Genomic DNA, 144,179 nt, shown 5'->3' with positions numbered 1-144,179 from the left:
CTCCTTACGGAGTATGCAGGAGGAAACTGTCTTATTTAAACCACAGATATCTATAATAATAATAATTCTTTACATTTAGATAGCACTTCAAACACTACTAATGTGCAGCATTCACCTGGATGATGCAATGGTAGCCATATTTGCACCAGTACACACACCATAAATGAGCTATTAGGTGGTGAAGTGGTGAGAGAGATAGCTAATTAGAGACAGGGTGTGATTATGGGGCCAGAATGACTCGGCTATTGTGGGAAATTTAACCTGGACATCAGGAAACTCCCTGCTCTTTATGAAGGATTTCCAGGATCTTTTATGACCACAGAGAGTCAGGACCTTGGTTTTACATCTCATTGGAAAGATGGCACCATTTTTGCAACACAGTGTCCCCGCCACAGGGTAAGGCCTCCTGCTGGCCTCACCAATACCTCTTCCAGCAGGAACCTAAGCTTTTCCTAGATGGTCACCCATCCAAATACTGGCTGAGCCCGAGCATGCTTAGCTTCAGGTGGATGACCTGCTCTGAAGTACATGTGTATGGTTGCTGGGGTCTGGTGTTTTGTTTGATATTGGCATGCCACGGGCAAAAATGCTCTCTAAGGTCCGAAGAAAGAAGGTTGTGGATTACTATGAATCTGGCACAGCATTTAAAAAGATCACCAAATGTATTCGAAATCAATCATTCCACTTTAAGGAAAATCATATACAATTGGCATAGATTTGAAACAACTGCTAATCTGTCTATGGCTGACCAGCCCAGAAAATTCAGCCCAAGTACTGACTGACTGACACTAAAAGAAGTCTTGCAGGGTAAAATTTCATCATGGGATCTGCAGGTAACTCTTGCAAAAGTTGGCATCAAATTGCATATATCTACAGTATAATTTGAAAGTAATTGCTCACATTTGACCTAGATGCAAGGTGTACCATGGAAAAAGCTATTGCTGTCCAAAAAGGACATTAGAGTAAGACTACATATAGGCAAAGACCTGACCTTTTAGAACACTGTGCTCTGGACAGTTGAACTACAGATACAGTTGTTTGGTCACAGAAACAGTAGACATATTTGGTGCAAACTAAAGACACCTTTTTAAGAGAAGAATCTTATACCATCTGTGAAATATGGTGGTGGAAATGTTATTGTTTCTGGCTGTTTTGCTGCCTCAGGGCCTTCAGTCAGCTATGAATTCTCCATCATATCAAAGTGGGTTTGAAGAGAATGTAAGGTCCAAAAGCCGAAGCTGAAATGGAAATAGACTTTTAACGACAATAATGGTTAAAAACACTCTTATCAAATCCACCAAGAAATTACTCAAAAAGAAGAAATGAAGGGTTTTGGCCTGGCCTAGTCAAAGCCTAATTTGAAGACCCCCCAAAAAATGAAGGAATTTTATATGGAGAGGTAGTCAATATTTTGCTGAGTTGATGCCAAAGACTGTTGGGCAGTTATGGAAAATGTCTACAAAAAATTATGTCTACTGGAGCGGACAATAACAGCTTGTGAGGCCAAGGGTGTACTTCTTCCCCAGTAGACCACTACATCTACTGATATGTTGAATATTGGTAAAAGACTGAAAGGCAAATTTTCCTTGTGTTTTTATTTAAGTATATTGTATCATCTTTATCTGTAGGTATTGTTTGTATGCAGATGTACTGTTTGCCTGTGATTTTTCACATGACCTAATATTATTGTATTACATTTTTTGGTCTGTATCCCTTCCTTTGTTTATTGCATTTTCTAGACCATTATGATACCAATATACAGTGCAATATTGTTCAAAATACTCTTCAAAAAGGCTGAGTAACACAAATTGTTCCAACACTGCTTTTATACAGACATAGGCTTTATAAGTAATCAACAAAAATTGAGACCTTTGTAGGAATTGTTTACATAAACTGTCAAGGCTTAATTAAGTACAATTGCTACAGAAAAACCATAAGTATTAAACCATTATGTGTTCCCTAAAATAATACCTGTTGTGTAATTGTGAAAAGTACAGTATTTGTCAGTTTTTTTATCGCAGTTCACTGGTTGCCTTTGTACCATTTCAGGTTATTCAGTACTATTCATAGTTTCAATAGAACTGGAAAAATGGAGGGGCTCTAAAAATTTTGATTGGTAGTGTAGGGTAGTGTGCATAATACAATACAATTTTTTTTTTTATTAATCTAACAACGTTCGATGTGCAAGCACGTCATAGAAAGCAACAGTTCCTGTCACAAAGGTAACAGTAATGCTAGATGCCTAAAAGACAAACATCCTTTTTTGGTTTGTAAGCGTGAATGTACTGTAGTTCTTTGTTCTCTACTTATTTATTTTTCATTCTCTGCTTATTTATTTTTCATTAATTATACAAACACACAAGGTGAAAGCAAATATTTTTATGATCACATTACTTGTATCAGTTCTGAGGTGCTTTACTACACAATGTTTTTCAGCTTGCAGCATGTTTTCTTTCCTTTATCCAACTTAATGAAGTCATTTTTTCTATTTTTGACTGTTGTTAATCCACTTAAAAACATGTATTTGAACTTTTTTTCAGTTGACATTCTTTACTTTCTTTGTCATTAATAAAAGAATATTCTTCACATTGTGCAAAGCACTGTTGCATTGCAAATCCATCTGCAGTTTGATCGCTTTAAGTTATTAGGCAAAAGCACTAAACAATGCAATTCAAAGCACATCTAACTTTATTAGAAAAAACATACATTACAGAAGTTTAGTTCTTTTTGCTTACATGAACATACAGTGCTGTTTCATTTTCAATGGCCACTCATTTTTAAGTTTCAGCTCATTCAGTTCTGTTTTGCTTTGAAGTAGGTAATTCGTGTGACTGTCTTAAAATCATTTATCTGTTTTGTTTCCCTTGAGGTTTTCTTTGAGATATTGACATTGCAATGCCGAACAAATCATTTTCAGCATCAAGCATAAGCAAGGTAAAAATGCAATCATTTTTTTCCCTTGGACAAGCTTATTGTTACTGTATTGTAGTGACTGACAGTTCCATAAAGCAATTTAAGATAGTATTCACAATGAAAAGCTTTATATAAAATGAATGTTCATTGTTAACAGTGCTCATTTGTTACCCACCAGTCCCAATTTCATCATGGAAATAACTCTTAGGAATAGAATACTGGCAGAACCCCAAGTTGTCCTGTATCACCCACTGTATCTGATATTAAAATGAGATGTTTGCCTTTTTTATACAGTACTCATCACAATGAACTATATCATGAATTATGTTCTAAAACTTTAGAATTCAGCTAACAGGGAGTTTTTTTTTTGTTTCAGGTGAATCACAGTGTGACATATTGACAAGGGAATATATTCAATGTTTTATTTTATAGTTTTTTCAAAGGTCGTATGATTGAGCAATTTCACACACAGACCATTTAATTGATCGGAAAATCTCCAATATTTGCAATATTCTCAGCCTTTATGATAAATGTATACTGATTTTCCAAGTAGACTAACTCTGTGGAAAGTAATATTGTTTAAAAATACTAGACCAATCTTATAAATTGCACAGGAAGCAATATGACCTGGCCAAAGACCAATCTAATCATCACATATGAAAGCAAACAATCATTTTTAAAAGAAATTGCAATGATGTGGTAGGGGCTACATTTCAATGGTCTGTTTTGTCAGCTAATTGAATGAACATTTCAGCACTCTGATGTAGTTCTGATGTTGGCTATGTTATGTATAAGAATGCATGGACATGAAATTAATCTAGAAGCACAACTGTTTTCATTAATTGAGTTTCTCCATTGATGTTCATCAACCTGCAATTACCCACATCACTCAATATTTGTTTAATATAGTATCTTTCTAAGAGTACAGCATGTCAAGAAACATCATAAAATATGCATTATACAAAATATGGTTTGAAGTAACCTTACTTTAATTAAGTTCGGTCTTACTGGCATTTTCTATTGGGACTCCTGTGAAAATTAGTATTGGTTGCTTCCCCATCTGATGACAGGGCCATCTCTTTATAAGTGTAAGCCATGCTTTCTAAATGGCATTTCTTGGTTTGTAACAGTTCTTGGCCAGAAGATGTCTAAAATTGTGTGCAAATGTTTGGTGTAAATGTTGATATTCTAGTCAGATTGCCTCTGCACCCAATTCTGAATCATATGAAGGAATTAAAAGCACAGAACATGGGTTTAGTTTTACCATGGTGTGGATACTGTATTGGAAACAAAATGTTGTTAAACATCCTGCACATGTTCCAGGCATTGTTTTTTTCCTGTTCTGGACGGCACTGCTTCCTCCTCTGTTGTACTTGACTATGCTGCTTAGACAGGTGAAACTTATAGTCACTGGAATTTATTCTCCATCTACATTGAGTGGTGCTTGATTATTGACAATGGTGGTTATGACTTCAGCTTTAGACTAGTTAATCCTTTCTCCTACATGATGGTTATTTCATTCACTGTCTACATTTACTGGGGGTTGATTATTGTCACTGGGAATTATGATTTCAGCTTTAGACTAAGTGATTCTTACTCTTACTTGCTGAATAAAGATGTTCAAGTGGTTTCCCTTCTCTTGTGATGTGTTGATGATTGCATAAAGACAAAGCAAAGTATCATTGTTGAAATACTGATCAGATAAAGGGGATTAGCAGAGAAGGACTGGAACAAAAAATCTCATTATATGCAGATGATATGGTATTGTATATATTGGACCCAGAAAATTCTGTGCCTGCAGTCTTAACAGCACTCACAGAATTCCAAAAGATCTCTGGTCTCAGAATTAATCTGAATAAAAGTGTACTCTTTCCAGTGAATTCTCAAGCATATAATATTCGATTAGATACCCTACCTTTTATCATTGCAGAACAGTTTAAATACCTCGGGGTAAACATCACAAGTAAACATAAAGCTCTATATCAACAAAATTTCACCATCTGCAAGGAAAAAATTAAACAAGACTTGCATAGATGGTCAACCCTTCATCTTACACTAGCTGGAAGAATTAACACTGTTAAGATGAATATTCTTCCTAAGCTCCTTTTTTATTTCAAAACATTCCAATATAGTACATTAATAAATCATTCTTTAGGCAATTAGATTCAACAATAACCTCATTTATTTGGAATTCAAAACATCCACGCATCAAAAGAGTGACCCTACAAAGACAAAAGGAAGAAGTGCATGGCTCTACCTAACTTCCAGTTTTATTACTGGGCAGCAAATATACAGGCGATAAGAACCTGGACACAAATAGAAAAACATACACAATTGAAGTAAAATCCTGCAGTACTTCTTTGTATTCCTTGCTCTGTGCTCCAATAAACACACGTTATCGGCAATATATAAATAACCCAATTGTGCTCCACTCACTTAGAATCTGGAACCAATGTAGCAAGCATTTTAAGACGGAGAAGCTTCTATCTGTGGCACCTCTGCAAGAGAACCACCTCTTTCAACCTTCACAAACATATGCAGTTTTTAATATCTGGAAAAAATTTGGAATTAACTTGCTTCAATATCTTTATATAGACAACGTCTTTGCATCCTATGAGCAATTACATTCCAAATTTAACATTCCAGCTACACATTTCTTTCATTATCTTCAAATCAGGAACTTTGTAAAACAGAACATTCTAGATTTTCCTCATCTTGCACCCTCATCCATGCTGGAAAAAATATTGGTCAATCTCATGGACTTAGACTTCATCTATACAATATATAAAATCATTTTACAATCCCTCCCTTTCAAAGATCCAAGAGGACACTGGGAAAAAGACCTCTCAATTAATATATCAGAAAAGGAGTGGAAAGTAGCAATGCAGAGAATTCACTCGAGCTCCATATGCACAAAGCATACTATTATACAACTTAAAATTATATATTGAGCACATCTGTCTCGACTAAAACTCTCCAAAATGTTTCCAGGGCATAACCCTGCGAACGCTGCAACTAAGTCCCAGCCTCACTGGGTCACATGTTTCCGGGCCTGCACCAAATTAACATTATTCTGGACAAAAAATTTTAATTACCTCTCAGACAGCCTTGGACTCACAATCCCTCCTAACCCATTAACAGCTGTGTTTGGGGTTCTTCCAGAGGGGCTTAAAGTGGCGAAAGACAAACAAATTGTGATTGCATTCACTACACTTTTGGCACGCAGACTTATTTTGATAAACTGGAAGAACCCAAACTCTCCTGTTTTAAGTCAGTGGGAAACCGATATGTTATATTATTTGAAATTGGAAAAAATCAAATACTCAGTTAGAGGATCCATACAGACTTTTTTCAAAACATGGCAGGATCTAATCAATAATATTTTAAAATAAGTTCATGAAGCACAGAGAATTTATTAATTTAGATATGTTCACAAGCCTTAAATTTTACACCTTTTGGCTTGCTCTCTCTCTCAGGGGTGGGGATCGATCTGTTCTTAACTCAATTTTTATTTTTGTAAAAACTTGATTGCTTTGTATGGATTGCAACAAAATTAATAATAAAAAATAAATAAATAAAAAACAAAGTATCAACAAGTAGCCACGTGATCTTTCCTGGTTTGTCTTCAGTTGTATACTGCACCATCCAGTTGATAAGTAACTGAAAATGCGGAATTGACATTGGAGATAGAAAAAAAAATTCTACAATGTATGTATAACTGCATTTGCCAGTCTACATACTTAAGCATGGAGATCTGCTTAGCATATCCTCCCATCCTTTCTTATGTGTTTATCGAGTACATCTCAAACTCAAATGCTCTTAGTGATCATCTTGGCTGGGGGACAGTTCCCAGTCCATTTTTGCAGCCTATAAGTGCTCCTTTCTTTGGTATCTTCACATTTGTGCTTTTGTGCCAGTCATCCAATAATTTCTTTCCTTCCCAAATTGCTGTAAATAACATATATACTCACATATGAGTTGGGTCTTGAAACCCAAAAAACTGATCATAAAATCAGTCCCTGACTTATATGCCCATTCAAAAATGCGACACTTAATTTTTTTTTTATATCTTCTTTTTTCCTCCAATCTCACATCAGTTTCTCAGACACATTGAATTTTGTTGCAACAGCACAGTTTCTAATTTCTTTCGCCATTTCAATGACTTTTAATTCAAAACCAGCTTCATATTTTCTTCTGATCGAACGCTCCATTGTAGATAAGGGATGTTCTTATGATAAAGGTGTATGAGGGTGTGAGATAAAAAAAAAAAAAAACAGTGCAAACATTGCTTCGGTATAGTTTGGGTATTGCCGTGTGGTGACGTAGGTACAATACATACAAAAAAAAGTCAGTGTGTTACATGATTACTCTCTCAGGTGGAGTTTTCTGCATTCGACTTATACATCTGACATTATAAAATACCAGAAATTATATGGAAAATCAAGCCCTGACTTATCTGCAGGACAACTTATCACCGAGTATATACGGTATTGATTTTGACTGCAAACTGTGGTTCTGCCTTGACTAGCTCTACACTCAGGTTGTCTTGTCCTGGGACTTTTTTGTTTTATAAAGGTATAATTCCTTTAATGATCTCTTGCTTGTTAGGTGGAGCAATATCATATCTGTTTCCACTTCTCATATATCAGATTCTACCAAAGAATCATCAAAATGTCCCTGGAATGTTCTGCCTGGTACATTTCCTGTTCCTTCTTTGTCAGCATTCTATCCTACTTGTCTTTTTAGGGAATTCTTTGATATCAAGAGGACTGCCATGTAAGTTTGTTATCTTGTACATATGACCCTGTTCTACTTTCCTAATTGCCTCTTCTTTGCCGACAAGGCTATTATTCTAGGATCCCTGTTTGTCTGTTTTTACTATTCTTTTAACTATATATTTTATTATATATATATATATATATATATATATATATATATATATATATATATATATATATATATATATATATATACTAGCAAAATACCCGCGCTTTGCAGCAGAGAAGTAGCATGTTAAAGAATTAATGAAAAAGAAAAGGAAACATTTTAAAAATAACGTAACATGATTGTCAATGTAATTGTTTTGTTACTGTTATGAGTGTTGCTGTCATATATATATATATTGTGACGGACAGCCGGGTCCCATGCCCGGCCGGGATGCCTCTGCTGCATACGTCCCGGGGGAGCCATCATGGACATTGCAGTACCTTCCCCGGGGCGCTTGGGGCAGTCTCCTGGCGTGGATCCTCCTCAAGCTCCCCGTGGCTCCATGGGACATGGAGTCCACCACAGCAGCCCGGTTGGGAGATGGGGTGGCCGCTAGGGGGTGCTGCGGAGAACCAGCCACCACAATGGACGGTTTATCAGCCCCGCCCGGAGGTGCAATTAAGACCAGCTGGTCAGGCACCTGGAACACTTCCGGGTGGAGTATAAAAGGGTCTGCCTCCCAGCAATCAGGGCCAAAATCGGAAGCAAGAGGACGAGGTTGCCTGGGAGGAGTGGTGGAGCAGGAAAGTTTGATTTGGTGTGAGTTTTGTGTTTGGGACTGTGTTGGGCCAGTGGGACACGGGGAAGACGTGTGCCCACGGCTGAAGAAATAATAATAATAAAAAACCTTGAGTGTGAACACGTGCCTCTGCGTGGTCTGTGCCGGGTCGGGCGCTATAAAGCGCCTTTTTCACAATATATATACTGTTTATACACACACACACATATAAACATATATATATACATACAGTGGTGTGAAAAACTATTTGCCCCCTTCCTGATTTCTTATTCTTTTGCATGTTTGTCACACAAAATGTTTCTGATCATTAAACACATTTAACCATTAGTCAAATATAACACAAGTAAACACAAAATGCAGTTTTTAAATGATGGTTTTTATTATTTAGGGAGAAAAAAAAATCCAAACCTACATGGCCCTGTGTGAAAAAGTAATTGTCCCCTGAACCTAATAACTGGTTGGGCCACCCTTAGCAGCAATAATTGCAATCAAGCGTTTGCGATAAGTTACAATGAGTCTTTTACAGCGCTCTGGAGGAATTTTGTCCCACTCATCTTTGCAGAATTGTTGTAATTCAGCTTTATTTGAGGGTTTTCTAGCATGAACCGCCTTTTTAAGGTCATGCCATAGCATCTCAATTGGATTCAGGTCAGGACTTTGACTAGGCCACTCCAAAGTCTTTATTTTATTTTTCTTCAGCCATTCAGAGGTGGATTTGCTGGTGTGTTTTGGGTCATTGTCCTGTTGCAGCACCCAAGATCGCTTCAGCTTGAGTTGACGAACAGATGGCCGGACATTCTCCTTCAGGATTTTTTGGTAGACAGTAGAATTCATGGTTCCATCTATCACAGCAAGCCTTCCAGGTCCTGAAGCAGCAAAACAACCCCAGACCATCACACTACCACCACCATATTTTACTGTTGGTATGATGTTCTTTTCTGAAATGCTCTGTTCCTTTTACGCCAGATGTAACGGGACATTTGCCTTCCAAAAAGTTCAACTTTTGTCTCATCAGTCCACAAGATATTTTCCCAAAAGTCTTGGCAATCATTGAGATGTTTCTTAGCAAAATTGAGATGAGCCCTAATGTTCTTTTTGCTTAACAGTGGATTGCGTCTTGGAAATCTGCCATGCAGGCCGTTTTTGCCCAGTCTCTTTTTTATGGTGGAGCCGTGAACACTGACCTTAATTGAGGCAAGTGAGGCCTGCAGTTCTTTAGACGTTGTCCTGGGGTCTTTTGTGACCACTCAGATGATTCGTCTCTGCGCTCTTGGGGTAATTTTGGTCGGCCGGCCACTCCTGGGAAGGTTCACCACTGTTCCATGTTTTTGCCATTTGTGGATAATGGCTCTCACTGTGGTTCACTGGAATCCCAAAGCTTTAGAAATGGCTTTATAACCTTTACCAGACTGATAGATCTCAATTACTTCTGTTCTCATTTGTTCCTGAATTTCTTTGGATCTTGGCATGATGTCTAGCTTTTGAGGTGCTTTTGGTCTACTTCTCTGTGTCAGGCAGCTCCTATTTAAGTGATTTCTTGATTGAAACAGGTGTGGCAGTAATCAGGCCTGGGGGTGGCTACGGAAATTGAACTCAGGTGTGATACACCACAGTTAGGTTATTTTTTAACAAGGGGGCAATTACTTTTTCAGACAGGGCCATGTAGGTTTGGATTTTTTCTCCTAAATAATAAAAACCATCATTTAAAACCTGCATTTTGTGTTTACTTGTGTTATATTTGACTAATGGTTAAATGTGTTTGATGATCAGAAACATTTTGTGTGACAAACATGCAAAAGAATAAGAAATCAGGAAGGGGGCAAATAGTTTTTCACACCACTGTATACACATATACATATATATATACACACATACATATATATATATATATATATCTACATACACACATATATATATATACTGTATACACATACATCCACATATATATACATATCTACATATATATACACACATATATGGTTAAAATAGTTTTTACTGTCAAATAATGCAAAGAGTACGCGACACGTGTTTTGCCCTAATTCTGGGCTCATCAGGTGTACACACTCACTGCACTTCCTCTCGGGAATCGAACCTTGGGTGTCAGCAGCAAAGCGTCTTACGTTGCGCCACGGCGTGTGGTTCGTTTATTTGACAGTATGTAGATCGGGGTATATATATATATATATATATATATATATATATATATATATATATATATATATATATATATATATATATATATATATATATATATATATATATATATATATATATATATATATATATATAGCAAAATACCCGCGCTTTGCAGCAGAGGAGTAGTGTGTTAAAGAAGTTATGAAAAAGAAAAGGAAATATTTTAAAAATAACATAACCTGATTGTCAATGTAATTCTTTTGTCACTGTTATGAGTATTGCTGTCATCAAGGATTTGATTATCATTATTTCTTTCACTCAGGTTCGTATTTGGAGGATGTGTTGTTTTGAAGTTACATTCCGTGTTTGTCAACCGTTGTAAAGATAACAGGTTTCATTCATCGAAGTGTTCACTACGCAATAAGATTGTTAAGCCTTATGATAATGTTCCTGCATGGAGGATTTAGAGAGACGCACTAGGAGAAGTATAATCTGAACCTCTCTACAGTTTTGTTTATTTTTGGGTTGTAATGTTCATCAAATTTATGTATCACCCCAGTGGCGGACCGTGCATTTCACACCTAGGCCTTCAGTAAGGCTTCGTCTGAATCAACCCGCCCTTCAAAAACTAATTTATGGTTATAAAAACCATCTTAATATGCAGAAATACAGTATAAAGAGGTGTGAACAATTTCCTTTCTACTGCAGCTACAGCTGCGACACACATAAAAAACATCAATAATAACTCAGAAACTTGCAATATTATTTAGGAAAATCGCAACATTTTACTCACCAAAACTTCGGATTATTTGTAAACAAAATCCATCCTCCTCTCTTTCCTCAAAAACAGTTCAATTACTCTGTCGTACAGATTATCCGTGCGCTTCAGTTCCATCAAAAAGTCCCTTTCTATCGCCATCGAAGCTAATGCTGAAAGTCGAACCTGCCCTGTCGTATTTCTGGTATAAGTTTTAATTCGCTTTAGGGCTGAAAATGTCCGCTCGACAGAAGCAGTATACACGGGAATGGTCACCGCCAAATATACCAATGTGTACAGCTGCCCCATGCTCTCATTCAGATTTTTCTGATGAAGTAAGTCAAGGATATCAGTGGGAGATTTTCCTGCAAAATCATCCATGGCATACATTACAGTCAGTTCTGTTTTTAGCTGAGACAGATCAAAAACTGCTGCGTGGCTCTTGTGTTAAACTGGAGAAGGCTGCATGCGGGAAATTTTTCTTGTATTCTCGAAACTTCTGGGGTCGAGGAGCGTGACAAACATCAGTTTTTCGTGGTCTTGAAATCTGGTCTGTGTCTGGCAAATAATATTGTCCAGAATCCTGCCATGGAGTTGGCAGTAGTGAGCGCAAGGATCTGAAAAATAATAAAAATCCTTTTATTTTACACGTGCCTCCCGTGTCCAATCTGTGTCGGGTCAGGTGCTATATAGTGCCTTTCACAGCCTGCTAGACGGCCTTACTGACACCAACTCAAAATCTGATTGGTTGAAGCAACAGCTTAATTGACATTTATTCTGTGTTAGAGGGCCTGCAGAACGGATTGTGAAGGCCTCTCTGCCTGGCAACAAATGACGGCTAAAATGTGATTGGTTAAATGATCCATCCATCCATCCATTTTCTAACCCGCTGAATCCGAATACAGGGTCACGGGGGTCTGCTGGAGCCAATCCCAGCCAACACAGGGCACAAGGCAGGAACCAATCCTGGGCAGGGTGCCAACCCACCGCAGGACACACACAAACACACCCACACACCAAGCACACACTAAGGCCAATTTAGAATCACCAATCCACCTAACCTGCATGTCTTTGGATTGTGGGAGGAAACCGGAGCGCCCGGAGGAAACCCACGCAGACACGGGGAGAACATGCAAACTCCACGCAGGGAGGACCCGGGAAGCGAACCTGGGTCTCCTAACTGCGAGGCAGCAGTGCTACCACTGCGCCACCGTGCCGCCCTGGTTAAATGATTTAATACGAAAATACATGTCTGGAAGCAACACAACCATCGGATTAAACTTGTCCACGACTTTATTTAATTTTAGCTCAGACCCAGCACTTAAACGTTTGTCTCGCACTGAGGGAGGGTTTCCGCAGTAACTGCACTTATGAATATACTAAGCACAGTCCTTCACCCACGAATATTTACCTTATATGGGCAGGCACTCAATTACGTGGGAGGCGTGATGATGCGAGACGCAGCTCCACCTCACACGGCGACCGAGCTGCAGGCTATGGCCGTATACAGTATATGGACGAAATTAGGTTCCAGTTATGACCGTTACGCGTAGAATTTCGAAATGAAACCTGCCTAACTTTTGTAAGTAAGCTGTAAGGAATGAGCCTGCCAAATTTCAGCCTTCCACCTACACGGGAAGTTGGAGAATTAGTAATGAGTGAGTCAGTCAGAGAGTCAGTGAGGGCTTTGCCTTTTATTAGTATATATATATCTATACTAATAAAAGGCAAAGCCCTCACTCACTCACTCACTCACTCACTCACTGACTCACTCACTCACTCACTCACTCACTCACTGACTCATCACTAATTCTCCAACTTCCCGTGTGGGTGGAAGGCTGAAATTTGGCAGGTTGATTCCTTACAGCTTCCTTACAAAAGTTGGACAGGTTTTATATCGAAATTCTACGCGTAATGGTCATAACTGGAAGCAGTTTTTCTCCATTTACTGTAATGGAGATGAGCTTCAACGCCGTGGGGCGGAGTTTCGTGTGACATCATCACGCCTCCCACGTAATCACGCAGTACATAGAAAACCAGGAAGACCTCAAAAAGCGCTCAAGAAAACATGCATTATATAATTGAGAAGGCAGCGAAACAATAAGAAGCGAGTTCTGCTACTTCGGAAACAAAGCACGATGTAAACCTACACTTTAAATTAAGTTTATAGACAGGCTGCGCTGGCGTTTGTAATTTAGTGCCTGCCCATATAAGGCCATCCGTCAGCGGCAATCCAATAGCAAACTGCCACGGGTAAATATTCACGGGTGAAGGACTGTGCTTATGGAGAGGAAGATGAGATGGTCAGGGTGGTGTTTGACACAAACTCAGCGAAACTGCCAGAGAAAGTTTTAAGTGCCAGGACTAAGGTAACATTAAATAAAGCTATGGACATAGCACGAGATGGCACCAGCACAGCTGGGAACCTTCGATGCAAGTACACCGAGTGGCTCACGTGAACTGATGCAGTGCACAGATAAAAGCAACAGTTCCAAAGAGCTGAACAAAACCGAATTACACAATTGAAAAGGCAGCAAAAAATAGGAAGCGTCTGATAAGCATATTCATAAATGCAGCTACTGTGGAAACAAAGCACACGGTGGAAAAAGTCAATGTCCGCTAAAGGAAGACAGCGTAAAAAAAACCCGTGCATGCAGTTTGTCACATCACAGATAAAAAGGAAGACGAGCTGTTTATTGATGCAGTAAGGAACTAATCGATGAATGAAACCTCTTATCTTTACAACGATTGACAAACACGGAATGTAACTTGAACACATCGTACAAATACGAGCCTGATTGAAAGAAATAATGATAATCAAATCCTTGATGACAGCAACATTCAATAACACTCACAAAACAATTACTGTATATTGACAATCATGTTACGTTATTTTTAAAATGTTCCCTTTTCTTTTTCATAACTTCTACTTCTCCACTGCGATACACGGGTATATATATAAATGTATATCTATAGCCCGATCTACAATACATACTTTAGCATAGACAAGCGGTGGCGCAATTGTAGAGTCTTAGCCTCTAACGCCGAGGTTCGATTCGAGAGGGATGTACTGACTATGTACGCGCTACCGATTCATTTTACCTTCCCATCTCCTTGGTTTGGGACGTATGAAAAATATTAGGTTAACGCAGAATCATGTTACGTTATTTTTAAAATTTTCCCTTTCTTAGCACAAGCACAGTTGAGAAGCTTCGATGCATGTACTCTATAACGTTAAAAATAACGCATTTAATCACACTTTCAATTCCAAGCAAGCGGGAACTTTTGTCAATGCATGATTTCCTGGTACATCCATTACACTGATGCACACATCACAGCTACAAAAATGTTAGAGTCGGAATAAAGCGCGTTCCTACGACTGATCATTTCGACTACCGAGCGAAGCCTTGATAAAAGCATGGTTTTGTGCACACTGAAAAGCAAGCAAAATTAGATGCATTACAGAAAGCGGACTTTGTGGCTCTTACTGGGGATCATTGGACTTCCGTGACCGTTAGTAATTCTAAATACATCTAATTACAAAATGTTCAATGATCACACTGTTTTAGCCTAATGTACAAAATAATTTTGGCTAATGTTACTCAGAGTTTAAAGAGTAAGCTGGTCAAATTACCTTTTATGTTTCTGACTTATTTTTTTAAGAAGAAAAACTGCACTTTATGGTGAAATTTTGGTTATTATTATTTAAAGACAATACTATTCTGAAAATGTACTTAAAGTACTTAAACTACCACTTTATTTTTAAGTCTACCCAATTTTAACCAGGGATGATATTTTTGTTTCTGTTTTGAATTCAAATGCAGTTTAAAAGCTTTTTTTTCAGAAATTAAAACAGCTTCAGTTTACAATATTCATGTCCATGTCTATTATTTGATTCTGTCGCCCACTAAAACCTTTTAAATAAAAAAAAAACATTTGCGATTTGGGGCAAATTTACGTGTCGATTACATACGATTAATCAAGATTAATTCTTACACAGCCTCTAATTAATTGGATTAATTTTTTAATCGAGTCCCACCTAATATATATATGTAGATATATATATGTAGATTTGTATATATGTGTATATACAGTATATATGTAGATATGTATATGTTGTATATACAGTATGTATATATGTGTGTGTGTATATATACAGTATGTGTATATATATGTATATGTATATATATGTATGTGTGTATATGTATATATATATATAACTGTATATATATATGTGTATAGATGTGTATATATATATATGTTTATATGTATATATATGTTTATATATGTGTCTGTGTGTGTGTGTGTATATATATATATATATATATATATATATATATATATATGCCAGCAACACTCATGACAATTACAAAACAATTACATTGTCAATCATGTTACGTTATTATTAAAATGTTTCCTTTTCTTTTTACTTCTCCGCTGCCAATGCAGCTATTTTGCTATATATATATATATATATATATATATATATATATATATATATATATATATATAAATAGATAGATATGACAACAACACTCATATCAATGACAAAGCAATTACATTAACAATCATCTTACGTTATTTTTAAAATGTTTGCTTTTCTTTTTCATAACTTCTTTAACACACTACTTCTCCGCTGCGAAGCGCGGGTATTCTGCTAGTATATATATATATATTACAGTCATATGAAAAAGTTTGGAAACCCCTCTCAGCCTGCATCATAATTTACTTTCAACAAAAAAGATAACAGTGGTATGTCTTTCATTTCCTAGGAACATCTGAGTACTGGGGTGTTTTCCGAACAAAGATTTTAGTGAAGCAGTATTTAGTTGTATGAAATTAAATCAAATGTGAAAAACTGGCCTTTTCAAAAATGTGGGTCTTCTTGTCATTTTGCTGATTTGAATGCATGTTACTGCTCAATACTGATTACTTGCAACACCAAATTGGTTGGATTAGCTTGTTAAGCCTCGAACTTCATAGACAGATGTGTCCAATCATGAAAAAAGGTATTTAAGGTGGTCAATTGCAAGTTGAGCTTCCCTTTGACTCTTCTCTGAAGCATGGGGTCGTCAAAGCAACTCTCAATAGAGCTGAAAACAAATTGTTCAGTATCATGGTTTAGGGGAAGCCTACAAAAAGCTATATCAGAGGTTTAAACTGTCAGTTTCAACTGTAAGGAATGGAATCAGGAAATGGAAGGCCACAGGCAAAGCTGCTGTTAAACCCATTTCTGGCAGACCAAGAAAAATACAGGAGCGGCATATGCGCTTGATTGTGAGAATGGTTACAGACAACCCACAAATCACCTCCAAAGACCTGCAAGAACATCTTGCTGCAGATGGTGTATCTGTACATCGTTCTACAATTCAGCACAATTTGCACAAAGAACATCTGTATGGCAGGGTGATGAGAAAAAAGCCCTTTCTGCACTCACGCCACAAACAGAGTCGCTTTTTGTATGCAAATGCTCATTTAGACAAGCCGGATTAATTTTGGAACAAAGTGCTTTGGACTAATGAGACAAACATTGAGTTATTTGATCATAACAAAAAGCGCTTTGCATGGCGGAAGAAGAACACCGCATTGGGAGAAAAACACCTGCTACCTACTGTCAAATTTGGTGGAGGTTCCATCATGCAGTGATGCTTATAATTCCAAAAGCTAAACTTAAAAGAAGTGGTGAGACGGCCTTCTGCTGTTATGCACCTAAAATCTGGAATAGCCTGCCAATAGGAATTCGCCAGGCAAATACAGTAGAGCACTTTAAAACACTGCTGAAAACACATTACTTTAACATGGCCTTCTCATAACTTCACTTTAACTTAATACTGATACTCTGTATGTTCAATTCATCACAATAACTATTCATAGTGGCTCTAAAATCCGTACTGACCCCTACTCTCTCTTCTGTTTCTTTTTCCGGTTTCTTTGTGGTGGAGGCCTGCACCACCACCACCTACTCAAAGCATCATGATGCACCAACATTGATGGACTGAAAGCCAGAAGTCTACGTGACCATCATCATCAAGTCCTTCCATGAAAACCCTAAATACAAAGAGGACTGTTTGACTTATGTTAGGTAGATTGCCCAGAGGGGACTGGGCGGTCTCCTGGTCTGGAACAGATACAGATTTTATTTTTTTTCTCCAGCTTTTGGAGTTTTTTTCTGTCCACCCTGGCCATCGGACCTTACTTATTCTATGTTAATTAATGTTGACTTATGTTTATTTTTTATTGTGTCTTCTATTTTTCTATTCATTTTGTAAAGCACTTTGAGCTACATTTTTTTGTATGAATATGTTCTATATAAATAAATGTTGATTGATTAATTGATTGATGATGCAGTGGGGCTTTGTGGCTAATTCAGGGACTGGGGCACTTGTTAAAGTCGAGGGTCAGATGAATTCAACCCAATATCAACAAAGTCTTCAGGATAATGTTTAAACATCAGTCACAAAGTTGAAGTTACACAGGGGTTGGATATTCCAACAAGACAATGACCCAAAACACAGTTTGAAATCTACAAAGGCATTCATGCCGAGGGAGAAGTACAATGTTCTGGAATGGCCATCACAGTCCCCACAGACTTGAATATCATCGAAAATCTATGGGATGATTTGAAGCAGGCTGTCTATGCTCTGCAGCCATCAAATTTAACTGAACTGGAGAGATTTTGTATGGATGAATGGTCAACAATACCTCCATCCAAAAACCCGTTCACTCATCAAAGGCTATAGGAGGCATCTAGAGGCTGTTATATTTGCAAAAGGAGGCTCAACTAAGTATTGTTACTAAGTATTTACTTTTTCTTCAGATCTCCTATTTTTACAATTGTTTGCCAGATATTTGATGTTATCTGTTACTTTTTCTCTCTTCATGTGAAGGCCAAACAGAGTTCATTAAACTGTTAGTACATTGGTTTTATTAGTTTCAACTTCATTTTTATCATACTTTTCTTAGTACTCTGGCATTATCAGCTAGAAGTTACATTGTAGAACTTGTTTACATGAATTATTATTATTATGTTTTGTTGTTGGTGGTGCGGCACGGTGGCGCAGTGATAGCGCTGCTGCCTCGCAGTTAGGAGACCCAGGTTCGCTTCTCGGGTCCTCCCTGCGTGGAGTTTGCATGTTCTCCCTGTGTCTGCGTGGGTTTCCTCCGGGCGCTCCGGTTTCCTCCCACAATCCAAAGACATGCAGGTTAGGTGGATTGGCGATTCTAAATTGGCCCTAGTGTGTGCTTGGTGTGTTTGTGTGTGTCCTGCGGTGGGTTGGCACCCTGCCCAGGATTGGTTCCTGCCTTGTGCCCTGTGTTGGCTGGGATTGGCTCCAGCAGACCCCCGTGACCCTGTATTTGGATTCAGCGGGTTAGAAAATGGTTGGGTGGTTGGTTGTTGGTGGTGTCTCATTTCCTTTCCAATGCCAACATTTTTGAAGTCAAGTGTAGTCATTCCCTTAGACATCACTTTGGAAGCTCCTTTGATCCCTATTGTGCTACATTAATTTACACTATTTGATAACATTTTCCATGTGGCAAAATGTGTGAATAAATATTTTTAACATTTGTGTGAAATTTACCCTCAATCAGCTTCCATCAAGTGAAAGGCAGAATCCAGCCCTGTTACACATGGGACCAGTCCATTTCAGGACTCACTCAAGCATACACCCATAATCACACTTACAAAGGACCAATTCGGAATTAACCTAACTTACATATGTTTGAAAATACTGGAGAAAAGAGAAAAACAGTACACAGTGGGTGACCCACAAATTTAACATTCATTCATTTAAGATTCTTATATTCCACATTCTTAGAATTCAAACCCGGTATGCTGCATCTTTAAGGCAGCAAAGCTAACCACTGCACTAGTGTGTCAGACTTGGTTCTAAGTAGATATCTTTGGATTGGTGGATATCATAAATCAAAGAGTACTGAGAAAACTTCACCTTGGTTTATCCTAAAATGGATAGGCAGATACAATCACAGTGAGGCATTATGCAGGTGTATTGCTGTTGGTATAAGGGAGCCCCAGTAGCATTTCCTGGCAAGCTTTTGCTGTATAATTCATTGGCCGAAAGTTCTCAGTGTTAGCGTGTCAGAGAGGGGATGTGTAGCATTGTTGACATTGGTACTCAGTTTTGCTTTAATTCTCTCCTTTGCTACTACTTGCTGGGGGTCCAGAGTATGTCCAATAGCAGAGTTTGTCCTTTTAATTATTATTATAGATTAGGTGGGCCTCTCTTGAAGTGATGTTACCAGCCCAGCACACCACAGTGTAGAAAACTGCACTGGCCATCACAGAGTTGTAGAAGATGTACAAAAATGTCAATGCTCAATTTAAAGTCTCCAAAGGAAAAAGAGCCTGCTTTGCCCTTTCATGTATAGTTCCTGTGTTCCGAGACCAGTCCAACCTTTCATTGATGTGGACCCCTAAATACTTGTAAGACATCACCACCTCTACATCCATTCCCTGAATATTGACCAGACATAAAGGCTCTTGTGAAAGTCAATAACCAGTTCCTTGGTTTTGCTGATGTTAAGATGCAGACAAGGGATCTCTTGCACCAAAAATCAAAGTTCTCCACCTGACTCCTATGCTCACATCCATATCAAAAGCACAGTCCTTGAGTCTCACAAACTGTACTGTCTGCCAAGCAGATTATTATTAGGTCCATTATCCAGGACACCATATGCTCATCCACCTTCATATCTCTGAATTTACCCCTTAACAGGGATGGCTGGATGGTATTGATGGCACTGGAGAAATCAAAAAATATTTTCCTCACAGTGCTGCCAGCTTTGTTCAGGTCAGAACAGGCCTTGTAGAGCAGATAGATAATTGTATCCTCCACTCCAGTCTTTGTCCGACATGCAAACTGTATGGGGTACAGGTGGCCTACCACAGGAGGTCTCATAGAGTCTAGGACTATACAGTATCTGGTAGGAAAATAAATGGTGACACAGAAAACCATCCCCCTGCACTCCAGAATCAGTGTGTAGATCTAACATTCAGTATCAAAGTTCATCTTTTGCTGCTATACTATAAAATGCTAATGGTACTCATTTACCCATCTTCTCATCCACATGTCCTGTTCTGGGTTAAAAGGTTTAAGTAAAGAACTAAACATTGATCTAGCTCCAGTACATCAATGGGCACACTTACACCCAAACTTTGCCAACTTAGAGTTGCCAATTAATTTAATCAGCACATTTTTGTGATATGGGAGGAGAACCAGACCATCCTGTGCCAAAACCATACAGATAAACGGAACATGGCATACAGATGGTGCTCGAGTGAGGGAGCTATTCCCAAACCTCTGTAGCTGTGAACCAGTCATGCTAAAAACTGTACCACCATGCCTGGAAAAAAGCACACAGGCATCTATATATATATATATATATATATATATATATATATATATATATATATATATATATATATATATATATATATCAATCAAATCCAATGTCTTTCTGTCTGTGTGTTTGTCCGCTTTTCACAAGAGAACTACTTAACAGAAATAGATCGGGTTTTTTTCTATAATTTGCTTGAACACTGATTTTGCGACTTCTCTCATTGTGTTAAGTATCATAGTTTGCTTGCGGTACCGATTTATTTGCATGAATCCGAGAGACATGCAGTGGGCTGAGGGGAGGGGGGCAAGGAGCTCCTCACTTGCGCACTAGCCTTGGGGTATGTACCTTACCTCCGCTTAGGTAGTGAATGAGAGAACTACTTAATGGATTTAGATCGGGAATTTTTCTGTAATTTGTTTGAACGTTCCGGTTGATTTTGCGACTTCTCTCATCACAATAAGAATCATAATTTGCTTGCAGGAGCGATATATTCACGCTAATCTGGGACAGAGGTTGTGTGCCAAGGGGAGGAAGAAGCGTGACATCATTAGTAGGGAACCGGGCAGGGCCCTCCTCACTGTCCTGTTCCACTACTCGCGGGCGGAGCCACAGGGGGACGGGTAGTTAAAAATATGATCAAGTTCACCCTAAACATTGAAAGAAAAGTACATTTTGTATGAATTTATTGAAAGTATATTTAGCTGAGAGTGTTCGTAAAACCCTTGTAGTAAACTGTAGTGATGAGTATTCTGTCATTTAGAATATCAAATCTTATAATTCCTAAAGGAATAACATAACAGTAGCTATAGTAGTGAGTAGTGAGGTATTTATGTAATTTTCTCAATTATTTTAGAATCAAAATCAAATAAATCACTGCATACACACATGTCACAAAAACCTGTATGCTTTATGAAAGCCTTTGGGTGTTGTAATGAGATGCATTTTGAATTGGTAAAGGTTAGGTTTGGGTTAATATTATCCCGGAGAGACTAACTGCTTTTAAAAATGCATAGCTGCACACACTTCCACGGCAGACATACAGTATAATTAGCAAGTACATTAAGCATTTCTGTATCGCACCTACTGGTAACCAACATACATTTCTGATACTTAGGTTATTACAATGTTTCCAAAGAATCATTATTCAGCTTAAACATAACAATGTAAAATACTGTAAATTATTTCTGTTACGTTTCCTAAATATTACCTTCAAGTCACATTTATTGTAATATTACATGGTTTAAATGATTTAGTTGTATTCCTTCATCAATTTTTAATATATTCTCCTATACTATACCTTATAATGTGTATATCTTTGTTTCTTTTTTATTATTCAGATAATACTTTAACTAAATAGGGTTGTATAATACACTACATAACATTTTTTTCTCAAAATATTTTGAGAACAGACTAGACAGCAAATCTAATGCTCATATCTATAGTTGAATAATTCAGGCTGCTTTTGCAAGTATTTCAGAGATGTGTTGCAAAGAAAGTAAGATTATCACCTAATGAGCAGAAAACTGAGATCAATAGATTTTGTGCCAGGCAGAAAACACTGGGTGAAATAAGGACTGAATCAGGAAAGGACTATTGGAGTGGATCTTCAACCAAAATCTACATCAGGGCTCTGAGTGTGAGGCACTTTTACCCTTAGGATAAATACATTAATAACTCTCAAAGTGATGAATACAGTAGATAGGTAAAAAAGAACCAAAAAACAGTTGGATAAATAGGTAGCTATAAAAGCAACAAAAATGTTAATAAATACCTAACTAAAATAGCTGAACATGAACATTTAAATTATGAAAACATGCAAATGTGAATAAAATAAGTCAATGTTTTATTTTAGGTAGAGCTGAGATATGGATATGTACCAGTGCATGCACCCAAACTTGACTTGACTTGACTTGAGATATGGAAAAGCTAAATAAAATGAAAAAATGCATTACAGATGTTAACTTTGAAAATTGATATTTGCTACCCTTTTTTAGTTTGTATACTATCCATCCAATCCATTCATCTACCCAGGACAGAGTTGCAGGATAGCTCAAGTCAATACTAGCAAGTATTAAGCACAAGGCTGGAACAATCATTGGACAAGGTGTCAATCCATTGAGATGCGTTGTATAACTCTGTTGTAAAAGTTCATTTAATAGTTTTATAATTTGAATAGTACTGTGAACTGTTGTGGAATTTATTATATGAGATTTGTTTTTACACAAATAGGAAAAGTCCCAATAACTGTTTTACAGTTTATTTTCCTCTTCACTAAGGCATTGTGTTCAGTAGAATTAATACCACATTTAGATGTCCTAGACAGGTAAATCAGCATGTAGTCACCTTTAAGATAGAATGCCATAGATTGATTTGGTCATTATCTCTTACACCTTCAAGGTGACAGTATTTCTTATTTTTCACTGCAAGGAGAGGGTCTATTGACAAAAGCAGCACATTTTGTCAATACTAAGACAGGAGTTTACAGTAAAGCAGTAATTTTACAAGATGGTTGTGTTCATTGTTGAGACTTTTTAAATAACTAAAACAACGTTTACTAAAAATATTAAAAATTCTTTTAAATAATCCACACTTCTAAATTTCTTATACTGCAGCTAGAAAACATTTACTTTATATGGATATTTTGAAAGCAGGCATGATCATGATTTAAAAGGTTTCTTATATGCTATTACTACAATGTGAAAGACACATCGATTTTGAAATAAAAAACACCACCCTCCTCATACTGTACATATAAACAATGGCAAACGGAGTCAGGCTGTCTGTACATATCAAAATAAGAGTTTTATATCCACCATGCTATAAATAAATGTTACCCTTGGGCAGTCAATTAAACTTGATCTACGTTCTTCACACAACAGCAGTGTTTATTAAAACTCCCAAACATGAATATATGACAACAGTTACCTATCTTTGTAGCAAGTTATGTCAGGCTTCACCTTAAATCAGTGAAAAATACAATGATAGATAATAGTCAGTGTCAGCAACACTGATGTATTTTGAGTCTGGTAGCCACAGCCTTGTTTACCATCATTTCAGATATACTGTACTCGAGTACAAGACTTATTTGGAATGTAAGCAAGTAAAACAAACTACACTTTGCTGAATCAGATTGCAGGTCTTCTACTTGTTCTGGTTCTGACACCAATGTAGCACTGTGTAGTTATTGTAATGTGGAGTCTTCCACATGGTGAAAGGACTGTGAAACCTTCAAAAAGCTTCACTAGTCAGGTCAGGCCTCCTTTGACTGCCAGGAAAAGGCCTCACCCCAGTGGGCTTAATCCCAGGTTCAATATAATTTAACTTATTTTTGTATAGTGCTCTTAATTGATTATACTAATTATAAAATACAGAACTGGTACATATATAAATGCTGTTGTGTTAAAACACACAAAGAACAAAGTGGATCTGATTGAACAGAAACAGAAACGAACAGTATCTGTCCATTTATTAATTGATGAACTTTGGCCAGTTGACAATGTTGGAGATTAAAATCATACACAAGAAAGTCAGAAATAAAGCTATAATCCTGGAGACTTCCACCAACTGGCTGCCTACCCGCTCCTGGGTTTTCTATAATGGAGTCTGTGGTGGCCATCTAGTCTGATGAGAGAATCTTTCTATCTGATGATTCCAATGCCTCTTTATCTGAGATGACTCTACCATATGCAGGAGAGCAGACTAGCAGGAGTGCAGTGGCACCAAGTGCTACATCCAGATACAGAGAAAAGAACCAGAAGAGAGGGGCATTAGTAACAGTTTAAAAATATTGTGATACTTATGTTTTTGTACAGATGACTATCAAACAGAAGTGCAGTATACACAGCTAATCAGCAGCTCTTGTCATGGTATGCTAGAGTAAAGCAGTGACTCTTCAGCAGGAATTTAAATGTGAGACTGAAGGGGCATCACTGGCCTGCCTCATGTTTTGCAGGCCCAGAATTAGGAATAAGCCTCAAAAACGAATCCCACAAAAATATAGCAAAAACCTTATAATAGGAGGAACTACTGTAAACCATTGGCTTATATAAAAAGGGCTTTTATAAATACCAGATTTATTAGCAAATAAGGCCAAACTGCTAAAGATCAAGTTAAAGGCAAAAAGGAAAATTCTTCAAGGGTGGTAGTGACATTTTGTTTGATCAGTTGCAACTACCTAAGTAACAATAGTTACTAATTACTAAAATGTGTTATTGTAAAATCAGTAATTTTTATTTAATTAATTGATATTTTATTATAATTAATAATAACTTCTCCTAAAAAGACTTCCTCCAACATATACCTGCCTTAACAGATTCATCGATCCTAAGGACAATATACTTATAAACTTCAATTCAACATAAATATGCTATACATGAAGTAGTCACATTTGCTATAATTAGCAAATTCACTTGCTTAACAATTACTACACACTCAAAAAAAAAATACAATTGCCTGAAATACACTACCCCATACCTAATCTACAATTGGCAAGAAATAACTGCAAAAGATCTGCAACAAAGACTTCTGTTTTTATTCCTGCTTGAAGCATTTGAAAACAGAATGGGGTCAGTTTGAACTGAATGATTGAGTGCTTATGCTGTACTAACTCGCATTTGATGTGAATTAGCGGCTGGTGTAGTTGTCTTACCATGGACAACATACAACAGATTTTAAGGTGAAAGAAAAGAAGAGGAATCTGATTAAGTTTAGTTGAGTGGCAATGTCCACTTTTGCTCCCCATAGTGCAGTGCCTGAGAGACACCGTATGGTGTACTATAATGTATTGGTACAATAACATATTGTATCCATGTGCATCATAACATCATCTCATACCATTCAATCAATAAGTGGAATGTGATTCATTGATGAAGGGGGTGCTAAGGGCCCTGAAACAAACCTAAAGTAGTGGGCACAGCAGCCAAAGCTTGCCAGGTATATAGATGATTATAAAGATGACTAAATCCTTTCGAAACTGGTTTAAAACTACAGCCAACTAACATTTTGTAAATGGTGTGGTAAGGAGTGAAGAGTTATCTAAAATGAAAACACATATACTTGATATTCTACAGGTTGAAATTCAAATGATCTACACAGAATGTACTGTTTACGTTTGCAGTGCAAATATCTCTGTTATATGCCATTTGGTGTGGGATTCATAAAAATAGTGCTAATATTTGTGATGTGCCATCCAATGGAATGAGAAGTGCAATGGATTTTATTACTAAAAATGTTTGGGATGCACAATGTTTTGAAATGACAGAGACACAGCAACTGGACACTAATCCATTTATTAAGGGATTTGAGTAACAGTTAATCATGACCCTGTTCTGTCATCAAAGTATGCAAGGAGAGTTGCCTTATCACATACTAGACTGGAAAATAGGTAACAGACAAAAGTACAGTTCAATTTATTTATTTTTTACTTACAGGTATTAGTGCCAAACGTTTGTTAAAAGAAGTTTAAACAACTGAAAAGAGCTTTTCATAATAACACAGGGGACCATATACTGTATAATGTTCCTACAGGTTCTGAAAGTTGTAGCTAACAGCTACATCTGTAAACCAAATGACATATTTGTTTTGGTAAAGGACTCATTGAGGTGGAATTTTTTATTGTTTTTTTTTTGCAGGTTAGAAAATGGATGAAGGATTATTTCTTTCGTGGTGTTATGATTCTTGTTGAATTCTTTCCGACAAGCTTAGGCAAAACATAAGACTGTAAATTAGTAGAGTAATTCAGGCATGTACCATGCTGGTGACATATTTCAGAGTTATTTCCTGCTTTGCTCCTGATGCTGCCAGAGTTGTAAAAAATGCAGAGCCATGTAAACATCCCTTGCACTATCAATATTCCATGTGACCTAGATGTTTTCATTACGTATTTTAAGACTCTCCTTTCTAATTTGGATGAAAGGGTGGATTCCTGTTACAAATGCACATGAGTCAAGTGTGAACAGGTTGGTTTATAGCTGAAGCTTAAGTATATTTCTGAAAGATATGTCATGTATTTATTAAAACAAGTAATTGCATTGCATTTTTTCTTTGTGATGTACTGTGGATTTTATCATTTCTTAGGCTCTGAATTATGTGCATCTTACTCATACAAGTGTTCTAAAACCTATTGTTTATCTAGACACAGATACACAGGGCAGAAGTACTTGTGCGTGCAGTGCTTATGGAAAATATGCACTGCTTATGTCTGAAGCCTCAGTATATTACTAGCCACAGTCAAGCACACTCTCTACTTACATCAATCAACAGAGCCAAACAGAACCTTGCTTAATCTGTTTCTACTTGTTTTTATAAGAGAAAAGTACATGTGAGGATAAAGTTACTGATAAGAAAGGAAGTAATCAATTTTTGAAATAATCAAATATATGTGTGAAAAAATGCAATTAAAAATATGAGTGATGGGATGAAGATTTGTATAAAAGGGGAAAAAAAATCAACCTTTTAGAAAGAACAGTGGAAAGATTTCTCACAGTAAACCAGTGCAAATCATCACACTGTGTTCACAGAAAGAGATTCAACATCTGGTAGCTGCTTTTAGAACTGCAAAGACTGTCAAAAAGAACACTTAAAAATGAAAAGACTTGGAGGAATCATGCGCTAATGTGGCAAGGCATATCAAGGAGCAAATGAATTGGCATGGTTAGGTATGACATTCCCATGGGCTTAACTGTAGATGTAGCTTGCATTTATATACAGAAGTAAAAGTATTTGGCTTGTACTATGCTGTATGAGCTGCAGAACAGAACCCTTTTGAAATGTAAACAAAAAACAAAATCAAAGCTGAATGAGTAGAACATGACAGAATCTTGTTTACAATGTGGGAACAATAGGCATGCATGGAATTGTATTATTTATTGAACATATGTTGTAAATAATGTTTCAAAAAATGATAATAAGGGACCAGCTACCATACCTGGCTACTGCTTTCTACTTGTTACAAAGAGTTACCATCTTAGTGGTATCTCGCCTTTTCTCTAAACTAAGCCACCAAAACACAGGAGGAGAAGCAAAACCTAAGGCACCAACATGAACCTTGTCTTTGTTCTAGATGCACCAGAGGTTCCTGTTTCATAATGTTGATACCAGGCACAACAACAATTATGATAAATTAATTTCTAACTTAAAGATCAAAGCTTTACTTACTGAATCATTTTAGGAGTAAATCAGAGGTGCGTAATCCATTATTAAATTGTATTGACTAAGCTTTGTGTAATTGTAAAACATATATAAAGTAGAAATAAATTGCCAACCTGTATCTATTAAAAGATATCACATCCACAAAATTTGTTATATCCATCAATCCATTATCCAACCCGCTAAATCTTAACTACAGGGTCACGGGGGTCTGCTGAAGCCAATCCCAACCAACGCAGGGCGCAAGGCAGGAAACAAACCCCGGGCAGGGCGCCAGCCCACTGCAGCAAATTTGTTATTTAAATAATATTATGAAAATCTTGTTTTTAAACATGTCATCTTCATCATATGTTCCTTTGTCTCATTTAGCATTTTAATTTGCTTTTACTTGTGTCGTGTGAGTCTCTGTCTCGCACCCGAGAGAAGATGCTGAGTCCACAGCCTTTAGGGGCTTTTTGGCCCTTTTTTGGGTCAGTGAGAGGGGTGACCCTATTTTCGAAGTTAGGAATGAATCATCTGTAATACCTAGCAAGTCCTAGGAAAGCACAAACCTGCGTCTGTGTTTCCAGACAAGGATATGCAAGCACCTCACCCACCTTATCCAGCTGAAGTTTAATCAAACTGTTCCCCACAGAGCACCCCAAATAATGTGTTTCAAACATTGCCAATTTACACTTAATAGGGTTAATTGTTAACCCCATCAGGCTGAAACCATCAAGCACCTTTTGCAGATGGTCAATGTGCGACCTCCAATCATTACTGAAATTGACCACGTCATCGAGATAGGCCCCAGCAAAATCTTATACATCATACACTGAAAAGTCAATGGTGCACCATGGAGCCTCTAAGGGAGCCTGGTGAATATGAACAGCCTGTCCAGAGTGCTGAATACAGTCTTCTTGAAACTGGATGCTTCCATGGCTACCTGCCAGTATCCCTTAATGAGATCCAGGGTGGAAATACACGAGGCTTGTCTGTGTTTCTCAAACAAGTCGTCAATATGGGGCATCAGGTGTGCATCAAACTTTGAGATCCTATTCAAGTGTCTAAAATCAATACAGAATCGAACGGCTTTAGAACTGAAAGAATTGGGCTTCGCCACTCCCTTGTACTTTCGTGAATTACACCTACCCAGTTCGGGAATCTGCTTCACCTCCTCTCAAATCACATTCCTCATCATTTCTGGAAGATGATATGGATGCATCTGTATTTTAACTCTGGGTTCAGTTACGATCTTTTGTTCAGCAATTTCATTCCGGTCACGCATGGCTAAAAAGACATCTGAGTTCCTCCCAATCAGTGACTGCAACTGAGGCTTCTGGGTGTCCATGAAATTATCACCAATTGCAACCTCTGTCTGAGAGACTGCCACTGACATGGCCAACACCTTGTGCGATTCGTACCACTCTTTCAAAAAGATTAACATGTAAGATTGCATAGACTTTTGCAGAATGGGTATTCTGATCTTGCAATTTACGGGACTTATATGTTCTTCCACAACTGCTGGACCCAGTCACTTCACATGAATTTTATGAGCGTCAGATGGGATCAACACCAGGACCCAATTGTCCTTTTTGAATTCATGAAGTTTGCTTTTGTTGTCGTAATTACATTTTTATACTTCCTGCTTGCGCTGCTGATGCTCCACCACAATAAAGAACAATTTAGAAATCTGCTCTTGGAGAAAAACAACCTGATCAACATATCTCGCCTCATGAGTTACACTACGAACTCCTGTCCATTCCTCCCAAAAAATATCCTTCAGCTGGTGGATGCCTCAGGGGATTGACAAATAACAAATAGGAGGAAGGCCAACAAAGTGTCCCAGGAGGTTGGTTTGTCATGGGCTACCTGCCTCCTTTGCTTTAAAGTCTTGTTAAATTGTTAAGTCAGGCCATTCATCTGTGGGTGATAAACAGTTGTGCTTAATTGTTTAATTGCAAGGTTTCTACACAGCTGCTTCATGATGCAAGAAGTGAGGGGCTTACCTTGGTCAGATAAAATCTTGCAAGGAATGCCAATATGCATGAATATTTCTGATAGAGTCTTAGCAATAGCTTGGGCATTGGCCTTCTGCAGAGTGTCCACCTAGGGGGTAACCTTGTTGTATAATCAACCAACATGAGCATGTACTGATAACTACTCTTACTCCAATAATGTTTAACCCAACCCTCTGAAAGGGAACATCCAAAATAGGCATTGGTGAGAAGGAATCCCACGCAGGTCTATGAGCGGAAAGAACTTGGCAGTCAGGGGAAGACTTACATAATTGATCCACATCTTGGCCCATATTCAGCCAATAAAAGTGTTTTGAAATGCGATCCCTGGTCTTCTCCATGCCTACATGAATCCCCAAGACATGGGTGTGAGCAATCTTTAAAACTGTCTATCTGTGCCCGCTCAGGACCACCAAATGCTCACTCAGTCCTTCCCCTATGCAATTGGAAATCGCCCAATATAAGCAATCTTCCTTAATCAAAAAGTGTGGTGTTTTGAAATTCAGGGCGTCCTGCTATCTTTAATAAGAGTCATTTATAACATGCCCTTGTTTAAAGGCAAAGTGTAAGCTGCTGTCGGCCCATTACAGGCACGCAAACTCTGTCGGAGGATCAGGCCAGACACAGTACTCTGCTCTTCTCCTGGTGCCTAGCCTGTGGAGGTTGAAGGTGTGGGCACCTGATGCAAAGAGTCCTCCAACTGTCCCAGACCCCAAGGTGAGGGGCTATCCCCTACCTCACTGGACAAATCAAGTTCAGTCTCTAAGCCAGTTCCTTGCCTGACCTTGTTAGTGGTGAGCCCCACCATCTGGTGGCTAGGACATGTGGAAAGAGGGCATTCCTCTTCCCTATTAAAAGAGGCCAGGGTGAAGTGTCTGATACAGCAATCCAAACATCCAAGTTTGGGAGTTTCAGGGTCTCAAAAACTTCACAGTGTATATATCAAAGAAAGTGAATATAATATGATTATTGTGACACAGCAATTTTGGATGATCCGCTGTGGCAACCCCTAACAGGAGCAGCCGAAAGAAGAAGAAGAAGATTGTGACAAATATGATCTCAACAGTTTTAACTTTTAAAGCTTTGCTTAAATAATGTGAAGTTTGTAATTAATAGCTGCTGTAGTGGCAGTAAATCACATCATAATATACATGCTAAAATTTAGGAAATATATGTTTTATTTTCTACATGTACTTTGAATATTCTTGCTTAAATTATCTAAATATTACAATTTTATATGCTGGTAATTATATATTAATACTGAAAAAAAATACTTTTAAAATGGATTGGCTTTCTTCCTTAAAAAAATGCCATACTGCATATGTCTGTCCGCACGCAGGGATGCTTAAGCAAGGTTTTGGTGTTAATGTTATTGTTTCGTTTTTTTGTTCTTTTTCTCTTTGGGTTTATTCATCCTTAGAATTTAGCACCATTTCTTAATAATATTATTATTAGGATCACCACTGCTATGTTTGCTATAATGACATGTTATTTTGTATGTAAGGCATGGGGTTAGAAGAACTACTTCTAAATATTTGCATAAATAAGAAGGGGAAAAAAATTAAATAAATAATTAATATTATGTTCTAGAGTTGGTGAAATATTAAAACAATGGTATTAAAAGGAAAAAATATGAACCTGTTAGTTTTTATATTTTTATTGAGAGTTTAGTGTTGTATTACATTTGCTTAGATAACCTGCAGTGGAAAGAAATACTGCCTTAGATCTAGAAATGGATATTCTCTTTTAATGTATTGATTCATTTTAACGCCCAAAGACACATCAAGGAAACATACATTTGCATATTATATATGAACAGTAGGTGATCTGCACAGTGTATCTAGATTCAAGAATAAACATTATTATCCCCAAACTTCAAAAGTGAATGATCTTAAACTCCATAGGAATGGCAGCTTTGGGTTGCAAAACTACACAAGACAGCTCCTGAAAGTAAGCCGTGGATTGAAACATCTGTGACACCAAAAATAAAAGGCAACATATGTTTGTCAGCTCAGTAAACTTTATCAGCAGAAATGTCAAAGGAGTCAAACAAGATACACAAGAAGGGAGATGTAAAATGTTCCACTCTAACTTCAACTCTAAAACTTGATAGGTTTGATGGGTACACGTTAGTGTCATATATAGTATCCCAAATGATTCATGATCCAGGACATTGATACAGTGTGCAAATGTACTTAATGACTGCCATAATCTCACTAATGTTTCCAACTGGCAGATAGTAGGTTTATACCTAATAACATTGTCCATTTTCAAATATTTATTGTAGTAATTTAAGATTTCTGAAAAAAGTCACCAAATATTTGACATTTTTTATTAGCACTCAAAATTAACTCTTTATTGTTAATAATATATTGTCATTTGTGTATTTGTATAAATAGTAAACTTTTTTTGCTGCATTAAACCACTTCTGCTTGCAGAGAGTGATCCTTTATTTATTGTACATGTGCTCAGAGACAGTCCTCCTTACTGAGACCTCCGATTTAGCAATCTCATGGGTTCCTCTGTGAACATTCATCAAGACATATTGTGTCCTGTAGGCCAGATAATATCCTGTTACAGTACACATGCAATATAAGAAGAAAAACAAACACATGTTAAGCAAGATAAGCTGTAGTTCAAAGGACAATTATTTATTTATTTGTAAGTGGCAGAGATTTTAAAGGGCAGAACAGGAGAATAGTAAAGGAGACAATAAAGATTCAATGCACAGGAGTGATCTTTATCTTTAAACATGCTAACTAAAACAAAACCAAACTCTAAGTCATAATCACACAGAATAATGCTGAAAAGGTGAATTCCTTTCCTTAAGAGTTTTCATTTGCTAGAAAGCCAAGTCTCTTGCAAACGTCTCCTAGTTGATAGTCAAAGTTCAGATGTTTCATTGTACATATTGACTGCATTTGGTTGCATCACATTGCCCAGCAACACAAAGCATTCTACACTACTCCCATGAAAGTATGAACAAAAATAGAACAACAAGAAATGAAAAACAAAATGAGAATGTTACAATTTACATTCTTGTCCATGCCTCACCATAGTATCACTGTAACAATGATGAAAAACAACAAAAAACAGAAAAGAAAATCAATAACAAAAAGAACATCAACTACTTAAATTCCTGATTATAAAAAGACATTACTAAAACTAACAGAACTTAACTGGGAAGATTTATGACTGGGTCCTATTTGAGTATAATCTCTGGTCTACTAAAATAATTAGGAACTTTTACCTATTTAAGTCAATCATAACATGAAAAGACAAATGATATTTGAACACAAAATATACAGGAGAGTGATATGCAATCGTATTAATAAAATGTTTCAAAATACTGTAGAGGAGTCAACAACTATTAAACAAAATCAGATTATTAATTATATGTATTGCAACATTGCATAAAATTATGCCCATCCTATTCTATGAATAATCAAGCCCAATTAAATTATTTACATAATGTGTTGGAGGATTTAACTGTTCTTGGCTACAATTGTCACAATCCTGCTGGAAAGATAATTAAACAAATGATCGTTTCTTTTATCTTGCATCCTGTGGTGGCCAGAGTTTCTTTTGAGTGGCAGAAGTTAACATGCTAGGCAGCAGACAAAATTAGGGTTGAAATGAAAGGAAGGCATCTGTCATGGATGTCATGGAGCACTGGTAAGAGTCCACTGGGTGTGCTGACTGACTGATAGCTTCACGGTGTCCTATTAAGGGCACAATTAGAAATACCAGTGAGAGGCCAGTACTCTCATGCCCTGTCAATTGTAATATAATATTTTACCTGAGTAACTGTGTTAGAGTCTCAGCATGGTCTCAACAAAAGCAATTACCAAATAATCATCACAAATTATCATTTTTTTTATTTCATAAGACCAAATAGGGTCTGCCATCTTTTCATGATGTGGGACGTAAGGGCCAGTGATTGGTAGTCATTAAGTGGAAGAACAGGAAAAGTACAGGATGTTTTCCACTGCAGTGGCACTTTCTGGAGCCTGAACAGGTAACAGAGGATACCACAAAGTTGGTCTGCATAGTACAGCAGTGGAATATAATCAAGTTAATGTTAAAATTCCTCACTTAAGATTTTAGCAAAATCTACCTAAGGAGCATATTTTCATTGAGTTAACACTTCTTAAAAATAGGCATTTAAAAGTTTAAGAAAATGAGTCCTTGCCCTAAAAAATCATGCTATTTAATTTTTATTTGTTGGTTTTGAAATTCCCTTTATAATTATGTTGAATTTTCAGCATAGTATTTTTTTGAGAAGGCGCTATTTTCAGCAATGGTAAGACAAGCAGAATAAGTTCAATAAATTGCTGCATGATAGCATAACAATGGAATCTATCATAAACTACTGAGGAGTTAAAATGATTTTTTTTTCATGTGCAATTTCTTTTTATTCTTATTTTGTATTGATGTCAGGAAGAAATAGTAAAGCAACAAAAAAAAAAGGAAAGACATTTTCATGTGCAAATTGAAGACCCCCAACTGGTGCCCACCCAAAGAAATGGATTTTAAATTAGGACTGATGTAATACATATACTATAAATAACTTAACATTTGTATGCACAAACACGGGATTTCATACTGTAGGTCATAGGGTTATTAAGGTTACATATAGAGAGTGCATGAAATTCTTGTGCTAACCAACATACACTATGTTGTCACTCTTTCTCACCATGATCCATTAACCTTATTTAAATTAAAGGCATAATAATAATAATAATTTAATTGTAAAAATTCTAAATACCTTTTTAATAACTTTTGGGGAAAAACAACTTTAATAGACACATTCAAAGACAGAGTTAGTGCAAACAAATGCTTCTTTATTTTACTTATTATGCATGGATTTCCAAGGTGCAGCATATCAAGAGATTCAAATAAGGTGTAAACAAATACGCTCTCAGGATACCTTTGAAAATTTATTTTACTTTTATGGAATGGTGCCTTCTCCAGGGTTTCTTCCTGCCTTGTGCCCAATGCTAGCTGGGATAGACTTCAGTTCCCTAAAGAGTTAAGAGGTTTAGAAAATGACTTCATGATAGCAAGAAAGGATAACTGTGTGCAACCTCTCAAAAGGTTGTAACTATGGACTAATGAACAAAGGTTTGTAAAGAAATTAGAAGTCTACACAATTGAGGAAGCACGCTCTATCTCAAAAAGTACATTTACAATCTTGATGTGTGACTTTAAGAACTTTGGTATAAACAATTAGCTACAGCCCTTGAAATGACAAGAACCGGACAAAGATTAAATATCGATGTGGTTGTTTACTGATAATATAGAGACTAATACTGTATATAACGCTACAAAAAAACTAGGCAGAGGATGAAATTTTTTTTTTCGGATATTTTGTCTTATTCTAATAAATAACTTGGAACATGCAGCATATGTAAATGCAGTATGCAGGTGAATACTTAGTCCTTATAAGTTTCTTCGAAACCTAGAGAAGTTTATCTGATTTTATACTTAATGTTCCCTATTGTCAACTGTCTCCAGACATATATATTACTGGCATAATACCCGCGCTTCGCAGCGGTGAAATACTGTCTGAATATTTTTATTAAGAAAAAAGTAAACATTTTTAAACTGAGGGAAAATATGTAAAAAATTAATTGTTAAGGATCTCTGTGTATACCACGTTGTCAGTTCGGCCCTCTGGTTGTAATATGACTAAGCTGTGTACTGAGCTCACTCTTGAGCATGCAACATACAGTTGGCCATGTGAAAAGCAATCCTGCCTCAAATCAATGCCAACCTTTTGTAGTGTTTGTCCCTGAGACTTATTAATTGTCATTGCAAAGCAGAGCCTTACTGGAAATTGAAAGCATTTGAATTGAAATGGGAGATTAGATGGTATAACTGGGATGCGAGGAATAAAAACTGTGTCACCTGAGGCACTGCCAGTAAAAATAGTTGCTTCAATTAGGTTGTTTTGTAGAGATGTGACCTGAAGTCTTGTGCCGTTACAAAGTTTCGGTGGCTGTAAGTTTCTCAGTAACAGTGTGTTCAGAAACTCTACTGGATAATGAACTGTGTCTTCTACTTCTACAACTGAATCAACAGATTGCTATGTTTTTGTTTGTGAAGGTAGTTCTTGAAGTAAAATGTGGTTTATAGTCAGAGTCATGTCATTTTTTGGTGTCAGGATAGTTCTCTCTCTTAACCATGAGACCTTATTTTGATGGAGATTTCGTAGATCGGGGTAAACATTTTGAAGAAGGCTTTGTAAGGTATTCACGATGAGACAGAGATTTGTAGGAATATTTATTTTACGGTTTTCTTGTATGAAGGTGCCATCACCTATACTCATCAGAAGAGTAGAGAATTCCTTGGCTTTTTTGTCGCCTTTCAAATGAACTCTCATGTTTATTTTTAAAGTAACAACATGGATTTGTGGCCATAAGTATGAAGATTTCAGAGATGCTTTAACTTCATCAGTGCGTGTTCCTCTGGGCACGACTGGAAGGGTTTGGCGGAAGTCTCCAGCCAGCAACACTGTCAAGCCTCCCATAAGTTTGTTGGTGTTTCGGATGTCTTGGAGGGTCCTGTCTAAAGCCTCAATACCTGCTCTGTGTGCCATAGTGCATTCATCCCAGACAATAAGGTGACAATTTCGCAGCACTTCAGCCATGTTGCTCTGCTTTGATATGTTACACATGGGGGATTCAGTATGGTTGAGGTTCAGAGGCAGTTTGAAAGCTGAATGAGCAGTTCTGCCACCCTGTAGAAGAGTTGCAGCAATGCCAGAAGAAGCCACAGCTATGGCAATGTTATGTTTTACTCGGATTTTTGCAAGGAGAAGGTTTATTAGGAATGTCTTACCAGTTCCTCCTGGAGCATCAAGGAAAAACACCGTGGCAGTGGTAGACGCAACTCTGCTCATGATTTGCTCATAAACTGACTTTTGGTCACTATTTAGCAACCGTTCGTTATTTGTGACTATATTGGCCAAGTGCGAGGTGTTGTAAGATGTCTCTTTCAAGTACTCGGGATTTGATGCAAGTTGTGCCAGTTCTGTTAAAGGTGAAGGCAAACCGTAATGATGAAGAGATTGACCTCCAATAGCAATGACGTAGTTTTCAAGCAACTGTAGACACTTGTTATAGATCAAATTTAACCACTGGTGGACTTCTGTTCGTATATGATCTCTTTCAGTCTGTCTCCTAACATCTTCTGCCATGCTGTCTTTATGTTTTTCCCATAGGTTTAAGGGGTTTTCCATTTGGCAGAACACCAACATGATAGCAAATAGTTCACGGATCTTTTGAGGTGAGCGAGATAGAGCAGCTTCCTGCAGAGTCTCGTCCCAGTTGATATCGTCATGTAATAAACCGAGTGCTCTGCAGGCTGACTTATAGGTCGGATGTAGGACACCATTAACTGTTCTGAGACATTGGAATGATGTGGGACCTGTGATTTTGTTGAGCAGCAGTCGAAGATGGTAGCATTCAGAGTTATTCGGGTGTACAGTGTAGACCCGTCCCAGTACATTATCCTTTTTTACTCCCGAATATCCTGGTACAGGGTTGCCCTGTTTCCTTCGACGAAACATGTTGTTTGCCCACACATAATATGATGGAATTTCATTATAATGAAGTTGTTTAGCAAAATCATTGTGTTTGCAAAGGTCAAAGAATGCTAAAAGGTTCGTTTGTGGTGAATTGTGTACTTTATTGGCAACATTGCCTTCTGTGAAATAAATTCTTTGTCCGTTCTCAAGATGCACAGCAAGATGAACGACCGGAGGGAAACGTTTGTGAATGGGAAAACAGAAAATGCGCCAGGCTGCTTCAGAGCTACTAATGTAATGACCAGCTTCGTATCGAGATACTTCGTCATTTTGATTTTGTATTGTAAATACTGCCTGTCACTTCCTTTGTTAACATACTTGTAGATGTATTTGATTGATTTTACTGAATTGCAAAATTCGACATTGATCTGAGCATTAAAGAAGCGGGACAGCACAGGACTATAAGGGACCACCCATCTGTTGTCGATATCTACTCCTTTGATGTTAATTGTATGACCTCCATCAGCAGGTGCGCGCCAGCGGTACTGAGGGTAACCATCTTCTCCGGTTTGAGTTTGTGAGATAAACGGACGCGGGTACTTCTTAGTGCATATTCTGTTGATCATGCAGGGCGAGTTGATATTATGAGGTCCACATGGGCCGTGAATCATGTTGGATTTTACTATTTTGTGTAGGGCAGGGTCAGTCTGTGGATCAGGAATTTCTGCATGGATGAGTTGATCGATGAGAGCTGGTTTAATCATATCCTTTAGCCACAATAGAATGTGTGCATGGGGAATACCTCGCTTTTGCCACTCTAGTGTGTACATGTAGCAATTTGTACAGCCGAAAATGTTACTCTTCGTGAGCAAGTCTATCATTTTGCGGATCTTGAGATGAAATACACGACTGATAAGGTCGTGGCGTCGTGAGGTTTTTGACGTGGAAGGAGAATTTCAGTGATCTCAGGCCATTTAGGATTGCAAGTAAATGTGATGAATAAGTCAGGGCGGCCATAACGACGAACATATGTCATTGCGTCTTGTGTACGCTCGTGCATATAGCGAGGTCCTCCAGTGAAGGAAGATGGTAATATCACAGCTTGACCAAGTTCTGTTAAATCAGTGTCGTTTTTGTCAATAGCATCTTTTAAGTGAACGTAATGTTCAGCCCGTAGTTTTTGATTTAGTCTGATATAATTTAGTCTTTCAGATTAAATTTTTGCGTACATATCAACTAAAAACTGATTTAATAAAGTTCGGAAGAAAAGGATATTATTAGCATGATGTTGTCTGATCATAAGCCGGTATGAATAGAAGTTTGCTGCAGAGACGGTTTTGTTCATAGGTAACTTACTGGTAGCATGAACTTGAGGTATAGACACAGAATAGCCGTCTTCACCATAGCAGCACATGAGAAGATATTGAAGTGCATCATAGGATCTGTGGGTTTCTTTAATGAATTGCAGTTTATTGTCTCTGGTTTTCAAGACAATATCTCTATTGTTGAACATTTGCCCAACAATGACAACACCAACTTGATGAACTGTGGGTTTATTAAATCTGCCTTTGTGTGCATGTAATGGTTTTTTGTCTGCGTGAATTACAACTTTGAAGTCTTTGTCATCATCTGAAATACTGTCCATTGTGGAGTGAAAGTCCTGGATGTAAGTGTTACAGTCATGGAGCATTTTTTGTAATTGCTTGACCAGGGGCATGTTAAGTCCAGAAAAATTAGCGCAGCGGATTTGTGCTTCCTTTTCATCGTCCCGACGAAATAAATTTGCAAAAATTTGTGTTCCTCACTTGGCATAGGTAAAAGACTGCCAATCAAGTGATACACTTGTTCCTGAACTTTAAATGAAGGCATAAAGTTTCCCTCAACGATTTGGTTAGCACCAAATGATGTCATTTGAAATGCGCTGTTGTACTTTCGAATGTTGTTCAAGAAATGCTCACTTTGAGGATGTTTCGCCATTTAACAGGCCCTCAAGAAAGTGAGGAAGATTACATAATGGAGTGAGAGAGACTTTACCACCGTTACAGCACAAACCAGGAGACTCGCATTTCCACTTCTTTGCTTGACAATAGTCACAGTGAACATCCATAGATCCAATGTGTACTGTTTTGTCAGACTCATAATGTATGTTTGGGTCGTACGCAAATCCACAATTGGCTTTTTTGAGCCAAACCTGTTGTTTTCGTATGAGCCGCTTTTCATTATTGGGATTGTATCTAGAAACAGAAGCTCTATTAACTTATGGTTTTGACTCCGTGTATTTAGTGACAGCGTCTCTATGAACTTGTGGATTCGCTTGCGAGTATTTAGCGACAGCGTCACTATTAACTTGTGGATGTTATTTTGAGTATTTAGCGACAGCGTCCCTATTAACTTGTGGATGTGCTCGCGAGTATTTAGCGACAGCGTCCCTATTAACTTGTGGATGTGCTTGCGAGTATTTAGCAACACCATCCCTATTAACTTGTGGATGTGCTTGCGAGTATTTAGCGACAGCGTCCCTATGAACTTGTGGATGTGCTTGCGAGTATTTAGCGACAGCGTCCCTATGAATTTGTGGCTTTTTCTGCGAATATTTGGCGGCAGCTGCACGAAGTTGATTCCGTCTAGCTGTATCAGAAAATCTACCACGACGTCTGATATGCCTCCTTTTTACTGTGTTCTCATAGCTTGGATTGCCGCTGTAATAATCAGCTGGATTTGTGTTGAAGTGACATTCAGCATGTGTCAATCGATGTAAGCATACAACAATAACTTCGCATCCAGCTTTTGAGAGGTGAAATATTCATAAACATCAAAGTGTCCACTACTCAAATTGTCACCTGTGAATCTAAGATGTTTAAGAGGCATTGACGGTTCTCCAAAGGTGTAAAATATCTGCCCATTTTGGTACACTTGAAAGCGACAACCAAAGAATTCAGCGGCAGCCATCAACTCACATGCAGAATCATAGGTGAAGGGCTTAAGCATTTCAGTCTAATAGTGCTCCTGTGTAGTATAATTATCTCCTGCACCATCATCAGTCCACACTTTGAACCTCTCCCAGTCATTTAATACATAAGACACAATGACCTTGCGGATATCAAAAGTGAGCCTGATATGTCCGTGCAATATGTAACACAGAGAATGGAAAAGGCAGGCGCCATCTCCGGGCATGGACACCACTCGGTAAGTGATAGTTCTTTGATTGATGGTGATCACGTCGATAGACATTTTAATAGGGGCATAGTTGGAAGAATAAAGGGAATGGGTACTTGATCAGTAAACAAAGTATAAATACCTACACAATAACTATAACAATCGTATTAAACGAACAATAAAACAGCGGAGAATCCGTAGATTAAATAAAAAGGCTGCTTAGTTGGAGAAGCAAGGAAAAATGAAGGCCTTATATGGCGTTTGTTTATAAAACAGCGGAGAAGCTATGTAAAGGCTGCTTGACAAAAAAACAGCGGAGCGGCTTATATGGGCAGGTAGTCAGCCAAAGAAGGGAAGCAATAAATAACTCTAATCGTAATAAAGGAACAAAAAAATAGCGGAGAGTCCGCAGATTAAATAACAACAACAACAAGTAACAAGTAACAATTGTAATAAACAGACAATAAAACAGTAGAGAACCGCAAAGCAAGGAGAAAGGACGGACTTATATGTCGTTCGTTTATAACACAGCGAAGAAGCTGTGTAAAGGCCGGTTCACAAAAAAACTGTGGAGCGCCTTATATGGGCAGGTAGTCGAACAAAACCACAGCAGAAAAGCCGCGGATTAAATAAAGGAAATGAGTACCTGAACAGTAAACTAAGTGTAAAATACCTACACAATAACTATAACAATCATAACAAATGAACAATAAAATAGAAGAGAACCCGTGGATTAAATAAAAAGGTTGCTTCGTTGGCGAAGCAAGGAAAAAGGACTTTCTTATATGTCGTTCGTTTATAAAACAGTGCAGAAGCTGTGAGAAAGCTGCTCCCTTGACGAAGCAAGGAAACAAATGAAGACAGCGCAGGGAAGAATGGCCTTATATGGGCAGGCAGTCAATTACGTGGGAGGCGTGCTGATTTCCACAGCAGCCGCACTTATGTAACAATCGTAATAAATGAACAATAAAACAGTGGAGAACCCGTGAATTAAATAAAAAGGTTGCTTCGTTGGCAAAGCAAAAAAAAAGGACTTTTTTATATGTCGTTTGTTTATAAAACAGTGCAGAAGCTGTGAGAAAGCTGCTTCCTTGGCGAAGCAAGAAAACGAATGAAGACGCTGCAGTGAACACAGAAGAGAACCCGTGGATTAAATAAAACCCACACAATAACTATAACAATCGTAATAAATGAACAATGAAACAGCAGAGAACCCGTGGATTAAATAAAAAGGCTGCTTCGTTGGCGAAGCAAGGAAAAAAGACTTTCTTATATATCGTTCGTTTATAAAACAGTGCAGAAGCTGTGAGAAAGCTGCTTCCTTCGCAAAGCAAGGAAACGACTGAAGACACCGCAGGGAAGAATGGCCTTATATGGGTAGTCAGTCAATTACGTGGGAGGCGTGCTGATTTCCACAGCAGCCACACTTATGAATATGCTAAAACAGTGGAGAACCTATGAAAACGCTGCTTCCTTGGCGAAGAAAGGAAAGGAGTGAACACACCACAGCGAAGAACGGCCTTATATGGGCAGGCAGTCAATTACATGGGAGGCGTGCTGGGTTGCACAGCAGCCTGACTTATGAATATGCTAAGCACATTCCTTCACCCGCCACGCCTCCCACGGCGACAGAGCTGCCCGCTATGGCCATATACAGTATACGAAAGAAGGTTCCAGTTATGACCTATACGCGTAGAATTTCGAAATGAAACCTACCAACTTTTGTAAGGAAGCTGTAAGGAATGAGCCTGCCAAATTTCAGCCTTCCACCCACACAGGAAGTTGGAGAATTAGTGATGAGTCAGTGAGTGAGTGAGTGAGTGAGTGAGTCAGTGAGGGCTTTGCCTTTTATTAGTATAGATACATCTGGCTTCAGTATAAGTGAATTTTGCGTAAAATTGGGTGGAATCAATTAGACGGCACACTGAGTATCACATATCTATACCAATCGAGCACATAATGAAGTTGACGCTCAAAGTATGTGTGGTGGTTTTGAACAGCTAAGTGGTGTCCCGGAAGCGCTGTCCTCGAGGGATCAAGACCTGTACAGATGCTCAGGGAAGAGAAGTGCCGCTCTCCCGGTTCCTCCTTCCTCCAGGTGTCCTGGCGGGGCAGGGTTCCTGGCCGTCTATCACAACATATAAAGGTGTGTTGTGTGTGCATAGGGCACACTGCACATTTTAAGTATAAACATAACCTGTTTCAAGGGAAAAATCTTTCTGTATCATCAGATTACACATTGGCATTCAATGGATATCAATGGATGAATGGGAAACGTGAATGATATGTTGTTGCAGGTGCCATGTGTGCTATCTGTTGTTCAGCATTACGATGATAGTATAGGAATTTATGTAAGCTTAAAGAATTGACAGCTTTATTAATGAAAATATGAACTGCAAAATAACTACTGTATTTTAAGTATGTGTGCCACACTCCATCAAAAGAACTATCGTTAAGAGGGTGGATAATGAAGACGCAAATTTCAGTATTCAAAGCAACCAAGTCAACAAATCTACCTAACAACTCCAGTAGATGCACAGATGAGGCTATATAACATTCACCTTCTGACTGTGTTTCTAAACAATAACTAAAGAACTTTTAACATTACTGTCTAATTGGTAATGCAAGCATAATGTGACAAAATATCTGTGGCATTTTAACACTTCATATACCCATAGAACAGAATGCTTATCTAAACTCTGTTTGCTGTTACCCATATAGTGATGCAACAGGTTATATTACAGAAATATATCATACCAGACAGAGGCATTTCTCAAACATATGGAGCCCAGTAGATGCTGTGGTCTATATGTCTGTGTGTCTGTCTATCTGCACTGTCTCATCACTCATTGCAATCAGCAACTTAACTACAGTGGAACCTCGGTTCACGACCAGAATTAATTCCAAAACTCTGGTCATAAACCGATTTGGTTGTGAACTAAAGCAATTTCCACCATAGGATTGTATGTAAATACAATTAATCCGTTCCAGACCGTACGAGCTGTATGTAAATATATATTTTTTTAGTTTTTAAGCACAAATATAGTTAATTATATCATAGAATTCACAGTGTAATAGTAAACTAAATGTAAAAACATTGAATAACACTGAGAAAACCTTGAACAACAGAGAAAACTAACATCTATCTATCTAACACTGTAATAGTTCGCACTATAGTGCTAGGAACCGCTCACTAAAAACACTTTTTTTTAATGAGTTTTAAACACAGGGTAAAAAATGAACATGTGAAAAATCCGTAATTTAATAAACCACCAAGAAAAGTGACATTGCCACAATGCACGCTATGAACCCATCGCTGTAAACAGAACTGAAAACAAAAACAAGCCTTTTCTACCTTATGCTCCAGCCCTCCCTCTCTCGCTTGCTCGCTCTCTCTCTCTTTCGTGAGCCTGGAGAGCCTGTGTGTGTGCCTCTGTCTCGTGTATGTGTGCGCCTCTGTCTCGTGTGTGTGTGTGGGTGCCTCTCTCCCACGCCTGTGTGTGTGTGCTCTCTCTCTCTCTCTCTTGCTCGCTCGCTCGCTGCACAGGAAATGCACAGGAAGAGACTGAACATGTGCAAACCGAAAGGGAAACTGGCTTGTTCATATATCGAGTGTGTGGTCGTAAACCGAGGCAAAAGTTTGGCGAACTTTTTGGTCGTAAACTGATTTGTACGTGTACCGAGACGCTCATGAACTGAGGTTCCACTGTATTAAGCTTCAGTTACCATCTGCTACTGAGCTCCTAATGGATAATAGCAATTTTAGCGTTTATTTTTTCTTAGGGTCAAGTCTTTTGCTCAGTATCTTTTGTCATCTCCCTGAATCCTCGGCAGCAGTTTAAAATGTACGGACTGGAGAAACCTAAGCTGGGTGGTTTAGTAAGAATCCCAGTGAGTGTAGCCTTTGTAGCACAGGATTTCTCTGCACTACAGCATGTCCCCAGACATAAATTCTCGTTTGAGAAGAACATCTGGCCTTGTGAGACAAAATTTTCCCTATTAAATAATGGATATTAGAAAGGTATTTTTACAATGCTCATTATTCCTTATCAGAACTATATATATATATATATAAAATTAGGTAAAAATTACCAAAATATTAACTATGGGGTTTATCATTTTTTCATGTAAATATCATTATTAAATGTGCAGAATATTTGAACCATAGACATTGTTATTGTACTGTAATATTTTGTAAGGGGAAATGTAATTTGTCAGGTTAAATGTATTTCAGTACTGTTAACATTTTTTTGCATGTTTATTTTTTTAAATTATTCATTCGTTATTTTCTTTCATTTGTTGCTTGGTACGATAATGTGTTTTCCCATTGCATTTTGAATATCTAAGGATACTTCCTAGTTGCATCCTATCACTCAGATACACAGATAGTGCTTTATTTGCCCAAGGGAAAACTATGTTATTTCCGAAGCAACATATTTCAGAATTTAAGTTTGTAGTACACATTTATTGTGTACATTTCTAGCAGCGCTACATAAATCAAGAACTATGACTCCCTGTGGTCCCTGCTGTGGCCCTGATGGGATGTCTGTGGACAGCACAGTGTCTGCTGGGGAGAAGATAGGCTGGCAGGCCCTTTAAAGGGAATCCGGCTAGACGCTGGAGGGTTCTGGAGTTTGTGTCGGAATTAATCCTTCTGTCTTGCCACCAGCATCACCACTGTTGGATTACCATTTTGTTGTGAAATATTACACCTGTTTAGGATGTATAGACTGTCTTGTGCCTGCGTGTCATGCGATTACTGTGTTGGAATGCTTATCATGCTTTGGTGATGGGAGCACTCTCAATCTCATCACCCTTCGACACATCAGGAATACCAGTAGGACTTTTTTACTTTACTTAAAGTAAATTGTTTCCTGGATTTTCATTTCTTCTTCATTCCTCATCATCAGTTGCCTCATCATTGAGACAGTATATTGGACTTTGTGTTTATCATGCTTGTTGTTGTTTTCTGGTTTTATTATATTTGTGTTCACCGTCAGGGAGCTGGGAGGGATTGTTTTTGTTTATTGTTTAGTTATATTTCACCTTCTATTTTTGCTTAATATATTTAAGTTGATTATTGTTTAATCCATTTGTTTCCATGTCTCTGTGTGTGAGTGGTGCAAGTTGGCCAAGGCTGGGCACATTCCTGGAAAAATAAATAAATCACCTTCCCTCTGGCAGTGTAAATCGTAGCTTCTCTGTGATGGCTACAGATTAAGTGAATAAATACTTTTCCCCTGAGAAGCAAATACCTAGAAATTAATTATTTTCTTTCGATACTACAATAATTAAGTAATTTGATTTGAACATTTAGAGCAGTAATTTTATTTAAGGGCACAACACCACATCTTTAGAGTACTTTTGATAAGAAATATTTAATGAGAGGTAGACTGTAAATCATGTAGGTGAAAGAGCTAAAAAATTCAAACAGGAAGGTGTCACACAGTATTCTAGCAGTCCTGCTTACCTTCACTTTCATGTGTTCTATCAACAAAGCAAGCATTTGCAAAACATTTTGGAAGCAGTGATCAAGTGAAATATTAAGTAATATGGCTTCATACTTTGGATATAACATGACAATGCCATGAAATAGCTAATCCTGCTTGTTCTTATTTGTGAAAGACTTTTGTATATTGTCTTGTAGTACAACATGAGAATGGTTCATCAAAGTGTACTCTGCAGATCTGAGAAGAAATTGGAAAACATCCAACGTAAATTAGTAAAATTCTGACATTCATTGCAAAGAATCGTTTAGCTATTTAGTTTATTTTAAAAAAAGATTTTGCACAGTGTGTATTTCACCTAATGCTTTTTGAACAAAAATGCGTTTGTCTACTTTTCTCTAACACTTAAATGTCCATTTTTATAGTCAGTCTTTTTGATTTGTAATAGCAAAATATAAGAGTTCAGTTTACAAACAAGTGCATTACAAAACAGCTGGAATCACAGGAGTTCATGTTAATTAATTAGCTTGCATTTAAAAAAGGTTCTTCTTTAAAACAAAAGAAGCAGATTAAAGTTAACTACCTAGAAAAAAGCTTAATTAATGGAATGGATATGAGAAGAAATTGATCAAGAAATCTGAAAACAATCTTCTTTATTTGGAACAAATGATGGGATAATATAGCAGCTTTTTGTTAAGTATATATTCTAATATATCTGTCTGCTAATCTCACTTACATGTACACTGCTATTTTTGACACAGTGTAATTATATCTGCAATCATTTCCCCTTTAGCTTTCTGAAAATATATTAAATTGCAGAAGATTCTTTTAATCTTTTTTAAATCATTTACATTTTTGAAGATGTGATATTTAACCCAATAAATTCAAGAATGTGTTGAAAATATGTAATAATACTGCAAAGTTTTGTCCTATTGCACATGTTTAAAGGTTTGTTGCAGATTACTGATTTTTGTCCTGATGTAATAAAACAAAAAGTCAAGTCTACTGCATTCTTGAATTAGGCTGATTTAACATATTCCATAAGTTACTATAGAAACATCTTTTACTTATAGTTTTGTTTTTATAATTTTTTAAAATAATTTTCCTGTTTTAAGATGTATGCTCTGAGATTAAATATTGGACTAGTTATTTCATGATGAGCTAACTTGTTTCAAGTAACAGGACAATCATTCTCCACTGGTATTAAGAATTTTCCACCTATATTAGTGATTTATTCTCTTATTCCTTGGTCTTGCTAAAATTAAGAATGCAAAATACATGAATTCAAAAATATTTTCTATTATTCAGTGTATTTCTACAGAATTTGTTCTAAAAAAAACCCAACATTTTCTACTTATTTCAAATCTTTGAACATTTTTTCCTCGGCTGATTTTATCAGTTTAAAACCTTTTCTTATTTCTAGACTGGAACTAACTTATTTTAAAATGTATTGGCAAGTAAAATTATTTTGCTGCATGGAGAAATAATTTCACTAATATTAAGTCATCTTCTCCAGAAATTCAGTGTTTATATTGTTTTTTTAGCTAAGTTTTGCAGTGGCAGCATTAAGATGTGCTTCTCTGTCAAACACTAAAAGGAGATGCCCAATCTCCAGTCTGTTCAAGTTTCAGATTTCTCCTAAAGGTTGCTGAAAAACTATTAAAACAACTCACAGGGTGCAAGAAAGGAACAACATCCCGGACAGGATGACAGTCCATAGCAGGGTGAAAACACATCCACACACACACTAGGGTCAATTAAGCAATGACGATTTATGTAAGCTGCATATCTTTGGACTCTGGTAGGAAATGGGAGCACCTAGAGGAAACCCACGCTGACAGGAGAACATGCAAACCCCATGCAAGAAACACCCATTAATGTAATTATGATGATGTAAAAGTAAATTGTTGCATTATTACAGCATGGACTTTATTTTTCTTTAGCGATTTTAAACAAATACTTCCCCAGAATCCAGCTGGAGGACAGAAAAAAATACACTGATTTGATAATATTATTTCTTTATTCATTTCAATAGTAGAGCTCTAGTACCTGAGTTATAAAGATAAAAGTGTGGCGAAAACAAAAACAAAATTGTTGGGGTTGGAACCAGAGTATAATTTGCTTAAATAAGTGAGCAATCAGCATACAAAGTCAGGAAAATTAATCATCAAAACCAGATAGTCAAAAGGATCATTAGACCACCTTAAAAAAAGAATAAAGAATAGGTAGGTGACAAGACATAAAGCTGTGATTCAGTAATCTCAAATTGCTAATTAACACATCCAGTACCTTTCAGATAGGTAGAAGGTTGGAGGAAAATAAAGCCTCCTCTGCCTAGTTTGGACTGACTGTCACAGCCATGCAAAGCAGACAAGTCAGCCGCTAAATACTAGAATTTGGGGATGGACAAGCTCCACTCATAAAACAGACGCAAGGAGGATGAAGAGTGAATTTTAGATGAGTAATCAAAAGCATCCTCAAAAATACATTAGTTTTGTTGCGTAGTAAATACGAAGGGTTTCTAAAGCTGAGTTTGAGTTATTGCATCCTTCCAATGCAGAGTGGATGACCCACCAGCGGGTAAAGAAAAGAGGAATCAAGTGTCAACTTTTGAAGTTTAAAGGTACATCTTTTGTCACACCCATGTTTGTGGCCTTACTCTGCTTTGTATTTGGGTCTGAGGTTGCAATGTGCCATCAGGCTTGCTGTGTTTAGGCATATAGAACTGTAGTTATGTGTGCTGTGGCAGCTATTCATTAGAGTGGTATATTTTCATGCCCGCCATTGGCAAGTACAGTTTATTTTTACTGTCTGTTTTGTTTTGTTATGGTGGAAACTGTGCGAATTCAGTTTACATTGCATGCATGAACTCTTATTACAGTATTTATTTGTCTGAGATGGTTATCTGTATGGACCATTTGTGTGCGTCACATCAGATCTATTTACACACAGGCATTTTAGTGTATAAAACCTATGTACTGTGGGACACTAAAATCTATACATTCTTGGTAAAAAGAATAGTAAATCTATCAGGTCCTTCATATTTTTTTTTTTTTTTTTCTTTTTTATTTAATTTGATTGCCTTGAGGCATACAGTTTCAATTGGTATCTGGAGATATAATTACAAATGAAACACAAATGCAAATATCAAAAGCCTTACTTTACTTGATCTTCCACCAGTTATTGATTTAGATATCTTTTGTTTAAATTTTAATTTGAGAAAAACTGATATGATGCACTTATTAGTTTACAATTGATTTTTAAATGTTCAAATATGCTGTACAATGGGTAGGCATACATTTTGACAACTGCAGCAAAATTTGGAGAAACAAACAGGCAAAGCAGATTCAGTAAAGTACTGTATTTTCATTTGCATATATGGGCTATGTAGACCTCAAAATAAATGATCTACATTCATTTTTGGTGTGTTGGGTCTTCCTAAAGTAAAGTACTGAAATATGCTGCTCAATAAGGACAAACCAGGATGAAAACACAGGACAACATATACTGTCACTTTTGTGCTCAACATTACATGTTTCAGATCTCATAATATAAAACGACAAACATGTTGCATAGGTAATACTTTAACCTTTTCAGGTGATTGTATTCTGGGAAAGTTATAACACAAAGCAGGATTCAGAGTATTTTGTTAAGTTAGACCGTACAGCTTTTGATTCCACATGGGAAAATAACCCTGAACTTAGTGATAATGATTTAGGAACATTTTCAGTGTGTATTAAAAAACTGTAAAATGTCACGGTGAGCACTGCTAATGAGGTTGAAAATAAGTAAGCCAGTCATTTCATGTGTGTATACATTTTGGGCACAAAGGAAGGAGGAGAGTAGCCACCATTCATTACACATTTTTTCAAACCATTCACCCTGTCAACTATTCGAAAACTGACAGTTTTAGTTCAGTTCCTGCTTTATTCTGATCCTTTTGTAAAGATCTCAGCTGAGTTTTAAAAAGTGGACACTTTCTTGAAGATCAGCCTCTTTGCTGTTGAACACCATCCCAGCAAGAAATCTTATTCTTTTCATCTTTCGATTAAGATTGTAAATAAATTGCAACTATTTGAGTATTGTTAGCTGGAGCTCAAGACTCCTAGAAAACACCCTGGTATCACTGGTTAAACTTTCTGCCATTGGGGTTTGGTTTAATAAATATAATTTTTAACTGAAAAGCTTAAAGCCAAGCATTTCTGTCTGATTTCAACTAGCGTAGCTAAGAAGCGCATAGTTCATTCCTTTTCTAGCAGTGGTGTCTTTGGGAAACAACAGGACCCTCTTGTGAAGCCCACTGTTTCAGCCAAGGTTCCTTCCTGGCTGGTATTAATGTCTTTTTTGCTCATAATTTACTTAATTTGTTTATGTTTAGATTGTTATTTATGTTAATTATATGCATTATTTTGTGTTTTTATTAGTTTTGTATATTATTTCATTTTTATGCATCTGTGCTTGTTCTGTTATGTTCCATGTGTTCTATGGAAGGCTCCCCAAGAGATGGGCCACCTGGCCCATCACTGTCAAAGGACTGCTCTTAACTTTATGAAGGCTAAGGAAACACACAGTCTGTTGTGGTACATTATATGCACTGGGTATTTGTTAGCTCTCTGTGATTGTTGCCTTGATCTGTTGTTGAATCTTTTTTTTACTTTTCATTGTGTTTCTCAGCCTCTGTTTGTATTTGTGTTTTAAGCCCTTGTTCACCAATGGATTATCTAATGTGCTACAGAGCATTTTTAATAATAAATTTAATTTTCATAACAATTCTTTTTTCCCTTTTGTCGGGCTATTTGAAATAGTTTTTGGGACTTTGTTTAAAGAAACTCCAACATTCATGACAGTAAACTGAGTTGAAGTAAAGGTTTGAAAGTAAATGACAGCCCCAGTCTACAACCAGCCTGTCATACTGTAGAGGTCTGTAAGGTTGAATACACAGGAGTACAATACAAATACAAAAAGTGAGACAAGTAAGATTTACAGTTGTACTGTACAGTTAATTTTGACATTTCTTCCTACTGTCCATAAAGAAAAGAATCTAAGAGGTTAGTTGGTACCTTTTCTGTTAGGTCCATCTGATAATACAATAAAACAAACATTTACCATTTTACGTACAGTATATTAATATTTATATTGTTGGACCCAAGATTATTGTTATTGATAAAATTTTACTTAAAAATAATTTTTTTTTTTGATTCCATAAAGTAAAATATTTGCATCTTTCAAAGTCATCATAAAACCTACTGATTAATTATATATTTAAAATTGGACATATGTATTAGACATGTTTTAAAAGCAACAGAAATGGAAAAGTTTGAACTAAAAACTGAAATAGGTTCAATCAAATGTTTTACATTTTATTTTAGATTTACTATTATTTATTTAGAAGACACCTTAACAAGGGATTAAATATTCCTGCAATAGTTAAGAGTCCTTTTCATATTGATTGTTTAAAATCATTAGTCAACATTAAATGCAATGTTGTAGTTGTAATATTTAACATATGGCAAAATGTATTCAATGTAGTAATATTTGCAAACATATATTTCAATTATTCAAAATGTAATGAAGGCATTTACTGTAGTTGGTGTTCTGAAATGTATTCGCACTTATCTAGGATTTGTTACTGCCTTGTGTGCATTGCTGCCAAAATACTTCAAATGATTAGTAGGGATGCTAAAAGACATTGTTCTCTTAGCAAGACAAGAGGTTTTTAACCTTTTTGCAGGCAAACCTCCTGCAAGGCACATGGCAAGAATGTGTTATAACCTCTGCAATTATTGGAATAAAGTGAAATTGTTTTGAGAAGGAGAGACAGTTGAAAATTATTGTTCAGGGAGCAGACAACAGAGTGAGTTAGCTGTATGATTTTTGCCCAAGTGAAATATCTATATATTTCAATATGCCACAGATGGAGTGCAATTTTAGGAAACTTGCTTTATGTTTCTTAAACAAATTTTGAAAACTTGCTCACCACTGCAATAGATCTAGTATACTTTTACTTTTCTTATGATTTTTAAGTTGTGCATTTATTTTTCTTCCACTTTCCCTTCGGCTCAATTTACTTTGAAGAGCATGTACATGTATCATTTGATAACTATTTTTAGAAAGTTTGAAATATCTCGGCAGATGTCAAGAGAACCTCATCTTGACATCCTAGACAGATGTCAGCTAACAGTGAACCTAGCCAGGCTAGATCTCTTATGCTTACCTGGATTAGGCCTCACTCAGTTGGCTTAATCCAAGATTTACTGGCCTGCCTCAGGTCTTGTGAGTTCAAAAGGGATTAAAGCCTCAACAATATCCTTAAATGTTCCAAAATATAAAAATGTCTTGCAAGAAAAACTGTCAAAATTTTGGCTTGCAGAGATTAATCCACAAAAAAATATTTATAAATCAAAAATAGTTATGAATAAATACAAAGTGAAACAATAATGCTCCAATAGCAAAAAATAAGGCAAAAGGATTTACAAATAGCTAACAAGTCCCAATACCCAAATCCAACGAGGAATCCAGCAGAGACTAAATAAAAAAAATAGAAATTTAAACCAGAAACACAATACTCACTGTTTTAAAAGACATCAATGTGCCATGCCTGAACTCTCTTTCTCCTTTGACCTAAACTGCCAGAGGGTTGTCTTAGGTGTATTGATGTCAGAGTGACCCCGCCTCTTCAGGCCCCACCTACAAGGAGCAGGGAACATAATAAGTGCACTTAAAAGACACAGTAAAAATTAATCAATAATAAACAAAACTGACAGAAATAACACAAAATATGAAAAATAGTAAGACAACTAAAAGGACAATAAAACATCTAAACATATGTTAACAGCTGCTAAATGAGCCAGAGTTCTGATGCTCATTGGGCAAGAGAGGTTGAAGATCTGTCTTTTAAAAAGCTGATAGTCCCGCTTCCCTCTCTTCCTAGTGGACCTGCACCAAGATAATATCCACCCAGGTTGTATGATTCTGTAAATAACTTTATACTTGATGTTATTGTTTTTGATTAATATATATATTTGTGTGACAAAAAGCTTAAAGCCAGCCTTGCTATCTAACTGTTAGTGAGCTAGGAGGTTAGATTGTTTATGTCTTCTCTAAATAAAGTCACTTAAGGGCAAAAGAAGAACTACTTTGTGAAGTCATCTGCTGGTTGTAAACTGAGTTTAAATAAAGGTCTGAAAGTAAATACAGTCCAGTCAGTAAACAGCTTGCAACAGGAATCCCAATGGGTAAAACACATGAAGTGTAGCACAGACAGTGAGACAGTTAAGAGGTTACAAGTAACAGTTGTGGGGTGTAGCATAGATAGTGAGCCAGATAAGAGGTTACCAGTAACACAATTGCACAGCTATTTTTGAATATTCTTCCTATTCCCATATCTAGAGAGGTTAGTTGTTACCTTTCTTGTTAGGTGCATGCCTTAGGTGATTTTCTCTACTACATAATAAAACGCTAAGGTCTTCCTGTGTCTCTGGTTCCTGCAAGCAATATAATTGGTCACTTTGGCTTTGGTGAGATTGGTCAAGTTGGCTTTAGTGACACAATCTAAAGAGGAAGTGTGAGATAAACATGGAGAGGTAAAGGCTTAGGAGCTACACTGAGAGTAACCTTCAACGATGAATAGTATAAATCAGACAGGATGTGAGAATAGTGTCTAGAAAATAACAACAGAGTCTGAGAACCATGCTTTACGGGAACGCAATTGACTGAGGAAGTACCAGTCAAGAGAGATCAGACACACATAGTTACAAAGGAAAGTCTCTGAAGGTAAAAATAGGGCAAGAGGTATTTTTAAATATATTTCATTACCTGTAATGTGGCTAATAACCTGATAAAACAGGCAGTAAAGCCAGAGTACCCAAGGAAAAAACCTTGAACACACAAAGATATAATGAAGACTTCAAACATACAGTGCAAAATCAAGCAAGAAAAAGTTTTCTTCAGTGGATTCTAACTTTTATTTGTATATTCAGAAGTTCACAGATAAATATTTATTTGTGTTTCATTAAGTCAGGCAAGTGATATTTCAAATTTCTGAAATGTGATTTAAAAATGTAATATTTATTGATAAATAGCTAAGATGTAATGCAAAGCACATTGTTATGAATACAGGTGGTCACCCCTGAATTTGTATATGGGACCAAGTTCACAGAAAACAACAGCTGAATGTTTTCAAAGATGCACATTTACAGAAGGCAAAAGATGAAAAACATCCAAAATATTAACTCTCTTAAATATTCCTAACAAATCACTTCTTTAACATCTTTGATAAGTAATACAGTGCACTTTAAAAAAAAAATACAAACAAATGTTACAAAACGTGTGTTCATTTTTCTTCTGGCAGAACATTGCAGTTGCCTCTGCACCTTGCCAACATAACCAAAGAGCAAATTTCATCTTGTTTCTTTCTTGAGATGGCCCTTTTTGTTTCCAGTTATTACAGGCTGAGAAATAGTTCAGGCCATGGCAAGGCTCTTGTCAGCTACAATTAGTTTTATAGCTGTCTGAAATTGTTTCTGTAAATCACAGTAACAGAGAAAATGTTCCTGTAAATGTGTGAACAAGATAGTGTCTTTGGTGATTAACACTTGTTAAAAAAAGTCATCCATTAACTTTACAAGCCGTAAGAAAAAGGAATATCCAATTGCTTATATTAAACCTGTCAAGGGGATGTAAGTGATCAAGATATCTTGAATGTCAAGACTGGCAGTTTGTTGTGTTTCTATTTGTAGTAGGAGCACATGAAAAATCCAGATTGCCACTGTTATAAACTAGAACAGGTAATGAAATGTACTTTCTCAGTGCCACTGTTTGTGTACAGAAAAAAATAATTCAAGGTAGTAAATATGCAATACTTTTGTTCAGTTTCTTTGTTTTCAACCATTTTACAATCTCATCTTAGCTCTGAAGTAAATATGTGTAGTGATCCTGTTTAAAGATAATTTCCTTCAAAATGAAATGAGATCTTTTTTGAAAGGAATGAAAAAGCAAGGTGATAGTCCTAGTATTTAACATATGACGCGTCAGGAAATATGATATGTAAGTTTATGATACAGTACTTCAGCCACAAAGATCTCAAGGTATAATTTTTTAGTAAAAGATTTTTCATATGAAGAGTTTAAAGTTATTGCAGTTATCTGAAAAAAAACAGCTATAAACTAGTGATTGGTAATCAGGGGATAATGAACCAATATTTTGCAGAGAACAAGGTTTTTAAATGCTCATTTTTGGGGCTTAATCAAATGTTTTTCTTTACATTTGGGATGCTGGAGTTTTGTGATCCAGCCGGGTGAATAAAAATAAAAAGATAGTTTCTCTTTAATGAACATTGGATCACAGTTATATACGTTTGGCTGTTAGAAACAACCAAGTTTATCTTGAAGTATAAAGACCATGAGATGAAAAGAGGTGAACGAGAACTGGCGATACTCTGATAGGAGTTCAGTTACCAGAACAATGATTTAATAAAACTGTTCTGGGAGCACAAAAGCATAGTCTAATGGTACTAGCAAAAATCTAAAGCCCACTAATTTAACCAAAGAAAAGATGAAGTAGCACATGCAGCAATCTGAATAGACTGTATCCCAAGACTTGGATAACAAGCAGGTTGCATGACCACCTATTTAAAAAGCCGAGTTATGATGGTGTTGCATATAGCATTAACAATGGTAAACTATGACAAACCATCCCACAAACAATTAACAGCTTCACAAAATTCTGAGTAGAAAAGTCAATATAGTTTCAAAATGGCAGCAGCAAAAATTAGTAAATAAAATGAATCCAAATACAGTAATACCAAAAATTCAAAAGGGGTATTTAAACAACAATAAAAATAATAATATATATAATGGCAGCAAATGACCTGCACAAAACTAACCAGTGTATGACAGGCTGATATTATCCATGTTTTGATTTTGCTAGAACACATGTCCTGGCTTAAAAGGCAGGGCTGGATACTCTTAATGCCAGCTAAAAAGTCTCACTTTTCCAGACATGCCCCTGTGTGGAATGCAGTCTCTGAGGATTATCTGATGAGATGATCAATACCACACCATGTGATGTCCATGAATGTCTCTCGAACACATGAGCTGGACACCAAAGCAAAGGATTATAAATCAATGATGAGTAACATTGATGAGTAACACTCAGTGGTCAACCAAGAGGATGGGCTTATGTTCACCAAAGAAACTAATGGCAAGACTTATATTCCTTCCTTTAAAAGTCATTGTAAGATCTTCACTCATTGCTTCCTTCTATAAACTCACTACTCAACCTGGCTGTAACTTCTACAGTATAGACTATCAGTGCTGTCGGTGCTTAGGGTGTAGCTTAAAAAAAAAGTTAAACCAATCTCCTCTGCTTCAAATGGGTAACTGGGGCAAGAACGAAAAAATGGAACACTGTATGTAGCAGGAGTTGAATAGGGCTGACATTAGTCCAAATCTTGCTAAGATAGCCATTGTCCGAGCACAGAAGGGCCAAGGGCTGACTGCTCAGCAGCCAACACTGGTGGTGTAACTTTGCTAGCAAACTAGGACACTGTGTGTAAAAACTGTGTGTAAAAACCTCAAAGACTGCGCTACCATCTGCAACCAGAGGTGGTAAAAATATGAAGAAGGAGATGAGCTCCTGAACAAAGAAAGAAAGCATGCCGAAGATTCCTCCAAATGTCTTGAGAAAGCCAACCAGGAAAAGAACAAGGCATTACTTTCCTCAAACCAAAAGTTCAAATACTTTGATTCAGAGAATTATTCATTTTAATTGAATGGATAAGACAAAACAACCTGCTGTTTTATGACATTAGTGTCAATGTAACTGAAAAGTAATAACCTTGTGAAGTACATGTTCTGGTTGTAATGAGTTTCTCATCCTAGATCCAGTAATTAATTGCAAAGCAGCATCTCACATGCACACACCTCCACACACATGAACTTAGTGTGAGAGCTGGTAACGACTAACTGTGAGCAAATTAATGCGACACCACAAAAAAGAGGAGCTTAATAACTACATAAAGAATGCATCCATCCTGAACACATGAACTGAAAGATCAGAATTCATATGTTATGTGCCTTGTTCTATAAGTAAGAAAAAGATCTATCTAAGCCAAGAGATATACAGTAATCCCTCCTCGATCGCGGGGGGTTCTGGAAGGTGAAAATCTACAAAGTAGAAACCATATATTTGTATGGTTATTTTTATATATTTTAAGCACTTATAAACTCTCCCACACTGTTAACATTATTAGAGCCCTCTAGACATGAAATAACACCCTTTAGTCAAAAGTTTAAACTGTGCTCCATGACAAGACAGAGATGACAGTTATTTCTCACAACTAAAGGAATGCAAACATATCTTCTCTTCAAAGGAGCGCCGTCAGGAGCAGAGAATGTCAGAGAGAGAGAGAGAGAGAGCGTGACAGAAAAGCAAACAATCAAAAAATCAATACGTGCTGTTGGGCTTTTAAGTATGCACACCGCGATAAAGCAGCCGCAAAGAAGGGAGCAATGTGAAGGTAGTCTTTCAGCATTTTTTAGAGTAGCATCCGTATCTTCTAGGCAAACAGCCTCTGTGCAAACAGCCCCTCTGCTCACACCCCCTCCTTCAGGCGCAGAGAATGTCAGAGAGGGTGAGAGAGACCGAGAAAAGCAAACAATCAAGCACCGCTCGGGAAGCACATCATATATCATTGAGGAGTTTTATTTAATATGTAATACATGCTCTGATTGGGTAGCTTCTAAGCCATCCGCCAATAGCGTCCCTTGTATGAAATCAACTGGGCAAACAAACTGAGGAAGCATGTACTTTAACTTAAAAGACCCATTGTCCAAAGAAATCTGCGAACCAGCGAAAAATCAGTAATATATATTTAGATATGCTTACATTTAAAATCCGCAATGGAGTGAAGCCGTGAAAGTCGAAGCGCGATATAGCAAGGGATCACTGTAAGTCATAAATTATGTACCTTTTTGTTTACAGGATTGTATTATAGGTTGGAAAATGGATGGATGGATGGAGAGAATAAGTCATCTAAGCTTTTGTAATTATATGTTTTGCGTTTTTTGTTTTTATCTTTTATCTGTATATATCTACTTGCATATATCCATCTTCAGTTATCCTTATGATATAAATAACATATTATTTTTGTCTACTTCAACAACGTTTTGGGTTATTTGTGAAAGTAAGTCTATCAGCCCATGAAACCATAACTGAGAAAGTGAAAGTGTTAATTAGACTTTAAGCAAATTATGCAAATCTTCATGCTTGTGGTTTCCTGGCCTGAAAAGTGAAACAGAAATTCCTCACAAACTATATTTAAATTGGTAATCATTGGGGTGTCTTGTTGATTTTTTTTATTAAATTAGCCAGCATTGCCAAATTAAAACTGATAATTAACTGAGTGATTGTACACCCCACACTACACCGGAAATACCTACTTACATCGGATATAACAAATTTTAAATACATGCATTAGGGAATAATTAGAAGTCAAGGTTAGACAAAGCAAAAAAGCAAAATTATGAATGAGTATGACAGACCAGAACAGAATTATAACAATGAATATTTTTGACAGCAGATCAACCAAAACAAAAATTACTGTACTTTAAACTGCTGTGTTTGGCAATTAAAATGTATTTACCAGCTGCAACATTCAGGCCATACCTTCAAGTTATTTGTGTGTTTTTTCAAGCATTACATCTCTTTTTTACAATAGAGCTTATTACCATGTTGGTACAGCGCTGTTAATTTCTAAATTATTTTCTGTTTTCAAAACTTTTTATAATAAGTTAATTCAGTTAAAACACACAAGACCTGTCAATTTTGTCAATTTTAAAGAACATTATTAGACATCAGTGTGAACTTTTGCATTTGTGCAGCTGAGATTGTCATCCTTCATTGTAAATTTAATTTGTAGTCTTGCTTTCAGACATGTAAGTAACTGAACACCAGGGGCCGCATTTATAAATGGTGCGTACGCACAGAAATGTTGCGCAATAACGTTTCCACGTTTAAATCGCGATGTATAAAACCTAAACTTGGCATAAAGCCACGCACATTTCCACGGTACCTCATACCCTGTTGTACACAGGTTCTCCACTCGGTTTTGCAGACTGGCGGCACCCAGCGTCAAAGCAGTGCTACTGTTCCTGTGTGGTTATCCTTTCTTTTCCTGGCAATGCTTTATAAATACACTGAAATTAACCGCATATTGTTTATTAGTTTAATGCATCTGATTGTAATTAACCAGTAACAATATAATGGTCCACGGAATGGTCAAACTATTCCAAATACCATAGCTGCTTTAGCATTGTTACTCTCACTGCACCTTATTTTACTTCTTTCAGCTGTTCCCGTTAGGGGTTGCCACAGGAGATCATCTTTTTCCATATTACTCTCACTGCACCACTCGGAGCAGCTGATCGGAAAGAGAATTATTGGTATACAGCATCAAGCACACGCTGCCACAGCCATGCTTCCTATTTGAACTGTTTTCACACGGCAAACGCTTCAAACCTTTCCTGTACAGACCTCACGGTTCAGAAAGAGTTTCATTCCAAGAGCTCTAAACGCACTCAATCAAATGCTCCTTGTAGAACTATCTGTACTTATAAGTACAATTACCTCACTGTAAACTTGCACTACAGTTATAATATTGCACAACCTGAGCCACTTTATAAAGCGCGTATTTACATATGATAACAATATAATTTTTAAGATGAAATGCAGCAAAATATGTTTATTATATTATACAGATAAAACTTTAACTTCATTTAAATAATCTGTTAATAATTAAAGGTTTTAAATGTGCAGTTTTTCCCTGGTGCTATTCATGCTTAGCTTCTAGTCCACCATATTTGGAGGCACTTTCATTTTCAGCAACAATAAATACTATATCTAGAAAACACTTTCTAGGCCTGTGCTTCTAATGTGTATGATCACATATGCAGGAGTTAAGGTTTCATTGCTGAGTAAGATTGTAATGGTGATAGAATCCCTTATGCAAGTTACTTTGCACTGGCAACAGCCCTCCTCTGTTAACAGTGTGTCTCCACATATTTTTTGCTCTGCATCACAAAGCTTTCCTGAGGTTCCCCTCCTAATGATACATGTCTATGTTTTCAGAAAGCCAGTATTATTCAGGTATTCAGGTATTATTCAGAAATAATATTAATGTAATAACCAAGATGATTTAAAAAAAAAATGTGATTGAAATATGTAAAAAAAACTTAAAGTATTTTATACCATTATAAAGTCATTATACAAAATAGTGATGAAATACTAAATTGCACTGAGAAAAAAAATCCTTTGTCTGACATACCAATGATTTTTTATAATAAGAAAACAATTTGGTGAACATTCCTTTTAAGTGACTAGCACATGGTCTCTTGATGTTATTTTGGAGAATCCAAGTTAATACAATGGACAAGGTTATTGGGTTACATGGAATGTTCTGTGACTCAGCGGTTTGGGAGGGGGCTGAAATGAAAATTTAATCAAAAAAATAATATATGTGTCACAAGCAGTGCCACCCCTAACCAAAATGGGGACCTATGCGGAATCTTCTTGGGCCAAAATGAATCCACTACATTAGTAGTTCTTGCAAAAGGTTAAATTAAAAGAATAAATTTATTAATACATAAACAAAGAAGCACACATCACAGACATAACTTTTAACATCAAGTACAAATATTTTTAAAATATTTAATAATTATGAATGTTTAGGGGTTTCTTCAGTCTCTTTTTTATATCACAACAGCTCACATCAACATTTTCAACAGACAAAGTCATCTATGAGGACATCACACAACAGCTTCTGTGCAAGGTCTGAAGCACTGTTAAAGACAGTCAAAATGCTTATACATTGTTGTGTCATGGATGACATCAAGTACATCTTGATGAGTTGAAGTTATAAAAACTGGTAACTGGAAAGGTTGCTATAATTCAGAGGGCAACACATAGATTTGAACTGCAATAGTATTAATGGTAATAATGTACCAATTGATTTCTTTCCTTTTATAAATGTATGCCTAATTAGTAATAATAATACAAATAATGGTCCAGGGTATCAACGTTCTGTTGCCTGCCCTTTGTTATTTGATATAGCAAACAGTATCACTTGTGACGTGATACAACAACAACAAAAAGTTTAATACTACTACTACTACTACTACTACTACTACTAATAATAATAATAATAATAAGAATAAAGACATTAATATTAAATACAATTACTACTAGTACTACTACTGCACATGCCTAATAAACGTAAGACTGTAAATACAGGGTCAAAATGAAGTGGAATATTTAGATATTTTAAAAAATGAACATGTGAATACATCACCTACACTTTTGAATTTATCTAAAATTTGTTTTGTCCTTCCAATGACAGCAGATAGCAATAAGGCATTAACTAATGTTACCTGTCAATCCAATTAACCATCAGTTTAAGTTAATCTGAGTGAATTGCTCTTTTTAAATGCTAAAGTTCCTTGCATGGTGCTTTTCCACAATTCAGCCCATAACTAACTAACTGTGTGTGTTGGTGAAATTTACAAACGTGCCCTCAGTACAAACAACATTCAGAGCACTTAAAAAGTCGACTAACGTTAACAGCCTTTAACAATGTGTGGAGGTCCTGTGGTCTGTATGGTAGTAATACATAACCCTGAACCACGTGCCAACTAGGTACTGTACCTTCAAACAATATCTGTTAAACAGTCAAGTCAAGTTGGGGAGCATGCACTGGTATAGTGTGTTGCCACACCCACTACATGGAGAAACAACTCAGGATCCCGGTTTGCAACCCCCCAGGCAGTCCAGTCCCGCCCTCCGGAAATGACCTTCTATGTGCCGCAGCCAGGAGAAACATGGGCAACCCCTTGGCCTGGTCCAGCTACTCGGGTCCCCAACAATGAGGATCTTATGAGCCAGATCACCCTCGGGGAAATGTGCCACATGGCCGTAGTGCCGTAACTGATGCTCCCTCACAATGCAGGTAATGTGCCTCATTTGGAACTCCATGAGCAACCGCTCATTCAACTCAAAGTCAAACCAATGGTACCCAAGGATATAGACATAGCACCAAAGGAGTCCAGTCTTTGTCTCAGGTCACTGGATAGTGTCCATGTCTCGCAACCATATAGCAAGACAGGAAGCACCCGGACTCTAAAGACAACACACCCCTTTCCAGCGGCCTCATGACCCCCAATGCTCTCCCAATCTGTCTACTGACTTCACAGGAAGAGTCACTCTCTGTTAAACACTCAATATCAAAAATATTACACATAGTGCTGCCCCACTGTTACTCCCTTAAAACTCTAGCTGTAGTATTGTGGCAATTGATGTAATGTTAACTTGCTTACAGGAAATTGAACAGATTTAGATTTCTAAACATATCTGCAAATGCAGCACAAGCTGTTTCTTCATGCTTTTATTTTTTCTTTTCTGTGCCCTTGACTGGTGTTAACTTGAAGCCATCTCTAGAAAATGATTAGAACAGGTGGCTGTCAATGATGTTAATTTGATGATTCATGAAACAACATCAAGCTGTGCATCACCGGAGCTCCATTCTGTTGTGCAGGTTGTCGTTTTGCATTATGCATTGTTGATGTTACACTATATGGTTAAGGTTAGAATTGTGGGAAGAGTTATCTGACTCATACCAAGTAAAGCAAGCGACTAAAACGGTTGTCCAGCAGAGCTCCTGAATTGCCAAGGCCTATGAACCCCCAAAGGGCCCACCCACTCCATTCTCTGATCACAAGCTTCCTATATGATCTGCATATAGGAAGGGACGTTTCTGGACACAGGGGTACCAAATTTATGTCTTCCCATTTTTTTTTTTTTCTGTGTTCATTTTTTTTTCTCTGCAGTATCTATATAATTTTCAAGTTTTCTTTTGAATTGTATTGTGTATGAGCAATGTGTTTGTCCCCAAATTGCCAGGCTGATGTCTTGTGTTATACTAAATTAATAATGTCCATAGCAGCTTGATTATATACAAATTGAGCCAATTGTGCTTTAAATGAATTAATAATGCAGGAGCAAAGACTTTCAGACAGAGGTGATGAATAGGGGCATCTGAGGACTGCCTAAGACCAGGAGCAATTTGCTGTGAAAAGGACTGTCCTGCAACTACAAAGAGATACCTGCTATGACAAGCCCCACACAAGTATTAATGCCTTAAACATTTTCAAGAGAGTATATGTGCTGCAAACATTTTTATCATTTTTATTTATTATTTTTATTTTATAAGGGTGGAGTGGTGGCTCTGAGGCTAGAGATCTGCACTGGCAATCGGAAGGTTGCCGGTTCGAATCCCGTAAATGCCAAAAGGGACTCTGCTCTGTTGGGCCCTTCAGCAAGGCCCTTAACCTGCAATTGCTGAGCGCTTTGAGTAACTGATAAAAAAGCGCTATATAAATGTAATGAATTATTATTTATTATTATCAGACTAATTTAATTTTTTTTTATTAATATGGGTAAGGTAATCATTTATAGTAATACTGATTTGGGAGCACTGCTATAATCACTACTTATGTATTACAGTATATGTTTGTTAAGCCTAATGGTGCTTCTCATAAATGATCCCCTAGAGCTTTGTTTTCTGCCTATGTTATTCTGGGTGTTTTGTTTTTTAATGGACACTTGTTTGTATATTTATTTTTGGATACCATAGATTAAGCAACCTAAAGGCTAAACAGGACCATAATCAGCATTTCACAGTGGGGGCTGTAACCAGTGAATTATTTAAAACCAACAGTCATTATTTATCAGAATAGTAACAATTTTATCTTAGTCACTTTTTCACTAGACATAGGTTTTTATTTTCTTTATCTCTCTAAACACTTTAAGGCCCAAGCTGCTTTTTCAGACTGATGTTGACTTCAATCCGTTTCTAAACTCATTAGGAGGGTTAGGAGGGGCACACAGTTAGCCTTATCTAAATCTTTCTAAATTAATCAAAACAATGTGCTTTCTTTGAATTAATACATTTTGTTCTGACAGACAACATATTCTTCCACTTGGCAATGGCACAGTTCTGACAAAGGACCTTATTTTTGCCTTGTGCTTTATAGAATGTATTGTGATTCCACATGTTTATTTTACAACTCAGCAGACATACAAATAAACAATGGGCAAAAAAAGTTGTCATGAATCACGCTGCTGAGTTACTAAGACATTTTAGCAGAGTCAGAGTACAGGACCAGGGAAGTGGCCTGTAATGTTGTATAATGGAAGTCATTCTTTAAAGTCAGCACCTGTCTACATAACTAGGTGCTACTGAGCACAAAGATACAAAAGAGTACTGAAAAAATGTAAAATAAATAAATAAATGCAGCACGGATTCATTCCCAAACTTCATAATATACAAATGTCCAAATAAATAAGTAAACCCTGTGAACGCTGGCCCCGGCACAGACAGACGGACAACATTTTTGCACCCAACACACTATTTACACTATTTACAAAGTAGTCCAAAACACGTGCACTCACAAACCCCAGTGCCCTTGGCACTGAATCCCCCAAAGTCCAGGGCCCACAGTCTCTAATGCCTTCCTTCCTGGCTGCCTCCTGTCCTCTCTCCAGCTCCGTCGTACTGCCTCCTGACTTCCACCGCTGACTGGAGGGAGGCGGCCCCTTTTATGGGGAGCCGGATGGGCTCCAGCTGCTTCCCGGCACTTAACGGTGGCCACACCCCTGTGTGGCGGAAGTGCCGCTGCGCACCCGAAGCCGTCCGTGTCTCCCGGTCGTCCCCCCGGCACTTCCTGGTGTGGTGGAAGTGCCGGGCTCCCGGGACAATTAGGCACTGGGGCGCCGCCTGGCGGTGGCCACGGGTCCCTACAGGGCTGGGCTTCAAAGCCCCCTATCCAAGGCCCCCTGCATAACCAGGATGGACGCCCCCACTCGGTCTGGAGGAGGCACATGCCCTCCTCTGGTCCTCTAAGGCGTCCCGGCCGGGCTCCAGCCCCGCCGAGGACCACACGGGATAAACCGGCATCGGGGCGCCGCCTGGCGGTGACCACGGGCCCCTACAGGGTAGGGCTTCCATGCCCTCGACCCGTGGCTCCCAACAGAACCAGGACGGACGCCCCCTCGCTGGAGCCCGGCCGGGGACCACAACCCATAACTAGCAGGTATATGCTGGTATATATGTGCTTTATGTACTTGAACAGCATTCAGAAAACCCAGATAACAAAGACAGATCATTAAACACAGAAATAAGAAATAAATAACAACAGCAAAAAAACAAGAGAATGGTATATGAATATTATAAGATACAATATTAATTCAGAAATAAGGATTTTTATCTTGCAATATGTACAGGTAAGAGGCTTTTTGCTTCTAATCCGCAGTCTGATACTTTATACTTTTGCTTATTTATTTGTAATTCTAAGAATTAACCTTGAGATTTCTGATAATATTTATTCATTTTCTGCACTGTGAGAAACTGTCTTTAAAGTCTTATCAGTAGAAAACTATAAGACAGAAAATTTTCACACTTCTTGCACTATAACTAAGCTACAAAGCTGAAAACTTACAATTTATACAAAGCACCTTTACATTGCATTTACATTTATTTGCTTACCAGGCACTTTTGTCCAAAGTGACTTACAAAAGAGGTAAACAATTAAGTAACATTAGGCTGGGGCCTGTTTGTTCAGCAAGTCTAATTGGATGGGTAACAAAAGTTGATTGCCACAAATGAAAAGATGTAGTATCTCATACATTTACAACCATAGATTACAATCACTAAAGCAATTAAACTTAAACAAATTAACCAAGAATGTAAAATATCATTTACAATTATAGATATATCATTTACAATTATAGATTACAATCACTAAAGCAATAAAACTTAAATTAACTAAGAATGTAAAATATTGCAGAGCATAGTTGTTTTTTTTCCTAATCAATTCAACATATATGCACAGAACAGTTGGGTCTTCAATTGCTTCTTAAATACATTGAGGACATCAGTAGTATGGATGGACGTGGGCAGCCCATTCCAACAACTAGGAACTACATAGGAAAAGATTGGGACTTGATAACATATAGAGGTGGCATCACTAGATGCTGTTCCCTGGCAAACCTGAGTGGGACAGAAGGAGAATTGCACTTCACCAGTGTCTCAATATACTCAGGTTCTGACCCATTGACTACTCTGTTGGCAAGCATCACAGATTTAAACTTAACGTGTTCTGCTACAGGGAGACAATGTACGAACCTGAAGAGAGGAATGACGTGCCCACCTTGGCTGGTTAAATATATAATGGGCCACTGCATTCTGGATCATCTGCAGTGGCTTGATAGCACAATCGGGTACTCCTCCCAGAAGCAAGTAAAGCAAAAAAATTCTATTTAACTTTCACAGACCTAACAAAAGCAGATATTTTGGTGCATTAAAACCTTTCCAGATCCTGACAAGTTCTGGTTTACATTTAGCCAGGCTGCTTTTATATTTTATTGTTGATTTTAAATTCTATGCCTATACAGTATGTGTCTTTTCCTGTTTGCATTTGCTTCCTTCTTCTGTTCAAAACATTTAGTTTTGTCTTACGGTGAACCATTACTGTATGTTACTGCTTTAAAAGCTGAAAATCATAATTAAATATTTCACTGATATGCTTGGTAGAGAAATATGCCAAAGGTATTTGGGCAAGAACTGGATCCTTTCTAACCTGTCTATTTTCACACCATTTCCTGGCCAACTACCTCATCAAAAGAAGTAATGCTTCTAGGATTCAGCATACTGGCTTTTAGTATGCTGCCAATTTACCAGGTTCATGTAAAACACTCAATTCATATTCATTGTAGTCAAAGGCTTAATTAATTTTTTAGTCTTTTTACTAAAATATTTTCAATAAAAAAAACAATTATGATAACGGTATCTGCCATTCTGTCTGTGAATAATTAACAATGTCAAAGATCCTGGATTGTTTTACAATATGTAATGTTATTATTTTAAATAAAGAAACAATATATTTTTACAGTATCAGTACATGTTGTTGCAGGCTTGTATACAGTTTCATTTGTGTGTATTACTTTGTTCTAATCAGAAGTCAAAGATATAACCTAATATAATACCAAAATGCTTTAATATGAGACACAATCAAATTGTATATAATATAACAGCCTTTGAAAAATCTAAGGCTAGTGTATGATTTAATGTAATCATCATTTGTTAGTTGATGAAGCCACCTAAAGAAAAGTTCTTTTTGCTTTTTCCATATTAGACTGATTAGATCGAACCTTTGTAGTTTTTGACAGATATAAATATACTGAAACATTGTATGATTATTTGGTAAATGGAACAAGCAGGTGTAATTTTTCAAAAAATTTTATAGTGTACAATTCTGTTAACTATTACTTTTCATTAAAGTCAAATTAAGACTGAAGTACTGTGTAATGATAAGAAATGCAGAATGCTTTAATATGTAAAATATATTAATTTTTGTGCTTACATGAAACCTGACATTTCTGTTTTATTTCAAAGATAGTCAATGCTTAATATTATGGTGAATAAATGGTGAAACACTATCATGCAGTTCTCTGTTATCATAGGATCTATTTTCATTGTAAATCCACTGCAAATGAGTGACAAATCCATGATTTAAAACTGTGCCTTTTTATATCAAAGAACTTATCTGAATTCTGTAACACTTTTAAATGGGCACTGAAAACTATAATGGGAAGAATGTAATATAAAAAGAAAAAAACAGAAAATGGAGTAGGACTTCAATGCCATTTATAGTGTCATGTAATGAACTACTTAATACTGTAATCAAAGGAGGAAGTGATAAAGTAAATATGGATCTATCTAAAATAGTGCAATTTCCAGAATTCATTAAGAGGTGAGAAATATAGCTCCAAAGAAAACTGAATTGAATTGAAAGAAGAAAGAGAATAAAGCAGATGAGCTAAATCATTTTTTTGTGAATAAGTGCTTAATGTAACCTGTATGAATTCTGATAAAGAAAATGTGTATGAAGAACTGGGAAAAGGACCAAAAACAGAAGAGAAAAGCTTCTGAAAGCTTCCTTAAAATCGTATCCAAAATTATGTAGGATCATCTCTGGTGGATGTGCATAAGCTGGGATTCATCATTTTCTATTTTCCTTAAAGTTGAATCCGTAACAATGTCATAGGAAGTTAGCAATCAACTGTGGATGGGCCTCCAACCCATCAGTAATGATTAAGGTGCTGAAAAATAAGTAATTATTCTTTTATGTAGTTAGGATATATCAGGTTGAATAATGGATGGATGGACTTGTGCTTAAATTTCCTGAATAGTAATAATAAAGTATCACAGACAATGTGCAATAATTCACCAGCACTGAAACTCAAATTATATATTAACAGAAGAAGATGAGTTAGAAAATGGGACGATTAAATGAACAGAAAATGAAAACTTTAGTTCCAGTGACACCATATGTTTTTCCATTTAGATAGATAGATGCAGTCATGGCCGAAATTATCGGCACCCCTTGAATTTTCCCAGAAAATGCATCATTTCTCCCAGAAAATTGTTGCAATTACAAATGTTTTGGTATACACGTTTATTTCCTTTATGTGCATTGGAACAACACAAAAACAGACAAAAAAAAGCCAAATCTGACATCATTTCACACAAAACTCAAAAACTGGGCTGGCCAAAATTATTGGCACCCTCAACTTAATATTTGGTTGCACGCCCTTTGGAAAAAATCACTGAAATCAAGCGCTTCCTATAACCATCAACAAGCTTGTTACACCTCTCAACTGGAATTTCCGACCACTCATCTTTTGCAAACTGCTCAAGGTCTCTCAGATTTGAAGGGTGCCTTCTCCCAACAGCAATTTTGAGATCTCTTCATAAATGTTCATTCAGATTTAGATCCAGACTCATTGCTGGCCACTTCAGAACTCTCCAGCGCTTTGTCTTCAACCATTTCTGGGTGCTTTTAGAGGTATGTTTTGGGGTCATTGTCTTACTGGAACACCCATGACATCTGACGCAGACTCATCTTTCTGACACTGGGCCCCACATTGTGCCCCAATATCTTATGGTAGTCTTCAGATTTCATGATGCCTTACACACAGTCAAGGCATCCAGTGCCAGCGGCAGCAAAACATCCCCAAAACATCTTAGAACCTCCACCATGTTTGACTGTAGGTACTGTGTTCTTTTCTTCGTAGGCCTCATTCTGTTTTCTGTAAACAGTAGAATGATGAGCTTTACCAAAAAGCTCTACCTTGGTCTCATCTGTCCACAAGATGTTCGCCCAGAAGGATTTTGTCTTCCTCAAGTACATTTTGGCAAACTCCAGTCTGGCTTTTTTATGTTTCTGTGTCAGCAGTGGGGTCCTCCTGGCTCTCCTGCCATAGCATTTAATTTCGTTCAGATGTTGACGGATAGTTCGAGCTGATACTGTTGCACCCTGAGTCTGCAGAAGAGCTTGAATATGTTTTGAAGTTGATTGGGGCGGTTTATCCACCATTTGGACTATTCTTCGTTGCAGTCTTTTATCAATTTTTCTCATCCGTCCACATCCAGGGAAATTAGCTACAGTGCCATGTATTGTGCACTTCTTGATTATGTTGCGCACAGCGGACAAAGGAACATGAAGATCTTTGGAGATGGACTTGTAGCCTTGAGATTGTTGATATTTTCCCACAATTTGTGGTCTCAAGTCCTCAGACAATTCTCTGCTCTTCTTTCTGTTCACCATGCTTAGTGTGGCACACTCAGACACATAACAGAAAGGTTCAGTCAACTTTTCTCCATTTTAACTGGCTTCATGTGTGATTGCTATATTGCCAGCATTTTTAGAGTTCTGTGTGACATGATGTCAGATTTGGCTTTTATTCTGTTTTTTTGTTTTGTTCCAATGCACATAAAGGAAATAAACATGTGAATACCAAAACATTTGTAATTGCAGCAATTTTCTGGGAGAAATGGTGCATTTTCTGGGAAAATTCCAAGGGTGCCGATAATTTCGGCCATGACTGTAGATAGATAGATAGTGTGAGACTTGCCCGGACACCACCAGTCGGAAACCACATCTTTACAAAACGCACACGTTTATTTATCATCAAACTCAGGTTTACAGTCCCAAACACCACACACAATGCACACAGCAAATAATCAACACAATAAGTCCTCTTTCCGGTCCTTGGCCGCCTTTCTTCTCCTCTTGAGAGCTTTGTCCTACACCCGCTCCCGACTTAACTCCCCGATTGTAGGAAGGCGGCCCCTTTTATTCCCGTCCGGATGTGCTCCAGGTGTCTGATGTCGACCTTCCGGCAGCACTTCCTGGTGAGGCGGAAGTGCTGCCCTTTGCCCCAGAAGCACTCCGGGCAGGTTCATCCGCCATCTTGCCTGGTGTGGCAGAAGTAACAGTTTTCCAGGTCACACGAGGCTTGAGGCGCCCCCTGGCAGTGGCCACGGGTCCCAACAGGCCAGAACCTCTTTGCTCCTCTCACCGTGGTCCTCTCTTAGTTCAGAGCGGTTTCCCCCTCGTGACCCGGAAGCTATTAATGCCACCTTCCAGGCATTCCAAGAACCCCAGACATCTGTGACAATAGATAGATAGATACATACTTTATTAACCCCAAGGGGAAATTCACATACTCCAGCAGCAGCATACTGTTAAAAAGAAGTAAAAAGTGTCCAGGGAACGAGTCCACATAAAAGAAAGTGGTTGGAGTGATCAGTGAAATAGGGAAAAATAGAGAAAAAGGTAGAAAGATAAAGTCATACACATTTATGTAAGCAGTGTATTATTTTATTATTATTATTATTTGTACAATTTGTGTAACCAGTACCACAATAACACCATCTTGGCACATCTAATTGTTTTGTTAGTCTTATTTGTGAGTTACTCTTAATCCTCTAGTAGCATTATTTAAAGTAATTCCATGTGCAACACTGTGTCATGAAAAAATTTTTGTGATATCTTACATACACCGCTCTTGTTTTACTCAGTTGGAAGAATTCTAATCCACCCACCACAACTCAGGGTGAGGACAATTTATGTTAAATTTAAAAAATATCAAATTTTATTGTGCAAGGAACTGTACAATGTTTTTTAATAATTTGGCAGAATTCATTACTATTGTAATAAAGTAAAATGTCATCTCTTTTATCACTACTATGAAATCAAAATTGATCCTGCTTACTCTCTCGCAGTGTCAAATGTTTTACTGTGGAAGACGCTTAACAAGACACCTACATAATGATACTCATCCACATTAGGTGCATATATCAAAATTACTTTAGAATTTAATAAATTACCCATAATCAAGACAGAGCACCATTCACAATCTGACACTATGTCTTATGTATCCAAAGGGATTGCCTTATTTTTTTCGAATTCCCACACCTCTGATTTTCTTCATATAGAATCTTTGCAGTACTATATTAGTATTTAGGCCGTGAGGTGGACAAACATTTTTTTTCTTTTATAGCTCAGTGGGTAAATGATTTTCTATATCATTTGAAAATGTAAAAAAAAATGAAGTTCTTGCTTAGTGGATCTGTCTAGATCTTTTTTTTAAAACATGGCAAAACTTAAATAAAAGAATTTCACAATAAGCATTCACATAGAGGGAAATGCATGTTTTACTTTACTTTGTTTTACTCTGCTCTTGGCTCTCCTCTCTTTCTCTTGGATGGGGATTGAATTATTGTTATTTTTTTCATATTTCGTTTTTAAATTCTCTTGTGTTTTTTCTAGATTGACTTTGAAGTTATTGGTTGTTGTATAAGATATTCACATTTAACTGCTGAACTGTATACTCTGTTACTTTTTTGAAAAACAAATTGGTTTAAAAAAAGTTAATATATGCATAAGTTCAGAACAGAAATGGAACAAGTTTTCTATATAAATAATTTCAAGTTTACAGCTATATTCACAATAAGTATTTTACAACTTATGTATGTAAATGACAAGCTGCATATTGGCTATATTGCATATAGCAGTCCAAATAGGTTTCTGCAATTTTTTTGAGATCAAATGTCAGCAGCCATAACACATGCACTTCAGTAGAGGTCATCCACTGGAAGCAAGGAATGTATAGGCCCAGCCAGTACTTAAATTGAAGACCATTTATGAAAAGCTTGGGTTGCTGCTGGAAGAAGTGTTGGATTGATCAGCAGGGGGCACTGAATGTGGATCCCAGTGCCCCAGTGCAGTGATGGGGATGCTGCATTGTTAACATGGTGCTATGCTTTGGATGAGACATAAACCGAGGTCCTGACTCTCTGTGGTCATAAAAGAACCCTGGGCATCCTTTGTAAAGAGCAAGGTAGTATCCAGATGTCCTGGCTAAATTGCCTTCCATGGCCTAGTCATTCTGGCCCCCTAATAATCCTCTGTCTCTAATTGGTTATCTTTCTCACCACTTCACCACTTTACAGCTAATCTGTGGTGAGTATGCTGGCTCAAAAATGGCTGCCATCATATCATCCAGGTGGATGCTATACATTAGTGGTGGTTAAAGTGGCTCTCCAAGCATTAAAGCACTTTGTGTAGTAAGAAAAGTGCTGCATAAATGAAAAGATTATCATTATTATAATTATAACTCTTACACACAAAACAGTGGAACTTTACACAATGCTCCCTTGTTTTGTAATGTGTGCATTTTTCCACCTAAGATTGCATTTGATAGATAGATAGATAGATAGATAGATAGATAGATAGATAGATAGATAGATAGATAGATAGATAGATAGATAGATAGATAGATACTTTATTAATCCCAAGGGGAAATTCACATTCATTTGCACTTTCTTGTTGGCTTTCAAAGGATAGACGGCAGCTGCTGTCTCCCATGCAGGTTTGTTTCTGTGCTAAGTAGATAGTTTACCAGGGAAGGTGATATGAATATTGTCAAATAATAACATTTCCCCTTTTTCATGTAAAAAGCTCTACAAATCACATCACCATGGTCTCAGAGAGGCTTTCCCCATAATTTGTTGTCAAATTTGTTGGGTTTGCTGCTCATCAATGGTTATGCTCTTAACTAGTTAAGACGCATGATGCATTTCTGCACAAAGGTGTCTCAAGTGTCTATTGTAGCAGCAAGGTTGTCAGTATGTTATAAGATGTTAAGTAGCACGCATGTGTCATCAAACCATTGTGTCTGTATGTAATTGAATATGTTTACCAGCATTGTTAGAATTTGATTTAATATGTGCACCAGCATTTTAATACAGCTATACCCAAACCATATGGCTTTTTTTTTAAATGACTCATATGCAGTCAAATCTTACATTGTCCTTTTCACTTTCAGCCACTACACAATTTCTGAAGTGTGTCAGTACCTTCAATTGTACAAGTAAAGAACCCAGCTGTTTAATCTTGCATTTTCATATAATGCCAGGTCTTCCACATCTCTGTAATGTCTCTCTTCAAACATCATGTTTTTTTTTTCTGGGGTTTTCTCAATCTGCTTTGTGCCATTTCTCCTTTCTCCATGTGGAAATTGATACTGACAATGTAATTCTTACTGTAATTTGCCAGAAAAACAGGTACCAGAATACAATAGCATTGTTTGTGGCAGCAATTGAGGGATTAGTCCTTCATGTGTTAAACAATAAATAAAAATCATTTGTCTCTTAACAACATGATCATTTGCAGTGAAAATGGTTAGGACAAGTCAAAGATGAATATGAGCATGACACGCACATTGATGAAATTATTGAAAATTTAAAAATGCAGTGTTCATTGCTTTGGTAAATGTGTTATGATTCAGCGGCTCTAAAAAAGAAAACATTTTGGAAATACAGTAACATGCTACTCTCTGTGTGTGTGTGTGCTTGTGTCTGTGTGAGTGTGTGTTGGAGGTGCTTACAATTTACTAAAACCTTCTTACTGGTTCTAACATCACAAGCATTATGGATGAGCACACAAGGAGTTACTTGCTCACTTGGTCCTACGTGATGAGACAACAATGTCTGTCTAAGTAACCATAAGCAAACTTCAAAATGTAAGAAAAAGTGATATTCAAAGCGCAAAAAAATTAAAAAATAGCAAATGTCTAAAAAGCTGACAAATTCAACCATTTCGTTTGACTTCCTTTGTTATATGAAAGAACTGAGATGATATTAAATTCAAATACAATAGGATATTGCAAAGCACTAAAAATGTATAATCAAAGAAATGGAAGGAAAAAAATAGCTGTTGTAAGACAAATATTTTCAACTGTAAAAAAGTATTCAATTTAAAAATTAACAAATGTATACAATTCATGGCTGAAGTATTGCAATATAAAGTATGCATTCACTATTTTTAATAATTTTATTTAATTAAACTATACAGTACTAGCATTTGCTAAGTGTGCTCATCACACATGTTATCAATAATAATAGAGTTAACGTCTAGCAATGTAAGTAGTGATGTGATTTAGTTAATGTCTTGTAACTGAGCAAGAGGTACACTTGGATGAGAATAGAGTAGGTTAAGTGCATTGCATTTTATAATTATATTTTTGGTGGGTGATTAATTGAATCATCTTTATAGACAAAGGTATTTGTTGTGTTTATGCGTGTGTTATGTGTATACTGTGATACTAGATTTCTCTGAGGAAATATTTTTATTAAATTAGCTTAGTTTCTCAGTGTTGCCAGAGAAGAAAGTGGTCAGGTAAAAATGATTATATATTATATATATTATTATATATTATATTATATTATGTTTATTATAAAAAATATTCCTTCTGGTACAAAGAACCCAAATTATAAACCCACCTTGGGTGGCTTGGGGACATGACAAAAATAGTGAGAGAAATGCTTGATTAAAGAAAAAGTAAAATGTAAAGAATAGATGGCAATCAAACTCGGAGTTTGTAATTGAACGGCAGCATGCAAACCATCACACCCCATGTTTACTCAACTGTTGCTATATCATGCTGTACTATTTATTGTCATTTGCTTCTAGCCCCAGGTACTCCCACTGCGCCCTGGTAAAGACTGAAATTTATTTATGACAAGATATACCTACATGCCATTGCTTCATTCACACATAAATAATGAGGGCATCCAATGTATATTAGTGATGGAGTCATACCTGTAATGGAGAAAGGTGATCATCTAAGCTGAAATGCATGCATTTAAAATGTATAAACAACATGTACTATGGCAACGGAAGATGGAGGAGAGCAGTTTGATTGAGTTTATTCTTTTATATCTTGTTTAAACAGTTGAGTGGCTTATCTTCTTCTTTCAGCTGTTGCCAAAGCGGATCATCTTGTTCCATATCTTCCTGTCCACTGCATCTTGCTCTGTTACATCCATCACCTGCATGTCCTCTCTCACCACATCCATAAACCTTCTATTAAGCCTTCCTCCCTTTCCTTTTTCCTGGAAGCCCTATCTTTAGCATCCTTTTTCTAACATACCCAGCATCTCTCCTCTGCACATGTCCAAACCAATGCAATCTCAAGACTCTAAGACTGTCTCCAAAATGTCCGATCTGAGCTGACCCTCTAATGTACTCATTTCTAATCCTGTCCATCCTCGTCACACCCAATTCAAAACTTAACATCCTTACCTCTGCCACCTCCAGCTCTGTCTCCTGTTTTTTGGTCAGTGCCACCGTCTCCAACCCATATTACATAGCTAGTCTCACTATGGTCCTGTAGACCTTCCCTTTCACTCTTGCTGATAAACGTCTCTTACAAATCACTCCTGACACTCTTCTCCATCCATTCCACCCTGCCTGCACTCTCTTTTTCATCTCTCTTCCACAATTCCCGTTACTCTGTGCTGTTGATCCCAAGTATTTAAACTCATCCACCTTTGCCAACTCTACTCTCTGCATCCTCAACATTCCTCTGACCTTCATCTCATTCACACACATGTATTCTGTTTTGTTCCTACTGACCTTCATTCCTCTCCTCTCTAGTGCATATCTCCACCTCTCCTGGGTCTCCTCAACCTGCTCCCTACTCTCGTTTCAGATCACAATGTCATCTGCAAAAATCATAGTCCATGGGGAGTCCTGTCTAATCTTGTCTGTCAACCTGTCCATCACCATTGCAAATAAAAAAGGGCTCTGATCCCTGATGTAATCCCACCTCCACTTTGAATGCATCAGACTTCACCACTGTGACACTTCCCACATACATATCCTGTACAACTCTTTTCTCTGAAACACTCCACAACTCCTCTCAAGGCACCCTGTCAAATGCTTTCTCCAGGTTCAGAAAGACACAATACAACTCCTTCTGGCCTTCTTGATACTTTCCCATCAACACCCTCAGAGCAAACATTACATCTGTGGTGCTCTTTCTTGGCATGGAACCATATTGCTGCTCACTAATCATCACCTCCCATCTTAACCATAGCTTCCACTACTCTTTCCCATAACTTCATGCTGTGGCCGATTAATTTTATCCCCATGTAGTTACTACAGCTCCCCTTATTCTTAAAAATTGGTACTAGTACACTTCTACGTTCAGGTAACCTCTCACTTTCTAAGATTCCATTAAACAATCTAGTTAACAACTCCACTGCCATCTCTCATAAACACCTCTATGCTTCCACAGGTATGTCATCCAGACCAACAACCTTTCCATTCTTTATCCACTTCATAGCTGTCCTTATTTCTTATTTACTAATCTGTTGCACTTCCAGACTCACTATTGCCACATCATCCAACCTTCTCGCTCTCATTCTCTTCATTCAAAAGCATCTTCAAAGTACTTTTTCCATCTGCTCAACACACTCTCTTCACTTGAATGTTTCCATCTTTACTCTTTATTACCATAACCTGCTGCACATCTGTCTTAGCTTGGTCCCTCTGTCTAGCCAAACAGTACAGGTCCTTTTCTCCCTCCTTAGTGTCCCAGCCACAGGGAATGCACAAACCAGTGCATTTGTTCATGCCGGTCCGAAGCCTGGATAAATGGGGAGGGTTACGTCAGGAAGGGCATCCGGTGTAAAATTTTGCCAGATCAATATTTGCACAACAATACAGATTTCCACGGCTTATCTATACTAATAAAAGGCAAAGCCCTCACTGACTGACTGACTTACTGACTCATCACCAATTCTCCAACTTCCCGTGTAGGTAGAAGACTGAAATTTGGCAGGCTTATTCCTTACAGCTTACTTTCAAAAGTTAAGCAGGTTTCATTTCGAACTTCTACACGTAACGGTCATAATGGTCGACAACATCCGCCATGTTGAACTTTCTTATTTATGGCCCCAACTTCACGAAATTTTGTAGGCGGCTTCCCTGCGCTAACCGAAACCGATGTGCATACTTATTTCGGTGGTATGACGCCACTGTCGGCCACCATATTGAACTTTCCAACGTCACTAATTCTCCAACTTCCCATGTAGGTAGAAGGCTGAAATTTGGCAGGCTCATTCCTTACAGCTTACTTACAAAATTCAAGCAGGTTTCATTTCGAAATTCTACACGTAATGGTCATAACGGTCAACAACGTTTGCCATGTTGAACTTTCTTATTTATGGCCCCATCTTCACAAAATTTGGTAGGTGGCTTCCCTGCGCTAACCAAAACTGATGTACGTATTTATTTCAGTGGTATGACTCCACTGTTTGCCGCCATATCGAACTTTCCAACAGTCTTTGTTACTTATGGGCCCATCTTCAAGAAATTTGGTACGCGGGTTCCCAACGCTAACTGAATCCTACTTACGTACATATATACGTCCATAGCCTGCAGCATGGTCACTGTGTGAGGCGCCGTTGGCTCCCCCATCCCAACACCTCCCACGTTGTTGGCTGCCTGCCTATATAAGGCCGTCCGACGCTCCGGTCTCTACATACCCTTCCTTACTTCTCCACGGGATTCACATCTCCCAGCTGATAACTACAGCCTTTTTATTTAATCCACGGCTTCTCCTCTGTTTTATTGTTTGTTTATTATGATTATAGTTATTGTGTAGGTATTTTAGACTTATTTTACATTGTTCAGGTACCCATTTCCTTTATCATTCCAACCGTACCCGCATTAACATGTCTATCGAGGTGATCACCATCGATCAAAGAACTGTCACTTACCGAGTGGTTTCCATGCCCGGAGATGGCACCTGCCTTTTCCATTCTCTTTGTTACATATTGCACAGCCATATCAGGCTCACTCTTGATATCTGGAGGAACATTGTGTCTTATGTATTGAATGACTGGGACAGGTTCAAGGTGTGGACTGATGATGGTACAGGAGATAATTATACTACACAGGAACACTATAAGAGTGAAATGCTTAAGCCCTTCACCTATGGTTCTGCATGTGAGTTGATGGTTGCCGCTGAATTGTTCGGTTATCGCTTTCAAGTGTACCAAAATGACCAAATATTTTACACCTTTCGACAACCGCCAATGCCTCTTAAACATCTTAGATTCACAGGTGACGATTTCAGTAGTGGACACTTTGATGTTTATGAATGTTTAAACTCTCAAAAGCTGGATGTGAAGTTATTGATGAAATCGGTTGTATGCTTACAACACTTGACAGATGCCGAATGTCACTTCAACACAAGTCCTGCAAATACTGTCGTAATTGAAATAAACCATGAAACTCTAACCGATTATGACAGCAGCAATCCAAGCTGTGAGATTTGAAACAAGATTACTTTTCACATGGCCAACTGTACGTTGCATGCTTAAGAGTAAGCTCAGCACATAGCTTGGTCATATTACAACCGGAGGGCCGAACTCACAATGTGGTATACAAAGAGATCCTTAAAAAATAATAATAAAAAAAAAAAAAAAGCACATCTGTCTCGACTAAAACTCTCCAAAATGTTTCCAGGGCATGATCCAACCTGCGAACATTGCAACCAAGTCCCAGCCTCACTGGGTCACATGTTCTGGTCCTGCACCAAATTAACATTATTCTGGACAAACATTTTTAATTACCTTTCAAATAGCCTTGGACTCACAATCCCTCCTAACCCATTAACAGCTGTGTTTGGTGTTCTTCCAGATGGGTTTAAAGCGGAGAAAGACAAACAAATTGTGATTGCATTCACTACACTTTTGGTACGCAGACTTATTCTCATAAACTAGAAAAACCCAAACTCTCCTCTTTTAAGTCAGTGGGAAACCGATGTGTTATATTATTTGAAGTTGGAAAAAATCAAATACTCAGTTAGAGGATCTGTACAGACTTTTTTCAAAACATGGCAGGATCTAATCAGTAATATTTTAAAATAAATTCATAAAGCACAGAGAATTAATTAATTTAGGTATGTTTACAAGCCTTAAATTTAACACTGTTTGGCTTGCACTCTCTCTAAGGGGTGGGGATCGATCTGTTCTTAACTTAATTTTTCTCTTTGTAAAAACTTGATTGCTTTGTACGGATTGTAATAAAATTAATAAAAAATAAATTAAAAAAATAATAATTATTGGTATATTTTCCCTCAGTTTAAAAAGGTTTAATTTTCTTCTTAATAAACATTTTAAGGCAGTACTTCGTCGCTGCGAAGCGCGGGTATTTTGCTAGTAATAGTATAAAATAGCTACTGAAGACAGAACATGTGCATGCATGTAGATGGTAGGTACAATAAACAGCTGATCGAAAATGAGAAGTATGGAATATTTATATAGAAACTCTGCTCTGCTAATTACGAGGTGCTTATACTTTTTGCTCATATACTTTAACCGTGCAAAGGTGCGAAGAATGTTTGAATGGAAAGTAATTATATGTGTATTGCAGTTTTCTCATGAGTTTGATTTCAAAGTGATAACTTATTTTGTGGTTTTCTTAGTGATTTTTTTCTACCAATCACTACACAGACAGAAAAATACACACTCAATTTTAAGTATTTATTTATGAATGACATAATTTTTATGACTTAATACTCTATAACATAAATAATATTTTCATTTGGTTTGTCGTGTGGTAGGTGCTGCAATTCACTGTATCAGCGTGTGCTCCTAACCTCCTCCTCCTCTGTTATTAGTAATTAGGAAAACCCATAAAACATTGCACTTGTTTAACACTGGTAAGAGCAGCCTACTTTTTCATCACTGTTATCTTAGACTCATGCAGTTAATCCAGTTCTTGTGATTTCAAACCTAGAAAAATTACTTTGTCCTTATGAACTTGGTGTGGAAGTTGATGGTGGTTTAACACTAGAATTACCAGAGCCTACGAAAAAACTTGTAATTCCGTCCCACCTTAAACTGCTTCTTAAATCCCTTCACACCTCTCCGCCAGCGTCCTTTGTCTTCTAAATGTGCTGATAAAGAGAAGCTTGGAGCAGCCGGCTATTCCATCCCCCCACCAATTTAGAACGTGCACGAACTTCAGCTTGATTGAGTATCTGGGAGTGAAGTGGAGTTTTAGAGTGGAAATAATAGATCGTTGTTTGGAACACACGCATTTCATGTCTGTTCCGTTTCTACAGTAATCTGTGTCAACACATTGTTAAAACAGAAACGTTTTTATATTCTAGTAGTAGATGACAAAATGTAGGCATAAACTATATAATGTATGAAGCCTGAAGTCCAAATAGCAAAGAAACATTTTCACAAGAATAACACAATTGCGCTTTTATTCAAAAATATAACTGCAGAAACAAAAAGCCGCCTTAACATGCGACATTGACAGGAGTTTATTGTAACTGCTTCCGTGGTTCAATAGAATCAGCCCCCGCTTGGGAATCAAGAGGTCACAGTTCGATCCTGTGCCCTCCTTTTGAGAAGTAAACTGCTCTTAGTCTTACTATTTTAGAATAAAAGCATACATTTGATTTCAGTCTGTAACAGCCGGTGCAATTTATGATCCTTGTAAAGGTTAGCTTTTTTTTTATTCACTTTTCATTCTCTCAGTCGCGTTCAGAATCAATCCATACAACCCCATCTGACACGGCTGTTTTCACTAAAGACGCGCTATAGCTCTGCAGTGTACCACGATGCATACTAACGCCCCCCCGGGTTCTGACACACAAACGCTGGTGAAGCTGCCTTCTTCGTATCTCACCGTCACTTGCTTTTCTTTTTTTTCAGTTTTATTGAGTGTTCCTGCCAGTCCCGCATGTTGCTGTATGCTGTTTCTTTTGTACTCCAGGACATGCAGAGGAAAGAATGGTAAAAAGCAGTAACTTCGGCGCTATATGCAATCATCAGACACTCCCCATCTGCCCGTGTCGTTCAAACACAGGAACATATATTGGTGTAAAAGTATAACAAAAGTGCACTTTTATTCAAGTGCACTTTTTCCATCGCCTTTTCCTGTAAGAAGCAATGTACACACTTCTCTCTATGCTGTGGTTTCTATTACACACCTGAAAGAAAGAGACAATATATGTGAAAATATAATCGCACTAATGCAATATTATTTGAAAACGAACAGCGTCAGATCGGGTGTGAATTTATGCAGGAACTGGAAATTCTCTGATGCGGACCCTTCCCCCAGGGAAGAAAGTACAGTGTCAGGTGCTCATTCAGTGTAATAGAAACCATAGCACAGAGAGGTGTGTACACTGCAACAAGTACACGTGTCGTAAATGTAGGAAGGACGGTCCTTGGGTGTGTGGGAACTGTTAATATTTGAATGTGATGATTTTATATAGCACGGAATGAAAATCAGCACTTCTTAGCATTGCACCATGCAAGCTGTCATATCAATCGCCTACTGTAACTTGCTTTCTTTTTTCTTCGGTTATACAGGTAGTTTTGAATAAAAGTGCACTTGTTTTGTTTGCGAAATGAAGTGTCTGCGTGCACTTTTCGTGGCATTACACATGTATTTTTGAGCATGCCCACAGGAAAAAGTATTGAAAAGTATAACAAAACAACGGGCAGATGGGGAGTGTCTGATGATTGCATATAGCGCCGAACTTACTGCTCTTTACCATTCTCTCCTCTGCATGCCCTGGAGTACAAAAGAAACAGAATACAGGCGCTATAGCTCTGCGTTGTACCACGATGCATACTAACGCACCAAAAAAGGGTTCTGACACACAAACGCTGGCGAAGCTGCCTTCTTCGTATCTCACCGTCACTTGATTTTCTTTTTATTCAGTTTTATTGAGTGTTCCTGCCAGAGCCCGCATGTTGCTGTATGCTGGATATTTTCACATGTATTGTCTCTTTCTTTCAGGTGTGTAATAGAAACCACAGCATAGAGAGAAGTGTGTACATTGCTTCTTACAGGAAAAGGCGATGGAAAAAGTGCACTTGAATAAAAGTGCACTTTTGTTATACTTTTACACCAATATATGTTCCTGTGTTTGAACGACACGGGCAGATGGGGAGTGTCTGATGATTGCATATAGCGCCGAAGTTACTGGTCTTTACCATTCTTTCCTCTGCATGTCCTGGAGTACAAAAGAAACAGCATACAGCAACATGCGGGACTGGCAGGAACACTCAATAAAACTGAAAAAAAAGGAAAAGCAAGTGACGGTGAGATACGAAGAAGGCAGCTTCGCCAGCGCTTGTGTGTCAGAACCGGGGGTGGGTGGTTCAGGCGTTAGTATGCATCGTGGTACACTGCAGAGCGTGTCTTTAGTGAAAACAGCCGTGTCAGATGGGGTTGTATGGATTGATTCTGAACGCGACTGAGAGAATGAAAAGTGAATAAAAAAAAAGCTAACCTTTACAAGGATCATAAATTGCACCGGCTGTTACAGACTGAAATCAAATGTATGCTTTTATTCTAAAATAGTAAGACTTAGAGCAGTTTACTTCTCAAAATGGAGGGGCACAGGATTGAACTGGTGACCTCTTGATTCCCAAGCGGGGCTGATTCTATTGAACCACAGAGACAGTTACAATAAACTGCTGTCAATTTCGCATGTTAAGGCGGCTTTTTGTTTCTGCAGTTATATTTTGAATAAAAGCGCAATTGTGTTATTCTTGTGAAAATGTTTCTTTGCTATTTGGACTTCAGGCTTCATACACTATATAGTTTATGCCTACATTTTGTCATCTACTACTAGAATATAAAAAACGTTTCTGTTTTAACAATGTGTTGACACAGATTACTGTAGAAACGGAACAGACATGAAATGCGTGTGTTCCAAACAACGATCTATTATTTCCACTCTAAAACTCCACTTCACTCCCAGATACTCAATCAAGCTGAAGTTCATGCACGTTCTAAATTGGTGGGGGGATGGAATAGCCGGCTGCTCCAAGCTTCTCTTTATCAGCACATTTAGAAGACAAAGGACGCTGGCGGAGAGGTGTGAAGGGATTTAAGAAGCGATTTAAGGTGGGACGGGATTACAAGTTTTTTCGTAGGCTCTGGTAATTCTAGTGTTAATTAAGTTTCCCTTCTGCTGGAAAAAGGGAGAAGAGAGGTTAGTTCATTTTTTCAACCCTCAAGCTGACATCTTACCCTCAGTTAAGCCCTTTGACTACCTCCCATGCACACATCTGTTAAAGGCTCTACAATATATTTCTTGATTGATCTGTTTCCCTGGTGAAATCTAATCTATTAGCAGCTACCTCAGTGCTACCTCAAAATGCTAGTCTTAGCCACAGTCGCTGCACCTGGCACTGATGTTCGAGTATTACCTGCTACATTAGGAACATTTAACATGGCCTTCAGATTGTTCACAACCCTTGCTAATGGCATAAGGGATGTCAAGCTCTGGCATTTGTTTCTTGAAACCCTTTATGTCCACCTACATCTCCCTCACTTCTTAAGAAATATGCCTGATCTTGATGTCACTCATAGAAATCCAAGCTGTTGTTATATCTGCAGGACAGACAATGTTTGGAGTAACCAGGAAAAGAACGTCAGCCTAGTACAAATCAGCATTCTTGTTCTTTTAACCTTTAATTTTTAATTTGAAATCAAGATAAATCAGATGATATTATATCTTCTAATATGTAACATTATTCTTTATGTTTTTAAAATATCCACTGTCCTCAGAAAAATAAAATATCCAGGTTTTATTAGTTTCTAGTTCCTGGAGAGAAATAAGTTCATAAACAGGAATTATATGTCTCCACATGGACTGGTTGTAAAACACTGTTTGCATGATCTTTCTGGACCCACAAGGGAAATTAATGAGTACTGTTATGTGGTGCCAAATAAGGTGTGTATTCTCTCTGTTCAGTATTTAATTTGATCTGAAACCGATAAGTTTATGTGAATTCATATATTTATTACTGACAAAGGAAGTTAGAGGCCTGGAGAGTCTTATTAAGTTTCATCTAGGCATGAAATGAATCTGGCTGTAACAGATACACAATACGATGTACTGGAAAAAGAAAAATATGAACACAGTGGAAAATAAGAATTTTTGTAACTTTTTTTCTTAGAAATGAGACATATATTTGCCCCTTTCTTTACAATAAATTTGCTCATTAACATCAAAATTAGGTTGATTCATTTGGCAAATAATATTACTATTTTGCAATATATTAATATCATCTTTTACTAAACAAAGTAAAAGATAAAAGGTTCAGTTATCTTTGTCCCAACACATGCTTTGTTTAAACACTAATTACCTCACCAGAAAAAAAGAATTGAGGTATACAGCAATATACTGAAATATTCAAAGAAAACAGTTAATTTTATTTTTAATCCTTTTCTATTAAAATCCAGAGCTCTACATGTATGAAAAAGAGTAAAAAAAACTACAAATAATACTCACAATATTCAAAACAAATATAGAATATGGAATATACTTACAAATATACACGTCTATTTGGTTTTCAGGTTTTGCGTATACTAAATAATCAATAGTTGACAGACACCTTTTATCCTTTAATAAACATAATCATTAAAAAGAGTACCCCTGTTTAAAATTGCAAAAAGCAATACAAGGATAAATTTTAGAGAACAGGATCTGTTTCTGCATTATGTGTGTGAGAATTTCTATTTACACTAAATGTTAAAATTGTCTCTTAATGTTACTAAAAAGTGTTTTATGCATTTTTGTTTGTTTTTCTTTAGCAATATGAGCATATTGATACACTCAGTAGTTATGCATGCACAGCCTGTCATCAACTATTAATATTAAGTATGCATCCTATCATGACTTTCTTATGCAACACAGATAAAATAAAATGTTTTCTGAAAGCAGGACATGCTACCAAGTGTTTCCAATGACGAGGCTGGAAAACTGCTCATGGCATAAACCCTTTCAGCTTTGCTTCCTAAACCAAAAAAAGAATCAAAATCAACATACCTATGAATAAAGCCAAAAATAAAGCATATACAGTTAACCATTCAAAGCAGGAATCTTATTAGTAACAAACTCATTCAAACAAATAATTATTGTCATGAATATGGTGTGTGACTCTTCCAAAAATGTCAAAAAAAGCAAAAAAAAATCATGTTCCTCTAGGGCTCTAATTTGGTAATGATCGCTAATTACCTTCTGCATGCTGGTCATAAATAGTTACATGAATATGCACTTATCAGTGGGTGGAAGACAGTAGCAGTGACCTTACAGAAGTGTTTAACAAGCAAATAGGATGGCAGGAATGCCATCAGCAAAAGCACATAAACACAACATAGATTCACTTGCTGTAAAACATGGCACTTGCCTCAATGTATACATAAAGTGAATGATTGTCCTTTCGTTTTTAAGGAGTTGCCACAGGGTTTGCACATGATATTTTTGTAGCTCTTTTATATTGTGTGTGTGTTGTTTACAGCACATCCACAGTCAACACAGACAACCTAAAATGGAGATGTGAGTAAAGCTGTCCAGCACAGCACTGAATCTGTGTGCATGAGTGTGGATGTACATATGTAGAAAGTCTGATTTCACCCACAAGCTGATCTGATAACACCAATGGTCATGAGGCTCCCTGCCACAGTTAAGACACACGTTAAGTCAGCCACAATATTTTGGGTATTATTACAAACCAAGTGTAACTGCTCAATTCTTGTGCCTTCTCTACAAGTTTTTCTTTACAGTTGTCAACAGTACTTCTAAATAAAATGTGGTATTCTGGATCAACCTAATTTATTAGCTGTTTTGTATTTCAGTACAGTGTTATACATTTCACAACGAACCTCATCAACATTTTACTCAAATTCTGCCTTCCTATTTTATTTAAATGAACAATTTGTCTCAAAGTAAGTCTGTCAGACATTGCACTCTAGGAAGGCTATTGAATTTCCTGACACAGATTTAAACTAATTGTGTAGATGATAAGATTCTTTGGTTTAAATTCTTGATATAAGAATTTAAAACAGTTAATTGTTAAAATTCCTAACCAGTAAATTGTTAACATTTTAATGTCAGGTTTGTCCATAAATACATTTTAATGCACCAAAATACAAATAATTAAATAGAAATTAAAAAATTTAATGAAATGTAACACTAAAATATTGAAAACAGTTTGCAGGGTAAGGTTTCATCAGTTGTCCAAATGTAATTTATTTCCTAAGACTTTAACAATGTGCAATAAAAATATTTTCTTTATTTCACTAACTAGCAAAATACCCGTGCTTCTCAGCGGAGAAGTAATGTGTTAAAGAAGTAATGAAAAAGAAAAGGAAACATCTTGAAAATAAAGTAACATGATCATCATTGTAATTGTTTTGTCACTGTTATGAGTGTTGCTGTCATATATATATATATATATATATACACATACATACTGTACATACATACACACACACATTATATATATATCTATATCTATCTATCTATATCTATATCTATATATATATATATATATATATATATATAGATATATATATATATATATACACACATACACACATATATTATATCTATATCTATATCTATTGTGGTACCTGGCCGGGGCTGGAGCCCGGCTGGGACGCCCAGAAGGACCAGAGGAGGGCTTGTGCCTCCTCCAGACCGAGAGGAGGCGTCCGTCCTGGTTATGCTGGAGACCTCGGGTAGAGGGCTTGGAAGCCCAGCACTGTAGGGACCCATGGCCACCGCCAGGCGGCGCCCCAGTGCCTGATTATCCCGGGATAGCCCTGGTGTGGCGGAAGTGCCGGGGGGAAGACGACAGGGGACACCCGGACGGCTTCCGGGTGCGCAGCCGGCACTTACGCCACACGGGTGTGTCCGAGGGAGATTGCCGGGAAGCAGCTGGAGCCTATCCGGGTTCCTATAAAAGGGGCCGCCTCCCTCCAGTTATGGGCGGAAGTCGGGTGGAAGAGGACGGAGCTGAGTGAGGACTGGAGGCGGCCAGGAGAAAGAGAGGCACAGGACTGTGTGGCCTGGACATTGGGGGAATCGGTACTCGAAACACTGGTGTTTGTGACTGCACTAATTTGTAAATATTGTACAGATAAACGTGTGTTGGGTGGAACTATGTTGTCCGTCTGTGTGTGTCCAGGCCAGCGTTCACACTATATATATATATAGCAAAATACCTGCGCTTCGCAGCGGTGAAGTACCGCCTTAAAAGTTTTATTAAGAAGAAAATTAAACCTTTTTAATCTGAGGGAAAATATACCAATAATTATTTGTTAAGGATCTCTTTGTACACCACATTGTGAGTTCGGCCCTCCGGTTGTAATATGACCAAGCTGTGCGCTGAGCTTACTCTTAAGCATGCAACGTACAGCTGGCCATGTGAACAGTAATCTTGTTTCAAATCTCACAGCTTGGATTGCTGCTGTCATAATCGGTTTGAGTTTCATGGTTTGTTTCAATTACGAGTAGTAATAGTAATATGACAGTATTTGTAGGACTTGTGTTGAAGTGACATTCGGCATCTGTCAAGCGTTGTAAGTATACAACCAGTTTCATCGATAACTTCACATCCAGCTTTTGAGAGTTTAAACATTCATAAACATCAAAGTGTCCACTACTAAAATCATCTCCTGTGAATCTAAGATGTTTAAGAGGCATTGGCGGTTGTCCAAAGGTGTAAAATATTTGGCCATTTCGGTACACTTGAAAGCGACAACCGAACAATTCAGCGGCAGCCATCAACTCACATGCAGATGCATAGGTGAAGGGCTTAAGCATTTCACTGTTATAGTCCTCCTGTGTAGTATAATTATCTCCTGTACCGTCATCAGTCCACACCTTGAACCTGTCCCAGTCATTCAATACATAAGACACAATGTTTCTCCAGATATCAAGAGTGAGCCTGATATGGCTGTGCAATATGTAACAAAGAGAATGGAAAAGATAGGTGCCATCTCCGGGCATGGAAACCACTCGGTAAGTGACAGTTCTTTGATCGATGGTGATCACCTCGATAGACATGTTAATGCGGGTACGGTTGGAATGATAAAGGAAATGGGTACCTGAACAATGTAAAGTAAGTCTAAAATACCTACACAATAACTATAATCATAATAAATGAACAATAAAACAGCGGAGAAGCCGTGGATTAAATAAAAAGGCTGTAGTTATCAGCAGGGAGACGTGAATCCCGTGGCGAAGCAAGGAAGGGAATGTAGAGACTGGAGCGACGGACGGCCTTATATAGGCAGGCAGCCAACAACGTGGGAGGCGTTGGGATAGGGGACCCAATGCCGCCTCACACGGTGACTGAGCTGCAGGCTATGGATGTATATATATACATAAGTAGGATTCAGTTAGCGTTGGGAACCCGCGTACCAAATTTCTTGAAGATGGGCCCATAAGTAACAAAGACTGTTGAAAAGTTCAATATGGCATCTGACAGTGGCATCATACCACCAAAATAAGTACCAAATTTCAGTCTTCTACCTACACGGGGATTTGGAGAATTAGTGACATTGGAAAGTTCAATATGGCGGCTGACAGTGGCGTCATACCACCGAAATAAGTACGTACATTGGTTTCGGTTAGTGCAGGGAAGCCGCCTACCAAATTTCATGAAGATGGGGCCATAAATAAGAAAGTTCAACATGGCGGACATTGTTGACCGTTATGACCGTTACGCGTAGAATTTTGAAATGAAACCTGCTTAACTTTTGTAAGTAAGCTGTAAGGAATGAGCATGCCAAATTTCAGCCTTCTACCTACACGGGAAGTTGGAGATTTAGTGACGTTGGAAAGTTCAATATGGCGGCTGACAGTGGCGTCATACCACCGAAATAAGTATGTACATTGATTTCGGTTAGCGCAGGGAAGCCGCCTACCAAATTTCGTGAAGATGGGGCCATGAATAAGAAAGTTCAACATGGCGGACGTTGCCGACCGTTATGTGTAGAATTTTAAAATGAAACCTGCTTAACCTCTGTAAGTAAGCTGTAAGGAATGAGCCTGCCAAATTTCAGCCTTCTACCTACACGGGAAGTTGGAGAATTAGTGACGTTTGGAAAATTAAATATGGCGGCCGACAGTGGCGTCATACCACCGAAATAAGTACGTACATCGGTTTTGGTTAGCGCAGGGAAGCCACCTACCAAATTTCGTGAAGATGGGGCCATAAATAAGAAAGTTCAACATGGCGTACATTGTCGACTGTTATCAACCGTTATGACCGTTACGTGTAGAATTTCGAAATGAAACCTGCTTAACTTTTATAAGTAAGCTGTAAGGAATAAGCCTGCCAAATTTCAGCCTTCTACCTATACGGGAAGTTGGAGAATTAGTAATGAGTGAGTAAGTGAGTCAGTGAAGACTTTGCCTTTTATTAGTATAGATATCAATCTCACTGTTGTGTTTAGATATTTGCAGTTGACCGCAAAGGATTTGTTTTCCTCACCTGACTCTACACATAATCAAAACAAAAAAAAAACAGAACATGCTGCTAGTAACAGAAACATTACAAAGCAAAAAATTAATAGGAAATAATAACAAAAAAGTGAATGTCAAAGTGACAAAGTCTGGTAATTCTATTAAAATCAGAATGGCTGATGATCCTACCATACACCAAGACTCCCTTTTCTAAAAAAAAAGTCTACTGTGACATTATGTGGCCAAACCTACTATCTGATATCCGAAAAATGTGACTGTCGTGGTTATTTAAAAGCAATGGAGACTATCACAAATAACATGGTTTCATGAAAATAAGTAATAAAAATGCATAAATAGTGGTAAGAAATATGTTTGATGAACCATCACGCTATACACTTTAAAAGACAAATTAAAGCCAAACTATTTAGTTCGCCCTCTTGCAGACAGAGTGATATTTGTTGGAACATTCATATGAACAATGCATACATTATAAATAAGTAAGACAATCCTTACTATGTCTTATTTTGATCAGATACTCCTTGACTTGACCAACTTCAAGAAGGAAAAATGTTTAAAATTGATAAATGCCTTCACATCTAGAAGTTTTTAAATGTTTGTTATAAAGTGAATTACTTTTCTTTGACTTATTTAAATGTGACAATCTTTTCCCATTATGTTATGGTAGGTGCATGATAATTGGCAAAGCTAGCAGTGCAGTGTAAGTTATTACAGTAGATTGTTTTTACTGTAATCTCCTAGCAGGTGTTAACCCAAATGGAACTAGTTTTATTGTGCTATTCAATCAACTGTGTTTGTGCTGAATGTTTGTGCACCTAATGTGAAAGTTACTAATTAACCTTTTTGTTGATGGAGGATAGTAAGAAATGTTAAAAAAGCTATACAACTGTTACATTTAATCTCTTACCTGTCTCACTGTTCATACAGTGCATCACTTTTTGCACATTCCAAAATGGACTAAATTCATTTTTTTTTCTCAGAATTCTACACACAACACCCCATAATGACAACATGAAAAAGGTTTACTTGAGATTTTTGCAAATTTATTAAAAATTAAAAAATTGAGAAAGCACATGTACTTAAGTATTCACAGCCTTTGCCATGAAGCTCAAAATTGAGCTCAGGTGCATCCTGATTCCCCTGATCATCCTTGAGATGTTTCTGCAGCTTAATTGGAGTCCACCTGTGGTAAATTCAGTTGATTGGACATGATTTGGAAAGGCACACACCTGTCTATATAAGGTCCCACAGTTGACAGTTCATGTCAGAGCACAAACCAAGCATGAAATCAAAGGAATTGTCTGTAGACCTCCGAGACAGAATTGTCTCGAGGCGCAAATCTAGGGAAGGTTACAGAAAAATTTCTGCTGCTTTGAAGGTCCCAGTGAGCAAAGTGGTCTTCTTCATCCGTAAGTGGAAGAAGTTCGAAACCACCAGGACTCTTTCTAGAACTGGCTGGCCATCTAAACTGAGCGATTGGGGAAGAAGGGCCTTAGTCAGGGAGGTGACCAAGAACCTGATGGTCACTCTGTCAGAGCTCCAGAGGTCCTCTGTGGAGAGAGGAGAACCTTCCAGAAGGACAACCATCTCTGCAGCAATCCACCAATCAGGCCTGTATGGTAGAGTGGCCAGACGGAAGCCACTCCTTAGTAAAAGGCACATGGCATAGATACCCAACCTTTTATCATTGCAGAACAGTTTAAATACCTAGGGGCAAACATCACAAGTAAACATAAAGCTCTTTATCAACAAAATTCACCGTCTGCATGGAAAAAATTAGGCAAGATTGAGCATAGATGGTCAACCCTTCATCTCACACTAGCTGGAAGAATTAACACTGTTAAGATGAATATTCTTCCTAAGCTCCTTTTTTATTTCAAAACATCCCAATATACATCAATAAATCATTCTTTAAGCAATTAGAATCAACAATAACCTCATTTATTTGGAATTCAAAACATCCACACTTCCAAAGAGCGACCCTACAAAGACAAAAGGCAGAAGGCGGCATGGCTCTACCTGACTTCCAGTTGTATTACTGGGCAGAAAATATACAGGCGATAAGAACCTGGACACAAATAGAACATACACAGGCTTGGTCCACAATAGAAGTAAAATCCTGCAGTACTTCTTTGTATTCCTTGCTCTGTGCTCCAATAAACACACGTTATCGGCAATATACTAATAACCCAATTGTGCTTCACTCACTTAGAATATGGAACCAATGTAGAAAGCATTTTAAGACGGAGTAGCTTCTATCTGTGGCACCCCTGCAAGAGAACCACCTCTTTCAACCTTCGCAAACATATGCAGTTTTTTATATCTGGAAAAAATTTGGAATTAACTTGCTTAGAGATCTTTATATAGACAACGTCTTTGCATCCTATGAACAATTACATTCCAAATTTAACATTCCAGCTACACATTTCTTTCACTATCTTCAAATCAGGAACTTTGTTAAACAGAACCTTCCCGATTTTCCTCATCTTGCACCCTCATCCATGCTGGAAAAAATATTGCTCAATCTCAAGGACTTAGACAACATCTCTACAATATATAAAATCATTTTATAATCCCTTCCTTTCAAAGATCCAAGAGGACACTGGGAAAAAGATCTCTCAATTAATATATCAGAAAAGGAGTGGAAAGTAGCAATGCAGAGAATTCACTTGAGCTCCATATGCGCAAAGCATACAATTATACAACTCAAAATTATATATCGAGCACATCTGTCTCGTCTAAAACTCTCCAAAATGTTTCCAGGGCATGATCCAACCTGTGAACGTTGCAACCAAGTCCCAGCCTCACTAGGTCACATGTTCTGGGTCTGCACCAAATTAACATTATTCTGGACAAAATTTTTAATTACCTTTCAGATAGCCTTGGACTCACAATCCCACCTAACCCATTAACAGCTGTGTTTGGGGTTCTTCCAGAGGGGCTTAAAGTGGAGAAAGACAAACAAATTGTGATTGCATCCACTACACTGTTGGCACGCAGACTTATTCTGCTAAACTGGAAGAACAAAAACTCTCCTCTTTTAAGTCAGAGGGAAACCGATGTATTATACTATTTGAAATTGGAAAAAATCAAATACTCAGTTAGAGGATCCGTACAGACGTTTTTCAAAACATGGCAGGATCTAATCAGTAATATTTTAAAATAAGCTCATAAAGCACAGAGAATTTATTAATTTAGGTATGTTTACAAGCCTTAAATTTTACACCGTTTGCCTTGCTCTCTCTCTCAGGGGTGGGGATCGATTTGTCCTTAACTCAATTTTTCTTTTTGTAAAAACTTGATTGATTTGTATGGATTGCAATAAAATTAATAAAAATAATAATAAAAAAAAAAGGCACATGGCAGCCCACCTGGAGTTTGCCGAAAGGCTTCTGAAGGACTTTCAGACCATGAGAAACAAAATTCTCAGGTCTGATGAGAGAAAGATTGAACTCTTTGGTGTGAATGCCAGGCGTCACGTTTGGAGGAAACTAGGCACCGCTCATCACCAGGCCAGGCTACAGTGAAGCATGGTGGTGGCAGCATCATGTTGTGGGGATGTTTTTCAGCGTCCGGAACTGGGAGACTAGTCAGGATAAAGGGAAAGATGAGTGCAACAATGTACAGAGACATCCTGGATGAAAACCTGCTCCAGAGCGCTCTTGACCTCAGACTGGGGCGACGGTTCATCTTTCAGCAGGACAACGACCCTAAGCACACAGCCAAGATATCAAAGAAGTGGCTTCAGGACAACTCTGTGAATGTCCTTGAGTGGCCCAGCCAGAGCCCAGACTTGAATCCGATTGAACATCTCTGGAGAGATCTTAAAATGGCTGTGCACCGACGCTTCCCAACCAACCTGATGGAGCTTGAGAGGTGCTGCAAAGAGAAATGGGCGAAACTGGCCAAGGATAGGTGTGCCAAGCTTGTGGCATCATATTCAAAAAGACTTGAGGCTGTAAGTGCTGCCAAAAGTGCATAAACAAAGTATTGAGCAAAGGCTGTGAATACTTATGTACATGTGATTTCTCATTTTTTTTATTTTTAATAAATTTGCAAAAACCTCAAGTAAACTTTTTTCATGTTGTCATTATGGGGTGTTGTGTGTAGAATTCTGAGGAAAAAAATAAATTTAATCCATTTTGGAAAAAGGCTGTAACATAACAAAATGTGGAAAAAGTGATGCGCTGTGAATACTTTCCGGATGCACTGTATATTCAACTCTAGGGAACCATGGCAAGCTATTTGCTGATTGGGACTGTGCTCTACAGTATATTCATTCCTTTACTTCAACCCAGTTTACTACCAGTGGAGACCTTCACAAGGTTGCTGTTAAGAGACTGCAGCTAGACAAGCAATGAGCATTTTATCTTCTTGGCTAACCTAATGACATTCAGACAAAGAGAAACTGGCTTTTCAGCTTGTATTGAAAAGTTATATTTATTTGCATAAAAAAACAATTTCAGCAAATATAAGAAATACAAAGAATTGAACGACCTGGGTTAATTCTTCATATCAGCAAGACACTCCAGTTGATCCATTCACTTTGTTACATATTATATATCTGTAATCAAAAAATGAAAGGAGAAAGTTTTCTCCTGAAGACAGAGTTAAATAGAAACTGTCAATTTTAAAATAACAGCTAAGGTCGAGAGCTCTTTTTGATAAAAATGTGTAACAAAAAGGCAATCACTCTAATCCCTTCTCCCATACACAAAGCAACTGGCTTACTTTTTTCATCTCTGTTAGTAAAGGGCTCCATGACACCTTTTAGTTTCTCAAACACAATAAATTTTACTTAATTATTATAACTAAGCTCAAGGTTATTTTCTAATGTGAATGAAAAGCTGCACTTTACCACAAAGAAAATATTATGAATCCTGCTTTGCCTTTTAGCTTTCCCAGAATATACTGCACTCCTGTTCAGCTTCACCAGACTTTCTGGCTGAAGGCCTATCACTTGAAACCTGTAGGGTGAAAAATTCAACAATAAGGAATTATTATGATGTCAAAACAATCTAACAATAAGCAAAGACTTCTTTCTCCAATAGGGTCTAAACAGAGAACATCCCAAAACATGTAAACGTGGGAAGTAGAATCAACAACAGCTCTCATGAACTGAGTCTTGAAAAAGATATGAATTTAAAGAGAGATATGTGTGATATACAGTTTTGAGTTGAGTTAGATAATTTTTTACAGTTATTAAGGAGTTCATTATACACTGCTCACAAAAATTAAAGGAACACTTTAAAGAAACACATTAGATACATCAGATCTCAATATGAAGTTGGATATCTATACAAATAACGACAGGGCAATGTCTTAGGAACAAAAGGATGCCAAGTCTTTTAATGGAAATAAAAGTTTTCTGCCTACAGAGGGCTCAATTGTATAGACACCCTAAAATCAGAGTGAAATGAAGATGTGGCAGGCTAGTCCATTTTTTCAAAAACTTAATTTCTGCTACTCAAAATGCTTTTCAGTATCTTGTGTGGCCCCCACGAGCTTGTATGCATGCTTGACAACATCGGGGCATGCTCCTAATGAGACGACGGATGGTGTCTTGTGGCATTTCCTCCCAGATCTGTATGAGGGCATCCCTGAGCTGTTGTACAGTCTGAGGAGCAACCTGGCGCCTAATGGACTGAAACATAATGTCCCACAGATGTTCTATTGGGTTTAAGTCAGGGGATCGTGAAGGCCATTCAATTGTTTCAATTCCTTCATCCTCCAGGTACTGCCTGCATACTCTTGCCACATGAGGCCGGCCATTGTCATGCATTAGGAGGAAACCAGGACCTAATGCACCAGCGTAGGGTCTGACAATGGGTCCAAGGATTTCATCCTGATACCTAATGGCAGTCAAGATGCCGTTGTCTAGCCTGTAGAGGTCTGTGAGTCGCTCCATGGATATGCCTCCAAGATCATCACTGACCCACCACCAAACCAGTCATGCTAAACGATGTTACAGGCAGCATAATGTTCTCCACGGCTTCTCCTGACCCTTTCACGTCTTTCACATATACTCAGGGTGAACCTGCTCTCATCTGTGAAAAGCACAGGACGCCAGTGGTAGACCTGCCAATTCTGGTATTCTATGGCAAATACCAATTGAGCTCCCCGGTGCTGTGCAGTGAGCACAGGGCACAGTAGACATTTGGGCCCTCAGGCAACCCTCATGAAGTCTGTTTCTGATTGTTTGGTCTGAGACATTCACACCAGTGGCCAGCTGGAGGTCATTTTGTAGGGCTCTTGCAGTGCTCATCCTGTTCCTCCTTGCCCAAAGGAGCAGATACTGGTCCTGCTGATGGGTTATGGACCTTCTATGGCCCTCTCCAGCTCTCCTAGAGTAACTGCTTGTCTCCTAGAATTTTCTCCATGCCCTTGAGACTGTGCAGGGAGACACAGCAACCCTTCTGGCAATGACACGTATTGATGTGTCATTACAAATTACAAATGATTATCTGGTGGTGCATTCTTTTGAAAGCGCTGGCATTATTGGGAAATAACAAGTAGAACACATAACTTTGAAGTATTGGGAGAAAGACTGGAAGGTTGGTTTGGATTCTTCTATTAAAATTGTTTCACAAATAAACTCTCATGTATTAAAAAAGTTTTGATAAATAATCATTCATAAGGCACAATTATTTAAAGGATACATGTACTGTATTTATTTTAAATAAAAAAAATCTCTAATGCTACCAATGACAAACACATTCCATACATGAAGTATCTGTTTTTGGAATGGAAGCACACATGTCAAAGGTTATCAGATTTAACTGAGAGGTTTAATTGTTGTTGCCATTATGAAGAAGGTAAGAAGGAAATAAGACTTAGGTTAGGTTAATTTTTAAACTGAAACAATCTCCAGCCATACTTGTGTTTTCACATCTCTAATGAAAGTACCACCGTCCACAGTAAAATGAAAGAAAATGCCTATGACATAGACATTGGCCTACAGTGGGAATACGTGCATTGCCAGAAAAATCATCAAAGGGATATTAATGCTGCCAGCTAGGAGTTTCATCTCAAAACTGCATTGACCAGTAAATTATTTGACTTCTGTGCATGTATGCAGCATTCCACCTGTACATAATGCAATTTATATGCATACATTTAAGCAACATAATAGGCAATAGGAAAGCAATCCTTTTATGTCTGCTATTTGGGAATATGATTTATTTATTTTTTGTTGTAAAAGTTGACCAATCAGGGAACGAGACAGAGAGCAGGATTAAATCAGGCAAGGACTACATAGCAGGCACTGACAAATCAATTAAGAGTTTGCATTTTGAAAAGTGTTTTTGCTAGTCCACATTGCAATGCCGAGCTGGCATTTTCAGTAGAGTATAGCTTTGGAGAGTGTTTTCGAAAGTCTCTGTTTTCTATGTTAATAATGCCAAGGTAGCATTGCTGAAAGGTGAGCATGATGGCTAATGTCTAAATTTTTAAACCAAAATGTAATAGTGTGAACGTAGCCTTAATGGTTCAACTTGCTAACCAAATTTCAAGTGCATGAGAAGCTCTTAAGCTTACGTGAAGCTTAGGGTACTGATTTCTTAAATGATCAACACTTCCATAATAAAAAACACAATTCCCACCTCATTTCCTATATATTCTTCAATACAAATTGCTAATCTGCCAATTCACATTGGCTCAAATAGCTCCATGATCTTATGAGTAGAGAGGTGCATCAGTTTTTAAAGCTTTTTGTCTTGCATTCATTTCTTCATACATGCCCTCAGCCTCAGTGCCATAATAGTAACACTCACTCTCTTATTCATTATTATGTTTCTGCCATTTGTTCAGAAGGAAAATATAATATATGCATGTCTGATAGTGAATGCAATGAGAGTGAATGTGGTTTTCAAGTAGTATTTTTTTAAGGGAATGGCTGTGGCATAATTGACCATTTACACTCAACGGCCACTTCATTAGGTACACTAATTCAGCTGTTTGTTAACACAAATATCTAATCAGACAATCACATGGCAGCAACTCAGTGCATTTAGGCTTGTAGATATTGTCAAGACAACCTGCTGAAGTTCAAACTGAGCATCAGAATGTGGAACAAAGGTGATTTCAGTGACTTTGAACATGGCATAGTTGTTGGTGCCAGTCTACTGGGATTTTCACACACAACTATTTCTGCAGTTTACTAAAAGAATGGTCCCAGAAAAGGGAAAATATCCAGTGAGTGGTAGTTCTCTGGGCGAAAAAAAATCCTTGTTGATGCCAGAGATCAGCAGAGAATGGCCAGAATGGTTTGAGCTGATTGAAAGTTAGCAGTAAGTCAAATACAGTAACCACTTGTTACAACTGAGGTGGGCAGTAGAGCATCTCTGAATGTATAACACGTCGAACCTTGAAGCAGATGGGTTACAGCAGCAGGAGACCACACTGGGTGCCACTCCTGTCAGCTAAGAACAGGCACAGGCTTACCAAAATTGGATAACAGAAGATTGGAAAAACATTGCCTGGTCTGACAATTCTCAATTTCTGCTGCAGCATTAGGATGGTAGGGTCAGAATTTGGTGTCAATAACATGAAGGTATGGATCCATCATGTCTTATATCAACAGTTCAGGCTGGTGATGGTGGTGTAATGATGTGGGAGTTACTTTCTTCGCACACTTCAGGCGACTTAGTACCAGTTGAGCATCGTGTACTCATCTTCTGGTGGCTACTTCCAGCAGCATAATGTGCCATGTCACATAGCTCAAATCATCTCAAACTGGTTTCTTGAATATAACAATGAGTTCACTGTACTCAAATGGCCTCCACAGTCACCAGATCTCAATCCAATTGAGCACCTTTGGGATGTGGTGGAATGGGAGATTCGCATCATGGATGTGCAGCCAACAAATTAGCAGCATGATGCTATTATGTCAATATGGATCAAAATCCCTGAGGAATGTTTCCAGCACCTTGTTGAATCTATGTCATGAAGAATTACAGCAAAAGCGGGACCAACCTTGTACTAGCAAGCTATACCTAATAAGGTGATCTGTTTAGTGTATATAGCAGAAGATAAAAAAAAAAAATCATAAATGAATGAATAAAACAAACATTTAAGAGATACCTCTGAGACATTAAAGTTGTTGTTAAGTGTGTATGCTGTAAAAGAATAGACTCGACACACTTAAAAAGGTTTGGGGCAGCCTCCCATATATTATTCCTGGCTGCAAAAGAGTCTTGCAATAGTATAGAGATGTTCTCAATACCGAGTCCAAAACAGAACTGTCGATGGTTTGTCAAGATGGAGGTTTTAAGGGATTGGACAGGAAGTGACTTAAGGGAACCGGAAGTGATGTTCTTCAGATGTCAAAGTAGGTGCCGGAAGTGATATTGTTTTGAATTGCCAGAACCGGAAGTGATATTCTTCTGGGCGCCAGAATCGGAAGTGGCGTCATCTGTTCTAAATCAGACAGATTTTCCTGCGGCTGGTCTGTAGAGATAACAGGAGAAGGTTTAGTGCACCCTTCCACCCCCTGGCCTGGCGTGGAATTACCTTTGCTTGGTCCATACAACGTCTTCTTAGTCGCACGTGTGACAATGCCAAATACTACCATGCTTAAAGATGAATAAATGTCTAAGGCTATATTATATAAATATAATTGTATTTATATATTACTCATGAATGTAAGTAAAAGTCTTAATGGAAGACACAGTGTTAGGTTAATTTCATGCTAAAATGTGACAAGAAGACCAACTGTAATGCAATGAGAAGAAATGCTATTTTTGGAAAGCCTGTCTTATAAATAAATTATAAAAATAAATTGTGCTAGTTCACTGAAAGATAGTAATTGCAATTGAAAATGACCTTTTTGTTTGTTTTCTCCCTTTCTGCATTTGTAAGAATGACAAAAAGTTTAACTACTGTCATAACTACTGCCATGAATTTGAAATAAATGTATAGATTTTTTATAGATTTTAATAGATATCTTATTAAAAAGAGTTTACTAAAATGTGTAGACAATTGAGTTTCTTTCTTACTATATTGTTAAATACAATTGAAATGTTGGTATGTATAGAAATATACATTTTAAGAAATAAGAAAAAGCCTATTTTAAGAAGGTGCAGCATTCACCTTGTTCCTTTTGTGTAAGCCATATCATTCATTACTGAGCTGTGGTCTTACTTCTACTGAGTCAGCTGTCTCATAATAAGTTCTGGCTATCCGTTTTCATTTGTGAAGAAAGCAATTTCAAACTGATCACAATCTGTTCAGAACTCCAATACTGAAAAGGTTTCTATATTCTGCAATAGGCCATCTCCAAGCAGGAAGGAAACTGATTGGTGTTAGCAGTGTCATCCACCCGACATGTAGCTACTGTTCCACCACTGTTGTAAATGATTAGGAGATAATAGAGAAAAATGTGGTCTGGGAAAGCAAAGCCAAGATTATTTAAACCAAAACACCAAAGACCAAAATATTAACCAAAGTCAAAGTCAAGACTAACATGCAACGTTCTAGTTCTCTGACTCTTTTTGTTTTAACTGAACATACATAACATGCAGTTGTGCACAATGTCCAGAGACATAGTCATTGCATTATAGCAACTGGATCTGTTTGCAACAACAAGCAAGTATCCACTGCTAGCAAGTGCCCTTTTGTTGCACTTGGATTTTTTAAAGAAAAACAACTGTTGCTCTCAATAATAGTAAAACAACAGGACAGACATATAGACCTCTCTGATGGATGGCCAGCTGTGCAGTCACAGATCTGAGACAAGATCAGCACTGATTGATTGTGGGACAACAACTTTGTGAATAAAACTAGTAAGACACCATCCAACTAGACCAAATGGTTCACTTAGCTAGACAGAAATTCTGCTAATAACTACCTACACAAAAATGACAATCTACATCGATTATTTAGATTGCAACCTGTCATAGAAGGGTAGCCCGTTTTTAAAAAGGATGCTCCCTGCTACCCAAGATTATCCTTTTAAATAAGTAGCCACTGCTCCAGTCTCAAATATAAATGGCTATCAGAAATTTACTGCAGTATGTCTTAATTCCAATATTATGTCTTTTATTATTTATCTTAAACACCTAATTGGTTTAAAAAATAATTTAACTCCATATGGTTTTGTAAATTTGAGGGAGAGTTCTTGTGTGCAGTTTTTTAGTTATTGAGTTTACACTGTACGATGATGCTGATTTGTTTTATATCCTTGAAATTGAACAGTTCTTCAAAATATGACAAGAGATATACTGTCTCTTTAATTATAAAGACTATCACTACTACCACTACATCAATAGCCTTCTACTGAATCTTCCATTGCAAAGGTATATTTTCAAGCAAAAACATGAAGGTGTTGCAGACTAGAATAAAGGCAGAATCTTCTACAGCCAATACTCTGGACCATTTCACAGTGATATACAGAGATTAAAGAAAAAGAGAACTACACAGGCATTGTGTTATTTAATAAAACACTTAATGCACAAAGTTTATAAGCAATAACTCCAAAAATGTTTGCATGCTATTTTATATTAACTGGCCATTTTGAACTCTGGATTTTGAGCACAGTCAATCAACCATATTTTGTAACAGTCCTCTTCAAAAGGTAGCAAAGTAAAATCGTTGCTAAATATTACACATTTTAAAAAGTAAAAGTAGTTGCACTTAAAAGATACTTTCAAAAGTACAAATTACTCAGTATCATTATTACAGTAAATTAATTTGTTACTTTAATACCACTGCTGTTTATTAGCTACTTAGAGTTCTAATGTGTCATTACCTGTATTGCTCAACCTTTAAGAAGATCCTGTATGCACTTGTGTGTTGCCATTGCTCAGAGACAGAGAGCACTTGTTAACTGAAGGTCAATTTACATTGCATATTGTAAATGATTAATAAAGTCTTACCTTTACATAAAAGGTAAATGAAACAAATTTTTAATTAGACAAGAAACACTGAATAGCTATTTTGTTCATGCAGCATAAACATATTCTTCAGTACATCCTGTAATTGTTTTTCTCAATAGGTGAATGTTTACATTGAAAAATAAATAATTTTCTTCTTGGTATTTTTCTATTACTTGCTCAATATGCCTACATCTGAGTAATATATAATCCATTATTCAGCTTCTGTGAAGCTCTTTCCATGGTGAATATAATCTGTAAGCACTTTACATGAAGGGTGGCCACTGTCACAACTCAGCTAGCATAAATTAAAAAAGTAAAAAATTTTTAGAAGGCACTAGAGTGTTGTTCAGTTGACAAAGACAAATAGCAACAGGGAGACTTGGAAGAGGAAATGGCACATGGTGTAAAACAATTATAATAAGACTTAAGCAAGAAAACAAAACCAAAGGCTTTATCGTCCACAGTTGTATGCTCATCTTATTGTTAATCTTTCAGTGCCGTTTGCTGATCTTCCTGACTGCCACCAACATTACCCTGTTGCATTCTAAATGATCTCATGTTAATGTACAGTATTTTATGCAGCCTTTGCAAATATTGAAATTGCAATAAATAGTATAAAGAATCAAATCTCCAAAGAGACTGATAACAAAATGGAGCACCAATTTAGGAATAAATTTATGCAGCTGAAATATAACATTGTCTCTACAGTGTCCTTTTCAATATATCTGACTGAAGACTGTGGGACTAGATATATGGTCCATTTCAGAGAAAGTGCAGCTTTTCAGTATAGGATTTTATAATGTTTAAAGGTCACAGGTCTTCTGAACATAGTACTTGTGGTTGCACCTTGTTAAGCATTATGGATGCAATGAGTTGTCAAGCAAAATGACACTTTTTATTGGCTAACTGAACAGATTACAATATGCAAGCTTTTGAGGCAGCTCAGGCCCCTTTTTCAGTTCCCTCTGTTTATATAGACATTAGGACGGAGACAGCATTTGAAAACCTTTAAGTGGATCTTCTTCAATGTAAACAATTAAGAGACCTCTCCAGCCTATGATGCATTAAGCAGAAGAAGAAGAAGAAGAAGAAGAAGAAAACAATGTAATGTCAAGGTCTTTTGATGAGATAACTGCCCAATAAAGTCTTTTGAAGTTTTCCATACAATATGAATCTGTAGTCAAATTGTCTTGGTCATTCAGGCAGATGTAAATAATCCTCATATCTGGTCATAAAACTCTTGTCTTTATTCAAACTATGTTGCATTGTGTTAAATTTTAGCATCAGTTTAACTTCCATTCCTTTCTGTCTTGCTGTGTCTTAAAGTTGCCCATAAGCACTCTGGCTTTAAAATCATTCGTACAGTGTCCACTACTGTTGAAGTGAGCTCCTACAGGAACATCCCTCTTGCTATGCTTAATGTAGAACCTGTGTAGATACATTCTTTAGCAGAGTGTTTGTCCAGTTTCTCCCATAAAAACTGCAGCGTTGAGATATTTCATGCACAAAATTAGGTAGACCACATTAGATTATCTACAACAAAATGATCCCTTTACGCAATACTCTTGTCTTCAGTGTGGGATAACTGCATGATTTATATTATAAATGTAAACATGTTTTATATTTTTTGTTGGCATGAAGATGTACTGTTATCTGTTGGTTTATTCCAGGAGCAGTGGACAATTAGATGTGACAGGTTTGGTGGTTATCAAAAGATCTTGACCCACCTGAAGAATGGGATTGAGCTACCTTGAAAGCATGCATATTGTAATCTGTTCCATTAGCCAATAATAAGGACTTCTCAGGTCTTCTGAACAGAATAGAAATTACTACATGTTTGCTGAGCTTTCTCATGTTGAATAGAACTATCTTCCAGTTCTTCCAGGCTTAAGCAGCAATTTTCAAGCCACAATTATTCCTATCCCTAACAGAAGATTCATTTTGACTCACTGATATGTAGGAGAAAATTCTATACATTAAGTAAATATTCATATTTAGCTGACCACACCAGTGTAAAAGAGGTAGTCTCAACGATAAAGGTTTGGGGCAGCCACCCATATGTTGTCCCTGGCTGCAAAAGGGTAAAGACAACAAGAGAGACATGTTCTTGTTGGGTTCCAAGAGTGAACTGAAATGATAAGCAAAGATGGCGGATTTATAAGCCGAGAATCGGAAAAATGATGTATTGAATCCATAACTGGAAGTGATGTCAGTCAGGGCGCCAGAACCGGAAGTGACATCAATCAGGGCATTGCAGCCGGAAGTGACATCAGTTTGGGCGCCGGAAATCGGATGTGATGTTAAATCAGGCAGGTTTTCCTGTATTCTGCCTGCAGAAATAACAGAGACAGGTTTAGTATACCCCACCACCCCCTGGTCTGATGGGTAATTACCTCCACTTGGTCCACTCAGCTCTCTCCTAGTCGCACATGTGTGACACCAGGCAATACCAGCCAATTTGACTCTTAAATGGATTTGTATTCACTTATTCAAGGTGTATGAAAGTATTCTTGTCTAACTGTGTTTCTTTTATTCTGCTTATAGGTGTGTACTTTTTCACAATAAAGTCTGGCTATGATAAAATCCATCCATCCATTATCCAACCCGCTATATCCTAACTACAGGGTCACGGGGGGCTGGTGGATCCATCACTCTTGAAATTGCAACAGGAGAAGGTAACATTGTAGACAAGAGTAACCAAGAGAGAAAACCACACCATCACTTTGAACTGCAACACACCAGCATAAGGTTTCATTATGAGATCAGTGGATTACTGTTTTTACTTGTCAGCTGTCTGCTTTACTTCAGTGGGACACTATTGTTAGAACATAACATAAGAACACAAGAAATCTGACAAATGAGAGAAGACCATTCAGTTCATCAAGCCTGTTTATTTAGTTAATAGCTAATTTGTCCCGGTATCTCATCCAGATACTTCTTAAAGATTGTCAAGGTTTCTGCTTCAGAAGTTGCATCCAGTAGGAGAGTGTCTCTCATTTTATATTTATAAATGGCATTCCTTTTGACCACATGTAGCACTTTTCTAACTTTAATTACATTTTCCATGTGTTCGACCAGTTCTGAAGCTTGTCCGAGTCTTTTTAAAATTTTTTGCTTCCTACTCATGTCTACCAATCCTCCAATGTTAGTGTTGCTTGTGTACCATAATGAAAGTCATTCACATGAATTAGAAAAAGTAATGGTCCAAGGACAGACCCTTAAGAAACTCCACTGATGGACCACATTCTATGTGGAGCATTCTCCTTTTATGTGTACTGCATAGTCTACTGTCGGTTAAACAACATAAGATCCAGTTTTGTAAATTACCTCTGATGCCTACAGCTTCTAGTTTCAAAATTAATCTTCAACCAGGACTGTATCATAGACTTTTTGAAAATCTAAGCAAATTATGTCAAATACTTTGTTCTTGTCAACTACTCCAATTACCTTTTTAAGAAAATCTAAAAGGTTAGTTTGACAGGATTTTAATCTCATAATCCTATGCTGGCTGTTATTTAGTATATTTTTTCATACAGGTTTATTGCTAGTAATTCAACAACTTAGTAGCTGGAAACAGATGCTTATCCGACTTATTGTGTAATTAACGTATATTTTTCCCATCAATACATTTTAATAATAATCAGTGCACAGCTACATTTTCTATAATAACATCTACTAGCTCACATGTCTGATTGTGAGTGGAGAGAACAGAAGGGGCAGTAAGAATTTCTGTGTGGAAATGGCCTCTATCTGCGGTGGGCTGGCGCCCTGCCCGGGGTTTGTTCCTGCCTTGCGCTCTATGTTGGCTGAGATTGGCTCCAGCAGACCCCCGTGACCCTGTAGTTAGGATATAGTGGGTTGGATAATGGATGGTTGGATGGATGGCCTCTATAACTAATAGAAAAAACAGACGGGTTTCAGGTTATGGTAGAAATTCTGCAGATACAACTGAGAACATAATTAACTGCCAATTTTTAACTGAATTTCCTTTTTTTACTTTCAAAATAAGCAAAATAGCTCAGAAATGAATAAATGGGTATTTATTAATAGAAGTGAATATGTATTCTCATTTTCAGCAGTGTTGGTTATTGGATGGAATGAGTAAGACTGCAACAATTTCTGTCACTTTTTAAGGTAGTTGAAATTACCATTAGTTTCTCTGAACAAGCATGCAATTCAGGTGTTACAAAACATGTTTTTCCCATCTTAACAATGTTAGAACATTACATTTTCTAAATATGCAGGATACTGAGAAATCAATTCATACATTTATTTCTAGTGTGACTGGCTGCTGCAATGTGTTATTCATAGGCTGTTTCAATCATCCATCCATTCATCCATTTTCCAACCCGCTGAATCTGAATACAGGGTCACAGGGGTTTGCTGGAGCCAATCCCAGCCAACACAGGGCGCAAGGCAGGAACCTATCCCGGGCAGAGCGCCAACCCACCGCAGGACACACACACACACACATACCAACACACAAAGGACAATTTTTGGATCAGTTAATTCAAAATGCTGCTGCAAAAATCATTACAAGAACTACATTTACAGTAACTCCAATTCTCAATCCTTAAACTGCCTCACAGTTAAGCTTAGGCCTGATTTCAGAATCCATCTTTTTAAAATATAAAGCCTTAAATTGCCAAGACCCTTTTACTTATCATTACTCGAAATCCGCAGCATGCATTAAAATCTCAAGATAATGGACTACTAAAGATTCAAAATGATTCATAAAATAACAGTGGGAGGTCAAATTTTTACTCACAGGACCATAACACTGTGGAATCAACTGCCTATTTAAATAAGACATGACCCTTCAGTCTCAGCCTTCAAATCCAGGCTTAAAACTCAGTACTTTAGTCTGGCATACCTTGACTAGAGCTGCTGATTAGCATCTTTGTTTGTGAGTCATTTCATCAAATATATAAGAAATATATAAGTAATGCAATATTTATAAGCCATTACTAACTCTCCTCCATTTTTCCTCTCTTCTTTGTATCTTGATGTGGTACTTGTGGTGTCAATGATCTAATGCCAAGCTGTTCTCCTGCCAAAGGAAATTCATCTGAAATACTGGGAGCCGTCAGCATTTTGTAATCAGATTGCAGGCCCAGCACAGACTCCTCTATAGAACACCCAGGAGGGGATGGAAGTCTAGTAGGTCCAGGACTGTGACAGTGTCTGACTTTGTCTTTGATTGACCAGAGAGTTATTTTCTCCAGGCTATGATGTTGACTGGAGTTTTTGTCTTCATCTCCTCCATTGTCAACTGGCCATAGGACAACAATTAATTAAGGGACAGATAGTGTTGGTTTGTTGGTTTCTATTTGTGTTAATCAGTTTCAAGATACTTTGTTTTCTTGTGTGTTAAAACAAATGTGTGTCTTTTTTTGTACTAATTCTGTATTTTGTAACTTGTAAAATTTATACTTGTATTACACCTGATAACTTGTCACTGCACTCTGCACCTGAACTCAGTAAATACAAAAATAAACTAAATTGAGTTGAATTTGTACCAGCTATCACTAACACTGATGAATAATATTGTACTTTACAGACTTTGAAACGATTTTGAAACATTCTGTTTTTGTTCATCAGGATGAGATTAGGAGATGATTGTTTAGCTGCTTTGGCAAAAAGCAATGCTTGTAATAGCCAACATCCTGAGTATTATTCCCTGACCAGCCTCTCTGTTATCCAAACTGTGTTGGGATCCACAGAATTCAAAACAGTATAGTTGTTGTTACCTGTCATCAGTTTCTTTATGCATTTCAGGAACAGGAAGGAAGGTGTTACAGGCTGTAGTCATTCAGACATGACACATTGGGTTTCTTTGAAAATGTCACAGCTGTGGTACTGTGTACATATTTATGTGAATGGCCCATGTTTTGAACTTAAATCCTTGCATAAAAGTTACTGAGTTCATCATAAAATCCTGACACCTTAGACCATTGTAGTTGGTGATGACATCTGTGAAATGGCCTTCAATCCTTGTCTCATCACCTCCAAACATTGATTGCATCTTATCTTCTTAATCCCTTTTCCATGTCTGATTGTTCAAAAGATTTCAGGGTCTACAGAGTTAAATGAACGGGCTATTCCTTTAGTTTGTTCTTAACATTCTTGTTGAAGCATCCTTTATTTTTTGGAAAAGTTTCCATCATTTTTGCAGGAACACAACTGAAAACACAGTTTTTAATATACTGTATTTTGTAACTACTTTTCCATACTGCATGTCCATGGCTAAGCTTTTCAGTACTTTCCAATCTGTGTATTCAAATCCACAAGTGCTGCATCATTTCAGCAGGACTTTCCTGAGGTAGCAGAGTCCACTTTTGACAAAGTACACATTACTAAGATCCACTGTAGTATTCACTACCACTAGCACAACATGAACATTGTGAAACATTTAAAGCAATGACCAAGGTAACTGGTACCAGTTCTCTGAATCAAATAAACAGCTGTTTCCTTCTTAGCATTATGTTTACCCAAGGAAAAACAAGCCAAAAATGCAGATTTTTTTTCAAGAAGAAAAAAATATTATTACGTGTAACAGAAACATGCACTGTACGTACCAAGATGTCAACATGAATACATTAGGAATTAAGTATATCTAGTGTCCACTGCTGTGCTGATGCAGATTTCGTATCTTTTTTGCGATATGTTTTGAGACAGCCAATAAACGTACAGAATGGCATTTTAATTGGGACAGTGAAGAGTGTTTCTTTGTTCAATTTTCTTATATTTTTTTTGCTTGTGCATGAGAGTGTAAAATGTCAGTGACTGATCCACATGATCAACATGCCCCTTGTGTTATTGCAGACTAGCACAGCGCAAGGCTTAGTGACTTCCACATTTCTTGCTCCTACTCTGTTAAATGCTTGCATGGACTGGGTGTTGGGCAGGGTTGTGAGGTCCAGCAGCTATGGAGCATCTGTTTGTGAAGATTCTCTGATCTTCATGTTGCCAGTGATGCTGTGATTTTCATGGAGTCAATGGAGGCTCTGATCAGGGCTCTTGAGAGACTGAGTGAGGAGTCTGAGTGTCTGGGCTTGCAAGTGCCCTGGATAAAAACCAAGGTCTGGGCCTTAATTACCTCATAGGCACAGCCATCAGCAGTGTGTCTGTCTGTGGAGAGAATGTCGATCACGTCGAGAGGTTTACTTACCTCGGCAGTGACATTCATGTCTCTGGTAATTCGTCCTATGAAGTCAGTATACGGATTGGGAGAGTATGGGGGGTACATGAGGTTGTTAGAAAAGGGTTTATGGCGCTCCTGATATCTTTGCAAAAAGACGAAGGTCCAAGTCTTTAAAGACTTGGTGCTTCCTTGTTTGCTATATGGTTGCACTCATAGGGGAAAAATAACATAAAGCGGGCTGGAAAGCCAGGAAAAGTGTTTGAAAGAAAAAGAAATAAAGACAAGAGAAAAAAAAGGGTCTTAAATATTCACGGAATGCAACACCTCATTTGCATAAGCTATTCAAAGTGATTTGTGATTAGTGGGATCCTTTTTAAAGTTATATGATTGGTCAGAGGTGGGAGTCTTTACAGTGATTTGTAACTGACCAGCACTGGAATTAATTTGCCTATCTGACTACCTTGCTAGCTATCTTTTTCCTTATTTAATGGAGAGTGTGGACATCTTTATTTAGAACCACTCCTGGAAGCTCTGCAATACCATGATCAGGCCTTGGACTAGTGGAACAAACCCTACATAGCACAACCAGCATTCCCAAACATCTGCTTAACATTAAGCAAACTACTTTAGACAAGAATGTCCACACATTATCCAACTGACAGGAATATGATAACAAACAAGTCCGCAACCCATTAAAAGCAAGATGCAATGTGAGTTAGATGTGGCTAGAATGTGAAGGGGGAACTGGTAGAAAATTGCTTCTCGCGACTGTGTGTTTCCCAGGACCATGGCACTGATATGGGAAAAATATCTTAATATGGATAGGGAACTGGAAGAAAATCGCTTCTCGCAAATGTGTTTTCCTAGACCGTGGCACTGATAGGGGAAAAATAACATCAAGGGGGCTAGAAAGCCAAGAAAAGTGTTCGGAAAGAAAAAAAATAAAGACAACAGAAACAAAAAGGTCTTAAATATTCACAAAATACAACACCTCATTTGCATAAGCTATTCAACATGATCTCTGATTGGTTGGCTCATTTTTTAAAGCGTTATATGATTGGTCAGAAATGGGAGTCATCTACAGTGATCTGTAACTGAAAAGCACTGGAATTGATTTCACACTCTGACTACCTTACTAGCTAACCTTTTCCTTACTTAATGGAGAGTATGGATGTGTTTATTTAGAACCACTTCTGGAAGCTCTGCAATACTAGGATCAGGCCTTGGCTCAGTGGAGCAAACCCTACATAGCACAACCAGCATTCCCAAACATTTGCTTATCATTAACCAAGCTACCTCAGACAAGAATGTCCACACATTATCCTACTGACAGGAATAGAACAGCAAACAAGATTGCAACCCAGTTGAAGCAAGATGCAATGGGAGTTAGATGTGGCTAGAATGTGAAGGGGGAACTGGTAGAAAATTGCTTCTCGCGACTGTGTGTTTCCCAGGACCATGGCACTGATATGGGAAAAATATCTTTAAGGGGGCTGGAAATCCAGGAAAAGTGTTAGAAAGGAAAAAAATAAAGAGAACCGAAACAAAAGGGTCTTAAATATTCACAAAATGCAGCACCTCGTTTGCATAAGCTATTCAACGTGATCTGTGATTGGTTGGCTCATTTTTTAAAGAGTTATATGATTGGTCTGAGGTGGGAGTCATCTACAGTGATCTGTAACTGACCAGCACTGGAATTGAATTCCCGACCTGACTACCAAGCTAGCTAACCTTTTCCTTACTTAATGGAGAGTGTGAATGTCTTTATTTAGAACCATTCCTGGAAGCTCTGCAATACCAGGATCAGGACTTGGCCCAATGGAGTAAACCCCACATTGCAGAGCCATCATTTCCAAACATTTGCTTAACATTAAGCAAACTACCCCAGACAAGAATGCTCACACATTATCCAAATGACAGGAATAAGATCACAAACAAGATCACAACCCAGTAACAACCAAGATGCAATGTGAGTTGTTTGCAACTGGAATGCAGGGGAGGTGACTAGTAGAAAATCGCTTCTAGCTAATGGGTGTTATCCAAGCTTATGGCACACATTAGAGAAAAATAACATAAAAGGGGCTGGAAATCCTCAATCCTGGAACCTCATTTGCATAAACTATTCAACGTGCTCTGTGATTGGTGGGCTCCTTTTTTAAAGAGTTATATGATTGGTCTGAGGTGGGAGTTTTCCCTCTCTGACTACCATGCTAGCTAACCTTTTTCTTACTTAATGGAGAGTATGGATGTCTTTATTTAGAACCACTCCTGGAAGCTGAGCAATACCAGGATCAGGACTTGGCCCAGTTGAGTAAACGCCACATAGCATGACCAACAATCCAAAACATCTGCTTAACAATAAGCAAACTACCTCAGAGAAGATTGTCCAAACTTTATCCAACTGACAGGAATAAGACAGCAAACAAGATCACAACCCAGTAAAAGCAAGATGCAATGTGAGATAGATGTGGCTGGAATGTGGAGGGGGAACTCGTAGAAAATCGCTTCTCACGAATGTGTGTTTTCCAGGACCGTGGCACTGATAGGGGGAAAATAATATCAAGGGGGCTGGAAAGCCAGGAAAAGTGTTCAAAAGGAAAAGAAATAATGACAACATAAACAAAAAGGTCTTAAATATTCATGAAATCCAACACCTCATTTGCATAAGCTATTCAACATGATCTGTGATTGGTGGGCTCGTTTTTTAAAGAGATATATGATTGGTTAGAGGTGGGAGTCATCTACAGTGATCTGCAACTGACCAGCACTGGAATTGATTTCCCTATCTGACTACCTTGCTAGCTAGTAGAGATACACAATATATGGGAAACTGTACTGTTATATTCCGATGTTCGTTAAAAATGACAAGATCGAAATCGGTCAAATGTGTACATTTTAACTGATACAGCCAACCGATATAATTCAGGCTTGTCAACACCGTCAGTTCACTAAATAATTAAATGTTGTATTCATTGTTCGGTGATGCACAAAAGCATGCATGCAAGCAGAGCCCCTTGTGCTCACAAAAAAAAAACAAACAAACATCATGGGGTTTCCTAGTTTTGCTGACAGGTGCACTATGCGCGTTGTTTATTCATTGAGCAGATGTCATTAGTAAAGCAGTATGTCGGCCATGTGGTCATATTTTTCTGTGAAAAAGGAGCATAACAGAGTTGCTATCTGTTCTACCTGCAAAAATGAGATAATGCGACAAGGCTGGAAAATTAACTCTTTCAATACCACAAATTTAATTACCCATCTGCAGAACAACCATAACGAATCATACGTGGAATTTCTAGAAGCTAATGCTACCAAAACGAAAGTTAAATCAGAAGCTACCAGGATCACTAGCGGTAGCCTCATACAGCAAATCCTTCAAAATGTAATGAAGTTACCTCAAGACAGCACCAGAGCTAAATGCATAAGTACTAAAATAATGGAAATGATCACACTCGATGACCAGCATTTTTCCAGCCAGGAAAAGTGTTCAAAAGGCAAAAAATAAAGACAAGAAAAACAAAAAGGGGCGGCACGGTGGCGCAGTGGTAGCGCTGCTGCCTTGCAGTTAGGAGACCCAGGTCCTCCCTGCGTGGAGTTTGCATGTTCTTCCTGTGTCTGCGTGGGTTTCCTCTGGGCACTCCAGTTTCCTCCCACAGTCCAAAGACATGCAGGTTAGGTGGATTGGCGATTCTAAATTGGCCCTGGTGTGTGGGTGTGTTTGCATGTGTCCTGTGGTGGGTTGGCACCTTGCCTGGGATTGGTTCCTGCCCTGTGTTGGCTGGGATTGGCTCCAGCAGACCCCCGTGACCCTGTGTTCAGATTCAGCAGGTTGGAAAATGGATGTATGGAAACAAAAGGATCTTAAATATTCATGAAATGCAACTCCTCATTTACATAAGCTATTCAAAGTGATCAGTGATTGGCGGGCTCCTTTTTAAAGAGTTATATGACTGGTCAGAGGTGGGAGTCACGTAAATGATCTGTAACTGGCCAGCACTGGCATTGATTTCCCTATCTAACTATCTTGCTAGCTACCTTTTCCTTACTTAATGGAGAATGTGGACATCTTTATTAAGAACCACTCCTGGAAGCTCTGCAATACCAGGATCATGCCTTGGCACAGTGGAGCAAAACCCACATAGCAGGACCAGCATTACCAAACTTCTGCTTAACACTGATCAGACAACCTCAGACTAGGAAGTCCATCATTGATTTACCTATCTAACTCCCTCGCTACATAATCTTGTGATGTTTTCATATATAGTCAATATCTAAAATAATAAAATGTATTATGTTGTTATTTTATAAGTAATCTTTTCATCAACAGTATTCATATAGGGAGTTCTTACTAGAGTGCAGTGGATCTAATGAGGCATATTATAATTCTGTTTTCTTTCTATGGTTTGTCTCTCTTTCTCACTAATGCAAGTTATCTTTTTAACTACTTTGCACGGAATGGACTCAAGAGTATAAAAAAGACTGAGCAACAGGTGCGTATGAAAAAATGCAGGTGGACATTTGGAGAGGTAAGGAATAAGTCAATTGGACTAATGTTGTCCATTTAGAGGCAAGTCATGTTAATGTACAGGGTACTCGGGAATGAAATTCTCCTGGACCACCAGAGTGAAAAGGAAGTTGTACAGTGATCCCTCCTTGATCGCGGGGGTTGCGCTCCAGAACCCCTGTGAAAGGTGAAAATTCGCAAAGTAAAAACCATATGCTTATATGGTTACTTTTATATATTTTAAGCCCTTATAAACTCTCCCACACTCTTATAAACATTTCCCGCACAGTTATACAGCATAAATTCTTTATATTCTCTTGGATATTAGATAAGATTCATTGAAATTATGTATGAAACACACTGTTTATATACTACGCACAAACATACATATTGTATATCATTGAGGAGTTTTATTCAATACATAATACAGTTTTAAACACATTGTAATTGATTACGTAATATAAAAAGAAATGAAAAATCTACATGTAAATATAAATAAAACCTAAATGTTACTTTAAAGATATTGAGTGTCTCCGATATCACATATGTTACAGCCATTACGATAGACAGGCCACCAGCAATAAATACATACAATGCAAGAAACATTGTATAAAATGTGTGTATAGTTACACTAAACGTACGTACATGTACTAAGTACGTAGAAAATTAGTTATGGGTACTCACCAACAATGACAGCTCTTCTAAAGGAGTCTCTTCAGGTGACGGTGTAGCACCGCGGCGTAACTGTTCCCTTCCTTCAATATATCCAAAACTTTTACCTTTTCGGAAATTGTTAGCATCTTCCGTTGGCGCATGGGCACGGCCCCGGAAGTAGTAGCTGGAGCAGATCATTTTGGAGACATAACGATGGGCTTGACTATGCACAAAGATAAACACAAAAGAGCACAAAAGTTAACTTTTTACACAGCAAAACACTTTGATGCTGAATGAGCGAGACGAGATGCTGGCTAACGCAAAGTGGAATTGAATGCTGCTCTCCGTTGCTGAGCCAATCAGCACCCAGGAACTTAACCGCGTGCTCTGATTGGGTAGCTTCTCAGCCATCCACCAATAGCGTCCCTTGTATGAAATCAACTGGGCAAACCAACTGAGGAAGCATGTACCAGAAATAAAACAACCCATTGTCCGCAAAAATCCGCAATATATATTTAGATATGCTTACATATAAAAATACAGTGAAGCCGTGAAAGTCGAAGCGCGATATAGCGAGGAATTACTGTAGTCCATTAGGAAGACATGGAAAGGCTAACTAATAAAAACAGAATGGTTATAGAACTAAACAGAGAGACAGAGAGATTAATAAAACAGGTGAATAGAGGAGGAACATTTGGTGACAATATTTTGAGGTAGAAAAATGGATTCAACATGTTTAACTAGTATAGGATGCAAGACAGGCTCATTAAGGCTGTGAGGTTTATTTAGTGAATCATATCCATGCTGTTTTTATTTTATATTTGAATAAACACTTTCTTTTTAGAGCACATTATGGAATGTATGTTAAATTAACTTGCAAGTCCAAATTGGCCCACATGGGTGTCCAAATGAATGAGCTTTTCAATGGATTGATGCTTTACTACCTTGCACTTAATGCTACTGGGATAGGTTCTGCCATTCAACAACTCTGGGTAAAAGTGGCATTCAAAATGTTGTATTATTGAATTTGAAGTGCTGAATAATGATGCAATATTTAAAATTTCTGCTTCACCATCTCTATAACCATTGGTTTAAATCTCACCGCAGACACCGTCTGTGTGGACTTTAAATGTGCCCTGATAAGCATCAAAAGAGTATCCTCTGACTGTATATCATTTGTTCTGGTTAAAATGTATTATCTGCTCAGATTTCACATACTCTGGTGCCACATAAGCATGACAAGGTGAACAAAATGGGTGAATGGTTTTAGATTCAAATCTATTCCTTAAAATGATTTGCCCACTACCATTATATCTCTTTTCTTGTTCTACTAAAATCCATGGAAGCTGAAATTGCCCCTGAGCCACTCCGGATGTTTCCTGCCACCTTCGCTGTCTTTGCCGGAGGTGGAGTCACTAACAGCAGTGAATCATTACAAATGCAGCGGAAAACTTGACACATTTAGGCAGTTGCCTTCTTACAACAATTGCTGCTAAACTTTGAAAACAAAACTACTCCAAAAAAACAGCTTACTTTTATGTAGTGCTGTTCACATTAATAAATGTGCTATTGAGCAATCATTCAAACCATCCAGAACATGGCAGACTAGGCAAACACTTTAATGAATTGCTCGAATGAAAGATTGTGTGCTTGATGTGTGATTTGGGTTCCCAAAGTGGGAAAAGATAGGCATCCATTTTCTTACAGAGATTCACTGACCAGTATCACAATAGAGTAATGATAAACTTATGTACCATAGCATCTTTTAAAATATCCCAAAACACAAATTTAAACATTTTTTACAAGCTAAGGTAATCAGTTCAGAATTATTTATCAGGTTGTGGATTTATTTTATGAAACATTATGTTCCTTTACATGCTACCTGTCAATTTAAAAACAATAAAACCTGTGCGAATATTTATTCAAATAACACAATAACATTTAGTTCAATTATCATTAGACAGTGGTTTAAGCTTAAGATAATTTCATACTTTATGTGTGTTCGTGACATACTGCAGCCCCCCTATTTTTTGATTTCACATGGACCAATGCCTAAATTACATAAGGTTTGAAGATATGAAAATAGTTGCTGACTTATTTCCTTAAAATTTGACATTGCCTTAACAAATTTTTTAACACATACTTGAGTTGTTTTAGGCAGAATGCCTTGTCTCTTTTTCATTCTTGACTCCTGATGGCATGCTTGGCCCTTCTAGGCAGCTGATCACTTAGGATTAAAATCAGTTTAAGAAGGCAGTTTCTTCAAAGAATAAGCATACATCATGGTTTCTTTGTTTCTATAAAAACAGCTTTTCAGTTTAAAATAAACATGACTTGGCATTAAGCATCCAGGAACACAACTTATTGCTGTAGGGTCTCTAAATGAGTTTTCATTTCCCATCTTTCAAACCCTCCTATGATTACAAATTTAATTAATAAAATATATCTCTAGGAAACTCCTGTCAGTGGCAGGTTTTATGTACCAAACCATTTCTATTTATTGACAAAAAGTGGTAGAAACAGATTAAGGAAAAAATATGCAGGTGCTTGAACATAAGTTTGAGTCTAAATTCATCATACATGACTTAAATAGCTTAATTCCATTGAATGGGACTACAAAATAATCAGAAATGGTGCAACAGCTGGAAAACAACTTGATAGATCTTGGTTTCTGTGGAAAAAATACATTAATAACTCAAAGATGTGTAAGATACATTATAGAAAATTTGAATGTAATTACGTTCACTGCAAAAGCTGCAATCAAAGCATCAAAGCTGGAGAGGGAACTATTTTCAGAAGCTGATATGATGGAAACACTTAACTTTATTATGGAAATGAAGCAGGCTTTTGAAGCTTTTGTAGCATCATAATTTTAAAAACCTCTTCTAGTTTCAAGGCATCCAGCTTTTTAGGCCCAGATTATCATGAATGGCAGCTTCCCAAGTCTGACTGGTAAACCAATAGGTTTTAATGTTTGTCATTTAGCTTCTATACTTTTTAACTGGTTTAATTCAGCTAAGTAATTAAATTCTTCAGGAAAAATTAACATCTACCAAATGCCTCTAGAGTTATGTTTTTAAAGAATTAATTATATTTACTTTTACCCCAGGAAATGGGATAATCAAGGTTTCAGTATTATTAAGTATTTAGTTAAATCTTTAGTACTAGGGTGTTGTACCATGTTAGCCATTATGAATGTAGTGAGAAGTATAATGACACCTTTTATTGGCTAACTAAAAAGATTACAATATGCAAGCTTTCGAGTCAACTAGGGTCCCTTCTTCAGTCAAGATGTACATATTAAAACTTATGTAGAGGGTATGTTGTAAGTGACGAGGATGAAATAGTACTTCCCTGCATCCACACCACACCACTATCTACCATGCAGCGATTTAAAAATTATACTTGTGGTTTGGTTAGACGGGGCATAAGAAAGAGAACAACAGGTACATATCTATACTAATAAAAGGCAAAGCCCTCACTGACTGACTGACTGACTCACTCATCACTAATTCTCCAACTTCCCGTGTAGGTGGAAGGCTGAAATTTGGCAGACTCATTCTTTACAGCTTACTTACAAAAGTTAGGCAGGTTTCATTTTGAAATTCTATGCGTAACGGTCATAACTGGAACCTAACTTTCGACCATATATACGGCCATAGCCTGCAGCTCGTTCGCCGTGTGAGGCAGAGTTGCGTCCCGCATCATCACGCATCCCATGCCTCTTAAGTGCCTGCTCATATAAGGTAAATATTTGTGGGTGAAGGACTGTGCTTATGCAAACAAAGATGAGATGGTCTAGTGTTTGGCACAAACTCAGCGAAAGTACGAGAGAAACTTTTAAGTGCCGGGTCTTAGCTAACATTAAATAAAGCCATGGACATTGCAAGATCACACAAGAGAATGGCTCACGTGAACTGACTATGAACGCAGTACGTAGAGAACAAGGAAGAGCTTCAAAGAGCGCTGAACAAAAAACGCATTACACAATTGAGAAGGCAGCAAAAGAATATAAAGCGAGTGACACATACAAGCATATTCATAGGTATAGCTACTGCGGAAACAAAGCACGGTGTAAACCGTAAGTTTAAATTAAGTTTCTAGACATGCTGCCGCTTGTCATGCCTACGACGAATATTTGTGAGATACACGTTTAATGAGAAGACACAGGGTATAAACAAGACTTTTGATCACTGTAACTGAGTTAAAATTGCTGGTGAAGGCCTGTGCTTATGCAAGCGAATAGAAAGCAAATGTTACGTTATTTATAAAATGTTTCCTTTTCTTTTTCATAACTTCTTTAACACACTTCTTCTCCACTGCGAAGTGCGGGTATTTTGCTAGTTAAAAAATAAAACAGCAGATTTATTGAAGCAAAAATACACCAACATAAGACTGAGCACTTTGAAAACAAAACACACAAAAATGTATAAGGTAGTTAAAATAAGAGTCTAAAACCACTTAACAGCAGTTGAAATAAATAGTGTTTATGTACTTACTAATCTCTATGCAGACTAGATGAACAGTTCGATGCTGAGAATGTTCCCGAAATCCAGACGTGAAGTTGTGGTACTCAATACAGAATAAATACAGTATAAATATAGTATCCTGTGGGCTCACCCACAATTCAAGTTAGATACAAAAATAAAAAAAAATCGGCCTCATATTTATAGCACTGAATGTTTTTTTAGTAATGATGAGATCTCATTTATAATTCGATTTTATCTCTAATAAATACACATGTGTTGCATAAACTTATACGTATGTACAAATTCGATTTCATGTGAAATCATTTTCTTATTGTCACTTCTTGTGACTAAATTCACGTAACATGCATAATTAGCATGTTATCCCAAAAAATGCATTCCTTTCTTAACAGTATCAAATGTAGCAGCCCTTGGTTTTCAAAGACTCGACACGCACAGAGTCTCAAACTGTTGCGTTTATCTTTATTTATGTCTCAAACTGTGGCTCTTTATTGTAGCCGTTGTATTGTCACGAGCACCGTGAAAACTATAAACAAATATAAACATATATTTTTTAACATTCTACAAAGTAACAGAACAAATGAAAAAATGAAAGAACATACAATTAATTGCGTATCTCGCTCCGCTTACCAAGGGGTGCAACAAATCTAAAGGTCACTGATAGCATTAGTCCTCACTGTTTCTTCACACTTCTGGTATTTTACGTTGTTACGTTCCCTACGTGCGGAATGATATCGCGGTCATTTACACTTCCACCAATCATGTTATGAGGAAACATTGACTGAATATAATATGATTTCTAAATAACACTAAATGACCACTTAAGTTGGAAAACAAGAATAATAATATTAGTAATAATTCTTAGCATTTATATAACCTTTGGATGCACAAAATGTAACAATAAATAACATGTCTGATGTAAGGGGAGAACCACCCAGTGCTTAAGCCGATCACCCACTTTCAACAAGAAGTACTAACTTCTGGAATGGGTCGTTCAATAATTGAAAGTTTGGATGGTTGATCATGTGTTTTAGTTGGGTTTCACTCACCTACTTGCACTTTGACTCGACGAACTAAGCCATCACTGTCTTCCATGGTTTCAACCACACGTCCCAGATGTCACTGATTTCTGGGCAGGGTGTCTTCTGAGATAATGACAATGTCATTCACCTTGAGGTTACGCTTGGGAACATGTCACTTCTAGTGTGTGGAAAGGTTCAAGAGGTATTCCTTCTAACAGCGACTCCAGAACTGTTCAATCAGAAATTGGAATCTGCGCCACCTTTTTGTAGCATACACATCTTCCTTGACAAATTTCCCAGGAGGTGGAAAAGCAACCTTAGACTTCATCAAGATCAGATGGTTTGGGGTCAATGGTTCCAGTGACTTGGGATCATTGATTCCATCTACAGTTAATGGACGGCTGTTGACAATAGCCATTCTTCATAGAACAATGTTCTAAGGGAGGCGTCATCAAGTCTTCCTGGACACTGAGCAAATGTGGCATTCAGCACACTTTGAACAGTACGAATCTGCCATTCCCAAACACCACCAGCATGGCTTTCTGAGGGAGCAATTAAGAAAAACTTGCATTGTTTTTCAGTTAGGAAAACCGTGAGTGCCTTGTTATCGCATTACTTGAGTACTTCTCTGAATTCATTCTTGGCACCTACAAAGTTTGACCCCTGGTTACAATGGAGTTGACGAACAGCTCCTCGAAGACTAATGAAACACCTCAGAGCATTGATAAATGCGTCTGTTGACAGATCATCAAGCATTTCAATGTGTATAGCTCGAGATGAGAAGCATGTGAAGATCAGGCCATATCTTTTGTATTCCTTGCGAGCCCTCTTGATGAGGAAGGGTCCAAAGCAGTCCATTCCACAAAATGTGAATGGAGCTGAAACTTCAACACGCTGTTTAGGGATATCAGCCATTCTTTGCTCCTCTCCTGCTCGTTAAAGTTTCCTGCATAAAACACAGTTGTGTTTTGCTCCCACCTATGACCCAAAATCCATTGACTCTAAGTTCCATTAAGGTTTGACTTCAGCCTTGATGACAGATCTTATTGTGATAATAGAACAGAATCAACTTGATGATGTGACTGTCCTTTGGAATAATGATGGAGTGTTTTAATTCCTGACTGAGAGAAGACTTCTTCAGTCTTCCACCAACACAAAGAATTCCTCTAACCAAAATGGCGTCAAGGTAGAAGAGAGGACTCGCACTTGAAAGAGTATTTCTTGACAAAAGGCTTGCTGTTGAATAAGCTTTATGACCGTTTCTGCAGCTCTTTCACATTCTTCTGTGGACACCAGGTCACAGTGATTTTCTTGTTTAGACCCCAGTCTCTTTATTCTTGCAACCACCTTAAGAAGTGTTGTCCATGAAGAAAACCGACTCCGCCGGCTAAGAATGTCCATGTGTTTGCTGACTCTTGTTGATTTAACTTCAGGATTACCCACAAGTAACTCGGCTAAAAGGTCAGTTGTAGGATTCACTTCTTGCTGCCACAAAAATTTAGGTCCTGACAACAAGATTGACATAGAGATGTCAGAAGCATGAAGACCTCTGGAGGCATAGTCAGCAGGGTTTTCTGCTGTGTCAACATAATACCACTGGTTGGGATCTGTGGTTTCCCTTATTAGTTGGACACGATTAGCAACAAATACATAAAAAACCTTCGCGCTTCATTGTTGATGTAAGCCAGTACAACCTTTGTGTCTGTCCAGAAGAATTCTTAATCAACTTTAATCTCTAGTTCAGCTTTTAACATAACATTCATTCTGGTAGAAACTACAGCAGCTGAAAGTTCCAGTCTTGGAATGCTTGTAATTTTTGTAGGTGCAACTCTTGCTTTAGCCATTACTAGATTGCAGTAAACATCACCATTTGTATTCTTAAATCTCACTTAAGAACATACACCATATCCAATACAGCTAGCATCTGAGAAGTGGTGCAGTTCTGTTCTGACAATGTTGCCAAAGTTTTGTGGGTGATAACATGTCTGTATTTTAACTTCTCTTAAACTTTGGATACCATTTCTCCATTCAGCCCACCGTAGGTGTAGGTCTTCTGGGAGTGGATCATCCCATCCAATGTTTCTACGGCACAACTCCTACAGGATGCACTTTCCATTTAGAGTAAATGGAGGAACAAACCCGAATGGATCATATAGAGAGGCAATGACGGACAGAATGCCGTGGCGTGTTGAACACTGATTTTTTAAAATAACATCATAGCTGAAGGTATTGCTTTCTATCAACCATTGAATAACAAGTACGCGGTCTGCTGTTGAATCCAAATTAAGATTAAGAGTGTTTGTTGCCCTATCCGAGGGATCTACACAGTCGAGAATTTCTTTCACATTTGAATTAAAGTTATGAAGATGTAGACCCCCTCTTTTGCAAAATTCCTGAGTTTCAACAATCAGTTTCCTAGCTTCTTTAACAGACGAAACACTGGTCAACTGGTTGAGTTTTTCTCAATGAATGCCGGAATGTATTTTTTTTTTGCACCTTCACAATGACATCAGAATGTAAGGCAGTGGATTTGAGCCATAGAGAAAAAAAATAAGGATATGGTGAGCTTACTTTAACATTAAAGTAGACCGTCGTAAACGTCATCTTTAAACAGACCCAGTTGTTAATCGCTACATGCTTCTGGGGCTTTCTCCTGACCTGACAGCAGCAGCAAGCAGCAATAGATTACCTCACAGAACACATTAAATTTATTATATGAGGTGCGATCCAAAAGTTCCCGGAATGTATTTATTTAAAAGCATACACACCAAATAACAATTAATGGTGAACAGTTCCTTCAAATAGTCACCCACTGAGTTGATATACCAATCCCAACGAGTTTTCAACCTTACGAAGCACCTCTGGAAGTCGTTTTTTGTCAGTGTGTTCAAGATGTTGGTTGTTACCGCTTCGATCTCCTCCACCGTCTCAAATCTGCATCCCTTGAGCCTCATCTTCATCTTAGGAAATAAAAAAAAATCAAATGGCACTAAATCAGGGGAATACGGAGAGTGGGGAATGGCAGTAAACTTTGTAGAAGCCAAAAATTTGCACACAATCAGAGATGTGTGAGCTGGTGCATTGTCATGATGCAAAAGAAATGACTTGTCAGCCCACATCTAAGGGTGTGTTCAGCAAATTTGATTTCACAAACACCTTAGAACATCCCTGTAGAATGCTCCATTCACCGTCTGTCCTTGTGGCACAAATTCCTTGTGGATGACACCCTTCACATCAAAGAAGCAAATGAGCATTGACTTGGTGTTGCTGTGAACTTGTCAAGCTTTTTGGGTCGTTCAAATCACTCATTTTCACAAACAATCCTTCACAGACACAACGGAAGTTTAAACGAAAACTGCAACTTGAAAACAACTGCGCTGATGTTATAACACGTGATAACAGCTCTCAAGGACAACTTGAACTGCTATCTAGCGGCAATTAATATAACTAAACCCTTCTGGCTGCAGAATAAATGCATTCTGGCAAATTTTGGATCACATTTTGTATTCCAACTCTCTGCACATTCAGAATCCTTACATTTATACTTGATATCACTTTCATGATGAAATGCTTTAAAGTATGTATGTTACATTTTACAGATAATTCATTAAATTCATTTAAATAATGAATACTGTAATGCTAGCTGGAATGGGCACATCCCCAGATTTTGATGGAAGTAATCATTAAACATTCTTTTCACAGATATTGTGGGAATGTGTCCTCGTTATTTAATGGATGTTTCGGGCAATACACAACACAGCGAAGTTGAACATCTTCTCACCGTGATTATATCTCGCACTGCCACCTGGTGGAATCTGGTAGAACATCTGCAGCATCTTATTGCAGATGTTGAAGGATGCCAACCTTCTAAGGAAGTATAGTTGGCTCTGACCTTTCTTACACAGAGCATCATTATTGGGAGTCCAGTCAAATTTATCATCCAGCTGCACTCTCAGGTACTTAAAGGTCTGTACCCTCTGCACACAGTCTCCTCTGATGATCACGGGGTCCATGAGGGGCCTGGGCCTCCTAAAATCCACCACCAGTGTTCAAGTGCTGATGTCCAAGTGTTAGTGGTTTGAGTCACACCATTTAACAAAGTCTTTGATTAGCTTCCTATACTCCTATTCCTGCCCACTCCTGATGCAGCCCACAATAGCAGTGTCGTCAGCAAACTTTTTCATGTGGCAGGACTCCGAATCGTATTGGAAGTCTGATGTATATAGGCTGAACAGGATCGGAGAAAGTACAGTCCCCTGCGGTGCTCATGTGTTGCTGACCACAATGTCAGACTTGCAGTTCCCGAGACGCACATACTGAGGTCTGTCTGTAAGATAGTCCACGATCCATGCCACCAGGTGTGAATCTACTCCCATCTCTGTCAGCTTGTCCCTAAGGAGCAGAGGTTGGATGGTGTTAAAGGCGCTAGAGAAGTCCAAAAACATAATTCTTACAGCACCACTACCTCTGTCCAAGTGGGAGAGGGATCGGTGTAGCATATAGATGATGGCATCCTCCGCTTCCACCTTCTCCTGGTATGTGAACTGCAGAGGGTCGAGGGCGTGGTGGACCTGTGGCCTCAGGTGGTGAAGCAGGAGACGCTCCATGGTCTTCATCACATGTGACGTCAGAGCAACAGGCCGGAAGTCATTCAGCTCACTAGGACGTGACACCTTTGGTGTTTTCCAAAGCCTCGTGACTCTCCCCTGTTCCAGGCTCAGGTTGAAGATGCGCTGTAGAGGACTCCCCAGTTCCAGCGTACAGGCCTTCAGCAGTCGTGGAAATATGGTACAGTACACCCCGAAAATTTGTGATGGTTATGTTCCTAGAGCACCCGCGAATTGTGAAATACTGCAACTTTTGGATGTGGCTAAAAATGCCTTTTAAATGCCTATTTTTATAGTTTCAACCCTAAATACAGTATGCCCCCAAAGCACTTTAATTTCGTTGCAAACTCAGCTTAATACATTAATATATTAATACATTACCTAAAAAATGACCTTAATACATTATCTAAAAACAAAATGTAAAGGTACACCCGTATACTGTACAGTACTGTACTGTTATGTCTCCCGCAGTGAAGAATGTAAAATACCGATGTTACCGCTATATGTACTGTAATTCATGCATGCACGTTTTCTTTGGTATGTGCTGTAGTTTTCTTTCTTATAAACGGAGTAAATAAATAATAATTTCATTTAATGAAAATACAGTAAAATGTACAGGTACTCACCAATGATGAATGATATTGATGATGATGATGATGATGAAGTAGCTGTGCAGTACAATGCACAGGATTTAAAACTCCTCAGCTGGTGCCTCTTCTTCAGGCGCTTCAGGAGGAGTTGTATCTTTGTATGGGTCTTCTTCTGGTGGGGTTTCATGCTGGCTTTTCTTTATAGGTTTCAAGAACATTTTGATAGGAAGTTGCTACATTGTCTCCTGTAACGAACTGCTGGTACAATTTCCGTGCTTTCTCACGAATGATGTTATCGTCCAATAGGATGTTCTTCCTGCAGTCGGTGATCCACAGTGCCAAGGCAGATTCCATCCTGATTATATTTTTATTCCTTACGGTCATTACCTTTTTGGCACTATCACTGATACTGTTACAGATACGGTAATCCAGATTGCTGCTTCGTTCTTCTTTATGTAGCATACAGTGCTTTCATTAATGCCATAGTGGCGCGCTACTGCAGCATAACTTTTTAGTTCCTGGAGCAAATCCAGTAGTTCAACCTTCTCCTGGAGTGTTTTAAACTTTTTCTGGCACTTAGGTTCCTTAGAAGGTGCACAGCGATTCAACAACATTGTGTGCGTTTAAGAATAACAAAACAATAACAAAATAGAAAACACAAGGACACTCAGCTGGAGACGCGTCACAAAGCAGCAGGCAATCATCAGCAAGGAGAAATGAATAACGCTCTCGGATTGGCTTCTTTCACCATCCCAAACTGCGGTGGTAAACCCATTCACCTGGAGACACGTCACATGGCAGCAATCAATCAGCAGCAAGGAGAAATGAATAACGTTCTTGGATTGGCTACTTTCACCATCTCAAACCGCGTTTCCCTCAGCGGTTGCTTCCTGTTATATCTACAGCACAGTACTGCCATGAAAAAAGCCATAAAAAATTGCGGAGGATATTTGTGCTTTCCGCTAACAATTAATAGTTAGGTTCTAAGAATAAATCTGTGAATGACTGAGTCCAGGAATCCTGAACCGCGACTTCGCGGGGGTCTACTGTATTGAAAATTCAGCAAGGTCTTGATTTTGGAAGAAACATGTACATAGGTACAAGCACATATTATATGCACAAAGATGTGTTTACAAATGTGTTTTGCCTTTCCATCACCAAATCATACGCATGTAAAACTTTAAACTCCACAGATTTTTAAAAGGGATCCAAGACAGTGCTATAAATAAAATCTATTGTAAAACTGACAGGGACACAGTTTAGGAAATTTAGCCGTTTATTGATCTATCAATGTTTTCATGTCTAAAAGCTATATGTGTAAAATATGCCATGCCCACAACAACTGATTGGTATGTCACAGCCATAAAATTTACATAATTCAGCATTTTGAATAATCTTCACATCTGAGACCTACATGATTCACCTTAAAACAGTTTCATACAGATTTGAAAACAATGTTAAACTAGTCTGCAAAAGCAGAATTTAGCAAAAATTCAGATCAACATATACCAAATGGTGCTTGAATTTTTTTTCATTGTTGTCAAATAATAAGAAATAAAATAGTGGGTCAGTTTCAGTGTACATTCAGTATAGAACCATCTCATGGTGATCTCATCATAGTACATATTTACTGTAATAGGCCTGGCTGTTGGAATTAGAATGTCATGTGCATATAGTGATATTTTTACTTGTCCCTTCAGAAAAATTCAGAATCGGCATTCTAAGCTTACAGATGGCTTAACGTCTATTACAGAGCTGATTGTGTGGTGATTGGGTATTTGGAGAAAGAAAAGGAAGGACAGAAACTGGAGGTTAATATGCTTGAAAGAGACAGTACTGCTGCAATAAATTATTTCATCAAAGGTCGCGTGCGTGAGGCATGAACAATCACTGCACCACCGTGTTCCCATGTTTAATAACATGCTTTAACTCCTATCATCATGAAAATGATATCAAGTATACATCTCAATATTTTAATTATTCAGAGAACTGTAATATCATAAATGTAATGGATTCTGTGTTCGTTTAAGGAGCACGTAGTGATTCACACACATGGAACACATAGAAGATCAAATACAAAACAAAGCATTTAACGTGCTACTTTAGTTACGATGGAATTTGAGAAACTAGTAAATTAAACGATTTTAAGATGAAGTTTATGATGCTCTACTTTAATGACTAAATAAGCCACGTGATTAAAGTGGAAATTTCGTGATTAAAGTTGACATTTCGTGATTTTTCCCACTGAGTGCCTATTTTTTTTCTCTGTACCCTAATAAACTTTCATATGACACTCAGACGGTGGGCTACGACTAGCCTTTTCACGGCAACTTTGATATCTGACAACTTCTTTTTTATTTTGGGCACTGTGCGACTTTGTGAACTTGAGCTTTCAAGTTTCTCTGACACTCTATGACCCTCGATCAATTTCCTTCAGTTGTTTATACCACTGTTTAAACCAACAAATAGTGTGTTTTTCCTTGCCTCCACTTGTTATTCGCTGAAATTCTTTTCACAGAACGCTGAGCTTAAGGGCTATTTATATTGATTTGCATATTCAAAGAGACATAATTCTGGGAGGAGTTTGGGAAGTGGCAGCAGGCGCATGCACGTGCATTACTTTTCACGGTGACCGTGATTTATGGAGCAGAAGAACATGGAAGTTGCCGAACACACAGATTTATGCATCTGGATTTTTTTATGCGTACAAACATTTCCGCTTTTGTCCTTATGCCATGTTTTACTGTGAATTCTACCCACGCCATTATTCATGAGGCCCCAGGTTTTTGGTTTTGCTGACATTTAAGGCCAAATTATTTTCATCATACCACTAACTCAGCAAGAAGACCACTTGTCTTTATTTGGCTAATCCTTGTTGGTAATCAGGCATGTAATGGTAGCATCATCAGCAAATTATAGAGTTGGTGCAGTATCTGGACACATAGTTACAACAGAGGGCTCAGCATACTACACTTTGGAGTGCCCCTGTTGAGGGTTGGCATGAAGCATGTCATGCTGCCAGTCTGCAAAGCTGAGGTCTGTTGGTTAATGATAGTGGGCGGCACAGAATCCTAAATGTAGGAGTTTGCCAAGCAGCTTTGCTGGCACAATAGTGTTAATCATGAATTAAAAGACATTTAAATTGTAAAACACGGTGGGGAAGAGGTTCAACGGCAAATGATGCTGGTGCATGGGGAAGAGGCTAAACAGTGGCCAATGGCAGCACAAGGGGAAGAGGAAGAATCAAAGGAGAAAAAAAGTGGTCAGGAAGGTTGAGGGGACACTGCTGGTCCTGTGTCATTCAAGAAAAATGGCAGAGGAAGTGATGTTATGCCTTCTTGCAATAATAGCAAAAGTGATACCATTCCTGCCAGTTCAGTGAATATATTTTGTATATATTCAAACTATGATTAGCATCATTTTAAGTGTGGTCATACTTTTCTTGCCATAATCAATGCAGATAACATTAGTCATTGGAAGGACATTGGGTCCATTTTGTAGTTTTCCTGAACACTGATGTTAAAATATATATAACATATATACACTGTATTATATTGGTAAGTCATATTTTCAATCTAAACATAAAGTCAACTTTAAATTACTCTAAATTAAATTACTCCTTTGTGAGTACCGTATAACTTCTTATTGACGCCCGTTTCCAATAAACGCCGGGTTTGAAGAGATGTCACGACAAATAGATGCCGGTCTCCAATAGTAGCCGGTCTCCTTTAAGCTCCAGTCTGTAGTAAACGCCGATCTCCAATCCACCGCCTTTTCCATTCAAACTCCGTGCAGTAACATACGCAAAAGGACATTCAGACAAAGAAGCTGCACAACATTTTGGGGTGGATCCAAAACGTATCCGAGAATGGCGCAAGCAGATGACTGATATTGAGAAAACGGTGGCAGAAAAAGGTGCCGGAAGTAAACGATTGCCTGGTGGAGGAGCTAAGAAAGTGAGCGAAGAATTAGATGAACTGGTGTTATCATGGATTATTGAACAAAGACTCAAAGGTGCGTGTGTCTCCAGGAAAATGTTCCGCACAAAAGCGAAGAGGATTTTTGATACGGGGATTGATGATGCTTCAAAAGGAAAAGAAACATTCGTAACCAGTGCTGGCTGGCTTGACAAATTTATGAAACAACATCATTTATCGCTCCATCAGAAGACATCACTGGCGCAGAAGGATCCAGAACAAGTTATTGACAAGTTTGTCTCTTTTGTGATGTGGGTTGCCAATCAGCGAACTGCAGATGGAGTTAAGGATGGCGAAATCATTGGAATGGACGAGACATCTGCTTGGTTCGTCATGCCTGGTTCTACAACAGTCAAACCAACTGGCAATAGGAGTGTTACATTAAAAACTTCTGTTAACGAGAAATCTCATTTCACTGTCACATTGGCAGTGAAAGCAGATGGCACAAAATTGAAGCCGTTTATTGTATTTCGGGGCGCAAAGAGAAGTGGCAAGGCTACAGGATGTCCAAGAAGCTGTGGTAGAGACCTCAACAAACGGATGGATGAATCAGGAATTAACAATAATGTGGTTGCAGAAAGTTTGTGTTTTCTGTTTAAGGAAGAGACTTCTTGTCTGGGACACTTACCACTGTCACATCAGTGAGGAAACAAACAAGAACTGAAGAAATATAAAATGTCAATGGTAGTTATCCCTGGTGGTTGCATCAAGTACATCCAACCTGCTGATGTTGTTTGGAATAAACCCCTCAAAGACAAGCTTCAAGAGTTTTATGATAATTGGATGGCAGGGGAAGAAGATAAGGGGTTTACAGCTGGTGGAAATTTGAAAGTGCCGGCACTACGTTTGTAAGTAACGTGAATAATATCAGCTTGGCAAGAAATCACCCCAGAAATGATAAGAAAATCCTTCAAGGATTGTGGAATCATCAATGCATGCGATGGATCTGAGGACGATCTTATCCACTGCTTTAAGGAGGGCCAGCCATGCCATGCTGGGAGTGCGAAACTGATTACTGTGCAACAACAAACAATGGGAGTATCTGTATTGTCATCACAAGAAGAGGAAGATGAAGAAGAATTCACAAATAATGAAGCAATCATTACCAATTCAGACAACGAGTAGATGGTAAGTACTGTACTTTATTGTATCTTATCCAATCTCATGTTGTAATGTATATGTATATGCGTGAGTTTGGAGCTTATTGCATTTCCTTGCATTCCGCAGGGGACTTGTCGGGCTGATGAGTGCTTTCGTGCGAAATTCAGACTGGTGCAGGCCAGTGCTGGTGGCATCATTGGCAAGAAAGTTCAGTAGACATCTACCGTACCTGTTTTTCATGCTTATGGTAATACCGTATACTGCTTTAATAATACTGTACTGCTGTACTGATAATTTAATTAAATCCTGAAATGTTCATCCGGTGTTGTTGCCTACATTTTGTGGCCGTAAATACGGTACCATACCATATTTTACTGCCAAATGAACCCCGTTTACCCATCACCATACCCATCACCAATAATAGCCGGTCTCCAACAACCATCGGTCTCTTTTAAACACCGGGCCGTCTGAATAATTTTTTGAATAAATGCCAGGGCTACTATTGGAAGATATACGGTATGTGCACTGTGATGGACTGGCGTTCAACCCAGGTTTGGTCTCTGATTCGTGTCTAATGCTGCCAGATAGTAAATAATAATAATAATAATAATACATTTTATTTATATAGCACCTTTCCCATGCTCAAAGCACTTCACAGAAATTTAGAAAGAACTACAGGGCATATACAAAATGGATACAAATAATATCTGCATAAAATACTAAATAAAGATAAAACAGGATATACAAAGCACTGAAATAGAATAAGCGACAATAAACTAGAATAGAATACAAAAATACAAATACTACTTTGTAAAACTCTGAACAAATAACACAATTGATGGTACTAGCACAAATCTTTCTGGGCATCTGGACAGAGGGGTTAAGCTGAAATAAGGGTCAGGAAGTTGAGGGTACGTTAAATGCCTTTCTGAACAAATGGGTTTTAAGTTGTTATTTTAAAGAATGAATTGATTTTGCTGATCTCATTAATTTAGGTAGGTCGTTCCAAAGTCTAGGCACTATAGAGCTGAAAGTTCAGTCACCCATAAAATGAAGGTTAGCTGGTGGCACAACAAGATTGCTAGACTCAGTGAACCTTAGTAGGCGGACAGGAGCATAGTGATGGAGGAAATTACTGGCGTAAAACTAAGATCCCAACATCCATGAACTTGATAAGAAGGTAAGAAACACATGAGATGGCACATTGTGGATGGAACAAGAGATAGATAAAAAGAGATGAAAGAGAATAGCACATGTCAGATTGATTCTGGCTGTATACTTTATATTCCAAGTACTTATTTGCATATTAATTCTTCCACTATGTGTCATCCCGCACGTTATCTTTTGCCTTCATAAAACTGATAGGAGCTGTGCATATTTTCTAGTGATAGTTTTGCTGCTATATCAGACATTGGCTTAGTCTCTGTAGAACTTCATCATGCGTTTTAAGTAAGGGCAGACATACCAGTTGTTACATTTTGCACCTCTTTTCTTACTATGTCTAAAATCACCTGCATGTTTTTCTGGATCTCTAACATGGTAGCAAATTATCTTCTCTTCAGTCTCAATTTTAACTTTGTGAACAAAAAAAAGTCACAGCAAGCTGTGGTAAAGCGGTGGCAGTATGTGTTTGGTGAATATGGGAGCTGTTAGGCAGAAACTTTGACTGATAATGCAGTGTGTGCAGGTGCATGGTGCAGCAGTGTGTGCAGGTGCAGAGTCATGGACCAAAATGTACTTTTGAGTGCTCCACCACTCCAGCTACTTTTTTTGTTCATGCTTCTAAACAGTTCAGTGTAATATTGCTTATTAATGGTTTGTTTACTGGGAAACTCTTTATCAACAAGTTTGTCAATATGCAAAAATGCGATTTTATATAGCCTAAGTCACGTGCATGACTGTGGAATAAATGTCAGAAATATCCCCACCATCAACTCAGCGAGATGTCACAAGATGCACTGATTATCAACACTGTATGTATCCAATATTTAGCAGCACAGTCGATAACTATCGACCGATTCTGGAAATATTTGGGTCACCCCTCATACTTATTTGGAGAAGGATCACTTTTGATTCCTGGAAAACACAGTGTAACTGTTAATACGACTCTTGAGCCTTTCACAAGCAACGTGAGAAATGTCACTACTGATGATATTTTCACATCACTTTCCACAGTGATAAAAGTAGCATTTTCCTTTCTGAGCATAAGAGTACCAGCAATGTTTGTGCACCAGGACTTTCCACATTTTGTTATAATGGCTGTTTCACTTTCAATATGCTTTTGCACTTCCAATGGACACTCCACCAGTCTTTGAAATAATGTATTTATATCAGTGCATGTTCAGACATCTAAGAGGGACCTCAGTTTCCTCAACCCCAAACCATTAGAAATAGTTTAAGTTAATATTAGCACAAGTTTGGATCTCCACCAGCCTACCCATCCTTATGTGGCTCAGTTGAAGAAGGATGAAGATGCTGACACAACTGGAAGCATCAACAGTTACTAATAAACAGGGCATGATCCTTACTGAACTGTGAACAAAATAAGATGGGAGCTGCCAGGCCACAGTGAAATGAAGCAAAAGATGGTCATGGAGACAGATGTACTGCAGAATGTGCAAACAACAAAATTAAAGTGAATACAGTGTGCCCATTTTTAGCATGCATGCCCCTCAAACTGCAAAAATGATAACAGACTGCTGTTGGGGTAGTATTATACTCAGTCCATCATGCACCCTGCCATTTACCTACATAATTTGTGAAATATCTAAGTAATGATGTCATTTTACAAACTATTTATTATATATGGCAAAAAATCATTTTAACTTAATATATTTTATGTTTCCAGCTGATTGAAAAGTGTCAATATGATTTTTACAATGAAAGGGATTTTATGCAAGTCAGAGAGCAGCTTTGGAAAGCCGCTTGTGTCACTGCACCCCTTCAAGTTGTTCTTACTCCCAGTGGAACACAATAGTGCAACAATGGAGAATGTAAGCAAAAGGAAAACTTTGTAAAGTGTCAACATGAAAATTACTTTCTACTTCATGTATGTATTATTTTCCCAGCTAATTGAAATTTTGCTGTTCATTAATAAATACTGAAACTATTTTTTGCCATGATGCCATGCAACTCTGAGGTTTACAGTATTTTTATTATTATTATGAAAAACATGCTAACATTTAAGTGAATATACTGTATATATATATATTTATATGTGTGTGTATATACTGTATATATACTGTATATTGTTACACACATGCACTTGGGAGGCAGTCTAAGGGCTTAAGGCTTAACTGGGAGTAAGACACAGAGACTGGGGTTATTATACACTAATACCTTTGCTCCTTCCTTCACAGACCAGCAGAAGGAAAACCTGCCTAAGACTACACCTACTTTGCTTCAACATGTCTTCCTATGAGACATCACTTCCTGCCGTGATCCCACCCCTTCCTGTCTCCTCTCTCTGTAACCAGAAATTTTAATCCTCTTGTTTAGTCTTGTTGTGACTCAGTCTTGAAAATACTAGTGAATGGGGTGAACTCCGTAAATCTTTATATTTGTTCTTTTGTGTTTTAAAAAAAAAAAAATATATATATATATATATATATATATATATATATATATATATATATATATATATATATATATTTACACAGTATATAAAATGCATGCCGTGTGCCAAGAAATTATTTTATTTCTGCATTCACTCAAGCTGTATTAGGCTATCTGTGGTTTTTGGTGATAAGGAAATAGGAGCCATTATCAGGAAGCCAAGCTGATTAGTGAGAACAAAAGAATTCAGATGCCACTTGATGTACCCCCTGGTGGTTTAGTCCTGAAAGAATCTGTGGCGATTTTAGTGTTAAGTACTGGACATTATAACTTTTAATGTACTTGAAAAACAATGTTTAAAAAAGCAGATTTTTACAGGAAAACCTCTATTAGTTTTTGTGAACACCAAGATGGCATTATGCCAATAGTAGTCTGTGGCAAGAACGTAGCAATGTGCCTTAGATAAACATATTAATATCAATGGTAATTACAAGTAGGAAAATACCTCATTTGACAAAAAAGAAGATTCAAAGATATAAGTACAGGCCATCTATTGAGCCTGATCAACATAAGCGCAGACCTAAACATGTGAATTTTATGATACAGCTACATCAGCATCAGTTTTCTTGACACTGAATCTTTTAGATCACATAAATTACAGGCAGTGCATCTCACAACTGGAAAGTGATTATTTGCTTATAGCCAGTCTACTCATATAGAAATGATTTATCATTTAAAAAAATTTAATGCAATCAGTATCAAATGACCTCATGTTTACATCTAGTTTATTCATGTTTCTCAGAAATGGAAATCACAATTGGTTTTATATTCAAGTATTAATGACTCTGCAGTAAATTGTTTAGTTGAAAATTAAGCTAGCCTTCATCTGAAGGATGTCGTGATTGGAAGCCTTTAGGTCTAAGACATAAAACCTGTAAATCATTACCTGGTTGTATCCATTGTATGAAGCAGTGGTATGAGTTAACAGACAGATTAATGGGAACTGACTGCGTAAGAAAAATAATTTAGAGAAACTGAACCCTATGTGAAACTTTTGGCTATGAAACATTTGGAAGTATCTCACTGTGATGGCATAGGCTGCCTGCAGCTAGCATCTTCTCCTTGTACCTGAGACTGTCGATAGTCATGTTTGAGGATGAGCTGGGTCATGAACACACAAACAAGCAAGGGTAGGTGCATCAAGTGCTTAGTGTTTTTATTAACACAAAATGCATTGTCTAAAGCAAAAGTGCAGTGCATTCTTCTGTAAATATCCTTCTGTAAAAAATCAAAATAAAAACAGTGTTCTCTGTTGAGGTTAAAATAAGTAATCAATAAATACATAATTAACCAATATGGTTAAAGTCTAAGATTAAAATACTGGCATAATCTGTCCCTTTAAAACAACCATGAGCTTTGGTGCTTCAGCATGAGGAGATATTCACCGACAGGCGTAGTCCTCCATTATCTCTGACTTAGGTCTCCTTACTCTCACCACCTTACCACAGCAGTCAGCAGGGAATCAACAGTATTGAGCTTGCCCAGTGAATGTTGCCAACTCACTCATCCCTTTGCAACACTGCACGACTGCCTGCTTCTTCTCCACAGTAGCACTAGCTCTGCCACCATCTTGCCACTATTCCTTTCTTTCATTTTAAACTCCTGATGAGGTGGGGTTTGGAGGGTGTTAGCAATAAAGCCTTATTTATTATGTGTGTAAATCAGAGACCTGTATACGTGAGGCAAGTGTTTTGATGTAGCTGGGAATTAATCACACGGTATGCTGTAAAGCGCATTCTGTGTGTCTGCCGCTGATTTCATACCTTTAGCATTAAAAAGGACTGTGCACCAAGCGTTTGTAGGCCTGTGTACTATTTTGAGGCCATGATCTGGACGGGATACGTGCTGTACCTTCTGATACCCTGTGATAAGGAAGTATGTGTCGGGTGGGATGGGAGGTCAGGTTGGAGTCAATAGTTTGCTGGGGTCTCCGGCCTCTCCTATGTAAGCATTGCCCAATGAATGTCTTTGGGTAGCCATTTGATGTGAAAAGTTGGAATATAGCACCTTTCATTCATTTTAGTCTCCTTAGAAGTGTTCTCAATGGGTGTGAACACTTCTGCATAGAGTCTTAATATAGCTCTGTTTATGCGATGATGGGTGATTGCTAGCAAAGTGTAATATTTTGTCTGCATAACATTCCTTACAATCTGTAATCTGTAATCAGGGTGGTGTTGTTACCTCTTTCAATGGATATATCCAGGAAATCTATGGAAAAGGAAATAAACCAACGCATCGTAAACTGGATTGCCAAACATAAGGTACTGTATGTCTCTAAAACACATTCATAAAATTAACGCTAAAGACAAGGTCAGTAAGCTAAGTTAAAGTTTTAGAGCTAACAGGTAAACACTATTATGAAACACATCTCTTGCAGCCCCCAAAGCTAGTGTTTTGGGGGATTTTATGATTTTTGTAGTTAGTTAGAATATGCAAATCCATCCCAAATTTTACATATGAAAGAGTGGGTTAGAGACAAAAAAATGCTCCAAATTTAAAATAAACTCAAGTTTTAACTGAAGTTTTTCCTAAGACGCCAATGTGAAATGTGCATGGGCATTAAAGTCCTTAGATGACTTGCTGCCATTGAAAAGTAGAAGCGATACAGGGCTGTTAAACAAAACCATTTTACATGACTAAAACTGTTACTTCCCTTCAATTACTGTGGTTACTCTTATTACTGAAATGCCATTTAGGAAAAACCTTAAATGGATTAAGAGAGTCTAAGAATGTAACATTATGTTTCCCTGCATTTTAAAGCAGAAAGCACAATAAATTAACATTGTCTATATACTGTATACTCTTTATAATTTTCATATGGAATTTCAAAAAGAATTCAGGTGAAGTATTTACAGTTCTGCTACCTTTAGGCTACTAATTTATTCAAATAATTGACACATATAATATGCTGTTACCTCAAATATTATACATTATCAAATGAGAAATATACTTTATCCCCAGAAATTAGATTAGATTAGATAAACTTTATTAATCCCAATGGGAAATTCTGATGTATACAACAGTAGAAACATAAAAAAACAAGGATACAAACTCACAGGACCAAAAACACAGTCAATCAATCAATTAATCAATAAATAAGTAGATAAATAAATGCATATTATGCAGATATTTCAACATTAAAATTAACAAGTGCATCATGAGGAAGCACTGAAGCATTGTCTGATAGCAGTGGGTATAAATGACCCTCGGAGGCATTTCTTAACACACATTGGTGAAATGAGCTTGTGATTAAAAAGTGCTCCAAGACAGTGTCTCTTGGAGAAGTGGAGGGATTTTTTTATAATCGCACCCAATTTTGCCACCATTCTCTCTCCACAGTGTGTTGAGGGTTCACACTGTGATGCAGCTGCAATTCCTGATACATTTGTTCAGCCATTGTCTGTCTTTTTAGCTCAAATTACTTCTCCAGAAGACTGCAGCGCAGAAGAACACACTGGCTACTATGGATAAAAAAAATGGACTATACAGTATTTAGGCAGTTAAATTAATGCTAATTCAAATTAACCATTATTTTGAAGAATTGAAGGATTACAAATGAAAATGTTCTGCTACAGTAAATAAATATCGATTCACAAATGTTATTTTACATCTGGTATGCAGTAGGCAAAAACAACTTCTTAATTTATTACTACATCTGGGATCTTAAGGTTTCACTTGCTACTGGCTATTTACCATTATTATTATCTCAGCTTGTAGTAAATTTGTAAATGTATTCAAAATTTGATTTTGTTTAGCAATATTAGTGATTTCTGTGTTGGTCAGTTTTAAAATAAAATTAATTACGTTATAATTTCATGTCAAGTCAGTAACACGTTTCACACATAACACAAATAAATTCCACTTTGCCATTTTTCTGGTCAATTAAAAATGTAATTAATATTCATTATTATCAAAGTAATGTGTATCATACAGTTGGGTTTGTGTTAAGGTATTATTGATTCATCCATTTACTGAATCTCTTTAATTCAGTTTTGAGGCTCACAGAGGGTCAAAGCCCTTCTCTATTGCCCTGATGAAAATACTGTACATCCATTGGTAAATATTGGTTAGTATTTATCAACCTTGAAAGGATTATAGAGCCATGCTATATCCACCATTCAGCAGATTCCATACAACATTTGAGACGTTTTGACAAGAACAGAACGTTTAGCCAAAACAAAGCTTGTTAGTCCTATTTACCTATTTCTCAAAAATATCATCAAATCAGGCTGTAAATGTCTCCAAAGTACTACTGTCTATTGTCTTTTCTTGGTAACCTTTTTACTCCATACACAAAAAACACCTTTCTTACATTAGTACACGATTTATCCTTATCATGTTTTCATCTGTGTCCATGTCTTCTTGTTGAATAAATAATTTCAAGTTAACAGACACTTCAATCTTGTCACTTCTTCATCTTCATTTGATTAAAATGGCAAGTACCTTCTGGGTTTATAGGCGAGGTAAGTGTCTTCAGGTTTGTGTTTCTATTAGTGATTTGTACTTGTACATTTAGTTATTTGTTATTAAGTTGATTTTACTGTTTATCATTCTAATTTAAGTATACTTATCAACCCACGTCTTTGTTTGCCTGCTAACTCCTAAGTTCTGATCTGTTTAATGAATGCCGTCCCCTTGCTTTGTGTTGCTAATTCCTTCTAGACTTGCAGTTGTGCTCACTCAGCTGCTCCTGCCCTCGTGTGCAGCCCTCCTTGCGTGAAGACCTACTAGTCATTCTGTGCGAGTGAACTGAGCAAGGACACTAGACAACCTTTGTCCGCTGCATCAGGCCACTACTGAGACACCCTGTTCTCCTTTGGCTTGTGGAACGTCCAGTCTACGGTCAACAAAGCAGACTTTATTCCAACTTATTTAAGTTTTGGCTCTGACAGAGACAAGGATATGACCAAAAAAAACAACAACACTGACAGCATTTTCCTCTGCCCTCAACTTCTCCCACTCCTGTCGCTCCACTGGTGGGCTGGGGGAACATGTAAACTTTCATCTAAGAGCTGGAGATTCACTCCCCTGGTAGTGTATGCAGCTTCACTACTTTTGAGTACCATGCAATTATCGTCTTTTTTCCAATTATCATGAACGTTGTTGCTATTTATCACGCTCCAGGTTTGCTCAGAAGTGCCCTTGATGAGCTGGATGGACTGCTCTTTTCCCACCCAGATGACAGCAGCCCACTGCTAATTCTTAGGTACCTGAACACCTGGGCAGCCCTCCTGCTGCTAATTTTCTTACTCTTCTTTTCTCTTTCAACACCACACAGCTTCACATCCCACTGACTCACAAGGCTGTCAATCTGCTTGATGTCATTTTCTCACACAACTGCACTCCGACAAATACAACTGTCACTTCTCTATGCACGTCTGACCACTTTTTCATTCAGTTCTCTCTGCTACTTCTCTCTTCTCACTCTTCTCATCCCCCCACCATATCCTTTCACCATCACCTCTGCTCCCCCTCTCAAACCCATTTCTCTTCCACAGTCTCTTTTGCTCTCCCTATGCTCGACTCTGTCCTCCTGTCTTGACAATGTTTTTCGTCTCACTTCCAGACCTGCACACGAAAGACCCTTTTGTCCCTAGCTTTCTAAAGCATCCCACAATCAACTGACTGAGGTCAGGACAGCTAAAACTAAATGGAGGAAGTCAAAGGCTCAGGTAGACCTGGCTAATCAGCAATCAGTTCTCACCCTCACTGCACCTTCAGGCACATTTACTACCATCTTCAAACATGCTCTGATAACCCAATTTCTCAAAAAAAAAACAGCACTCAATCCAACCCAAGTTAATAATTGCTGGCATGTGTCTTTCCTCTCCTTCCTTTCCAAAACACTTCTAAGTATTGTTTCTAACTAGGTCTCTTTCTTTCTTTCACAGAATTGATTGCTCCACTCTAATGAGGCAGCTCTACTGACTGTGGTCGACCAGCTACAATTTGGTAGAGCTACCAACATGTTATTGGTCCTGATCCTTCTAGATCTCTCCTCTGCCTTCAACACGGTCAATCATGACAGACTTCTTGCCACCATCTCTGACCTTGGTATCACTGGTGCTGCTCTCTGATGGCTTAAATGCCTACATATTGGGTAGATCTTACAATATGTCCTGGGGCCTCATGTATAAGCGCTGCAAACACACAAAAATGTTGCATACTCCTGTTTCCACGCTCAAATCGCGATGTATAAAACCTAAACTTGGCATAAAGCCACGAACATTTTCACGCTAGCTCAAACCCTGGCATACACAAGTTCTCCGCTCGGTTTTGCAAACTGGTGGCACCCAGCGTCAAAGCAGTGCTTTTGTTCCAGTGTGGTTTCCCTTTCTTTTTTAGATCCACATCCTTGATGTGGCTTTATCATATACACTGAAATTAATCGCATATTCTTCATTAGTTTAAGGCATTTGATTGAAACTAACCTGTAACAATATTATGGTCCATGTAATAGCCAAACTATTCCAAATACCATAGCTGCTTTAGCGTTGTTCTTTTCACTGCACCTTCTTCTTCTTCTTTAAGCTCCTCCCATTAGGAGTTTCCACAGCGGATCATCTTTTTCCATATTACCCTCACTGCACCACTTGGAGCATTTATCCCACTGTATCTGAGTGTGAAATCACAGCTCTACAGCAGATGGTTGGAAAGAGAATCAAGCACACGCTGCCTCAGCCATGCTGCCTATTTGAAATGCTCTCATACGGCAAAAGCTTCAGAGCCTTTCCTGTGCTGCTTTCGCAGTTCAGAAACAGTTTAATCCCAAGAACTATAAACGCAATCAATCAGTCCATCAAGTGCTCCTTGTAGAATTGTTTGTACTTATAAGTACAATTTCCTCACTGTAAACTTGCGGTACAGTTATAATATTGCACAACCTGAGCTAATTTAGTGCGTATTTACATATGATGACAATATCATTTTAAAGTAGTATAATGTCAGGCGGCTTCTGTCAAAATTTAATCCGAGTTTGATTGATGAGATTAAACCACGCCCTTTTAATCGAAGACCGGAAGTCCGCCCCCACCCACCATCTGTTGTTAGTTGACCTTGGATGACCTTTCAGGAAGTCCCTCCCCACCACCGGTTGTTTTGTTGACCTTGGATGACCTTGATCCGGGCCCCTGTTGATTAATGACAGGAAGTCCCCACCCCAACCACCGGTTGTTTGTTGACCTTTAGCCCAGCCATCTGTTTTCCCCAGGAAGCTGTCAAGGGCAATTTGATGGATGCCCCCACCCTCCTTGAACCCCCACCACCCCGCCCCTGCTTGACCACCTGCCTAGCCCCATCTCACTAGGCCAAGTCCAGACATGCCCAAGGGCTGCCTAGGCCCCCCTTGAACCCATCACCACCCCCACCACTTCCCAGCCACCACCCCTCTACCAAAGACAAGTTCAGGCATGCTGCAGCCGGTCCCTGGACAAGTTCAGGCATGTTCCTATCCATACCCAGACTGAATGGCCTGCCTAAGCCTCACCGCAGCACATGATGTCTGGCCCCTCCACTTCCTGGGCCATTTTCCGAGGACATACACACACACACACACACACACACACACACACACACATGCTCCGTTCCTGCCAATATTGCTTTGGGTAAGAATCCTTATATCTATGTAACAATTATTTTTAAAATATCTATCTATCTAATCGATGCTATATCATTTGTATGCCACTTTTTATTTTTTACCTAAGCCCACTTACAGATCAAGCCTTTTCACAGAACAACAGCCATCTCACAGACAGGCTCTGAGTTTCAAAGCCTTTCAACAGCGCACACTGAAATACAAGCAGTCTCTGCGCAGCCCGCAGCACACTGAAATACAAGCTGTCCGGCTCTCAGATCAGACAGCCCCCCGCGCGCTCGCGAAATGGTCAGGGCCGAAGCTCTACGCAGCCTCCGAAAAGATACGTAGCTGTAAACTGCAGCCTGTATGTCCCTGCAGCGCTGACGAGGATTGATTCAGACCCTACTGAAGCGTGCGCGATTGTCTTAACACAGATGCCAAAACCCCACCTCCCCGCCCGCTCAGCGCTGATTCAGTCCAGGAGCGTACATGCTTTTCATCAGCTGAACGTAAGCCCCCATCCCCATGCGCTTAGCACTCAGATACACAATTCAATCCCCCGACGCATGTTTCTTAAAAAGTTAAAGGCTTTCATGATAACGTGTAAAAACGTGATAACTAGTTCGCTATAAGTCCTTTAAAATCACACAGTTAAATAAGATGCAGCAGTTCCCTTTTAAAGCACATTGGAGACGTCTAAATGCTAAATGAATTAATATATTTATAATTTGTATTAAAATCGATCTAAAACCAACCCTTTTTCTACCCCTGTTAATCCTCCCTCATGAAGAAAGGCGTTTAGTTTTTTCTAAAAGTTTGAATGCCTTAATCAGAGCGGATATCTCGGGCTGTGGTCTTTGGGGAATCGGTGGCACTTCCGCATCATAAACGGCCTGAGCCGCTGATGACCTTTAACCTCGGAGCAAAACAGAATGCGTCTGTTTAATCAAATCTACCAGTTACAACGGAATCTATTAATCAAATTCTGGATAACCCTTAACTTTGTGACCGGATCAAAATTTTTGCAAAGGTGAAAAGGTCTTGCGGAGATACGTACAGATGTTTAAACAAATCTATTAACCAAATTCCTGACTTTTTTAGCGTCCGCCGAAAGTGGTGCCTAGACACCGGACAAAGGCCATTATACGGATGTCCGATTAAAATGATTGGGGCACATTCCAAAACACCCAGCTTTTTGGGTCTATAAAAGTGTTCAGACTGGTCCATTACTCAGCAGGCCGTTAATACTGAAAGAGGACACCGAATCTCGTCGGAAACATCAAGGATCACGGTATGGCATATTTTTGATTATTATATGCGCCAAACAAGTATGTTTTTAGAAAACGGATGGATGAACCCTTATATTTTATTCTTACTATGAATAATTTCCAAGTTTATTCTCAAGTGCGTGCGTGCGCGACGCGCGTGTGTGTAGACGCATGAGCGCGTATAATATAAGATGTAGCATTTATATCCATCTATCTGCGTGTACGACGATTAATGTACAAATTCATAGGACTGAAGCAAACAATATTAGCTTTTTCATACCGAAAAGGGCTTTACAATCAAGTAGTTTTGTCTCGGCGTCTGAAAATTCAAACAGAGCCTCTTCTCTGAGAATACTCAGGCATGGTTTAAAAGCGCAGGCCGGTTGTGTATCAGCGCTGGCGTAGTAAGAGGTCAGTATTCTGAACTACGTACAGAAGGGTCCCGTTTGTGAAATGCGTACTCTTTCGAATCGGGCTTACTGTAGCAGGGGAATGTCTGCACCAGGGTCCGCATGTTTTAAAAGTCTGGGATATCGAAACATTTTAACTTTATAAACTCTCATTTGTTACAACCGGTTGGAGACAGCCTCCAATGATGAACGGGATCCAGGAGCATATATCGAAGCGAATGCTTAATAGACATAAGGCAACTGTGTTTTCATTCATTTCGCTAAATGAAAAGTAATTATTTTAATACGGAATAGTAGCCCCACAAAGGCCGGGTGATTTTAGACGTGCGAGTAATATAATTAAGTTATTTTTAAAAGTAATCCCACACTGCACAAGAGACAGATTCCACGTGTGTTTTAGGATTTGCTGCGGTCAGTGATGATTTTAATTTTTCCTTAGCTCATTTCTATAACATAGGAGCCTTTTGACAAAGGAAAACTCTGTAAATACACTTGTGCATTAAAACGGAGATTTAAGAAAGCAGGTTTCTACCTTAAGACAGATTACTCACCTTAACCCAGTTTTGTACGTGCATGTAAAAGCACTCACTGTTGTTACACTAGCACAAAATTGATATTTTCTGTCTACTCAAAAACTAAAATTATTTCTATTAACACAGGTGATAACTGGAAAGCATTTTCACTATTTTTAATTAAAAGTTAAACAGAAAAGCTCAATTATGATTTTTGTTTTGTCATGCTAGGGTCCTAGGGTGACACTTGTGCCCTTTATACTCTCTTATGTAGACCTTAACACATATTCTTACCAAAATAGTTCATCACTTCCCAATTCCTGTAACTTCAGGTAATTAGACAGAGTGAGCTCCATAACAGGCAAGAGAAAAGTATTATAGGTCAGATACACAGAGCCATAAAACAAAAGCACTGAACGCCACACAACCTGGTATTGCTAGATGTATTTTGTTACCTGGAGAGAAGAAGAAAAAAAAAAAAAAAACATTTTTAGTAGTCACGTAAAATGACCAGTTGCTTTAACATGAAAATAAAACATCTTTAGAAAATAAAGCATCTAAAAGCATCTTTGTAAAGGACCGATTTTAAAACATAAGAAAAATCCTTGTTTCCAAAAGAGTTCTGCCCATTTTTTCCAGCAGTTTTCTTGACTGATCTCATTTTAAATGATAATAGCCAGTATAAAGTCCGTAAAGGAACTGGGTAGGAACTGGAGACATCTGATATCTTCTAGCATATCTTTTTTGCGAACAGAGTTTTCATAACAGTTTTAATCGAGCCCTTAACGTTTTTTTTTTGAAAGTAGACCACTATTACCAATATGTCCTTTTTTAAAATTAATGATATACCATAGATGCATATTTTATTATAATTACTTAACTTTTATCAACTTTTATCTAACTCAATATTTATTTTTCTAGTATCAGAATGTAGTTCAAGTTATTTTGTTTTCGGTTCAATAGATGTATTTTTCATATTTGATTCTTTGTTTTTTCACATCTTTGCCCCTTTTTGTTACTTGCCCCTAGGGGCCATCCCACAGTTTGAGAACTACGGTTGTAGGGGATTATTTGTAAAACGCTCTGTGGCACTTCAAGCTAAATTAGATTTCCTTGGTTATTCAGCCGTTCATCGGTGTTCCATTTTGTTATAAATTGTATTTAGTCTCTCTTTATTTACTAAACATTTTATATTTTGAATAGAAAACAGTTATTTTGTTCAGGCTTTAATTTAAAACCGCATTTTCATCAACAGGCTATAATCACTTTGGTACTTAGGATGCTTTGTATAATACAAAGTTTTAGAAATTCTGTTAATGCTTGG

General features: G+C 37.8%; 1 pseudogene; it reads right to left on the bottom strand.

The window, feature by feature from the left end:
• Window positions 1-28,977: 28,977 nt before the first annotated feature.
• LOC120528754 lies at window positions 28,978-119,617 on the bottom strand (annotated as a pseudogene).
• Window positions 119,618-144,179: the final 24,562 nt, after the last annotated feature.

Source organism: Polypterus senegalus, chromosome 4 (genome assembly GCF_016835505.1).
Source record: "Polypterus senegalus isolate Bchr_013 chromosome 4, ASM1683550v1, whole genome shotgun sequence".
Taxonomy (NCBI): Eukaryota; Metazoa; Chordata; class Cladistia; order Polypteriformes; family Polypteridae; genus Polypterus; species Polypterus senegalus.
This window is presented reverse-complemented; position numbering and strand designations above follow the sequence as displayed.